The sequence below is a fragment of the Gossypium hirsutum genome, chromosome D01 (genome assembly GCF_007990345.1).
Source record: "Gossypium hirsutum isolate 1008001.06 chromosome D01, Gossypium_hirsutum_v2.1, whole genome shotgun sequence".
Classification (NCBI taxonomy): domain Eukaryota; kingdom Viridiplantae; phylum Streptophyta; class Magnoliopsida; order Malvales; family Malvaceae; genus Gossypium; species Gossypium hirsutum.
The window spans coordinates 64,316,827-64,439,267 of NC_053437.1; the positions used below are offsets into that span (position 1 = coordinate 64,316,827).

General features: G+C 31.6%; 16 protein-coding genes, 1 long non-coding RNA gene, 2 other non-coding genes and 1 pseudogene across 38 annotated transcripts in view; 9 read left to right on the forward strand and 11 right to left on the reverse strand.

The window, feature by feature from the left end:
* The window catches only part of LOC107939925 (E3 ubiquitin-protein ligase PRT6), a 10,884-nt gene extending 9,380 nt beyond the window's left edge, over nucleotides 1-1,504 (forward strand). The window contains exons 14-18 of one of the 12 annotated variants that reach the window (XR_005909660.1): nucleotides 56-122; nucleotides 275-357; nucleotides 597-665; nucleotides 759-858; nucleotides 979-1,504. Coding sequence is in view for 8 of the 12 variants with exons in the window: in XM_041087725.1 (XP_040943659.1) it covers nucleotides 56-122; nucleotides 275-352; nucleotides 597-665; nucleotides 759-833 (289 nt within the window). In the remaining 4 variants the exon portion in view is untranslated. Of the gene's footprint in view, nucleotides 1-55; nucleotides 123-274; nucleotides 358-596; nucleotides 666-758 lie in introns of all 12 variants that reach the window. The other 11 variants (XR_005909661.1, XR_005909662.1, XR_005909663.1 and 8 more) reach the window with 11 other exon arrangements.
* Nucleotides 1,505-3,007: 1,503 nt separating this feature from the next.
* Nucleotides 3,008-3,990, reverse strand: LOC107939919 (metallothionein-like protein 2). The gene is made up of 3 exons (XM_016873306.2): nucleotides 3,659-3,990; nucleotides 3,442-3,522; nucleotides 3,008-3,336 (listed from the first exon to the last, which is right to left on the reverse strand). The coding sequence occupies exons 1-3, from the start codon at nucleotides 3,733-3,735 to the stop codon at nucleotides 3,246-3,248; spliced, it is 249 nt and encodes an 82-aa protein (XP_016728795.2). The 5' UTR covers nucleotides 3,736-3,990; the 3' UTR covers nucleotides 3,008-3,245.
* Nucleotides 3,991-16,394: 12,404 nt separating this feature from the next.
* Nucleotides 16,395-21,260, reverse strand: LOC107939908 (pectin acetylesterase 5). 2 transcript variants are annotated; one of them, XM_041087729.1, is made up of 13 exons: nucleotides 21,000-21,260; nucleotides 20,806-20,888; nucleotides 19,782-19,911; nucleotides 19,593-19,672; nucleotides 19,082-19,171; nucleotides 18,860-18,984; nucleotides 18,664-18,724; nucleotides 17,862-17,915; nucleotides 17,675-17,752; nucleotides 17,493-17,598; nucleotides 16,906-17,048; nucleotides 16,715-16,818; nucleotides 16,395-16,567 (listed from the first exon to the last, which is right to left on the reverse strand). In XM_041087729.1, exons 1-13 carry the CDS (start codon nucleotides 21,235-21,237, stop codon nucleotides 16,540-16,542), a joined length of 1,320 nt encoding a protein of 439 aa, XP_040943663.1. In that variant the 5' UTR covers nucleotides 21,238-21,260; the 3' UTR covers nucleotides 16,395-16,539. The 2 variants fall into 2 exon arrangements, with proteins under 2 accessions (XP_040943663.1, XP_040943664.1); XM_041087730.1 differs by having other exon boundaries at nucleotides 16,395-16,577.
* A 2,532-nt stretch (nucleotides 21,261-23,792) lies between these two features.
* Nucleotides 23,793-27,017, reverse strand: LOC107939935 (actin-like). Of its 4 annotated transcripts, none has more exons than XM_016873324.2 (5): nucleotides 26,893-27,017; nucleotides 25,586-25,655; nucleotides 25,097-25,490; nucleotides 24,172-24,785; nucleotides 23,793-24,094 (listed from the first exon to the last, which is right to left on the reverse strand). In XM_016873324.2, exons 2-5 carry the CDS (start codon nucleotides 25,643-25,645, stop codon nucleotides 24,029-24,031), a joined length of 1,134 nt encoding a protein of 377 aa, XP_016728813.1. In that variant the 5' UTR covers nucleotides 25,646-25,655; nucleotides 26,893-27,017; the 3' UTR covers nucleotides 23,793-24,028. The 4 variants fall into 4 exon arrangements, with proteins under 4 accessions (XP_016728813.1, XP_016728814.1, XP_040943665.1 ...); XM_016873325.2 differs by having other exon boundaries at nucleotides 26,868-26,974; XM_041087731.1 differs by having other exon boundaries at nucleotides 26,807-26,908.
* A 10,960-nt stretch (nucleotides 27,018-37,977) lies between these two features.
* Nucleotides 37,978-38,704, forward strand: LOC107939923 (cyclin-dependent protein kinase inhibitor SMR1). The gene has a single exon (XM_016873310.2). The coding sequence runs from the start codon at nucleotides 38,159-38,161 to the stop codon at nucleotides 38,624-38,626; it is 468 nt and encodes a 155-aa protein (XP_016728799.2). The 5' UTR covers nucleotides 37,978-38,158; the 3' UTR covers nucleotides 38,627-38,704.
* Nucleotides 38,705-41,886: 3,182 nt separating this feature from the next.
* LOC107939913 (WD repeat-containing protein 44) lies at nucleotides 41,887-47,535 on the forward strand. Its single transcript, XM_041087734.1, has 7 exons — nucleotides 41,887-43,693; nucleotides 44,439-44,529; nucleotides 44,621-44,778; nucleotides 45,629-45,680; nucleotides 45,784-45,863; nucleotides 45,954-46,047; nucleotides 46,676-47,535. Exons 1-7 carry the CDS (start codon nucleotides 42,101-42,103, stop codon nucleotides 47,428-47,430), a joined length of 2,823 nt encoding a protein of 940 aa, XP_040943668.1. The 5' UTR covers nucleotides 41,887-42,100; the 3' UTR covers nucleotides 47,431-47,535.
* Nucleotides 47,536-49,272: 1,737 nt separating this feature from the next.
* On the forward strand, nucleotides 49,273-50,588 carry LOC121214059 (uncharacterized). Its single transcript, XM_041087735.1, has 2 exons — nucleotides 49,273-49,377; nucleotides 49,464-50,588. Exons 1-2 carry the CDS (start codon nucleotides 49,280-49,282, stop codon nucleotides 49,822-49,824), a joined length of 459 nt encoding a protein of 152 aa, XP_040943669.1. The 5' UTR covers nucleotides 49,273-49,279; the 3' UTR covers nucleotides 49,825-50,588.
* Nucleotides 50,589-55,801: 5,213 nt separating this feature from the next.
* LOC107939929 (uncharacterized) lies at nucleotides 55,802-58,341 on the forward strand. Its single transcript, XM_041087736.1, has 2 exons — nucleotides 55,802-56,163; nucleotides 56,546-58,341. The coding sequence occupies exon 2, from the start codon at nucleotides 56,675-56,677 to the stop codon at nucleotides 58,115-58,117; it is 1,443 nt and encodes a 480-aa protein (XP_040943670.1). The 5' UTR covers nucleotides 55,802-56,163; nucleotides 56,546-56,674; the 3' UTR covers nucleotides 58,118-58,341.
* A 1,215-nt stretch (nucleotides 58,342-59,556) lies between these two features.
* LOC107939928 (uncharacterized) lies at nucleotides 59,557-62,119 on the forward strand. Its single transcript, XM_016873318.2, has 2 exons — nucleotides 59,557-59,907; nucleotides 60,415-62,119. The coding sequence occupies exon 2, from the start codon at nucleotides 60,448-60,450 to the stop codon at nucleotides 61,927-61,929; it is 1,482 nt and encodes a 493-aa protein (XP_016728807.2). The 5' UTR covers nucleotides 59,557-59,907; nucleotides 60,415-60,447; the 3' UTR covers nucleotides 61,930-62,119.
* A 7,235-nt stretch (nucleotides 62,120-69,354) lies between these two features.
* LOC107939927 (heat shock cognate 70 kDa protein 2) lies at nucleotides 69,355-72,758 on the reverse strand. The gene is given in 3 exon segments (XM_016873317.2): nucleotides 69,355-69,743; nucleotides 69,746-71,245; nucleotides 72,332-72,758. Coding segments are annotated over 3 exon segments (1,944 nt in total). The 5' UTR covers nucleotides 72,546-72,758; the 3' UTR covers nucleotides 69,355-69,513.
* A 9,467-nt stretch (nucleotides 72,759-82,225) lies between these two features.
* LOC107939933 (uncharacterized) lies at nucleotides 82,226-85,329 on the reverse strand. The gene is made up of 2 exons (XR_005909664.1): nucleotides 85,155-85,329; nucleotides 82,226-84,102 (listed from the first exon to the last, which is right to left on the reverse strand). It is a non-coding gene; the product is annotated as an uncharacterized lncRNA (long non-coding RNA).
* On the forward strand, nucleotides 83,058-87,372 carry LOC107939932 (uncharacterized). Its single transcript, XM_016873321.2, has 3 exons — nucleotides 83,058-83,582; nucleotides 84,958-85,125; nucleotides 85,220-87,372. The coding sequence occupies exons 1-3, from the start codon at nucleotides 83,058-83,060 to the stop codon at nucleotides 86,927-86,929; spliced, it is 2,403 nt and encodes an 800-aa protein (XP_016728810.1). The 3' UTR covers nucleotides 86,930-87,372.
* Nucleotides 87,341-87,602, reverse strand: LOC107939934 (dolichyl-diphosphooligosaccharide--protein glycosyltransferase subunit 4C). The gene has a single exon (XM_016873322.2). The coding sequence runs from the start codon at nucleotides 87,600-87,602 to the stop codon at nucleotides 87,489-87,491; it is 114 nt and encodes a 37-aa protein (XP_016728811.1). The 3' UTR covers nucleotides 87,341-87,488.
* A 1,504-nt stretch (nucleotides 87,603-89,106) lies between these two features.
* On the reverse strand, nucleotides 89,107-89,178 carry TRNAH-GUG (transfer RNA histidin (anticodon GUG)). Its single transcript has one exon. It is a non-coding gene; the product is annotated as a tRNA-His (tRNA).
* Nucleotides 89,179-89,253: 75 nt separating this feature from the next.
* TRNAH-GUG (transfer RNA histidin (anticodon GUG)) lies at nucleotides 89,254-89,325 on the reverse strand. Its single transcript has one exon. It is a non-coding gene; the product is annotated as a tRNA-His (tRNA).
* A 1,996-nt stretch (nucleotides 89,326-91,321) lies between these two features.
* Nucleotides 91,322-94,410, reverse strand: LOC107939912 (rop guanine nucleotide exchange factor 7-like; annotated as a pseudogene).
* A 3,474-nt stretch (nucleotides 94,411-97,884) lies between these two features.
* LOC107939922 (copper transporter 4) lies at nucleotides 97,885-98,860 on the reverse strand. The gene has a single exon (XM_016873309.2). The coding sequence runs from the start codon at nucleotides 98,637-98,639 to the stop codon at nucleotides 98,208-98,210; it is 432 nt and encodes a 143-aa protein (XP_016728798.2). The 5' UTR covers nucleotides 98,640-98,860; the 3' UTR covers nucleotides 97,885-98,207.
* Nucleotides 98,861-101,990: 3,130 nt separating this feature from the next.
* On the forward strand, nucleotides 101,991-106,675 carry LOC107939904 (phosphatidylinositol:ceramide inositolphosphotransferase 1). 4 transcript variants are annotated; one of them, XM_041087739.1, is made up of 12 exons: nucleotides 101,991-102,477; nucleotides 102,565-102,654; nucleotides 103,356-103,442; nucleotides 103,530-103,598; nucleotides 103,681-103,761; nucleotides 104,318-104,389; nucleotides 104,469-104,529; nucleotides 104,627-104,729; nucleotides 104,930-105,025; nucleotides 105,092-105,138; nucleotides 105,215-105,342; nucleotides 106,363-106,675. In XM_041087739.1, the coding sequence occupies exons 1-12, from the start codon at nucleotides 102,445-102,447 to the stop codon at nucleotides 106,384-106,386; spliced, it is 891 nt and encodes a 296-aa protein (XP_040943673.1). In that variant the 5' UTR covers nucleotides 101,991-102,444; the 3' UTR covers nucleotides 106,387-106,675. The 4 variants fall into 4 exon arrangements, with proteins under 4 accessions (XP_040943673.1, XP_040943676.1, XP_040943675.1 ...); XM_041087738.1 differs by lacking the exon at nucleotides 106,363-106,675 and adding an exon at nucleotides 105,425-105,570 and having other exon boundaries at nucleotides 101,995-102,477; XM_041087741.1 differs by lacking the exons at nucleotides 102,565-102,654; nucleotides 106,363-106,675 and adding an exon at nucleotides 105,425-105,570 and having other exon boundaries at nucleotides 101,993-102,477.
* Nucleotides 106,676-111,019: 4,344 nt separating this feature from the next.
* On the forward strand, nucleotides 111,020-115,789 carry LOC107939909 (serine/threonine-protein kinase BSK6). 2 transcript variants are annotated; one of them, XM_016873300.2, is made up of 10 exons: nucleotides 111,020-111,282; nucleotides 111,364-111,587; nucleotides 111,690-111,825; nucleotides 112,310-112,443; nucleotides 112,525-112,630; nucleotides 113,054-113,139; nucleotides 113,711-113,899; nucleotides 114,001-114,165; nucleotides 114,548-114,661; nucleotides 114,900-115,789. In XM_016873300.2, exons 1-10 carry the CDS (start codon nucleotides 111,201-111,203, stop codon nucleotides 115,140-115,142), a joined length of 1,479 nt encoding a protein of 492 aa, XP_016728789.1. In that variant the 5' UTR covers nucleotides 111,020-111,200; the 3' UTR covers nucleotides 115,143-115,789. The 2 variants fall into 2 exon arrangements, with proteins under 2 accessions (XP_016728789.1, XP_040943677.1); XM_041087743.1 differs by lacking the exon at nucleotides 114,900-115,789 and having other exon boundaries at nucleotides 111,044-111,282; nucleotides 114,001-114,221.
* A 4,116-nt stretch (nucleotides 115,790-119,905) lies between these two features.
* Nucleotides 119,906-121,511, reverse strand: LOC107939906 (uncharacterized). The gene is made up of 3 exons (XM_016873295.2): nucleotides 121,291-121,511; nucleotides 120,843-121,169; nucleotides 119,906-120,257 (listed from the first exon to the last, which is right to left on the reverse strand). The coding sequence occupies exons 1-3, from the start codon at nucleotides 121,352-121,354 to the stop codon at nucleotides 120,109-120,111; spliced, it is 540 nt and encodes a 179-aa protein (XP_016728784.1). The 5' UTR covers nucleotides 121,355-121,511; the 3' UTR covers nucleotides 119,906-120,108.
* Between the last annotated feature and the right edge of the window lie 930 nt (nucleotides 121,512-122,441).

Consider the following 122,441-nt stretch of genomic DNA (forward strand, 5'->3'; position numbering starts at 1 on the left):
TCATTACTAAGTCTAAAGTACCAATTTCTTTGTTCTTCATGATTTTCGTAACTAGGGAGAGTGGATGCAAATCTCATGCAAAGTCCTGTGGAGCTGGTATTGGTGTATTTCTGTTGATAAAGGTATCAATCTCCTAGTTTTTTCTTCAAATTTTATTTAATATATTTCATGAAAAAGCTGAGACGAAGCCAAAAGTTTATCTTTGAGTGCCCCTGCCTGCCCCCCTTGGCCCTGTTCCTGTGAAAAAGGCTAATGGTCTTTGTTGTTGTAATAGAGAACAACAATCTTGCTACAAAGATGTGCCCGTCAAGCTCCTTGGCCGTCTCCTTATTTGGATGCATTTGGTGAAGAGGTAAGGTATTTCCCTTTCATTAACAAAGTTCGTAGTCGTTGAAGAGGTAAGGTATTTGGTCTCACCGCAAATGTTTTCTTGAATCCTAAGGGAAGGGAATGCATAATATCTCCTGACCCACCACCCCGTTATTCATCAATGAAGGAACCACTTTAGTTCTTCTTTGGTTACAATTCAATGCTACAACATGATTGGTTACTAAAGGCTAGTCTACTTGATTTTCTGCATCATTTTCTTATTTCAGGATAACGAAATGCGTAGAGGAAAACCTCTCTACTTGAACGAGGAACGCTATGCCGCTCTAACTAACATGGTAATATCCAAATCGTTTTTTTTTTTTTTGCGTTGTTCACAAAAACAAAGGTTTTTATTTTCCGATGTTCATAATACCATATTCTCTCGATAGGTTGCTTCTCATGGCCTTGATCAGAGTTCAAAGGTTCTTGGTCAAACTACCATTGGTACCTTCTTCACGGTTTAGTTTGGTTACATGTTTAAGGTGGTGGGTGAGAGCATTTTTATCCTTATGTACCTTTCATATTAGCGACCATAAGGTCTAAGTTAAAATGGTCCAGGACTGTCTTCATGTCTCAACCGATTTTGTTCATTTTATTTTTTTCCGGCAGGTGTTAGATATGGCTGATTTTGCTGTTCTCTTGTTTCATATTCTGTTGTTAGACTCTTAAATTGAAGAACCCCTGGCACGTAGAGTCCAATGCCTTGACTGACAAGTCTTCAATTGAACATATTCAGGCTTTAGATCACCATGTTGATCGGGTACCGGTTTCAAAGGAGACAACACTATGAGAAAACAGTTTGGTTTCTTCTATAACTTTCCATGTTTTTTCTTTTCATCACCGATAAGTAGAGCCATAAATTCTAATGTAAGGCAGTTGAAATCTTTCTCAAGTTAAAGGGCACACACATATATATATATAACATATTGTAAATAGTTCAACATTTTCGCTTGACAGCAGCTCTCATCTTGTGCTTATAAATGCGCTTTGGTCTCACTTCCATGAATGTCCCTAAGCTTTTTCTGTTCAACATGATCCACTCTGTTTGTAAGTTTAATGTAAAAAATTGTGTATTTTCACCGTATCATATATGCTCCCTTTCTAATTATTTAATGACATTTTAGTGATTTTTTAATTTATTTTTTGATAACTTTTTTACCTCGAATTGTGAACCCGAATCCAAAATAGGGTCAGAGCTTAGGGTTTTTAATTCAAAGTTTAGTGTAAAAAATTATCAAAATTGTATATCAATGATATAAAAAAATTATTAAAATATTATTAAATAATTAAAAATGAATCAAATGACGCGATAAGAAGAATCCATGATATAATTTGAATGATCATAAATTCACTATTTTTCACTCATTAAATCATAAAAGAAAAAAGTCTTTTTTGGGGGTAATTTACCAATAAAAGCTCTTTTTTTTAAAAAAAATTATCGAAATAGGTCAATTATTTAATTATTTATCGGAATGGTCTATTTTTTGTGAAATTGCGTCTACATCAGCGCGATGTCAGGGTACGCGCTAGGAAATCGCATCCACGTCAGCGCGAGTTGCTGACGTGGAAGCAAATCAGAAAAAATAATACAACAATTCTGTAAAAAAAAATCCTGTGTTTACTTCAAATAAATAAGAAAAATAATGGTTTGAATGTTTCAAAATTTAATTTTAAACCGAAAAAATTAAAATTTAGAGGTAAAAAAGGATCTTTTTCAACGAAAATTGCGGCAAACCGCCTTCGGCTGTTTGTCAGCGAGTAGATCTCGAAAAGTTATTCAAAATAAAAAAAATCGTCTCATTGAACAACCGAGCGAAAAGTTATGGCATTTCAAAGTTTTTTAAGCTAAAAAACATAAACTGTTCATCCCACGTACTAAAGGGAGCGATTTGCTTCCACGTCAGCAACTCGCGCTGACGTGGATGCAATTTCCTGACGCGTACCCTGACATCGTGCTGACGTGGACACGATTTCACGAAAAATAGACCTTCCCGATAAATAATTAAATAATGAGCCCATTTCGATAATTTTTTAAAAAAAAAGAACTTTTATTGGTAAATTACCCTTTTTGGTGACCTTTTTGATTTATCACCTTCTCCATTTCCAAAAAGTTATCTTATTTGTGTAAGTAATATATTTAAACTTTACTCTTTGTATTTTAATTCAAGCCGAACTTTTAATTTAAATATTCTGAATTAATTAATTTTTATATGAGATTAATTTAAATTTATAATATATTATATATGAATTATAATTTTATATAATTTTATATATAAAATTTTGATTTAATTTAACTTTCATAAATTAATTAATTGCTTTCGTATATAATTATAATTATAATAAAAATATTTATATAATCTTTTTAAATACGCACAATTAAAATAAAATCAAGATTTCATATATATATACACATTTACACCACTGCACATTGATGTTTAATTTTAAAATTTATTCAATTTCAATTATGTGATAAAATTGTAAATTTAATTTATATTCTTTAATTAATTACTCAAATTCCTTGAAATTAATAATTATAATGTTAAAAAAGTAACTTAATAGATTTAAATACACTAAAAAATATACAATTAATTTAACCTTTCTAAACCAAATGGCATTGAAAGATAAAAAAGAAAAAATATTGTAAGCAAAAGCCAAATAGAGCTTTCCTTCATTCATTCATCAGTTATATAACATGGCAGTAACACAACAAAGCTAGTTAAAATACTTTCATTTCACTATACATACCAAGCAACCATGGATACAAGAAGCAAAACACCTAATGAACCATGGCTGCTTTATTCTAATAATAAAAACCCAAATACATCATATATTATTTAGATCAGCTTCCATAATATGCTTCGGTTTTTTTTTTCCCCTCATTTACAATTGCAAGGGTTGCAAGTGCAGTTATCTCCACATTTGCAGCCATTTTCAGCCCCAGTTTCCATTTCAGCTCCATCAAAGTTCCTGCATGCATATTAGGAAACATAGTTCAGACCCATAAAAGATCGAATTTCTACAATGAAATTAACTCTTTTAATTAGTATTCAGTTTGATCCTTTTGATACGTACACTTTCCGGGGTGCCACGCCAAGAACAAGTGTCTCAGTTGTGGTTTGCTCAGCAAAGTTCATCTCAGGGTACATCTTGCAACTACAAGATCATACAAAAATTAGGAACAAAAATGATAAATAAATAAATAAATTGATTTTGAAGATACCCTTTAATGAAAAATGAGAAAAAAAATGAAAAATTCATGGCTGGAGAAGGGAGGGGATGGTTTAATTACCCGCCGCAGCCGCAGCCGCCGCCGCCGCCGCACTTGCAACCGGAGCCGCAACCGCAGTTTCCACCACAGCAAGACATTTTTCTTCACCTCACTGATTGAATTAGAAAAACACCAAAGGGCGACTCTTAATACAAAAATCGAAAACAACCAACGCAATTTGAATGGAATTACACTAAGAAGTCTATGATATTTATAGAACTAAGGGGGAGGGGGACTTGCGATATCAACCATCCACGTGTCACGATCTTACGTCATGCTGATCCTAGGGTGGAGAACTCTAGTGTTTTCAAGGTTGTGGTTGTTCCTCGACTTGAATTACCACTGTTGGATGTAAGTCGGTTTTCATTTCAAGGTGTGAAGTTGGACGGTGATGATGTGATTTGCGTGTTTGAGTTTCTTCGGCATGGGGCCAAATTGGATTTAATGAGGTTGGAAATATTGATGTATGAGTCTCTTGGTTTTGGTCCAACCATTTGTCCCCATTTTCACGTCACATTTGTCATTTCATTTTCCTGTTTTGCATTGAAATTATGTTGAAGATGAAACGATATTAATGGATTGGTAATTATTTTTTTGGAGAAATTATATTTTATCAAATTCTTTCATATGGTCTATTTTTAATTATTTAATAATATTTTATATGTAATTGATATATAATTTTAGTAATTTATTTAAACTCAAATTTTGAATTAAATTTAGGGTTTAAAGTTTTAAATTTAAGGGTTAGGATTTAATATAAAAAAATTATCAAAATTATGTATCAATGACATAAAAAAATTATTAAAATATCTTTAAATAATTGAATGATGCAGTGGGAAGAGTCCATAAAATAATTTTATTTATTTTTGGCATGAAAATTTTTGGATTTTGTGTTTAAATTTGAAATCAATAAGATTGGATACTTAAATAAAGGATAAAATTTTATCAAAATTATGTAATGTCAAGACATATTATATATTTTTTAAAGGCAAATTCATTAATTCATTCAATAAATGGAACCGGACAATTCAGAGAGAAAAACATAGCAAACACTCGTCGTAGATGGTGAAGAACAAGTTCCTTCAACACAACAAAAACTTTAGCCTCAGTATCAATAGAACATTATGACACGTTGACATTGACTTTGTCACAACTCAAGCACTTAATACAATAATGAAATCAACTCCGAATGATCCAAAGCGGCGAGCAAGAATCAAGTATTGTTGAAAGAGATAGTTAAATATAGTAAAAAGTAAACCGTAAAACGAATATTTATAACAAAAAATAAAAATATTATTTAAGAATCAATGAACTTATTACTACTCAATAAATGATAATTATAATTAATAAGATTTATTATCTACCCATGCTGAATTTATGGCTATTCAATTTGTTGTTTGGTTCAATTTGGAATAGGATAGATATTAAATTTATATATAAATTTTGGTTTAATGTGTAATTTAATATATGAATTTTGATTTGGTTCAATTTGGAAAAGTTCATATATAGTTTTTATATTTATTCCATTTAGAATCGAATAATTTAAATTTTTATATATGGAGTAAAGTTCTGTCAGCGTTGTTTCTCATTTATAACACTCAAATTTAAGATCTTAAACGTTATTACTTTTTTTATTTGGTATCTTCCATTTTAATTTTACAGTTCAAGTTCGGAGGTCGTGACTGCCCTTATCAATAATATTGTCTCTAAATTTCGAACATACATTCTCTATTTAAAAATACAATGTATATTAAAACTATATATAACACTTGGCAATATTTAATGTTGAATTTATGGCGATTCTAAAGGGGCTTATAGATAAGTGTGAGCAAAATTCGATTCGATTCAAAAAATCGAAAACAAAATTCGAATTTCAAGTTAACCAAATCGAGTTATTCGAATTATTCGAGTTATTCAAGTCAACTCGAATAAGTAATTTGAGTTTCGAGTTCAACTCGAATTGAACTTTACAATTCGAATAACTCAAATAATTCGAATAAATTAAATAATAGCTTGGTGTAAATATCCCTTTGGTCCCTGCTAATATTGAAAATGAGCAAATTTGTCTCACTCAACAAAAATTTTAAAAAAAATAAAAATAATTTTTAAAAATTCAAAATATTTATAAAAATTCTAAAATTTATATTTTTTAAAAAATTATAAAATTTTAAAAACAATTCTAAAGAATATATAAAGAAAGTTAAATTTTTAAAAATAGGATTCATCAACTCAATTAACTCGAAATATTTTCACTCGATTCGACCCAACACTCAACCATATTAATAGGGCCCCCAGCCCTCCCTAAAATGAAAAATTTTCTATTTAGGTCTCTTGATAGGTTATAAAATTTTAAATTAGTAATGATAGAATTGCACTTTGTTGCCCATAAATGATAGAAAATTAATTTAATCTTTTAAAAATTATAAAAAATATAAGCTATTAAAATGATAAAATTACATTTTTAATATCATAAAAATATACAATTTAATTTCGGCCCCCCAAAAAAATTCCAACTTCACACTTATTTAAGGGATTCAATTTGAATTATGACAAATTTAGATAATTTTTCTAAAAATTTAATCTAATAAGATAATTTAAAATTTTGTTTAAATCTATCTAAATGGTAAAATTTAGATTTTTTTTTTTAAAAAATTTAATCTAATAAGATAATTTAATAATTCAAACTCATTCTCATATAACCATAAATTTACCTACTATCGAAGAAACCATAAACTAATGAGACAATCAGGTTGCCCTTTTATTAAATGGTACAATTACAATTCAGGATTTTTACAAAAATATTAAAAAAATAAAAAATAACCAAAATATTATATTTTTTTAATTACGAAAATAATGCAAAAGAAAAAACAAAAATCAGAAGAAAAAAAAAGGCTGCAGGTGATATGACATTACCCTGGTGGAGGGTATCCCATAGGTGGCACCGATGGTGCCATTCCCATGGGCGGCATTGCCCCTATAATGGGCTAGCCGGCTGGTGGGTGGGGGAAAAAGAAGGAGAGGGAAAGAAGAAGAAAGAAGGAAAGAAAAAGAAAGAAAAGGAAAGGAGAGGAAAGAAAGAAAAAGAAGGAAAGAAAAGGAAAGGAGAAGAAGAAAGAAAGAAAGAAAAAGAAGGAAAGAAAGGGAAAGGAGAAGAGAAAAAAAAAAGTAGAAGAAGAAGAGGGGAGGAAGGAAAAAGAAAGAAAGAAAGACAATTTTTTATTATTAATTTTAATTTTTTGTAATATTTGTGTGTAAAAAAATTATGTTATGTACATTATACGTGTTTTATTATGTTATTTAGCATATAAATTTTATGAAATTTATTTAGCATGAAAAAGTTCATGTTATATAAATTGTATGTTGATTAGGAATTTTTTTTATGAAATTTATTTAGAATGTTGTAATTAGTTTTTTTTTAGAAAAATAGCATTAAAAATAAAATGATAAAAAAATATGTTTAAGAAAACATAAAATAAGAAAAGAAAAAAAATGGAAATTGTATATTCACGGAAAGTAATAAAATCCGAAAAAAATGATATATTTAATAAATTTCAAACATAATGCACTGAAATAAAGTAAAATTATAAAATTAGAAATTATGATATTTTTTAAAGTAATAAAATGCGGAGAAAAAAATAGGAAGAAATTGCCGAAGTAAGAGCGTTTTACAAAATCTTATAAAAATTCAGAAATAATTAATACAAATATTTCAAACAAAATATACTGAAATAATATAAAATAATAAAATACGAAAATAATATTTTTATTTAAAGTAATAAAGTTCGAGAAAATAATAAGAGCAAATGGCGGGAATAAGAGTTTTTTTTACACTAAATTAATTTAAAAAACACACTAAATTAATAAATTTATAAATTTATAAAATTAGAAATTATGATATTTTTTAAAGTAATAAAATACGGAGAAAAAAATACAAAGAAATGGCCGAAGTAAGAGTGTTTTGCTAAATTTTTTAAAAATTCAGAAATAATTAATACAAATATTTCAAACAAAATGTATTGAAACAATATAAAATAATAAAATACGAAAATAATATTTTTTATTGAAAGTAACAAAATTCGGGAAAATAATATGAGCAAAGGGCAGGAATAAGGGTTTTTTTGACACTAAATTAATTTTAAAAAGAACTAAATTAATAAATTTATAAAATTAGAAATTATGATATTTTTTAAAGTAATAAAATGCGGAGAAAAAAATACGAAGAAATGACCGAAGTAAGAGTGTTTTACTAATTTTTTTAAAAATTCAGAAATAATTAATACAAATATTTCAAACAAAATGTACTGAAATAATATAAAATAATAAAATACGAAAATAATATTTTTATTGAAAGTAATAAAATTCGGGAAAATAATACGAGCAAAGGGCATGAATAAGGGTTTTTTTGACACTAAATTAATTTAAAAAACACACTAAATTAATAAATTTCAAACATAATGCACTTAAATAAAGTAAAATTATAAAATTAGAAATTATGGTATTTTTTAAAATAATAAAATGCGGAGAAAAAAATACGAAGAAATGGCCGAAGTAAGAGTGTTTTACTAACTTTTTTTTTCAACATGCAGGCATCGCAATGGCTCCATTGATTCGACCCGATAGACACATATCTGATGCGGCTAATTAGGCGGTATGATTTATTATTTGTTAATCACGGGTTTTATTTATTTAAAAAGGATATACGTAATATATAGAAATAAATCATGTTATCGTAATATTTTTCTGTAATTTAACACTATCAGGACTCGTATCGAGTAATAAGGGGCTGTGTGAATGGTTTAAAGAAAGCTCCGGATGCCCGATTGATGCCGTACTTGGAGCAAGCCGGATTTGGGTCTGCAGCATTGATCCGGACCTCCAACTTGCGCTATGATTTATTATCTGCGCTAGTGGAGCGGTGGCGCTTAGAGACCCACACTTTTCATTTTCCGTGTGGGGAGTGCACGGTGACTTTGGAGGATGTTGTAATGCAGCTTGGGCTCCCAATTGACGAGAGTCCTGTAACGGGAGTATCTTCATTTACCGATCTGGCTGCACTTTGTTATCAGCTCCTAGGAGACTCGCCAGAGGACGATGAGTCGAATTTTACGGGATTAAAATTTACATGGCTGAAAGCCAAATTTGGACAATTATCAGCGACTGCCACTGAAGGTGAGTTGATGTGCGCTGCTCGAGCGTACATCATGCATATCCTAGAGGGAGTACTCATGCCCGATGCAAACAACAACAATGTGCATTTGATGTACTTGCCCCTGTTAGCTGATTTGTCCAGTGTTAGCTTGTATAGCTGGGGCTCCGCCGTTCTAGCAGTGTTGTATCGGGAGCTTTGTCGGGTGACAAACCCAGATGTTGTAGACATAGGCGAATGCCTCAGATTGCTGCAGTCTTGGGCGCTCTATCGGATGCTATTTTTGGCATCGGTTAGTCATCAACCGTATGTTTATCCACTAGTGAACAGGTGATAAAATATAAATTGTCATTATTTGTAGTCATAATATATTGACTAATGTTACCAACCCTAAACCCTATATTTGTTTTTTGTAGGTGGAGTGTTCGTCCAGGTATCGGGAGGTCACACACTGTGCTGATATACAAACTCATGATCGAACAGTATACCCGGGAAGAGGTAAGCTGCTATTCTAATATTCATGACATCATACTTTCTATATCTTACTCACACGTTATGGCTAATTATAACCATGTTATTAATCATGCAGTTTATATAGATGCCATACCGTATGCTAAAAATTACAGATGTGGTACCCTCGTCTGCATACGTTCATTCCCACATATTGTGCACTAATGCACCAATTATAAATTTCAATATGGTCGAGTGGTATCACGGAGATCGGGTGCTACGACAGTTTGGCTATATCCAACCTATCCCGGATCCGCCGTGCGAGGTGGGGGAAGTTCACGACATGAATAAGAGAGGAAAGCCGATGTTGGATTGGGGAATTAAGCACCAAAAATTTGTGGCGCTGTGGAACGATCGATTGTGTCGAAGACCTCAAATGGTTATGGCTTTCGAATTGCAACCATCATTAGAGTACATACAATGGTACTATAGTTGCGGGAAGCCATATATACTTGGAGGCCAGTCGGCTGTAGGCCCCCCGCACATGTAGCAACCTAGAGGATCGTTCCCAGCGGCCTCGATGGATCCGAATCCTGTGGCATATTATTTTCTAGAACCAGAGCCCGAGCAGGAGCCCTGGCCACATCCCGAACAATCACAGTCACATGTGGATTCACCTAACTATCATCCGGATTTGGCGGGCGGTGACTATTTTCTGAGCTTCTCAGGGGGCGAATATGCATATGATTTTGAACTATTTGGATCCAACCCACCGCAGTACGGCATGTCCGACCCGTATCTGCAGCATCACGGGGACTCCTTCCGGTTCAAGTTCGTCGATGCCAAACGAGCCACAAGATTTTTCCTCTATGTTTGCCACACCCCCACCTACGCCGAATAATGATGTTGGTCATTACGAACACCCACAACGTGACCATCGACCTCCGAATAGGTATACCCTTAGGACCACACCATCGAACCATTAATTTTAGGGGTTTAATGCACTTTTTGTACATTACAAAGTCGGTACTTTTTGTATAAATTTAATTATTCTAATTTTGTATTATATTAAAGCTAATTTAAGGTTAAATGCCTCCGTTTTCGATACAATTTTAATAATTCCAATTTCCATATACTATTTTATAACTTAATTTGGATACAATTTAAGCATAAGCATAAGCTGAATAATTTTTATTATTTCTAATGAATTATACTTTTTATATCATTACACATATAAAGTTTACAGCATTAGGTCAATTCCGACCCGATCCAGACGACTGTCCGACATGAAAGTTTCGCTGAAGGCATTTATTCCGACTATGACCACTTAACCTGCATAATCCATAACGCTTACCGTCTGATTTCTCCCTAATGTCCATTTCATTACGGATTCTGTTTGATTGTAGACAACCTCTTGGATTCCTCCGTAGCCCTCTGTCTGGGAGAAGCTCGAAAATTGTCGGAGGCACTTCTCACGTAGATAGGTCAGGCAGGACGGGGAACTCATTTTCCCAGACACGCAATGTGCGCTCGAGCGTGTACACATCATTGACATATTGTTCGACATTAATGTTCACTTTAGCACACGCTGCCACGACATGCGCACATGGATAATGAAGCGTTTCGAACCTCCTGTACTCGCATCGTCTGTTCCGGAGATCAACTCCATAGGACCTAGTTGGTATACTAGGTCGACGACTGATCGTCTCAGTAACTCAAAATGTTTCTAGTCGTCGTGAATATATTTCTACATTCATTGACCTCGCTAACCGATGGTTTGCAACCATTGTATCCCTGACATATTCGACAAACACGTGTCCCGCCTCTATCTGCTCAACTTGTTGCTAACCCATTCTTGGCATCAAGGTAGCCAGCTTGTAGAATGTAGCAGAAAAGACAGATGCAATCGGAAGATGACGTGTTTTCAACAAGACAACGTTGATCCCCTCGACTAAGTTTGCGGTTATTTGGTAATAACGAAAGCCCTCGTCAAAACTTTGAGCCCATTACCACGGCTCCATTGTACCCAACCATTGTCGGAAAGATGTGTTTGTCTGCCCCTCCATGTCACTCTCAAGTCGGATTATTCTTTGGCAGAAAATATGTGGCTCTAACTCGTACGCTGAATACGTATTAAGAAAAAATAAGTTCTACTAACTCGATAACATAAAACATTACAACTTATATTGAAAATATAAGGTTATCATTTACCCATTGCCACGACTTGTCTCTTCCAGTCTGCGTTCTTATAATCTTTGTGGAAGTTAGCCGCAATGTGCTGGATGCAGTAAACGGACCTCCATGGCACACCGGAACACCTAATTGCTGCAATTAAACCTTTCCCTCTATCGAAGATGATGCAAATGTTATCGTAGCTAATAACATACCTTCGCAGGTTAGTGAGGAAGAATTCCCAAGACTCCAAGTTCTCTTTATCTACGATGGCAAATGCTATCGGGAGCATGTTTCTATTGCTGTCTTGAGCAACCGCAAGAAGTAGGATCTGTGTATATTTTCCATATAGCCATGTCCCATCCACCTGCACAAATGGCTTGCAGTGGGGAAATGCCTGCACATATGGATCAAACGTTCAGAGCATCCGATGGAAAATTCTTTTTGTCGGCTGTAACTGGTCGTCCTGGCTGTAATAAGGCATTGCCTACAACTCAATCACAGTCCCCGATACGTACTCCAGCATAGCAGCTATCCATCCTTGTAGCTTGTTATACGACGAATCGTAATCCCCATACAGTTACTCCATTGCCATCTGTTTAGCTATCCATGCCTTTCGATATGATACTCAATACTGTAATCGTGCTTGCATCTTGACAATTAGTACTGAAACTTTAATGGTCGGCATGTCCTTCACTATTGGCATGATACACGTACAGATAGTTTTCGAATCAAGTTTTCCATGATCTTCTGTCATACGTGTTGATGTGCATGTATGAGGACCAACAAATTTTCGTATCTCCCACATCTGAGAACTTTTAATGAATGCAGCTCGTACCCGCCAATTGCAGCCTTCTGCTGCCTTCCAACACTCCCCAATATATATTGTCGGAGTAGACACTGCAACTTTATAATCCACTGATATGTTTATGTTGTACCGTTTAATAACAAATACGCACTCTTCTTTACAGCTGAATCTCTGGCCTATGAATAACTCCTCATGATCAGAATTTACGGCCAGCCCGTGAGGATGAACTATTTCAGGGTACTCCGGGAACTCAGCTACATACGCTGCGTCGGGGTCTATGAGCGACATGTGCGGCCCAGGATTATTGTGTACCAAAATACGCTGCATCTGCTCCCCGACTGAAGAAACGTCAATGTTTCCATCGTTGTTGACATCTTCATCGTCAATATCATCAGGTATATTGTCCACATCGAGATCACCGTCACTATCGACCTCTTCATCCCAATGATCGCTACCACCTTCTTCTTCACCACCAACCACATCAATATCGGGTGTAATATTCAAATCGATATCGATCCCACCCATAGTCGATTCACTATCAACGTACGATATTGGAGCCACCATCCACGGTTCTTGAGCTCCGTGTTCTTCATCGGATGCATTGACATCTTTATTTTGCTCCATACCGGCTAACTTAGCAAATAAGTGAATCGGTGCATTTTTGTCACTCCCATTCCCACAGTAAAGAGCGACCATTGTCTCCACGTCTTTGTCATCTACAACTTCCATTTCGGTAAATTTGACCGGATTTGTCGAAACTGAAAACTTGTAAAAAATTTTTGATATCCTTCTCTCACAACGTCTAAGAATTTTTGCATTAATCCTTGCCTTAATTTCATCCAACGAGACATTTCAATTAAATCTCATTGTTATTTGTTGCCGACATTCAAAGACACATCCAACACTTGTTGTCAAGATGACTCCATCGAAATGCATACAAAAACTTATCATCCATCTTCAATATTCAATCTGTCAAAAAATAAACAAAATCTCAAAAAAAATCTCCAACGGTAAATAAATTACTTAAATAACAAAAATTAATGTTTCAATATGCAATTTTTCATCATTAAGCTCAAACTTTTTCAGTTATCATTTTGTAAATGAACATCGTTTAACCACTAATCCTAATAAGTAACACAATAAAAATAATAATAGTTTTATACTCAAAATAATAGTAACTAACAATAATAATTAGGGTTTTACTAAAAATAATAACTAACCATAATAATAATACTAGTTTTTTACTAACAATAATACTAAGTAACATCTAAACCCTAAAAACTAATAATAATAATACTAACTAAAACTATCAATTTCAGTTTTTATTAATCTTAATAACTAAACTAACAACAAAAAATAATAAAAATTATACAAAAAAACATAACAACAATATAATCAATTATTTTTAAAAAAATACATTTTTTTTCTCTTATCTTACTCTCTTTTTCTCTCTTTTTCGGCAGCACCTCCTCTTTCTCTAATTTTTCTTCTTATTTTTCTCCTTCAGCTGGACGGATCTCGTGTTTATAACACGAGTGGTGCCGCCCATGGGAATGGCACCATCGATGCCGCCCATAGGAATGGCACCTTTGGTGCCGTCTATCAGTCTCTTGTCACATCACGCAGGCTTTTTTTTCTGTTTTTTGTTTTTTTTGTAATATTTTTGTAAATAAAAAAATATATAATATTTTGGCTATTTTTATTTTTTTTGTAATATTTAGGTAAAAATCCCTTACAATTCTGATCTCCTACAAATATTAATAATTTAATTTAATCATTTTTAATCTCCTCTAAAAATTAAAAACCTAATCTAAGCTATTTTAATACAAAACTTTTAGCTTTAACCCTCCAATTTTTTAATTTTATTTTCATACCCCATCACCAAATTTCCTATTGGACCCATTTAATGGTATACCCCTTTTATAGGGTCAACCCTATCTACAACAATATTCATAGGTCCACAAAAAAAATCATATTCTTCTTTTCTCCATTCATTTCTAATCAAATTGTAAAGGGGTTTTTGTGTATTTGTCTCTCAAAAAGATTAATTTATCTATTTATATAATACGGTTCCTGGATATAACATCCTAGATAGGCCTTATGCATGTCGATACATATCTTATTTTAAGATTAACACATGTTCTCTAGGTGTGGGTTCATTTACATGATGATGCGAACCCACCACGTGTAAACTCATATTGATGAACTATACAATCTGTTATTATTAGAATAAAGAGGATTGGGTCAGTCCCAATTGAGTAATCAAACAGCGGGTCGGAAATAAAGATCATAATTAATCAAATAGTAAATATTCTCTGTTTGAGATGAATAAATTATTGATTTTAAATAACCCAAAAAGAAAGAAAGACTTATTGATGTTTATTGAAGTTAGAAAAATTTTCTGCTTCACTATTGACTAAAAAGGATGGTTGAGAAATTTTACACTTCTCTTCAAATCAAAACTTTTTCCCCCCACAACAGCATTCGTCGTAGCACTAACAACAGCCATTAAGTGCTCCATGAACTGTTCTAAACAAGTGATTATCAAGGTTTAATTCGATTTAGTACTACCATGTTGAAATAAGCAATTTAATCTCTTTATTTTAATCTGATATTTTTTTTATAATATTATTAATACGTCCAACTTGATAACGTTATTAGGAAGATGTAGATTTGTTTAATGTTTATTCGGTCACATAATTAAATTCATGTGAAAATTCAATTAACTATGTTGAATCAGTAATAAATTTACATGATAGTTATTTTTAAAAATCAATGTCATCACTTTAATCGTATAGTTGCTATTTCAGCCAATAGGAGGACGTGGATTTGAATGCTATTAAACACGTTTTTTTCTCCAATTTAAAGGTTAGGGATGGATTATGGGTAGAATTAGGAAGGGATAAAGTTCAAAACTGTACATAAACTTTAATTTAATGAACAATTTTATACATGAATTTTGATACAAATTTCACAAACGGATAACATTATTATCAATATACCATCATTTTACATCTACAAATTGCATACCCAAATAAGTATACTTATCCAATATAGAGATAAATTAATGTCTTTGTTTTCTAAAACGTGTATGATTGAAAGTTTTATGTATACATTTGAACCACAATCAAAGTTTCATAGGTATAATTACACTGAATCAAAATTTATATATTAAATACATTTTTTTGACAGATCATATATCAAATACATTGGATCGAAGTTTATGTATAATTTTAATATTTATCTCGAAGTAAAAATTGTAGAAAAAAAAATCACAGTTCATTTAAGAATAAAGAGATCATTAAAGTGATTAAATTCTAAATTTTAACATAATAAAAGGACTAAAATCATAATTAGACCATTATTAAACGAATAAGCAGCAATTGGAAATTACTTGTTTCTTTTGATTGGTCCAAAATGAACCGAGTCCGATTGCGACATTGGGAAGTATGAAAGCAACAAAAAGACTACTTCCCTTTGTTCATCTTTTATGATTTTTCATGAGAGAATCAATCAAGAGGCACTCCCCATAGTTCATTACCTTTGATGCTTATGAGCAAATTATAAAACTCAAAAAAAAAAAGAAAAAAAAAACACTTAAAAGTCAAGGGGTGCTTTTGGCAATAAGATGTTTATATTTGGAGTAAGCTTCGTATGTGGGACTCAAACCCAAGACCACAAAATTAAGAGTTTTGCACTTTACCAACAATGCTAGACAAGCTTGGTTGAAATTTATTCAAGCATAAGTCAATACAAGCTTAACTCTTCAAATTCAACCTTAAGAATAACTCGACTCATAAAGAAGTCTAATATAACTCACTCAACCGAAGACACATCAATACCACAACTATTAAATTCAATTAAATATATAAATATTCCCATTATTTTTAACTTGCAAGGCTGTCTTTTCAATTAGCCAAAACAAATAATATCTTGCAGGTTGATGTAGACCACAAGATTTGCTATCAAAGTTTACTCTAGAGATACTAATGATGTACATGCCGCTAAGAGCAATTGTGAAATGGGGAAAGATTTAATGGTCCTAAAAAACAACCATAAATCTCATATCGATTGTACTAGAGTTCAACAAGATATATAGAACAACTTACTGCTCTTTTGATTGAAATGATCGGTTAAAATTAATCTCAGTGCTGCTTGATTCAAATTAAATGCAATTTGAATGAAAGATTTTAAAGCTTTTTGAAATTACCAATTAGAGGATGATATACAAAGTGTACATCAATGTTATTTAAAATAAAGAATACAGAGCGAGTATATCCAACTTGCCAGGGGTATTGAAAAGTCGATCAAACATATGGAATCCATTCATACAGCAGCAGATAAAACGGACGACCTGAAATCAACTATGAACAATGATATCGGTTCTTAGAAATGAAAAGCAAATGCTATAATATCCAACAGGGTAAGTTTAAAACTGGGGTCTACTGGAAGATAAAAAAAACTAATGCTTGTCGCTAGATATGTTGTTTATAGAACTCACGTGTAGTCATCGTTATTGCAAGTGGGATTGCATGGATAAGGGCAGTCTATAAGCTTCGATTCTTTCCGATTGAAGTACCAATCACCCACTGACTCGGCCATGGTCTGTTTTGATATCCAAGTGAAGAGAAAAAATGAGAACACTACCATTTGATACTCCATAATACAGTACATGGTAAAACATTAACTTACCTTATTGTTGATTCTTGGAGAATTGGGTGAATGCCATGCAGAATATGATGTCTGGCAATGAGAAAAGCAAGAATTTATAAACATACCCCCTTCCTCGTTTCTTTGAAACATGCTTAGTGCCTTAAGCATAGCATCACGGTAACCTATATGAGAGAAGCAAAGCCACAACATTAGAGTTGCATCAGTGCTTGGAAATATTCACAGCAAGGCATCATGTCTATTTCAATGTCAGTAAAAGTATCATGGAGGTCCCTATACTAACAATCAAATTGCATTTTCCCCACTATTAAAAAAATTGGACAAATTAATCCATGTACATTAGATCAAAGAGTACACTAGTCATTTTTGTTAAAAATTTCATTCATTTTTACTGTTAAATCTAGTCTCTATACGTCTGCATCACATGTCACTGTCTGGTTATTCCGTTAGCGATGCCAATTTTTAACGGTACATGTGAATAAATTTTTAACAGAAATGATCAATTTGGTCTTTTATCTAGCGTACATGAACTAATTTATCCATTTTTTGAGGAGCAAAATGCAATTTTACTCCTAGTACAGTCCTAAAAGGATTACATATCCAACCACCTTGTAGTCTTTTGATTTGTGTAGCATCACACTTCTTAATGCTTAATCTGCAACTGCTCCAATAGCCTTGGGGATCTGATCCAATAGGGACTAAGATATTTTCTATCTAAAGATTATGTCAGTGTTAGAACATATAATTGAAAAGGAAAGTAGCACTAAAAAGTTAGCAAATAACAAGGTACCTGCCAAGAATCATAAGCTGGATTGACAACGAAAAATGGGGTCTTAACATTTTTGATAATTTCTTGAGGGAAGATACACTGAAAAATTGAAGCAAACAGTAGATTATGGGAGATAATGTTAGTAAATTTGTTTAACTTTGAACATTAAAGGAGAAAAAAAATGAGCATATATAAAGCAAGAACCTGCCTTAACCGGTTCCATTCTTCCAACACAATCCTGCTGCAAACTTTTTGCTACGCCCTGAGATGCCGGCAGACAAGATAGTAACAACTTTTACAAGGGTCAAGTAATTGAATTAATAATCGAACAGGTCTTATCACCTATTCTCGGTCTCACCAGTTTACAGAGTCAAGATATTAAAAAAAATGGTTCAATAGCCGGTTCAATCAATTCGTGGGTAAACTAATCCAACCCCTTATTACAGATCGGTATGCCGACCAGCTCCTAATCTAACCGGTTTGGTCTAGTTTTGAAAACAGTGAATAGAAGGACCCTTGTCAATTCTAACCCGAACATAAAAGTTAGATCCAACAAACTTGAACCAAAATTCGATCTAACCCAATGTGACAAGTCAATAACCCAAATTCATTCAACCAAAACCCGAACTGAATCAAATCCAAAACTACTTGAACCGGAGACAACCGAACTCGAGGTGACCAAAACCCGAAATGACCCAATATAAAAAAAACTTGAATGACTTAAGCCTAAAATGGCTGAAGCAGAAACAATCCAGACAAGAAACTAACCTGAATTGAAATATTCCGAAATTTTAAAACAACAATTAATCCAATCCAAATAGACAATTGATCAAATCTAAATAGACTCGATTCAAACCAACTTGATCTGCCTAATTAACAGGTCTAACCCAAGGGAATGTACACTGAACCACCTTAATTTTTTATAGACAACAGTCAAAATGACCAAAAACAAATGATATAATAATCCATGTTAAGAAATTTAATACTATGATATATGGAAACTGAGAAACCTGAAGTTGGAGAACATCGCGATAGAAAGCAAGCATGGTGCGATTTCCAAGAATATCTGGCCTGCAATGGAGGAACTAGATAGTTATAATTTTGTTGCAATGCATGGTTGCATACATACATGGATTGATAAATACATACAAACATGCACAAATCTATAATTTAAAAAGGCATTGATTTGTACCAAAAGGAACGTACTCATCAAGGAAATAACCTGCATCTGCAAGACACTTAACGGTAGCATCCTTTGGCAGCTGATCACGAAAGTCATCACAATGTATAAAAGTTGCTAACCCCCCAGCAGAACATCCTGTAAGAAGTGCCTGCAAATTCATAAAATCCATTACCTTGCAACAAAAGGAATTGCATTACAAAAATACTTTATTAACAATTTCACCATTTAATATGAATCTCTAATACCTCTTTTGCCTTAGATAAGCCAAGTGATAAGAGTTCATTCATCATTGCTTCCCAAATTAGTTGGCCTCTAAAGAAAAGTTCTGTTCCATTCTATTAAATACAACAACAAAAACATGAATAATGACAATGTAATCGGTAAAAGCACCAGGGAGGTCCTTGTATTAGAAGTCATATTATATTTTACCCCATTACTCAAAAATGAACAAATTAATCCCTGTACATTGGACCAAAGAGCAAACTATCCTTTCTGTTAAAAATTTCATCCATTTCTACTGTTAAAAACTGATGTGCTTGACAAAATAACCACACAAATTTTTAATAGAAGTATCAGTTTGCTTTTTGATCTAATGTACAGAAATTAATTTACCCAATTTTTAAATAGATGGAGCAAAATGCAATCCACATCTTAGTATAAGAGCCTTCATGGTACTTTTATCTAATATAATCTCATTATCATTTTAATGCCAAAAAAAAGACCAATCTTAATTCTGAAATGACTAACTAGTTTTACCTTGAACTCACTTTCAGGGTGGCCGGCAAAAGATGCACCATCACAATAACGTAGCTTAACTTTGTTCCAATTATAAAAATCTAAAAAAGGGAAAAAAAAGTTTACTCATGCTGAAAGTATATTCTTTAAACAACAAAAATTCAATAAAAAAGAAAATATGAAGCAAAATTTAAAAACAAAATTAAAAACCTGGATTTTGAGAAGGGTCTTGGCTTAAAATCCCAGAAAATTGAACTTGATGTTCCATGTAATTTGATGAACCTAAAGATGTTCCTTTTCGACTATTACATGATTCTATTGAATTACACCAACCTCCACCCTATACTCAATAAATAGAAAAAATTAGAAACAAAAAGTCAAATTATTGTTAAAAAGAAAAAAAATTCAAGTATAATTGAGTTAGTAGTGAGTTGGTTTTGAATTGGATCATTTGGATTGAGGGAGTTTAGATTTTGAATTTTCTGAGTTATTTTAATTGAAGTTGGTTTTGTGTTCCTATGATTTTGAATTTGGATTAAATTTTAATTCCTATTGATTATTTGGATTAATTTAGAAACCGAAAAACTTACCAAAGCTTAAATGGTTTATTAAATGCAAATTAAAAAATCACTATTATTTAAACTGAATAGTATTCTATTTTTATTTAATTTATAACTAAATTTATTTTTATGATTTAAAAATAAATATTTTATTTATCAAAAATAAATATTTTATATTTAAAATATCGAAAATAAACTTAAAGGTTTTTATATAAAAATTATTTTTTAAAAGATAGCATATAAATGTTAATAATTTTTATTTATTCGAAAATGTATTTTTTTAGAAATATTTATAAAAAAATTTAAACTTTATTCAATAATATTCAAAAAATTGAAATAAATTCATTTATCTCAAAATAAGTTAAAAATTTCAAAATAAAAAATTAATATGAAAAAATCGAAAATTAAATCCAACTATTTTGGATGAGTCAAAAAAAAGAAAATTCAAAACACTTGATTGAATTGAATCAATCTCACCATTAATCTTGAGTTACTTATTCACACTATTTTAGCTTGAATCACTTCATATTCAAATTACTTCGAACGTAAATAAATTTAAGTTGGAGTAAATTCGAATTTGAGTTGAACTGATGGCATTTACAATCCTATTGAATTGGCTCGGATTTGAATTCAGGTTCATTATTGAAATTTGAAAGAAAAAGCAAAGAATTTACCTCAATGTGGAGAAGCCAATTGCTAGAACCAGATCCAAAGCCTTTCTGGAAATGATATCCAGGTAAACTTCCATCTAAGCAAACTGAAAAAATATAAAAAAAAGAAGTTAGTTACTTAATTTAAATATATGGTAACACAATTGAAAAAAGAAAAGTTGAATTTTAGAGAAGAAGGTGGAGGATTAATCCAGTACAGGCGCCTGTAGCTTTGGCACTTTGAAGCAAAGTCAACGGAACGAAATCGCCGGCGGAAGGAGGAGCAAAAGTAGGCGAGGAAGTTTTGCGGTTACGAGAATCGGAGAAGACAGTGTAAAAGAGGATGACGGTGATGACGGCGGCGATGATGACGGTGATTGCGACGGTTGCGATAGCCCAATCCCTTTTCACCCACTTTCTCCGACAACAAAAGGCGCAAAAACCAGTATTTGCCATTTGTAAAAAGGTTGGATAAAAAGCAACACTGGATTTTGTTTCTTTTAATATAGAAACGGATTACCGTCAACTACCAAAGCGGATGGCGTAAAGCGACGTCGTTTTGGTTTTGAATACTATCTTTAGGTTAAAATATGACTAGGTCCCTGTACTCTTTCCAAATTAGAAATTTAATCCCTGTACTTTTATTTGTAAGACTTTAGTCTCTATACTTTTTAGATTTTGAATTTTTAAAAAAATTTATTAGTGTAACATTTTGAAATTAAAAAAAAAACTCACTTGATAACTGTGCAACTCAAAAATAATGGTATAATGATTCTTTTAAATTAGAAATGGATTACTAACCACCAAATCGAGAAATGACAAATGGCCAAAAGTGACGTCGTTTTAGTTTGATTAAAATATGTCATAAGTTCTTATACTCTTTAAAAATTAGGAATTTACTCCTTATACTTTTCAGATTCTAAAATTTAGGTATAAATGTTAAAATTGTTAATTTTTGTTTGTTAATTCCAGGTTAATTACAACGTTATTTTTTTAATTACATGGCTACCATGTGAGTATTTTTTTATTTTAAAATATTACAACAACAAATTTAACAAAAAAAAACTTTAACAGGATTAACAGTTGGATTTGAATTCTGAAATCTGAAAAGTTAAGAGACTAAATTCTAAAATTTCAAAAAATATAGTGACTTGTGGCATGTTTTAACCATGGATTACCAACCACCATATCCGAAAAAGACAATGGCGTAAAGCGATGTCATTTTAGTTTGATTAAAATATGCTACAAGTTCTTATACTTTTTATTTTCAGAAATTTAATCTCTTTACTTTTCATATTTTAAAATTTATGTCTGCATGTTAACACTGTTAATTTTTTTCGTTAAGTTTAGATTAATTTTAACGTTATTTTTTAATCACTTGGCTACCAACCACGTGTGTACTTTTTTTTCTATTTCAGAATATCACACCAAGAAATTTAACGAAAAGCTTTAACAGAGTTAAGAGACTAAATTCCTGGAAATGATATAAGGACTAATTCCAAAATTTCGGAAAGTTTAGGGACTTAAGGCATGTTTTAACCATGGATTACCAACCACCAAAACCGGATAAGACAAATGATCTAAAGCGACGTGGTTTTAGCTTTGAATGCTATATTTATCTTTCCCTTTACAGAATATTTTACTTAAAAGTCAAATCTATAGACTTAACTTGTAAGATTGGGAAAAAAAATTTTAATTTTAAAAAATAATTATTTTAATAATCATAATTACAAGTGAGAAAATTTTGATTAAAATCGATTTAATGTTAATTTCAATTAAGTAAATAATTTTAATTAATTAGTTGATTAAAACTATCAACTTAGCTTAATATATATATTACTTTTAATAAATATATAATCTATAATTTAGATTTAATTTAACCAATTAATTTAATTCAAAATTTTAAAAAAATATATCAATAATAAAAATTTTTGATTAACCAACTTAATTAATTGATCAATGATTAGCTTAATTAATTGCTGACTCCTAATCATGCCTTCACTTTTTAAATGTTATAATAATTTTTTTTTAATGTTGACATCACCCAACTACATACAACTTTTAATATTATTAATGTTTATACTAAAACATGACCTTAACAATAATAAAAGACAAAAATTATGTTAAATTAATGTATAAGAATCAAATTTCAAGATACAAAGACAAAAACTAAAATTTGATTATTTTTGTTCTTTCATTTAAAATATATTTAAAAATTTCTACCAAAAAAATATATTTAAAAATCTATAATATGATAAATTTTTAATACCCATTTATGTTGTTGATTTCACAATGATTATTCACAAGTCATAAAATAAAAAATCACTACATTTCTATTGGAATTTTTAGAAAAATAATTTTTAGTCTTTATTTATAAAGAGGATGTATAATTTTTTACCATTTGATAATTAGGTTGATTTTGATACCTGCATTTTTTTACTCCATTTTGATATTTGAACTTGACAACAAGATCCATTTTAGTTTAGTTTTTAGATTTGGTTACGTGACCAATGTTCTTAAATCATAACTGGATTGATCAATTAGACTAATTGGATTGAGAACCGACCAGCACACTGGTCAAAATAATGCATTAAACCGATCTAATTAATTAAATCAAGAACCAATGATTTGACCAATTCAACCATTGATTCGATTATTAAAACCAATAAATCTCATGACCTGAAAATTTATTTAATAATTAGTAAATCCCAATAGGGTACAATTAGAGAATCATATACAAATTTCAAATCTTACTAGGAAGATTGAGAATTTGAGGAATATGCAAGGTAATAAACCATGATGAAGTTCAAACTCTTTTTAATGTTTTGTTTTTTTTTAATTATGTAATTACAATTTATATAAGAAATTAAGGTTTACTTACATTCTGACAATAAAATACGTTTAAAAAAAGATTAAAGTTTACTATTTTAATAAAAAAAAAAGCTAATTAAATTAATTGTTGTTATCAAATAGGTGATAATTAGCAAATATAATAGAGATGAAAACATGAATAACCAAACTAGCCAACAAATTTCTTAGGCAATTATCTTTCACTACCAAAGAGAAAAACAGATGATAACTGAAAATATAAATATTCCAACAATCATCAAATGTTTCAAGATTATTGTCCAAACGACAAAATGATGGAACAAAAAAAAAGCAGATAATGAAACCAAAATATGAAATTGCAAGAAACCTTAGACAGAGCAGTTCTTGAGGCTTAGCCTATCTCTTCTTTGCTTGTGCTTTAAAAACATTTCCTATGCACAATTGAAGGGCCAGATTCATCATATTCAGCTTTTGCAATCCACATCTGCAATTATACGGTCCCGTGTTAAAAAATTGTTCGTAAAATGAACTGATACGAAACTGTATGTGTGATGAACTTACCTGTTGGAAAGTGCTGAGGGAAGCTAATATGGAGCCACCAATCCACACACTATACTTCCTCTCAGGTGGTGCAACTACCTTAATCTTCATGCTACTAGGAGCCAATGCTGTGATCTCTTTGCTCATTCGATCTGCAATACCGGGGAACATAGTAGTGCCACCACTAAGCACTATGTTACCGTATAAATCCTTTCTGATATCGACATCGCACTTCATTATGGAGTTGTAAGTTGTTTCGTGGATACCAGCAGCTTCCATACCGATCATGGATGGTTGGAAAAGAACTTCAGGGCATCGGAACCGTTCGGCACCGATGGTGATCACTTGACCATCAGGTAACTCGTAGCTTTTCTCAACAGAGGAACTGGTCTTGGCAGTTTCTAGTTCTTGTTCAAAGTCGAGAGCAATGTAAGACAACTTTTCCTTCACATCCCTCACGATTTCTCGTTCAGCAGTGGTGGTGAATGAGTAACCACGTTCAGTTAAAATCTTCATCAGGGCATCAGTGAGGTCACGACCAGCAAGATCGAGACGTAAGATTGCATGTGGAAGAGCATATCCCTCGTAAATGGGGACTGTGTGGCTAACACCATCTCCGGAATCAAGCACAATACCTGCACCAAACACACAACAAAAATCTCACATACCTCTGCATTACGCAATTAAGTATAACCAACCAAGCATAACTATAAAAAGACCTCTGTCTATGATAAACACAAAATTTTCCTTATATATCAGGCTCCTCAATGACTAAATACGGATATTTCGGAATTAAAACAAGCAAAGAATCATGAAACTGAGAAACAAAGCATTGCAGGAAGGTGATTTTCCTTCAATAAGATTCCGAAGCAAGTTAACGATGCAAAACATCAGGAGACAAATCAAAACATATCATAACTTGGACCAAAAAAAATGAATGGCTTACCGGTTGTTCGACCACTAGCATAAAGGGAAAGAACAGCCTGAATGGCAACATACATAGCAGGTGCATTGAAGGTTTCAAACATGATTTGGGTCATCTTCTCACGATTGGCCTTCGGGTTAAGAGGGGCTTCAGTGAGGAGAATAGGATGCTCTTCCGGAGCAACACGTAGTTCATTGTAAAACGTATGATGCCAAATTTTCTCCATGTCATCCCAATTATTGACAATGCCATGCTCGATTGGGTACTTTAGAGTTAAAATACCACGTTTTGATTGAGCCTCGTCGCCTACATATGCATCTTTCTGTCCCATACCAACCATCACCCCAGTATGACGTGGACGACCGACAATGCTAGGAAACACTGCCCTTGGAGCATCGTCACCAGCAAATCCAGCCTATGTAACAATTCTCAAAACAAAAGTTAAACTAAAGCTCTAAACTTAATACTCAAAATGGCATTTAAATAATGATAAGGAATCAAGCTTTGTACCTTCACCATTCCAGTTCCATTATCGCAGACAAGGGGCTGAATATCCTCACCCTCAGCCATCTTCTACAATCTGAAACATTAGTAATAACATAACATCAGTACCAAGTAGCAAAATCCTAAATAATTAAAAGCCATATCTGACAAATTGTAGATTGGTCTGAAAGCAAACATCTTAGCAACATACTTAATACTCTCACATCCTACAACTCAACTAAGGATCGGATATTTGCAATTTTTGTAAAATCTGAGTGCACAAATCATATTTAAAACCCAAATTTAGTAAGTCTAAGAAAATTTAAAAATAAAGCAGATAATGAAAACCAGATCCACAATAATAAACAGAATTCAGATAATCGAATCTGAACTGGTAATCTGCAAAAGTAGAGCGAATTTGAACAATAAATATCTACACTCGTTCCAAATGCATTATGGATAATAATTAAAATATCGAATCTATATAATATACGAATCTGCATTATCCATTGCCGTGCATAAACTCAACAAACATTTCTTGAAGAAACTAAAACTGGATCCACAATAATAAACAGAATTCAGATAATCAATATATGAATCTGAACGGAAATCTGCAAAAGTGGAGAGGATTTGAGCAATAAATTAGCATTCTTTCCAAATGCGTTACGGATAATAATTAAAATATCGAATCTATATATTATACGAATCCACATTATCCATTGCAATGCTTAAACTCAACCAACATTTCCAGAATAAACTAAAAGAAACAGGTTGGATCAAAAGGCAAACGAATCAAACAAAAACGAAAAAAAAAACAGTGTAAGATCAATTACATTTTGGATATATATATTACTTATAAATCTATATATTCTCACAGTTAATAGGAAAGAAATTTCAATTATTCCAAAAAAACATGATTTAACATAAGTAATGACGGATCAAGACAAAATGTCAAGCTCCAAAACAAAAACATTACCGAATATAATTAAAATAATCCACATTATCCATTGCCATGCATAAACACAACCAAAATTTCCAGAAAAAACTAAAAACGGGTTGGATCAAAAGGCAAACGAATCAAACAAAAAAGTAGTGTAAGATCAATTACATTTTGGATATATATTGCTTATAAATCTCTAGATTCTCACACTTAACAGCAAAAAAGATTCATATATTACAAAAAAATGATTCATCATAAGAAAATGACGGATCAAGAGAAAATCACAAGCTCCAAAACAAAAACATTACCAAAAAAATTGAAAATTTAATCAAACGAATACCGAAATCAAAAATCGAAAAAAAGAAGAACCTAAAAATCGATTCGAAGATTTAACCTTCAAAAAAAAATTTTGCGTTGAGAGTTTTCACGTTATTTGAGGTTATTTTCTTCAACTGCTACCCGCGTTTAGAGCCTGGCGTTTAGTTTTGAAAAAAATAATGGGGAAGAATAAAGCAAAAAAAATGGGATACTTATATGACGGATTTGCCTTTAATTTTCATGGGTATTTACTTAATTTACAAATGGGGGCATTCATTAATCGACACGTGGATTGAATGCATTCGTTTGTTATCTGCTAGAGCTACAATCTATCATGTAGATTATCCGCCATCAGTTGCTATAATAATGGTTCCAATTGGGGAATCTGAATCGAGTTATTTTTAATTGGAATAAATATACATTAACTTTGATTTAAGGGTTAATTACTTTTTGGCCTTAAACTTGGTAATTTTGTTTTTATTGGGGCTTAAATTTTTTTTGTCTAAGTTAGTCCTTGAAAACCCTAGAGTTCAAGTCCAAATATAGGAATAGAGACAAGTTCATACCTCAATATGAGAACAATTGTAAAGTTTAGGGATTAACTTAAAAAAAAAGTTCATGCCCAAATATGAGAACAATTGTCAAGTTCAGGGGCTAACTTGAAACAAAAGTTCAAGCCCCAATGTGAGAACAATTGCCAAGTTTAAGGACTAACTTAGACAAAGAAAAGTTCAAGCCCCAATGTGAAAAAAAAGTTGTACAGTTCAGACCCTAAATAGTGATTTAACCCTTTATTTAATGTGTTATTTGATACATGAAGTTTGGTTTTGTGCAATTATACACCTTAAAGTTTGATTTTGGTTTAAATATATACATAAAATTTTGATTTTGATTCGATTGTATACGTTTAATTAAATGAGTATTTTAATTTATTTTTATATTGGATAAGTACAGTTATTTGTGTATGTAATATGCAAACGTAAAATGATATTATATCGATAATGATATTAATTATTTATGAAATTTGAATCAAATCAAAATTCCATGTACAAAGTTACACAAAATCAAAGTCTATGTATAACATTGCACGTTTAACCAAAGTTCATGTGTAGTTTTATGATTTATCCTTTTTTAATTTGGATCAGCTATGGGTTTAAGTGATTTTAGATTTGGGTTGTTTTGGATTTAATTTATTTGAGTTTAAGGTTTGGGTTTTTCGAGTTTAGATATTACGGGCTTAGATCAATTCAGGTTTTCGTTAGTTCTGGTTTAAATAATTTTGGATTATTTGTTTGAAAAAGTTAGATTTGAATCATTTTGAGTTCAAATAATTTTTTATTTTAGTCAATTTTGTGATAGAGTTAGTTTGGGTTTATGACACTTCAGATTCAGTTTTAACTGGTGTTTTTAAAACCAAACAAGACCAATCAATACATCAATCTGGAAAAAAAAACTGATTGACTTGCAAATTGGTACTAATTAGTTGAACTAACTAAAAAACAGGTTGAATTGATGATTGAACTGAGTTTTATTATTATTTTAAAATTTTAAATTGTTTGAATTTTTAATTATTTTTTATTTAAACCAATCGGTTCGTAAACGAGTAGCCTAACCAATTCAATCACTAATCTAGTCCTAAAAATATTTAATTTAAAAATTTTGAGTTGTTGACTTTTTGTTGTCAAATCAAGTAGAATCTAATTTCGTATTGATCGAGTTAAATTTTCTACTTCACATCAAAATTGATAGGCCTACTTTAAACAAGATAATTGTAATACATTTAATAAAAATATAGTATCGAACATAATTAATGTGTGTATATATTAAACAATATTTGGTACATTGACAATTGACAATGTATTTTTTTTTCTATTTCACAAACAACTTTAAAAAATTGACACGTGTCTTTTTTTTTAAATTTCTATTTTTTAATATTTTACTATATCACACAATAAGATACTTGTCCATCCCTTAGTCCTGCTTGTGGAATCTAAAAACTCTATTAGCAGTTTACTAAATATTTCCTATATCTAGATTTTTAATATATTTAATAATTCATTTTAATTTAATTTAATTTACTAATTTTCTAACGAGGTTTCGGAAGATTGAAGTTTGGGTAATTTTGAGATTCCAAGTTTGAGTCCTAAACAGTTTAAGACGTGTATGATTTTTCTCTGAATTTTATTCTAGTTTAAATCTTATCATTTGTAGATCTTATTTAGATTTATTTTGATTCAAAACCATTTATTAGTCCGATAATATTTTATAACAATTGATTCTAATAATAATGATTCGAATACGTATTATATCTATAATTGTGATAACATTTATAAATTTAAAAAAATATTTACGGAAATCAATATACAGGACTATATTAAAAGTTTATAAATTTTTATTTGGAGTTAGGTGTAATGTTTAAGCAGATTTTTGATCTTCATTAATTCTGGGGTATCCTCTCACCCCCCAACAATTTAATAATCATAAATAAGGAAAGTTATTAAGTTAAAAAAATAGGAATAATTTGCTTTTTTATAATGTTTAAAACTACTCATAACTCATAAATAGGAAGATAATGTACTTCATCGTACTCGAACTCATGTTCTTTTATATTGATAATAATACCTATACCAATGAAGCTAAGACTTAATCATCATATTTTTATAATTTTTAAATAGTTGTGATATAAGGATTATCTTAATGGGTAAAAGATAAAGAAAATGGTAAATTTCACCATTAGTCACTAAATTATTGGTAATTTTTTTTATTTTGGTCACTTAATTAAAAAAATTACAATTTTGTCATTGAATTATTTGAAAGTTTTTATTTAAGTTACTGGACTATTAAAATCAATGCTATATGGCTTTCTCCATTCGCATTGTATGCACCAATCAAAAGCTCTCTTTCCCATTCTCTTATATAGTGTATTTTTTTCATGAATAAACTTTAAACGTCACAAATTTGCAAATCAAAATTCAAGTAGCTTTTTTCTCTTATACAACAACGATCGTCAAATCTTCACTTGGAGCTTGCTTACGAAAATTAAATGAAATCTTTTGAATAGTTTAATGACCAAATTATAACCTTTTTTTACTTTAAGAATCAAAACAAAAATTTAATCATAATTTAGTGAGTAACGTGTAGTTTATCCAAAAATAAAATTTAGAAAAAATTAGAATTTATTACATTAGGGTGAAAAATAGGGGTAAAATACTAAAAAAAGCCCATTTTTTTAAAATTTACCGAAATAAACCCGGTATTTTATTATTCACCGGAATGGATTCTTTTCCCCTAAATCGCGTCCACGTCAGCGCGCTTTGCTGACGTGGACATAAATAGCGCTAAGGGAAAAAGGGCTCATTTTGATAAATAATAAAATACTGGGCCTATTTCGATAAATTTAAAAAAATAATTTTTTTTTATATTTTGCCCGAAAAATAGATATTGTCATTGTTATAGTACATGTTAAGACAAAATGGCTGCAATTACAGCACACTATGATTCACCACGATCAAAGCTTCAAGTCAACTCAATTGGTAGCTGCTTTTCAAGGGTGACCTACCTGGAATCCGGAATCTAAATGGTCCCCCACACCATCATTGTTTTCAAAACTTTCAGACAATGATATCATGTTGACATACATCGAAAAATTAAAGAACATTGATCGTCATCAAAATCTTCTTAGAAGTGCAAATCATGATGACAAAAGGTTGCCTAACAGGGTTTACATAGGGTGTGTGTGCTTGCAATTCTGACACAACATAGTGGACGAATCATCTTATTTTAAGATTTGAGATCTAAAAATTTTATGTTTTCGAGATTCAGTCTCACCACTATAATTAGGTATATATATATTTTAAAAAATATGTTATTAGTGAATTAAAATGATTGTTTGAATGGAGTGGAATTGAATTGGTAGTGTAAAGTCGTATATAGATTAAATTATCGGTTAAATTAATTTATAATTTTTATTATTTATTTAATTATTGTTAAATCGATAACCAAACCGGTTGAAGTAAGAGTTAATGGTTTGATTGATTCGATAATTGAATTGGTTTTTAAAAGATTGGTTAAAATTAATAATGGTGGCTGTGTTAAAAGTGATTATGCGAAGTATTTTTAGAGAAAATTTTCAAAATTATTCGTAAACATTGATATAATGTGCAATTTGATAGTGAACTTTGATTTGATTTTATTCGATTTCTCCATTATGAAAAGATATAATTTAATTTTTCTTTTGGTATAATTATAGGTGTCCTCGTTTGTTTTATGGTTTGAGACCAGACCTCTCCGGTAAAGCCCTTTTTACAATGACAACTCCAAGATTTGAACTTGATCCAAATACCTGGAAAAGAAGACCATTTCTATTTCTTCCGACCACTTGTAAGAATTAAATATACAACAAATCGCTTATGAAATGGTAAAAAACCATAAATCAAGACAAAAAAGACAACAATTGCTGAAGTAATTTATATTTTTTTTACATTTTTTGTACATTTTTTATTTAATTATTGTTGATTGGACGGTTGTACCATTGAATTAGAAATTAGTGAATTGACTTATTAGACCATTAGTTCAATTTTAAGTTATTATTTAAAATTAATAATGGTGATTGTGTTAAAGTAATTATGTAAAAAAAATTATTGTTTGATCATATAGTTAAGATTATTTGAAAGTTTGATTAATCATGTTCAATCAATAATAAATTTATATGTCACAGAATGAATCTAAAAAGACGGGAGGGCTTGGCCCCTTCGATCCATACGATAAAATTACATTTTTAATTATTGTCTAGGACCTTTGAAACTTGTAATTTTATCTTGTACGTATATAATATATATTATGAATGAAATTGATGAAGGTGACAACTTTCTTTCAGCTCAATCATATTTTATAATTTCATTCATCATATATTAACTTCTAATTTTATAGGGGCTAAGAAATAATTTTTCTATTTAAAGGAAAAGTCCCTACTTGTCCTCTCTAGATTCGCCTCTGGGTTTAAGCTCTCCTTCATTGTTTCTTCATTGCATAATACACATTCATACTTACGAATTACCTAATTCATGGATGAGTTCTACCTACATACTTATAGACTTGTTAATTTGACGGGTTAGAGATCGGGTTAATTAGAGTTTTAAATTTTTGGATTTGGGTTATTTTGGGGTTCATTCCGGTTTGATATTTAAATTCAGGTCATTTTAAATTGTTTGGGTTATTTCAGTTCGAGTCATTTTCAAGTTCGAACTAAATGTTTACGGGTTATTATAATTTTCAAATCAGATTGAATTAAGTTTGAATTCAGATTAATTGAATCGAGTTCGAGTCATTTAAATTTTAAAAAAATTAAAAAAATCATATAGAATTTACCCACATAATTCTCCCAATTCTTGATTACGATTACACCTAAATTTAACTATAGTAATCAAGCAATACAAGCTCCATCAAGTCTCCGAACACACACAAATAAAGGTTGAATAAAATAAAGCATATTCACATGGAAAAAAGAAATTAAACCCATATCTCAAAGGCAGTCCAAAAATATAGATAATTGGGTCATGGGTACCAAAATGGCAGCCTTATATTATTAAACTTGAAATGGAGATTTTTTGTGGGCATTTATAGGACAGATGCATGATGGTTAGCAATGGGGTCAAAATCATGATCCATGTGGTTTATGCAATTTGGCATGCAATATAATTTCTGCATCAGATCAGAGAGTTTTTGTCCCCCTCATTAAATTACCTGCTAAAAACAGATATTATTAAACTAGTTTTAATGAACATGTACCTAAAAATCCAACAAATATGTACACATCCTCTAATTACATATCTTACTTTTAGATCTATGTCAAAGTATTTTAAAAAGAATGTAAAGTTGAAGGGTTAAAATGTGATTTTTATTTGTATATTGTATTTAATTTGAGAATTTAATTTTTGTATTTTGTTATACTATACGTCGATAATAGTGGTAGGAATGATAGCAAAGTATTAAGAAAAAAAAACATAAGAACACATAAATTTTACGTGGAAAACTGTTATCGGGAAAAACCACAGGCAGGGGAGGAGAAATTCACTATAATGTTGAAAAACAATAATGCAAGTGGTTTTCGACTACATATTTTAAGGGTTAAACAACCCTGTGTGACATGGTCCGTACCGGGGGCTCTGCTCTCGCACCCCTAGTCGAGTTTAGTGGTGGATGGGAATCCATGGCGAGCTATGGCCTCGGGTCCTCGGTCATTCACCCCACAGGTCCCCAATTTTGCTTTTCCATTTTATTTTCTTTGACAAGTGAGTTGCACATCGAACTTTTGAAACTGGAGACCAAACGGGATTCGGATCATACAACTCTAATATATTTTAGTTTTATATAATTTGGTCATTAGCCGAATAACATATAGATCATGAAATGACATGCTCATTTTCTTTCATTTGATCGTTCATCTAAAAAGAATTTTGTCTCTTATAAGATAATAACATATGGTAATGTAATACATTCATATCCATATTTTAATATTTAAAAGAAAGATATTTCTTTTTAATTTTTGTTAATTCTTATATTTTCATGTTGAAAGTTCATGATTATTCTTTCTAACAATGTTGTTTTCATGATTTGAATCTGCATTCTTCTTTTAAAGTACAATATGCATTACCGTTGCACTTAACGTTGATGGTAGAGAGTGAGATTTCTTTGATCGATCATCTCAAAAGACTTCTGAAAAGATTTTGTTTTTATTTTATGTGGGTTGAATTTTTTGGTCAAATTCTACTATTAGACCCTGTACTTTGCGTAAGTTGTGGATTTAGTACATATACTTTAATTTGGTCATTTTCAGTTCCCGTAATTTTAGAATTTGAAAATTTTAGTTCTGACCAAATGATAACTATTAAATTCATTAAGTTCTGTTATTTTTAAAATTTGATGTGTCAAACATATTATCAAATGTGTAATGCTATATCTATTTGTTATTTTCACGTATTACTCACAAAAACTCAATTAATAGATTTAACGACTATCATTTGGATTAAGACTAAAATTTTAAAATTCAAAAAATATAACCACTAAAAATGTTCAATTGGTGAACGTGGACTAAATCTATAACTTTATGCATAAAATAGGACCAATGACATAATTTAACCAAACAGATTTAATAGTTACCATTGGGTCAAGATTGAAAATTCAAAATTCGAAAAGTACAAAGCAAAAATTGATCAAAAATTAAAGTCCATGTACTAAATCCACAATATACACAAAGTGCAGGGTCTAATAGTAGAATTTAACCAATTTTTTTATACAATACAAGTTCAAACTCTCACACCCATTACATTACCACATAGGCAAACTTGCCGTTTGAAACTTGATCAGGGGTGGTGCCAATGGAGGTAAAATTAGTAAATGATAAAATTACACTTTAGCCCTTCAAAAATGATAAAATATCGATTTAGCCCGTTAAAAATTATAAAGATAAAAGATATTAAAATTATATTTTAGCTCTTATACAAGTATATAATTTAATTTCGACCCACCACAAAAAAAATTCTGACTTCACCCTTAACCCTGATCTCAACTCAAGCATAAATAAATTCACTTCAGCCAATAAACATATTGCTCGAGTTTTTTTTTTGTTACAACAATATGTGTGCATTAAAATTGATAATAACAAAAATGGGGGCTGGTGATAGTTGTTAGTTGAGAATGAAAGAGATACCAAAATCACACTCTTTCAGTTCCATTTTCAGAGTGGGAAAACCTAAGCTACTAATTCCCCCCACAATAAGCCTTAGATATCGTCTACTCCACTGCAACAAAAGTTATGGAAAGTGACCCCATATTTGCCTAAAAGGAGTACCCATTACAAAATTAAAGCATAAATCTACTATCTTTGTGTCACTGCCAAAAACCCACAATGACCTCATTCATTATAACTGCAATTTCATTAACATACTACCACTATCTGTCAGCTCAAAATAGGTATTTTTTTATATTCGTTTTATGCAGGGTGAATTCGATTTTTTTTAAAAGTCGAGATTAAATTATATATCTTTTATAAAAGTTAAAATGTAATTTTACTGTTTTAGGACTAAATAAAGACGAATACAAGAGGGTAGACAAGGGTATTGGTCTCAAAATGAAAAATTGCATTTTATCCCCCATATAAATCATTAAATTATAAATTTATGTATGATAAAATTATACTTTGACCCCCTCAAAAATGAAAAAGTAAGTCTAATTTGTCTTTTCAAAATTGAGGAAAAATCTTTTTCTAGATTCGCTCCTAGGACTAAATCAAAATTTTATCACTTTTTGGGAGGGTAAACTATAATTTTACCATATATTAACTTATAATTTTATATATTTTAGGGGTCTAAAACAAAAATTAAAACAAAAATTCCTTATTTTAGGGGATCAAGGTCCCTATCTACCCCTGATTTCACTATAAAAATTAATCCTTTCAGAATTCGTGACTGTTCCTCTCAATAATATTGTCTCTAAATTTCGAGCCTAAATTTTCATTCTAATAATACAATGTGCTTTTCGAGGTATCTATTTTGGAAACTAAAGGCTCTATTGCTTGAAATGCTATGAGGATAGTAGGACCAGTCCGGACTAATTTGGGTCCTTTTTTTATATATATGCTTCATGTCTGTTTTACAGTCCATGTTTTGAGTTTATGTCTGTCCCTTCCAACAATGTTATTTTTAAAGTTCGAACTTGAATCCTTCTCTTAAGAGTGCAATGTACCTTAACATTACACCCAACCACTTGTTGGTCCGAGTCTCTAGTCTTTACAATCTCTGGGTCTTAATTATTTTCTTATTAATGTTTATATTATATGGTTGTATGAACTTACACGAAAGTCTACAATTTCGTTTTAATCAAAATTTTAGTGTGTTTTAATTGTTTCGATCAATTCTAATTTATATAAGTGCATATCAATTCATATTGATTGATAAAATATATTTTTTATATTTTAAACCAAAATTTAATATTTTGCCTTTACTAATTTTTATTTTTATATGATTACATTTGAAAACAAAATGTAATCATTAAATTATGTTATTAAATCTAATTATTAATTTTAAATTTAGACTATGCATATATAATATATTATTAAGAAACTAGAAATTAGATTCCAAATATGTATATAAACCTTAAATGATACATTGAAATACACCAGGGGTAAAGTCAAAAAATTACTTTAGAGGGGCTAAAGATGAACTTAATTTATTGGGAGAAAGTGAAATTTACCCCATCATACTAACTTGTCATTTCATAAATTTCGAAGGGGTTAAATTGTATATTTATCAATTTTGGGAGCAGTATACACTAATAAAATATTTATCAACAGATGAGGAGACAAGGGGGCAAACAATGGTCTTGGCCCCCCCAACATGGTAAAATTACAGTATTGATCTTTTTAAAATTTATGCAATTACAAGGTTAAATTAATCAAGTATGCCAAAAAAAAAAAGAAAATAATTGGTCAAATAGGCCGGGTTTTTTTTGAAATTCAGGGAAATATGTCGTTTTTGGAGACAGTGTGTGAAAGTGCGTCCAACCGGGCGTGCTTTCTTTACAGTAGTGTGAAAATATGTCCAATTGGACTAGCTTTCCTGCTGACATGTTAAGGAAAACACGCCCGGCTAGACGAACTTTCACACTCTCTTTCCAAAAACGGTCTATTTGGCCAATTAACTTTTTTTCGACATATTCAACTAATTTAGCCCAATCACAAATTAATATAATAATAAATTTATACTTTGATCTTTTAAAATTTTATTATAAAATTGACCCCTAAATAATATTTTGGCTTTACCCCTACATACCAATACTATAACAAAAACTGTACATCCATCGATATTGTACTAACAACTAATTTTATTTGCTTTGAAAAAGAAAACCCTAAATGTAATGCAAAATTCAAGCACTCCCAACATAGAATTCCCTTCTTTCCATATAGCCTAAAGGACCCCAAAAAAAATCAAAGATTAGTATTCTTATGGTGAGTGGGGGAGCTTAGTAGAGAGCCGAGGGCCATGACCTCTCTAAAATGATAAATTTTTAAATTAATAAAGGTAAAGTTGCACTTTGATTCTCCTAAAATGATAAAAAATTAATTTAACCCTTTAAAAATTATAAATATATAAATTATTAAAATGATGAAATGTGCTCCGCCGGTGGTAATGGCATAAGCCTTGAAGAGTAGGTGAAGAAATTGGCGTGTATTAAGTTTTTTGGATTCACTGAAATGTAAGTTTTAGTTTATTAAAACATGGTCTCATACCACACGAGTGTTGAAAAGTGATTCATAATATTCCATTTGCAATGAATAAAATTAGATTTTAATTAGTTGAAAACGAAAAAAATAACAATAAAAGATTGGTTGGGTATAGTAAGAAAATAATGCAAAGTCAAAGTTAGTTGATATCCCCCTTTGCAAAGATAAACCATGCACGCAAGTTTCACCAAAAATAGGGTTAATTGCATCATAATCCTCAAATTATAGTTTAGATTTCAAGTTTGTCCTCAAATTTCAGAGCGCTTTGATTAAGTTTTGAAATTATCAATACTGTTTCATTTAAGTTATTCTGTCAGCTTGAGCTCAAATGTACGGGTTAAATTTTAGACGCATGTGTTCCTACTACATGAATAGCTTGGACCCAATTCCTCTGACATGTTCTAGAAGTGTTTGCCATGTTCCGAGCTCTTCCTTCTCTAATTAGACACATTCTAGGCTTGCAGCATCTGAGGAGGTCTATCCGGACCCTTGGCAACCATTGTCTGCACTCTTAGTGGCCTCTATCTTTACTTGGTTGGGGTGGCCTCACCATGGGGTGCCTTATTCACGTGATTAAAATTTAATTATGTGTTTTAAATATGCTCTTAATTAGACTACTGAAAAAATCTCATTAACAACATATTACTACTTTGAGGATTCAATTAAAACATTTTAAAATTTGAAACCATTTCAAAATCTGACCCATATTTCGAGGACTTTCAATAGAATTAACCCTAATAATATAATATTTCAGGGGATGTGGTTTGAAAATCATATGAAAACTACCCATTATCCCCCAATGCATAGCAAACCACGTGCACATACATAACATCAAAGCCTAAACGAGGGTAGTTGGTGAAAAAATATTATGATAGGCTTTTTCAAGGATCCAATGCACAAAAATCTAAAAACTATCTCAAAGCCCTCACCAAAAATGTAGAAAAAAAGGGAAGTGATTTGATGATTACATTCCACCATTCTTTTGCTTTGAATCTCTATATCCAAAAAAACAAAACAAAAAACAAAACCCAAATGTCAAGTTCAAAGCTTGTTGTCGTTAAAGATGATGATGAAGCTGAAAGGACCAGCTCATTGGAGTTTCAAGAAGAAGAAGAAGAAGAAGAAGATGATGATGATATCATTGGGAGAATTGAAGGTAATTGATGATGATGGTGATGATGAAGATGAAGATGAAGACGAAAGGAACTCATTGGAGTTTCAAGACAAGAAGAAGATTATATCATTGGGAGAATCGAGGGCCAATGATGATGGTGATGATGATGGGTTTAAGACTCCAACATCATTGGATCATAAAATCCCAGTGATGAAACAATGTCCACCAGCACCAAGGAAACCAAAGCCACTCTCCTCAAATAAAAGGAAACCATCATCGCCACCATCATCAAGTGGTGATAGGAACCTGCTGAAAATAGACTTTGCCAAAGAGGTGGAGTCTTTGTTTCCTAGTGATGTTCTTGCTGATACACACCGCAAGGTCAAGAAAGCTCGTAAAGAAGATTACAATCAATGATTTTTTTGTTTTTTGTTTTCTGTTTATCCATATACGGTAAGAACATTTATAAGATGATCATGGTTATCGTTTTGGGAATTAATTTTCTTGGTTTATTTTCAAGAAAATCATCATCATCATGATGGTGGAATTGGGTTTAAGCAAAATTTTATGATATGATGTTATTGTATAGTTAAATGTATGGGAAAAGAAGAATTAAGAAGGCATGAATTTCATACCAAGAAAAATGATATTGTATGTATATTAGATTTCATCATGAGTCTAATCGGATCTAAGTATAATATTAACATATTTTATGCTTATTTAACCTTAGTTTTTGTCCGAAATCTAGGCTTAAAATTTTGTCCAAACCCGCCCATATTTGTAAAAGACTAACCCAAGCCTATTTTAGGTCCGCTAATATTATTTTTTAGATTTTTAATTTTTTTATTATATTATTTAATAATTTTATAAATTTTTTTATTTATTGAAATTTTTTATATAGTCATCTTAACATTATTTTAATGTTTACATTAGAGTAGTATTATATATTTAGTATATGTTTATCTTTTTAATGTGTTCTAAATTACATAATATATAAAAATAACATAATATAAAGTATTATAAACTTAAAAGGGGTCGGGTTGGGTCAGGCTTAGGCCTTGAATGTTCAAACCCGAGCTCAGCCCATATTTTAAACGGGTCTAATTTTTTTGTTCAAACCCATTTTTTAGACCTAATATTTTTGCCCAAACCCTCCTAAATTTTAGACGAGCCTTTGGACCTAGGCGAATAGCCCGATCCATGAACATGTCTAATATATAGTAAACTATTACCTTTTATATCAACTTTATAAATTTATAAATTCGAATTCAAATTTCAATATGTTAATGTTAAAAGTTTAGATTAATTTTTGTTAGAATGTATTCTTAAATTTTTATATTTGTTTCTTTCATATATTTTTGAAACTATTTTAAATCTCCCAAAATCTAACTAACTAGAGAAAAATATTATGGATTATTTTGTGGTATCAAATATCCTCCAATTTAAGAAGAATAATACTTTCAATGTTTATGATTACCTTGGACAAAACATTTAAATCCATTTTGACTTTGCAGCATCTAAAATTATTTAATTCTTTTATTTAATTATATTGAACTCTCGTATTTGGTGTGATGATCAAGAGTTAAGTTGTTCATTCATTAAATCCATTCAAGTTCAAACCTCTGGAGAGCAGGAGGTAAACCTTTATTTGGATAGTTCCTTTTAGATCTAGTGTGGTGTATAATGTTGATGTATCCATATTATACTTGATAATGGGTCGGGTTGGGTGCTCGTCTAAAAAATAAAAGAATTTAAATAAAAATATAGACCCAAAAAATGGACTTGGGTAAAAAAATGAGGCCTGAATTCTAAACAGGTTAGGCCTTGAGTAAACTTTTTTCACCCAGACTCGGCCCATCCTGAATTTGCAAAAAAAAAAATTGTTGCTTTTACTAATGTTTTGGTGTCATTTTATTATTATATTACTACTTTTTTTGTTATTGTTTGGATATTATATAACTCTTATTTTATTGTTAAATTTGTTATTATTTTAGAGGTATTTGCTTGCTAAGTTGCACTTATCTTAGTGTTATTTAAGTATAAATATTTTTTAAATTTATTTTCAATTTGTTGGGAAACATCTATTTTAATATTTTTAGCATATTTGATGTATTATATTTTTTTAAATTTATTTTTATATAAAAAAATTTAATACGAGTAAGCCGAACTTGACTCGAGTTTTAGCATTTTTATCCAAGTCGAATTTGGACAAAATTTTAGACCTATTTTTCGAGTTAAAACGAACATAAAACTAAAAAAAGACCTAAAATTTGATTGAGAACCGACTCGACCCATAATGACTTCTAATCCATTTAATATGTGTGTAAATGCTACACCTAATTACATTTAGCTGAAGAAAAATATCATGCATCTAAATCAACTCCAATCCATTACATCTAACAACAGTTGGTTCTTTCAAAACTCTACCTAATTACAATTACAAAATCATTTTCTCCTTTTCAACTCAAACCCAAAAGTCTATACATTAAATAAATAAAAAAATCCTAATGATTCTTTCCTAAGTTTCACTTCCAAAGCCCTTTCCATTGTGGCCTACCAATCCCAACTCCCTTTTTTGGGTCAATCAATATAAAAAAAAACCCCAACCCTTAATTAAACTCAAATTAATAAAATTAATCTTGATTTGATTATACATTTAAAATAATGAGTGAAAAAAATCACGGTAATTAGATGAGATGGTAAAAGTCTCTCTTATCTTAATCAATAGTTGAAAGTTTAATTCTCACCCTAGGTATGGAGTAGCTTTAAAACTCATAACCAACATCTACTTCTTAATGGATATATAGAATGCGAGAATTAGTTAGATACCTCGAAAAATAAAAAAAATGAAAAAAAGGCCAAAAATCAATGTTGTTTTGATTATGAATTTAAAATAATGGGAAAAAGAAAAGAGAAGAGCAATAGGGTTGAATTGACCAAATCAGAATTGAATCACACAAGGTAAGTGGGAGTCCATGATCTTTTCATATCTGTATACAAATGATGTAAGGTAGAAAATATATGTGGCGAAATCATGGGTAGCACAATCAAGCAAACCGATATATGATATTTAAAAGGTCTAATTATATCCTCAATCCCTATATTATTTAGTTTTTAAAATTAGTCCCTTTGCTTTTAATTTCTAAAACCTAGTCCTTTGCTTGTCTGATTTAAAAAATTGAGTTTTAGTTCGACTGAGTATCATTGTTGTTGCAATAATTGGGAGGACGTAGATTTGAATGCACTTAACTACGTAATATCCTCTACTTTAGGGGTTGGGGGTCATGGGTAGTTTAGGCATTGTATAAAAGAATCTTTTTTTTTTAATTTTTCATGTCTATTTAATAGTCTATGATCAAGGTTCTTGGCTGCCCCTCCTAATAATGTCGCCTCTCTTCTTAAGAGTGCAATGTGTTTTACCACTGCACTCAATACTTGTTAGTATAAAAGAATCTAACTGATAACACTATTAATTGACTTTATTTAAATTTGTATATGTATTATCAATAAGATTTTAATTTTTAAACCAAAGTAAAAGAATTAAATTATAAAAATTAAAAAGATACAAGGATCAAAGACAAAATTAAACCAACATTAAAAATGTCAAAACTAAACGACCCTATTTGACGGTCAATTTCCTTTTCATTAACGATAATTTCCCTTCTTTTCCTCTCTTCCATATCCTTCAATTTTCCTTCCAATTTTCTTCCCAAACACTTTCCCAAGAAAACAAAAGAAACTAAAGGGAAAAAAAAAACAAAAACAAAGAACTGTTGAATCAAAAACCTATGTTTCAACCTCAAAAGTGATAACCTTTTTTTCCTTTTTGTTGTTATTGTCGTTGAAAAAAGAAATTATCTTCTTCTTCTTTTTTCTATCAAATGACCCAAAATGGAGCCTCGCAAATTAGAGCGAAGAAAAACCATGACCATGAATTGGGATGGCCTAGGTGACGATGATGATGAGTTCTTTGAACCTAGTAATCGAGTATCCTCCGCCGTGCCTCGAGACTTGACCGATGAAGATAGCGATGATTTCGATGACTGTCGACATTCGTTCTCGTCCAATGGCTCACCCATCCATCGTGCAAAGGCGGTGGCAACAGTCGCACCGCCAATAGTGGCACCACCAATAATGCCACCAATGTCGCCTAATTACGATATATGGAAGTCATCTCCCGGGTCCATAAAGCACCGTAGACAACAATTATTTCAAGGGATGGGCTTATCCGCTAACAAAGAGCTTTTAAGCTTCAAACATTTAGATACCAATAAGGTACTTAATGGCTCGGTTCGGACGACACTACCACCACCACCACCACCACCACCCAAAGTTACAACTACGGTTACAACTGATTCTAAAGATGAGAAGAACAAGAAAGATGGTTCGAAAGAAAGCAAGCCACGTTCTGGTTCGGTGGGCGGATCTCGATCCGACGGCGAAATGGAGCTGCTTTCGATCGAAAAGAAACGAAAAAAACAGTTACTCGGTTCGGTATCGAAACAAAGCTTGAGGAGAACTTCGTCATTAATGTCAACACCCAGAGCACAATCGTATCCTAACAAAGAAGCAACCGCTAAGAAAGCTTCAACTAAAGATGCTACCGCCGTGGCGAGTAGTGGTAGCAACAACAACAACAATAACAATGTTTCGACGAAGCAAAACGACGGTTTAACGTCGGCTTTTTCGGACAACAACTTTGAAGCATTTTTCTTAATCAAGAATTTGGATAACGGGAAAGAATTCATCGTCAACGAGTTCGATCAAGACGGAATGTGGAACAAGTTGAGCGATATCCAAACGGGAAAACAATTAACAATGGATGAATTCGAGAAATCGGTAGGGTATTCGCCGGTGGTTAAAGATTTAATGAGCCGTGATGAAAATGTTAACCGCATGGTAACGAACCAACACGGCAGCGACCGGAAACTCAACTCTTATTTTTCAAAGAGCTTGAAAGTAAGCAAAAAGCGCGGCGCCGCCGTGTTGAAAAGCATCAAAGGGGTGGCAACTTCGATGACGTTGAGAGGTGAAAAAGAAAAGGAACAAAATTTATTTAATGTCGATCAAAAGAAGAACAACGGAAATAGTAATAATAATCAATGGGTGAAAGTTCGACAAACGGGGAAATCGTATAAGGAATTGAGTGCTTTACATTTATGTCAAGAGATTCAAGCTCATGAAGGGTCGATTTGGAGTATAAAATTCAGTACCAACGCCAGGTTTTTGGCTAGCGCCGGTGAAGATACGATGATATATGTATGGGAAGTACAAGAATGTGAAGTGAAGCCGATGAATGAAGCGTGTTCGTCGCCGGAAGATAAAAAGAAGAAAGGAAAAGGATCGTCGAGTAGTAAAAAAGGGAATCAAGTTCCTAACTATGTTCATGCGCCGGAAACTGTGTTTTCATTGTCGGATAAACCGATATGTTCTTTCAAAGGACATTTGGATGATGTTTTGGACTTGTCTTGGTCTAGATCCCAGGTATGATTCTAACCATTCTTAATTAACCATCTAAAATTTTCAATCTTTTAAATAATTCTGTACACATTACATCAAAAAATAAACTGATCGACTCATACCATTAAAAACTGATTTGATTGACAAAATAACCATATAGTGAGACGTGACATATTATGTGTACCTTATATTGACGCATAATGATTAATTTTGAATAGTAGAAATGAATGTAATTTTTAATAGAAGATTAATTTACTCTTTAATCTAACATACATGGAATAATTTGCTTACTATTTTGGCAGAGGGGACAAAATGTAATTCGTCTCCTAATACAAATATCTTCATGATACTTCTATCATGCTTTATAACATGTATATATATATGCATGTGTTAGGTTGGGTCGAATTTTATTTAAGTTACAAGCAAATGCAAGAGAATAATCGATCTATTCGATTTTAACTAATTGTTTAGTTCTTAACCAATATAATCGAATCAACTAAAAATAAGTTGATTTGGTTGGTTAAGTCGATAAAGCCGATTTTTGCTTACCGTTATTCTCAAGCTTAATCCAACCAAGTTTTCAAATTTTATCCAAATCATCTCTATTTATAATAATTAACCTAAGCCAGTCTATTTCCATCCATATTATCTTCTAATTTTTTAAATATGGTATTTTTATTTCGTATTTAGTAATGTTTTAAAAAACCGAATCACATTTTTCGAGTTTAATATTTTTATTAAAATTCTCGAATGTTTCATTATTTTGCAGCAATTGCTTTCGTCTTCCATGGACAAAACCGTAAGGTTATGGGATTTGGATACCAAGAGCTGTCTAAAATTATTTGCCCACAATGATTATGGTAAGATAATTTCATTTTGTTTTAACTTCAAAGTTTATCAAATTACAAATCAGTCCCTTTTAATTTAATTTAATTTAATTTAATTTGGCAGTAACATGCATACATTTCAATCCAATGGATGATGATTATTTCATAAGTGGGTCACTTGATACAAAAGTTAGGATTTGGAACATACCAAAGAGGCAAGTTGTTGATTGGACTGACATTAATGAAATGGTTACTGCTGTCTGTTACACTCCTGATGGTCAGGTATTTTTCATTTTTCTTAAAATATCTAAACTCGAGTTGTATCGAGTTACTTGAGCTCGAGTTCGATCTGAATTTACTATTTAAAATTTAATTCTAATTCGATCAAATACTATTATTTAAGTTGATGTTCAACTCAACATAAATATTTATATACTTGAACTTGAGCTCATTCCGTATACAATCTTTTGGGTTAAGTAGTTATTTAATATCATAATATTAAAAATGGTTAAAAGTACTTTGGAGGTCCCTACATTATAGGACTAGATTAAATTAGACTCTCTATTATTAAATAGATTAATTTAGTTTTTATATAATTAAAAAGAATTAAATAAGTCCAAATTGTAACAAAGTTAACATTTACTGTATAAAAATTATTTTGAAAATTATTTTTTCCAATTGCAGTTCAATTGATTTTATTTTTTTAAACAGTAAATGTTAACTCTATTCCAATTTGATCTTATTTAATTATTTTTAATAGGCATATTTCCATATTCGGATCCAAGTAACATAACCCATTGTTTGTCAATCTTTCAAAATTACATTAATTGAGCAATGTTTATAAAAGTTTCGTGAATTTTGTTTTTGAACAATCTCATTATAGGTTCTTGTCATAACTATTCTTTTTGATACAATACCTAGAATTACCCATAGTCCCTCCCCAACCCATAAATAGGAGGATAATGCGTTTCAGCGCACTCGAACTCACTTCTTCCTGTATTAACAACAATGCACATATCAATTGACAATTCTATTTGTGAAATTTAAAAACTCCACTCATATATATGTATGAAATTGAGGTTTTGTAATATATTCACATTCTAAACTATGAATATGTTTTTCATTAATGAAGGGTGCCATAATTGGTACACATAAAGGCAGTTGTCGAGTATACAGTACTGAGGGTATGGTTTGCTCTGATTTTCCTTTTAATCCATATATTCGTAAATAGCTTTTAATTGAAATTAAATTTTATTTTTCTCATCATTAAATAAATTGATGATTTAGATTGCAGATTAACTCAATTAGATCAGATCACCACTCAAAACAAGAAGAAAGACAATGCTAAAAAGATCACTGGTTTTCAAGTAATTTCATTCCGTACCTTCAACTCTTTTTTTTTTTAGAATTTATATTTGATGCATTAACGGTTTATAATTGTTTTTAATATCAAGCAGTATTGTCCGATTAATCCAACCGAATTACTTATCACTTCTGCCGATTCCCGAATACGAGTTTTGGACGGTCCCGAAGTCTTTTATAAATTTAAAGGTACCCCATGACTATTTATTGTTTGATATTTGTATTCAATGTTGCATCAGAATATGGATATGAAAATATGATGCTTTAAAATCATATAAAAATTTTGAAAAAGAAAGAACTTAATGTCAATCTTGAGATAAAAAAACTTTTTGATCTGTGAATTATTATTTGCATAAATTAGGCTAAAAAACCGATTAAGCTAGTGGTAAATTTTATATTTTTTTAATATTTATGATTATTTAATAATTTATTAGATTTGAATTAAATGGTCTGATTAGATCGAGAATTGATGGACTAGGCTAACAAAACCCGTGCGACACTACGAATTTCTCACTAATATACTTCATATAGGTTTATTTTGTCAATATATTTACTGTGTACTCACTCCCACCCTGCTCTATTGTTATCCTTATATTGAATACATATTCGACTCTAAGTAAACATACTTCTACGAGTTTATTTTGGTTAATTATATTTACCATGGTTGTGAACATAAACAAGTTAATTCAACTAGATAGTTGATTTTTGCTTGAATTTTTTCAACCTAAATTTTTTCCATGTCAGGCGTATGCCCAACTCCAAGTAACATAGTTCAACAAGTTTATTCTGGTCGATAATACTTGCTCTTTGTGATCAGGGTTCAAAAATACAAACAGTCAAATTGCAGCTACGTTTACATCCGATGGAACATATGTGATAAGTGCAAGTGAAGATTCTCAGGTTTTCATATGGAGAACCGAAGAGCCTCGGAACACCGGCACCGGAAAACGATCAGTGATCACTGCACGAGGCCACGAATATTTCCCATGCAAAGACGTTTCGGTAGCAATCCCATGGCCAGGCACTATCAAAAGCGAGCCCCTGTCAATGACAGTATCATCGCATTTGAAACGGAACCCCAAAAGTTTACAAGTTCCCAATGGCGAATCCCCGACTAAAAATGATCATAACAAGAAAATTTTGCCCTTCCCGCCACTTCCGAAAAAGAAGAGCAACCACCATCTAGGCAAAATTATAACTGACGAAGATGGTGAGATGGCCGATTCGATGTCGAGGTCTTCCACTGCTTCGGCTTCAAGTCGAAGTAGTTCGGTCTCAAATGATGATTCATCATCATCAACATCAACATCATCGATGTCAAGGTCTTCCACTCTTTCCGGTGCCAGCAACTTGAACTCTTCAGGTTCGAACCGGGCTTCGGGTTCAATAAGATACGGTGATTCACCATCGATATCTTCTTTCATAGGATCGTCGCCTTGGTCGTGGTTCAATGTCAGCAGTCACGGACACAATGCGGCAGCTTGGGGACTAGTAATTGTGACGGCCACTTTGAGTGGCGAAATAAGGATTTACCAAAATTTCGGGTTACCACGTAGAGTTAGTCGCCTCTAAAATTGTATAATCATATTTATCAAAGCATCGAAAAACAAATTTGCTTTTTTATTTTTATTTTTATTTTTATTTTTATTTTTGGTTTTGTTTTCTTTTAATCTAACAATTTTTTTTTGCATGACAGAGAATTGAATTACATTGCAAAATTGGCTTTTTTAATGTAAATTTTAATCTTTTAAAAGAAATTAATCAAACCCTTTTTGTGAAATTGTTTCATCTAATTGAATTTCAAAAAAAAAATTATAATTCATTTCAATGTTTGTATGTAAAAATACCGTGGAGGTCGGGGTTAGATTGCATTTTACCTTTTTTACTAAAAACAAAAGAGTAAATTCATTATTGTATATTAAATCAAAGAGCATACTGGTCTTTTTGGTAAAAATCCCAACCAGTTTTATTGTTAAGTGCTTACGTGACTAATGGAGCAATCATACAATGACACTTGACGTGCCACATGTACCTCAGGTTGACAATGAAGACTTATTCAAGCAAAATGGATGAAATTGTTAACGGCAGAAATTGATGGAATTTTTAATAGACAGTGAAATGGATGGAATTTTTTACATGGAGGAACTAATTCAAGCAACTAGATAGTAATGCGTCATCGCTTAACAATAGAAATTGATGAAACTTTTATCAGAAGGACCAATTTTCTCTTTGGTCTAACGTATAGGGACTCATTTTGCCTATTTTTTGAATAGAGGGAGTAGAACGGGATCCGACTTCTAATATAAGGTCTCCATTGTAGTTTTATCGTCGTATGTAATAATTTTTTATTTAAAGAAATTACAAGTAAAATCAATCACAATTAATACATTTAATAACTATAATTAAAATTAACACAAATTAAAATTAGATTAATATTCAAAATATGCTTATACAAGATTCACAAACTAAAATAAATCTGTAGTGATAACTCGTACATGATCTACACATAATGTAATCAAACTTGAAATTTCAAAGTTCCCCAAGATTCAACTTTGTCACTAAACCAAAGCCTCATAGACTATATAATGGGTCAAGTTGATTAATCCAATTTTGAAAAATCTACACAGAAATTTGGCCCAAAGTGAGTCAGACCGACCGGGCAAACCGAAGTTAAACACCTCTATTTTATCGTAATGGTGTCTATGAGTTGAGTTAGGCTGATTGAGTCATGTATGTCACCAATATATAATATAGTTGATTTGGTTCAGCTCAACGTGAAATGTGACTATCAAATGTTGTCTAAAAAGTTACTTATATTTGTAACGATTAATCCAAAACCTATTTTCGTCCATATTATTTTTTTCATTGTAAAAATATTTTTTTTATAATTATTAATTTTCTGATAAAATTTTAAACGTAAACAACGATTTAATTTTTTTAGTACTTATATTATGGAATTACATATTTAATTTGCATATAATATAAATTAGATGATGTATAAAAGATTAAAATATACTCAAAATTTTTGAAATTTTTTTACATTTGAAATTTAGTCCCTTCTCTTTTCAAAATTAAAAATGTAAGTCCAAATGTTAATATCGTTAAAATTTTTCTGTTAAATTCAGGTTCATTGCAATGTCATTTTTTTTATTACATGACTATCGAATAATTTTTTTATTATTTTAAAATGTCATGTTAGCGAATTTATTAGAAGAGTTTTAACAGTGTCAACAATTAAACCTGAATTTTAAAATCTAAAAAATAAATGTATTAAATTCTTGAAAATAAAAGTAGAGAGGTTAAATTTCAAATGTAAAAAAATACAGGGACTTGTACCATATTTTAACCAAAATTATAAACCTGATGCAGCTTAGAAAGTATTTGTAACCGATTAACTGGTTTGAATTTAAGGCGCGAAAGTATGACAGAGAGCATAAGGCTTGAAGATTCCAGTCCTCTCGCCACCGTAGAAGATATCCAAAAACGCCTCCTCCGCCCTGCCTCGCTTCATTCTCCTCCGTACTTTCTCTTACCTCTCTGCTTATCCAAAGCGGCTTTGAATTTCCCGTTTGATTTAATTGCAAAATTTCCTTTTTTTTTTGCAGGGAAGGTTCTAACTCTTTGGCATTGAAAGTGAATTCGAAACAGAGCGGAAGAACGGTTAAAAAAAGGCTGGAAGATTATTTAGATCCGGTCATTCTAGCAGGGATCTCGTCCAGGATAAGCCGTTCAAAGAAGGCAAAATTGGAGACGAAATTTAAGGGATTTGAGTGGCCTGTTGATGAACTTAAGGTGTTCGTGGAAGAGGATTCGAGGAACTCTAACGGAGGCAGCTGGAGAAACAAAGCCATTGATCTTAACGATGATTTCGATGTGCTCAGAGATGGCAGTGATGGAGATGAAGAGATCGGTTCTCCGTTTCAGCGTGTGGGAAAAAAAACGGCGTTGAAGAAATTCGAGCATTGAAGATCTGGAAATCCAAAAAAAGATTCAGCTGAGGTTCGTTAGTTCATTGAAAATTGGTGAAGAAATTCGCGCGCTAGATTTGATCAAAAGGTAAGGTTCCTCATTATCTCTTTCACTGTTCTTCTTGCTTTCGCAGTTAACATTTTTGAATCTTAAGAAAACCAAAATCTACAAGTTTTAGGATCAGTTATGGTTTAATTCTTCCTCCAGCCCTTGTATTCTTTAAACTTTTGAAATTTAGTCTACTTTTAATTTCATGAATTTAACATTAACAAGGTTGTCAATTGGACTTTAATTTTTAAGTCAAACAAGTAAGGAATTGAATTCATGAAATTAAAATTAGACTAAATTTCAAAAGTTTAAAGAATACAAGGGCTGGGGAACGAATTAGACCATCACTGATCCACTCTTGATCTTGCTTTAATGGGCTATTCCGGCCTAATTTAAAGCAGGCTTCCAATGGCTAGAAACTTGCTATTATTTTTACTATGTCAACTAACCATTCATCGAACTAATAATTGAAACGAATTATAATAGCTCATTATTCATGAATCAATCTCTTTGAAATTTAATTTCATCGATTCTTTAATGGCAACTTGATTAAAACTCAACAACTAAGAAATGTAACACATTAGCATGAATTCTTAACCTTAGATGATCAAAATTCCATAAAAGTCATCGAGGTCGATTAATTTGTATCGAATGCAAAATGAAAGTTGTTGAATATTTATTTCTGTCCTTTTTAGATGGTGAGGCTTCTCTATTTATATGATATAAGTGCTGTTCATTGATATGACGTACTAGGTAAGTTTCATGCATATCAACACGTATCATACTCTAGACTTAAAACGGATTTATGTGATCCTATATGCGATTTCACGTGTGATTTTACAGGATAATATAAGTACCCCTTCTGTGAACACATATTATTATGCGAGCTTAGTCTGCTATTATCATGCGAGCTCAATGACATCCAACCCGAACTCATTCGGGCAATGACATCCAACCCGAACTCATTCGGGCTTTGGACTGATAATAACAAGTATCATAACAAAAGTCTTTTTCTATTCCTTTATTTTGCTACCGAATGGAGAGGAAGAGAATAAAAACTAATGTTCATTCTCTCTTTCCCACTAAAGGATATATATATAATTAGTGATTTAATTAAGTTAATAAATCATTAATCTATCACTAATCATGTTTTCTAATGTTGATTAATGAATAATGGTGGAGAAAACCATGGAATTCCACTACCATAATATTAATTGTGGAATATTTATTTCCAAGGACTTGGTTACTAGCTTATTAACAACTTATAAAATTTCTAATCAATTTTCTATTCATTTGAATCACTATGCAATTTAACCCTCATACCATTTATACTAACTTAATTGATATGTTTAATTATTAATTAATTATGTTTTTTAATCTCGTATTTGACTCATAATTTTCTTGATTCAACCTCTCGAATAGCTCTAATTAATTCAGTGCTTGCTTCGTACCTGCTTAATTAAAAATTATGGACGGTTCGATTTAATGAATTTGGTTTCAAAACTGATTTTTTCGACACCAATAAAAATCGAATCGTTACATTTCTCCTTCAAAAATTTTCGTCCCCAATTGATTCTGAGATTTGTTAAATAAAGTTTATAGACATTTATAATATATGTGAATGATGATTGATTTGAATTATATAATAATTCCATGTTATTAAACTTAAAACTCCATTAAAGATAAAAAGAGCTTAAAACAGATATAGGAAAGTCGGCAGTTTTTTGCTCGAGCATCAGTGACTTGCTGATGCTAAGAAGAAGAAATGGTTGATAATAGTTATTGCAATTTGAATTTAATAATAAATAAGCAACTACCATATAATTGTGTGACGCAAATCTCTCACTTGTTGAAAAAATAAATACAGTGGCAAAATAAATAGATCTGTGGGGGTGAAGGGCCAAAGCATAAAGCTGGACTGGGGCACCTCTGTGGTACGGACCATACAACACAAGTTAAATCATATAGAACTATTCTTCTACTATTGACTTTAATTGGAACAGAGTTCTTCAACTCATTTGATATGGACTATAATGTTGCTTTTTTGTTTGTTTGTTTGTTTGTTTGTTAAGGAGGAATTAAAAAAATGTAAAGAATGAGGCTAATAGGATCCCCATATTCCACCAATCATAGATCTCTATATAAGTTGTTTCAATTATTAAGTTTAAATTTCTTCTGCTTAATTAAATGCAATTAAGTATTCAACATCTTAGCCGATTGAGTTTTAGCTCGATTGACATAACTATTGTTGTCAATATAGGAGGACGTGGGTTTGACTGTGCTGAAGCGCATTATCCTCCTATTTTTAGGTTGGGGAGATGTTATGAGTAGTTCTAAGCATTGTGTCAAAAAGAATAGATATGATCAGAATCTATAATGAGATTATTCAAAAAAAAGTATCCACCATCTTAAAGGTTTTTGTTTTATGCCAAAATATTGAGTCTTTCTTTGTAGTTTTTAGGCACAAATATATATTCAACCACCTATTGATTAATGTTATGGAAATCAAATTATCAAACATCCTACAAACAATGTGTCACATTTATAAATTTGTAATGATTTTTGATGATGCTTGATTTTGGGCACTAACTAAGAAATAAAATATTTATAGATATTATATGATATAATGATAAATTCAACCTTCAATTTTTATAGGATAAACTACAAAAATAGTCACTTTTGTTTGCCTCAGATTACATTTTAGTTACTTATGTTTTAAATGTTACGTTTTAGTCACTTACGTTATCGTTTTATTACGAAGTGACCACTCTACAGTTAAACTCAGTTATCTCCCTAACGGCAGACCTACGTGGCAGTCTAAATGGGTTTTAAATGCCAACTTGGATGTTTAGTTGTTAAATAAATTTAGTTTGAACTGCCACGTAGGACACCTAAGTTGGCATTTTTAAAACCCATTTAGACTGCCACGTAGGATCATCGTTAGGGAGGTAATGAAGCTTAATGGTAAAGTGATCACGTCGTAACAAAACGATAACGTAAGTGACTAAAATGTAACATTTTAAACATAAGTGACTAAAATGTAACATTTTAAACATAAATGACTAAAATGTAATATGAGGCAAACAAAAGTGACTGTTTTTATAGTTTATCCATTTTTATATATTTTTATTAATTTGGATAATATTTTTTAATTAAATTTAAACATTAATATTTTAAAATGAGTAAAATTATTTTTTTAATGAAAATGCTTACTAAAGTATTAATTTCTCATCCCTCGATTCCTCGATGCTTATCCCATACGGTAATCTTTGAAGATCCCTTCATTTCTCTTCTAGAAAATTTGAAATTTCTCTCTTTTTGTTCTTTTGCTTTCTCAAAGTTGGGTCTTTTTTTTCTTTCTTTTTAAATTTGAAATTTGAAATTTTGTGGATATACTAAAAGTTAAATTGCATTTTATCTTTTTTACTCAAAAATTAACTTCTGTACGTCAGCATAAGGTACACAAGACACACCATAGATGAAATTTTAATAGAAGGAACTAATTTCCTCTTCGAACTAATATGCAAAAACTACTTTATTCATTATTTTAATAAAAAAAGATAAAATATAATCCGAATAAAATTGATTTTGAAATTTTATTATATGCAAAAAAAATTTTGTTTATAAAAGTTAAATTTGATGAATGATTGATTAATCAAAATATTTAAAATTATAGCACATGTTTGTACTTATAGCTATCGTAATCATAGCTATAACTATACATAAACCCTAGCACATTAACTAGAATCCAGAAAAAAACGTATCACTCGTAAAAATGGAAACAGGCAATGAATGTTGAGTGTGGTCCAAAAAATTAGTAGTGCAGCAGATGGTCCATTATTCAGCAGCAGCACCCAATAAGTCATTATACGAAACAATGAAGCCCCATTTATTTTCTTTTTTCAACCACAAGCTATTAGACTCTATGGAGACGAGAGGTCTTTAGTGACTTAAATTTGATTTGGGTTAATTTTAATGTTAAGTACATCTCCCACCTACATAGTTTGAGCTTTTTCAAGTAATGATAGAATTAAGGTGATTGGCATTGTATCGATGGATGTATTTTTTTTTATCAGGAATAGTGCATATTGTTATCGATCTATTTTGGTGTATCATTTTGAGTTTATCGATATTTTTTTTATAAAAAATATATATTTAATTATATGATAGTTTCAAGTTTCCTGTTATTTTAGCCATATGATTTGTTGTTAGAACATTTTGGTTTAGAAAAATGATTTTCAATCACAGTGAAAAATTAAATTTTAGAAAATCGAGTAAGTTTGTGATATTTATAGTAATTTTTTTCTTGAAAAGTATATGTGCTTTGAGCGAGACGGATCCTAGACGTTCTCGATTTTCAATCGAACGACCTTCTCTACTATTCTCGTATCACGAAGTGTTTTGAGTGTAAGCTCAAACAATCACGAACCAACACAGAACCAGAAACGATTTATTACTTTTAGTAGAAAAGTAAGTATCTCTCAATAAAAACTGGAACTACAATTTGATAGAAATTAGTTGAGAAAAACTATTGGAAGCAACCCAAATTACTTGTTTTTTTTTTAATATTTGACCATTAAAAACCAAAAGGTTTTGTCGATTTAGTCTTAGCTCGATTTGTATAGGTATTGTTGTCAATACAAGCGGGCGTGGGTTTGAGTTTGTTGAAGTGTATTATCCTTTTATTAATGGATTGGGGAGGGGCTATGGGTAATTCGAGACATCTTTATGTCAGAAAGAACAATTATGATCAAAACCTATAATATTAATTGCATAATTTATATTGGATTTAATAAAAACAAAATATAATTTTTTTTTGAAAAAATAATCTTAATTGTTGTTTGTTGGAATACATTTAAGGAAATTTATAAAATGATATCATTAGGACATGTGTACTCTAATAAAAAATGTGGGTACTTAATTAGTATAAAATAAAGGTTAAGTATTAAACTGAACACTGAAGTTAAATTTAGGTACTTAATTTTGATAAAAGAAAACTCAAGTATTTAAGTGAAAAAACTCAGTGCTAAAGTAAACATTGAAGCCAAATTCACGTTTTAAATAGTATATCGACCTAATTAAAAACTAAGAACACGTCACATCATTATAAAATAATTGGGTAAACTACACCCAAGGTCATTAAATTATTAGTGAGTTTACATTTTGATCATTCAACTTTAAAAAATTACAAAATGGTCATTGAATTATTCAAAAATTTTCATTTAAGTCATTGAACTATTCAAGTTTTTATTTAAGTCATTGGATTGTTAAATTTTTTTGTAAAGTTCAGCTAGTAAGCTTTTTAAGTGACGAATCGATAATTGGTGTAGTGGATCAGTACCTATCAACGAGTAAAAGAACATATCTTAGATCCAAGTCGATCTAATAATCAGTGTTGGAGACTAGAGAAAAAGTTATTTGGATTTTGGTTCGCAACTTTGGATTAAGGCACCAAATTGAACTAATACTGATTTGAAAAAAGGGAAAGCAGGAAATTGGTTCATCTGTTGTGTGTTTTTCTTAGAAACTGAATGGTTTTTCCCCTGATTTTGTTGTTTCAGATATTTTGTTATTTCAGATAATGTTTAATTCAGTATATATTTTAAAAAAATTGAACTATAGAAGAGAAGGGAAAGAAGAGCTTTCAATTATTGCAATCAGTACAAACAAAGAAGGCCAAACAACAATCATTTTAACAGCTCAATGCCTTTAATAAAAACTTTCAAATAGTTCAGTGATCATTTTGTAACATTTTTAAATTGAATAACTAAAACATAAACTTACTAAGTTTAGTAACCTTGGGTGTAGTTTACCCAAAAACTAAAACGGTGAAGTATTGAGAAAAGTGGCGCGAGAGAAAAGTCAACCGTGACCGTTAATTAACGGCGATAATCAATATTGGTGATATCCAGTGTAGGCGTTTACCAACGAAATAAACCTCTCTACAACGAGACGGTGGCTTACCTTTCAATTATCTCTTCTTATAAATCTCTTTCACTTTTTTTTCTCTGTTTCCTCTGTTTTTTTCTTCTATTTTCTTCTATGTTTTCTCTTTAATGGCCACGAAACAAAGGAAGTAAATGGAAGGAACAGAAGGGGAAAAAACCATATAAACGTATAATTATATAAACAAGAAAATAAATTTAAAAAAAAAAGTTGAAGAGAGAAAAGAAGTTGAAAAAAAATGGTGGGTAAGGTTGGGGATGATGATGATTTAGTGGGGCTGAGCATTATAATCGTTCATGAAGGTCCTTCTTCATCTCGATTCCTCGATGCTTATCCCATAAGGTAATCTTGGAAGATCCCATAATTTCTCTTCTAGAAAATTTGAAATTTCTCTCTTTTTGTTCTTTTGCTTTCTCAAAGTTGGGTCTTTTTTTTTTTAATTCTTAAGACGTAATTTGTTTCTTTTTTTTTTGAAGTAAAAATAAGAATTGGGTTACTTGTTTTTTTTTTATGGAATTTATGCTTTTGATTCAGTTTCTGGAGACTTTAGGGTTCTTCCTTTAGCAGCTTTTAGGCAAATATTCAATAGATTGTGTTAGAATTTAGGGGAAATATTTAATATTTTACAATTTGTCTGTTATATTGTTGATAAGTTGGGGTTTATTGAATTTGATTTTTCTGGGGATTGTTGTTTTATGTTTTTGATTTTTTGATAAAATTCTAGGGTTTTGATTGAGGAGAAATCATGTGGTGATTGATAATTTATTGAATTTTTGGCCCTTTTTTTGGGGGTAAATGGAAAAATTCAATTCACAAACAGCAATAGTTACAATCTCCAATTGCATAAGCTGAAATGGGAGCTTCTCTCCTTACAACTTTCTCAATGGAGAATCATCATCCTTCAACTCTTTTATCTATGGATTCAAGTGCTCACGACGAGTTTGACTTAGAAAAGAATCGGCAATCGGTTCTGTCCCGGCCACCGGATATCAATTTGCCGTTATCTGCCGAGCGTAGCCCTCCGCTGCAGCAGCCATGGAACTCCGATCACTGTGATGTTCTTGATGTTGGGCTGTGTTCACAAGCTTATGAAACCGAGAGCTACCTTCCAGTCTCGAAAGCTGGACGGAAATGCGCGAAGCGGGTAGATAGTATATGGGGTGCTTGGTTGTTCTTTAGCTTTTACTTCAAACCTGCTTTGAATGAGAAATCTAAGGCTAAGATCGTTCGAGATAGCAATGGTGTTTCTGGTTTCGATAAATTGGATCTTAAGTTGGATGTTTTCATGGTTCAGCACGACATGGAGAATATGTATATGTGGGTTTTCAAGGAGAAACCCGAGAATGCGTTGGGTAAAATGCAGCTTCGAAGTTACATGAATGGGCATTCTCGTCAAGGGGAACGTCTTTTTCCCTTTAGTGTTGATAAGGGATTTATCCGTTCCCATAGGATGCAACGGAAGCATTATAGAGGATTGTCAAATCCTCAATGCGTGCACGGGGTCGAACTAGTTCCATCACCGAATCTCATGGCTCTCAGTGAGGAAGATCGGAAGAAATGGGTTGAGCTTACCGGAAGGGGTTTAAACTTCACAATTCCACCCGAAGCTAGTGATTTTAGTTCATGGAGAAACCTCCCGAACACTGATTTTGAGCTCGAGAGACCTCCGATAATAAAGAGCGTACTCAATTTATCTACTCAGTCATCGAGCCATATGGACAGTGATGGCACTGACTTATCACTTGTGAGCAACAAAAGGAGGAAAGACGATGATTGCTATTTGCCGGTCATTCCTCCATCCGACCGAATACCAGACATGGAAATTCATCCTAGTGAACCTCACTGGTTAAACGACTTCAGTGGGGTAATGAAAAACGCTTACGGTCCCGTTACTGCTGCGAAAGCCATCTACGAGGACAAAGCCGGTTACTTGATCATTATCAGCTTGCCTTTTGTTGATCTTCAAAGGGTAAAGGTCTCATGGAGGAACACACTCACTCATGGTATTATAAAACTATCTTGTGTGAGCACAACGGGTATGCCGTTCATCAAACGACACAACCGGACTTTCAAGCTTACGGATCCCGCTCCCGAGCATTGCCCTCCCGGCGAATTCGTTAGAGAAATCCCATTGTCAACTCGAATCCCCGAAGACGCCGACATAGAAGCATATCACGACGGGCCGGGTTCTGTTCTCGAGATTATGGTTCCGAAACTACGGATGGTACCCGAAGAACATGAAATCCGGGTTTGTCTTCGGCCTAAACATGTAGGGAATGATCTCCTGTTGACATGAATTATAAAAGGGTAGTTGGTATGGTTGGTGCTGCATTGTTTTTACTGACCTTTGTACGATACAATGTAATCTATGAAAACAAAAATATGGGTCTTCCGTTTTATACTTTTACCATTTTTGACTGTAATTAGAATTTGATTTTTCGGGCATTTGATTATATTAAACTTGTGTTTTGTAGTTTCAGACATTTATTGAATTTTAATGTAGAGGTAGAAATTGTTGAATTACTTGGTTGGTCCTTGTATTATAGATCAAAGAACAAATTAGTCCTTTTAGTGCAAAAATAATATCAAACGGCAAATTAATTCCTCTATTATAAAGTAGATAATTTACTCTCCTTGCATAAAGGTCTTTGAACTTGTTAATTTTTCTCAACTTAACCTGTAAAATTTTTTTTGGTCGCACATATCTAATTAGGACAAAAGAAAAAAGTGAAGCATTAAATTAAACATTGAAACTAAATTTCAAATATTTAATTTTAATTAAAAAATTTAAGTATCAAACTAAAAAAATTTAGGTATCAAAAAAATATCATTGGACACGTTGTTTGAATAAAAAATGCACGTCTTTAATTAGGACAAAAGAAAAAAGTAAAACACTAAATTGAACATTGAAACTAAATTTTAGATATTTAATTTTGACTAAGAAAAACTTTTAAGTATCAAACTAAAAAAACTTATTTACCAAAGTGAGCATTAAAGCAAAACTTAAATACGAAATTAAACATTGAAACTAAACTCATAGTATATTAAACCAACTAAAAACTAAGAACACACAACATCTTTATAAAATAATTATGAGTAAATTACACTCAAGATCATTAAATTATTAATAAGTTTACGTTTTAGTCACTAAAACTTCAAAAAGTTTCAAATTAATCATTGAACTATTCAAATGTTTTCATTTAAGTAATTGGACTATTCAAAAAATTTTATTTAAGTCGCTGAGCTATTAAGTTTTTTTTTTGTAAATCTAACTAGCGAGCTCCAAGCAATGATTCGATGATTGATACGGTGGAGTAATACCCATTAGTGAGAAGAATAACATACTTAGATCCAATTTGATTTAACAGTTAGTATTTGGATTTTAGTTTCTAAATTTGTGACATTGAAAGCTCTTTTATAAAAAAACAAAACTATAGAAGAGAAAGAAGAAAAAACTTTCTATTGGTGTAGGCAATGCGAATAGAGAAAGCGATACGATAACAATTTTAACAGCCCAACAAATTGAATAAAAACTTTCGAATAATTCAATAATCAATTTATAACTTTTCGAAGTTGAGTAAATTTAGTAACGGTAGATGTATTTTACCGATAAACAAAACGGGGGAGTATTGAGAAAAGTGGCGCAAAGGAAAAGTGCACCGTTACCGTTAAGTAACGGCGATAATCAATATGGGTGATATCCAGTGTAGGCTTTTACTAACGATATAAACCTCTGTATAATGAGACGGTGGCTTACCTTTCAATTATCTCTCTTCTCATTATCGCTCACTTTTTTTTTATTTTCATTTTCCTCTGTTTTTTCTTTTCTATTTTCGTCTCTGTTTTCTCTTTGCTGGCCACAAAACAAAGCAAGTAAATGGAAGGAACAGAAGGGGGGAAAAGCATATAAACGTATCATAATATAAAAAAGAAACTAAAATTTAAAAAAAATAGTTGAAGAGATAAAGGAAAGGGAAAAAAAATGGTGGGTAAGGTTGGGGATGATGATGATTTAGTGGAGCTGAGCATTATAATCGTTCATGAAGGTCCTTCTTCATCTCGATTCCTCGATGCTTATCCCATAAGGTAACCTTTAAAGATCCCTTCATTTCTCTTCTAGGAAATTTGAAATTTCTCTGTTTTTTTTTTTAATTTTGCTTTGTCAAAGTTGGGTCTTCTTTTTTTTTAATTCTTAAGATGTAATTTTTTTTAATGTAAAGAAAAAATAAGAATTGGGTTTTTTTTTGTTTTTGTTTTTATGGAATTTATGCTTTTGATTCAGTTTCTGTAGATTTTAGGGTTCTTTCTTTAGCAGCTTTTTAGGGGAAATTTATTGTGTTAGAATTTAGGGTAAAATTATTTATGTTTTACAATTTGTTTGTTATATTGTTAATAAGTTGGGGTTTATTGAATTTGATTTTTAAAAAAAATAAGTTGTTGATTTCTGTGGGTTTTTCTGGGGATTGTTGTTTTATGTTTTTTTAATAAAATTCTAGGGTTTTGATTGAGGGGAAAATCATGTGGTGATTGATAATTTATTGAATTTTTTGGGGGGGTTTTTGGGGTAAATGGAAAAATTCAATCCACAAGCAGCAATTATTACAATCTCCAATTGCATAAGCTGAAATGGGAGCTTCTCTCCTTACAACTTTCTCAATGGAGAATCATCATCCTTCAACTCTTTTATCTATGGACTCGAGCGCTCACGACGAGTTTGATTTAGACAAGAATCGGCAATCTATTCTGTCCCGGCCACCGGATATCAATTTGCCATTATCTGCCGAGCGTAGCCCTCCACCACAGCAGCCATGGAACTCTGATCAGTGCGATATTCTAGATGTTGGGCTGTGTTCACAAGCTTATGAAACCGAGAGCTACCTTCCAGTCTCGAAAGCCGGACGGAAATGCACTAAGCGGGTAGATAGTATATGGGGTGCTTGGTTGTTCTTTAGCTTTTACTTCAAACCCGCTTTGAATGAGAAATCCAAGGCTAAGATCGTTCGAGATAGCAATGGTGTTTCTGGTTTCGATAAATCGGATCTTAAGTTGGATGTGTTCATGGTTCAACACGACATGGAGAATATGTATATGTGGGTTTTCAAGGAGAAGCCCGAGAATGCATTAGGTAAAATGCAACTTCGAAGCTACATGAATGGGCATTCTCGCCAAGGGGAACGTCCTTTTCCTTTTAGTGTCGATAAGGGATTTATCCGTTCCCATAGGATGCAACGGAAGCATTATAGAGGATTGTCAAACCCTCAGTGTGTGCACGGGATCGAACTTGTTCCATCACCGAATCTCATGGCTCTCAGTGAAGAAGATCGGAAGAAATGGATTGAGCTTACCGGAAGGGATTTAAACTTCACGATTCCACCCGAAGCTAGTGATTTTAGTTCATGGAGAAACCTCCCAAACACTGATTTTGAGCTCGAGAGACCTCAGATAATAAAGAACATACCACATTCTCACTCGAGGAAACTGCTCAACGGGTCTGGACTCAATTTATCTACTCAATCATCGAGCCATACGTACGGTGATGGCACAGACTTATCACTTGTGAGCAACAAGAGGAGGAAAGACGATGATTGCTTTTTGCCTGTCATTTCTCCTCCTGACCGAATCCCGGACATGGAAATTCATCCTAGTGAACCACACTGGTTAAACGACTTCAGCGGGGTAATGAAAAGCAGTTACGGTCCTGTTACTGCTGCGAAAGCCATCTACGAGGACGAAGCCGGTTACTTGATCATTATCAGCTTGCCTTTTGTTGATCTTCAAAGGGTAAAGGTCTCATGGAGGAACACACTCACTCATGGTATTATAAAACTATCTTGTTTGAGCACATCGGGTATGCCGTTCATCAAACGACACAACCGGACGTTAAAGCTTACAGACCCCTCTCCCGAGCATTGCCCTCCCGGCGAATTCGTTAGAGAAATCCCATTGTCAACTCGAATCCCCGAAGATGCCGACATAGAAGCATATCACGACGGGCCAGGTTCTGTGCTTGAGATTATGGTTCCAAAATTACGGATGGTGCCCGAAGAACACGAAATCCGGGTTTGTCTTCGGCCTAAACATGTGGGGAATGATCTCATGTTGACATGAATTATAAAAGGGTAGTTACTATGGTTGGTGCTGCATTGTTTTTACTGACTTTTGTACCATACAATGTAATCTATGAAAACAAAAATATGGGTCCTACATTTTATTTTTTTACCATTTTTGCCCTACTAATTCGTATGTTTCTTTGTAGTGGTCCTTGTTTGACTGTAATTAGAATTTGATTTTTCAGACATATTTTATTATATTTAGTCATTAGTAAAAGATATATTAAACTTATTTATTGAATTTTAATGAAAAGGTAGAAATTGTTGAATTACTTGGTGAGTCCTTTTATTAACACGTAAATTGTTTTTTGGTCCACAATTTTTATCCTATTTTTGGCTCAAGTGCGTTGATATTGTACCAAATTATACATAAAAAATTATATTTTCTTAGAATAATTAAGTGATTATGTATTATAATTTTAGAGGAGAAAAAAAAATTAATGATATTCAAGTCATTAGAAGAATATAAACCATTAACGTTTCGAGAGCTTAAAATAATGTTGCTGACTTGTTGGTCATATAGCTAAAACAGTTTCAAGTGATTTGGGAGTTTTTAGATTCAGTATGGACACTACTGATAGCTGAGCGTAATACTGTTTTTCTACATTGATAACACTTTAAAATTATAATTGTTTTAGACTCTTTTTTTTCTTTAAAAAAGAATAAATTAAATCTGAACAAAACTCACCTACTATTTAAACATAGTCAAACTCAAGCACAAATATTTAAAATTTGAGACCTAGACCTTATCCTTTTATCAATTATTTCAAATTGTCATAATTAATTTAATCCTAAATCAATGACACAAGACCAAGTCCAACTGCCACCTAATGTGATGGAAAAGGGCAAATTTACTGTTTATGACCAATGAAAACATACAAAGTGGTGACACCTAACAACCTTTTATTTTATATAGGTATAATATTTTTTTGGCCCTCCAACTTTATAAAAAGAGTTATTTTAACCTTCTATTTAATTTTTTATCTCTTTTAACCCTTGAACTTATATTTTTTTATCAAATCACCCCAAATGGATGGAAAAGTTAATGTTTGCTAACTTTGCTGACATAGCATGCACGTGGATTGTTGTGTAGATGACATGTTAGCATTTAATTAATTTTTTTTATAATTTTTTATATATTTTAAATAATTTTAATGGTTTTCAATTTTTTATATTTTCTTGAGTTTTTAAAATTAAAAAAAATCAATTAAATACTGATGTGTCATCCACGTGTATGGCACTTTAGTTAAAAATATTAATTTTTCCATCTATTTTAAAATAATTTGATAAAAAAGTAGAAAATTAAATAGATGACTAAAATAATATTATTTATAACGTTAAAGGTCCAAATAAGTCATTATACTTTTTTATATAATATGGAAAGAAAGGTATAAATGATAGATAATTTGGGTGAAAAGAGATACTAAAAATAAACAAGCTAAGGTATCTATGGTGGGTGGGTGGGGAATTAGTCCACATTCTATGTATAGTTTTAGGTGAATTGATGATACAGCCAATGGCTAATGGCTAATGACTAGTAGGAATTTGAGGGCAAATTCCTGTTGGTTTAAAAAACTAAGGTCGAGCATGGCGTCCCTTTAGCTTAGCTTATCTTAAATCGACACTTTTGGTAGAATTTAACGCGAGCAGGGTAGTTGGACGGGATAGAATTTTTTCTCTTTTTTCATTTATTTATATTTAAATTTATTGTCTCGGGTTTTATTTAAGGATAAGGTCATGTTTAATCTATGAATTTGATAATATTTTTTTTATTTTGATCTCTAAATTTTTTTGGGTTCACGTTAGTTCTTGAATTTGATAAGTTTTATATGTTTTTAGTCTGTTTGATTATGTAATATTTCAAGATTGTATCACATCATAACTTTTTTTAATGTGATGATACGACACAATATCATAGTACCACATCAGCATAATAATTAAAACTAGAAAAGGTTGTCGAGTTCCAAAACTAAGGGACGCTCAATGTCATTAAACTATTACTAAGTTTACGTTTTGGTCACTTAACTTTAAAAAAATTATAAAATGATCACTAAACTATTCAAAAGCTTTTATTCTGGCTACTTAGTTCCAACCGACAATTCGATGATCAATACTCATTACAAGTAAAAGGATATACATTAGATTCAAGTCAAACGACGGTCTGTATTGAATATTGAAAAAAAATTGTTTGAGTTTTGATAACAGATTCTTGACATTAACGATTTTAACATCTCAATGACTTAAATGAAATATTTAAAACTCGACTGGGATTAAACCGGACAGTTGATGCTGAAGTGTGGCCATAAGGTAACGTATGGCATCTAACAAAGTAGTATACTTTTTTATCATTTAACGCGCTCTTTTTTTTTTGGGATCATAACCGTGTTGTAAGTATCATCTTATCTATATGTCCCATTTGTCAAAGCTAATAGTTAATTTTTTATTAGGATTTATTGTTATATTTTAATTTTATTGTTTTTCAGTCCTTATACTTTTTTAATTGTGAATTTTTAGTTTTGGCTTAAAGTTTTTAAAAAGTAGGGGTGAAACCAAAAAAAAAATTAGGGGTGGAACTGAATTATAAATTTTTTGTGACGTCACAATGTAATTTTATTATGTATTAATTTATAATTTCATCATTTTTAAGGGACTAAACATAATGTTTTTTTTTCATATTTTGAGACGCCAAAGTGAAATTTTACCATGATTAACTTGAAATTTTATTATTTCTAGTGAGACTGAATTGGAATTTTTCATTTTTAGGGAGGGGCTAAAGCCCCTACCAACCCCCTCCCCCCGTCGCCTCTTCTAACAATGATCAATTTGGAGAACAAAAACTAAATCTACAACTTATGCATAGTACAAAACTAGCAGAAGAATTTAACCTAGTGGATTTAACTACTACCATTTGAAATAGGACTGAAATTTAAAAATTTGAAAAGTATAAGGACTAATAATAAAATTTACCCCTTGTTTGGCAAGAAAAAACACACACGCATACGAAGTCTATGGCTCAAACAGGTTCTTATCTATGTCGGTTATAGTTAGAGATAAAAATATTTGTATTTTTTAGGGTTTAAATACCCAAGAGGTCTCTATATTATAGGGACTGAATCAATTTAGTCTCTATACTATTGAAAAAATATCAAATAAGTCCAAATTGTAATGGAGGTAACATTTATTTTATAAAAAATATCTTGAAAAATATTATTTTTTCAAATGCAACTTTGTCATTTATAGAACATAAAAACTTTAAAAAATAGTAATTTTGTCAAACATTAAATGATATTTTTTAAAATAGTAAATATAAATTCTATTCCAGTTTGGTCTTAATTCTTTTCAGTATTGTGGAGATTAAATTGATCTATTTAATAATAAAGGGACTAATTTGATCAGATTCCTACAATAGAGAGACCTCTTAAGTATATTAACCATTATTTATGTGTAAAATCATTGCGTGCCGACACAAAGTGATAAGAAAGAGTGAAGATGGTGCGTCCAAAAACATCCTCAGAAAAGATGGATTGACTTGTAAAGTGGGTTGGACCACTTGTCTCCCTTTGAATCATCATTGCTTACGAATGTTTGATAAGGAGCAGTTACTATCAATCGCATTAGAATATGTTTGAATAAAATAGTAAATTTATACCTAAATTTTATTTCATTTGAGTTTTTTTTGTGTGTCTTTTAGATTATGTGATCTATATATTTATACGATAAGGTATTGTTCATCGATAAGATAGACTAAGTAGGCTTCATGCATGTAAACACGTTTACTACTCTTATGTGCATTCATAGTTCCAAGCTCATGAAAATGTAACCTCGTAGTACTGAACCTCATAATACAGAGACCAAGCCTGATACATCAACTTGCACACTTACCCCTCGAGCTTAGTACTTGGGTCAAGCCTGCGAGCTCATTAGGGTCTGGTCGAGGCCCAAACTTGAGATGGGTAGATTTGATACATTATTTTTAATTTGGTATAGGTGTATACACAAAATTTGAAACGTGGTACATATGTTTATGTAAAATTTTTATTTCGATTCAATTGTACACATTTAAAGAAATAAATACATATATTTATTTTCATATCAGATTAATATAATTATTTGTGTATGTTTTATATCAACATAAAATGGTGCTAATTGAATAATATTGTTAGTTATTTGCGAAAATAAATAAAATCATGCAAAATCAAAGTCCATGTATGACATTGCACATTGAATCAAAGTTCATGTATAATTTTAATATTTATCTCATTTTTCATGTGTTTATTTTTCAAAAATTTCTTTTATTAAAATAGTGTGATGATTAAAATTAATTAAATTATTATACAGAGATGAAATCTGTAGCTAATATATGGTAATTTGGATTAATTCAAATTTATTATTCGCAAAAGTAAAGCAAATCCATGTATATAATTGAAATATATCGGTTTATATTCATATTCATTGCGAATTCTTTACGAATAATAATAATTAAAGTTGTTTTAGATTATGAGAGATGATTTATAAAACTGAGATATTATGTCATTTGTATTCCTTTTCAATAAGAGCATGTCACTTCAGCATTTTCATCCTAAATTTTAATATATCATATTAGATTTAAGTTATTATTTTTAGGATGAAAACACTGAAATGACATGTTATTAAAAACGGATATCCCAATTTCATATAATCTTTTCAACTGATTATTGAGTTTTTAGTTAATGATTTAAAATGCTTCTTGAAATGGATATCCAATGGGCTTCATTTTTGCTCTTCTTGATGATATTGTAGATTTTGTTTAGGGTTATTAAAATGAACGTTTAGGGTTTTTTTTGTTGAGGTTGGGTGTGATGGTTCTTGAAAACAAACTGGGTTGATTGTTTAGGCTTTTGAAATTAGATAGTTAGAGTTAGGTTTTCGGGATTGGGTATTTGGAATTTGGGTTCTTCAATGAAATTGAATTGGGTTTTTAAATCTGGGTATTTTGATTTGGGTTTTGGGTATTTTAAATTTTATTTTTAAATTGGTTAAATTAGTTAAATATGTCAAAAAAATTGATTGGTAAAATAGATCAATTTTGTTGAAATTTAGGAAAATATGTCGTTTTTGGAGAGAGTGTGAAAGTGCACCCACAGAGGCGTAGCTAAGGAGCTGGCAAGGGCCCGACCCCCCTAAAATGAAAAATTATTATTTAGACCCTTTAAAAATTTTAAAATTTTAAATAGTAGAGGTAAAATTGCACTTTAGCCCCCTTAAAATTATAAAAATTTGATTTAATTCTTTAAAAATTATAAAGATATAAACTATAAAAAGTTAAAATTTCATTCGGCCCCCCTAAATAATTGTTCTGGCTTCACCCCTGCGCACTCAACTTTTCTGTTGACATGTAAGAGAAAGTGCACACAACTATGTGTGTTTTTCGATAATTACAAATAAAGAACGTCCAATTGGAGAAAAGATTGTATAAAACTATAATTTTACATCATCTCTATCTCTTTCCAATAAGAGAATGATAGATCAGATTTCCCCCCCTGATTTTCAGTCTTTTCCTTCTGAAAAAATTTAAATCTAACTAAAAATGCTAAAAATCAAGATAAAAAAACTGATTTGTCATTCTCCTATTAGAAAGTGGTAGGGATGACGCAAAATCATAATTTCATACAATCCCTTCTCTGTTGACTGGGCACACTTTCACACTACCTGTGCAAAAAACACGTCCAACTTTTTCTCCAAAAATGACATATTTTTCTAAATTAAAAAAATGATCTATTTAGCTAATTAATTTTTTTCCGACCTATTGAGCTAATTTAACCGTTTAAATTAAGAATTTATTTTTTAAATTTTATTTTTAATTCTAATAAATTGACTTTTGTTTTTTTTGAGTGCATTGCACTTTCAAAAAATCTACTTTTTTGGAGATTGGATCGACAAAACCAAGTAAGAGAACTAATCTTTATCTCTCAAATTTTAATTTTTGTCTATGTGTGTGTATATATAGATATTATTCCATGTTGATTGTCCGAGAGAAGATGGCAAAATGGTATTGTACATTGATATTATAATGATATTGCTATTTATATATAATGTTATTATATATTGTTATTTATATGTACTTCTATATATGATATTGGTCGTGTATATGCTATTTCGAAAATATACTATTTAGTATTTGGTTGTAATATGTTATTAAAATTTGAGTTTTTTAGTTTCTGGTTTTACAGAGTATATACCATGTCAACATAAGAAACTTTTTTTATTATCAAAATGGATCCAAAGACCACTACCTCAATATAACAAGCATCAGCAAGTACAAGTCTATGAATATCGCTTGGATGCTCCATGTTAAAAGAAAAGGTATAATGTTTATCAACAAAAAGTTTACAAAGGTCATCGGCCACCCTATTATTCAAACGAGCGACCCACTTAATCACAGACTTGATGGAAGAATCCAATAGATCGAAAATATTCTTCAATCGAAATCTAAAAATCGAGATATCCCTTCAATATTATTGTTACGCGCCCAAATAATACATTCTCTCAATGCCTCCGCCTCCGCCTCAGCCCACTGAATATCCATTTTATAATCCAGCTAAACTACACGACCAAGAAACTTATATACATGCATATGGGGGTAATTTGGAAACAAACCCCAAGTTAGCTTATGTAGGTGACCAAGTACATGAGGTAGATAGAGACCCTAATTACTTATCTCATTCACTGTTGTGTGATTTGGTTGATGGGGTTGGATATACTTGAGTCAAGTATTTTTGATATTGTGAATCTGGTTTGGAATGTAATGAAGATGTTAGGGTATTATATGATCATGATGTATATGTGACAATGATGAAACATTTTCAAAATGATGTTAGGTTACATGGGATTTGTGAACAATTAGAGGGACAAATTTAATGAGAGCAACATATTAGATATTATAATTATAAAAATTATTAAACTCAATTGAAATATTTACCAATAACCTAGAATGGTGAGAAACCAACTCAAGTGAAATACATATCAGATTAATTTAAGCATTTAATGATAATAACAAGATATTAGGTAATCTTCACTCTAAAATAAACATTACTTCTTTGGATTTGGAACATCTAAAAACCTCTCCATTTGCTCCAAGAAATATTTGAGTTACGTATTGGAGGCCTCAAGCCACAATGACAGTAAATTGCACGAGTTTCAAACGATATACTTGGATTTTCTACCGTGTTCATTTATAGATTTTGACAAATAAATTTATGAATTTTACAATATGAATTGACAGAGATGATGATGAGAAATTTTATTTCAAGAGCTCTGCTCTCTAAGATCAATCTAGAGAGTAACAATTTTAAAACCCATTTTTTAATTATTTTAATAAAAAATATTAAAAATGTTATATGGTTTATTAAAATAAAATATATTTGCATCTAAATAATAAATGCTATTAAAAAGAAAAATAATTAGTCTCATATGTATAAAGGATTAAAAGTCGATCTCATTAAGAGACAAGTCTAAAAACCAATATAAAAATAAATTACCCGAGTTCAAGCAATAAACAGTATTTTAAGCGAATCTAATTTAAAATAGAGCCTTGACCAATTACTTAGTCAACTTCTTCAATCTTAGGGCCAGCACCGCTTCCACCAGACGGAGGAGCATCCTCATCCATACTACCACCCATATCACCACCAGCACCTTGGTACATTTTAGCAATGATAGGGTTACAAACACTCTCCAATTCCTTCATTTTATCTTCAAATTCATCAGCTTCAGCCAACTGGTTACTATCCAACCATTGAATAGCTTCTTCAATAGCATCTTCAATCTTTTCTTATCATCTGGTGAGAGCTTTGAACCAATCTTTTCATCTTTCACTGTGTTTCTCATGTTGTAAGCGTAATTCTCCAATGCGTTCTTTGATTCAACTTTCTTCTTGTGTTCTTCGTCTTCAGATTTGTATTTCTCAGCTTCTTGAACCATCTTTTCGATCTCTTCTTTCGAAAGTCTTCCTTTATCGTTCGTGATGGTGATTTTGTTCTTTTGACCGGTTGTTTTGTCTTCGGCTGAAACGTTTAAGATGCCGTTGGCGTCAATATCGAAGCACACAGTAATTTGCGGTACACCTCGTGGAGCCGGTGGGATGCCGGAGAGTTCGAATTTGCCTAATAAGTTGTTATCTCTTGTTCTTGTTCGTTCACCTTCGTAAACTTGGATTAATACACCGGGTTGGTTATCGGAGTATGTTGAAAAGACCTGTTCTTTCTTGGTGGGGATGGTAGTGTTTCTTGGGATCAAAACAGTCATCACACCGCCGGCGGTTTCTAATCCGAGGGATAACGGGGTGACATCTAAAAGCAGGAGGTCTTGTACCTTTTCATTGCCTTCGCCGCTTAAGATTGCGGCTTGGACTGCGGCACCGTACGCGACAGCTTCGTCAGGGTTGATGCTTTTGCAAAGCTCTTTACCATTGAAGAAATCCTGCAATAGTTGTTGAACTTTGGGAATTCTAGTGGAACCACCAACGAGGACGACATCATGGACACTGCTCTTGTCCATCTTGGCATCCCTTAAGCATTTCTCAACTGGTTCCATACACTTTCGGAATAGATCCATGTTGAGTTCCTCAAATCTGGCTCGGGTTATGGTTGAGTAAAAGTCGATACCTTCGTATAACGAATCTATTTCAATGGTGGTTTGAGCGGTGGACGAAAGAGTTCTTTTCGCCCTCTCGCAAGAAGTCCTCAACCTTCTAAGGGCTCTAGGATTACCACTAATGTCTTTCTTGTTCTTTCTCTTGAACTCTTGCACGAAATGGTTCACCATTCGGTTATCGAAATCTTCGCCTCCAAGGTGAGTGTCTCCGGCAGTGGCCTTCACTTCAAAGATACCTTCTTCAATGGTGAGAAGGGAGACATCAAAAGTACCGCCACCGAGATCAAAGATCAAGACATTCTTTTCACCGACACTGGTTGCCTTCTTGTCAAGACCGTAAGCAATGGCTGCAGCTGTTGGTTCATTGATGATTCGCATGACGTTGAGTCCAGCAATGACACCAGCATCTTTTGTCGCTTGACGCTGAGAATCATTGAAGTATGCAGGGACGGTAACCACGGCATTCTTAACTGTAAAACCAAGGTAAGCCTCAGCGATTTCACGCATCTTAATGAGGACCATAGAAGAGATTTCCTCAGCAGCAAATTGCTTCTCCTCGCCCTTGTAATTGACGACAATCATTGGTTTGTCACCAGGTCCTGCTATGACCTTGAATGGCCACAATTTGATATCACTTTGAACTGAAGAATCAGTGAATCTACGACCAATCAACCTCTTAGCATCTGTAGATGATGAAGCGCATTAGTTTACATTAAATAAAAACAATGAACAATACAACAAGAAAAACAAGAGACTAAGCACAATATTTTAATCCATAAACTATATGATGATATGAATAAGCATCAAAAACACAAAACATTTTGATCATGTTATTTAAACTGAGTGTGAGTGAAAACATTGATTACTGATATTTGAAGTTCACGTTCTTGTATTTATATTAACGCGAATACTTTAATAAAATGAAGAGTCAAAACATACATAATATAACTAGTGAAACTAGTTACGGTATAACGTTGATTATACTAGTTCATATTATAGTTATCATAATTAAAAACTATAATCTAATGCAATTTCATACATGTCATGCAAAAATAATGATACCATAAAACTAGATTATGAATTAGAACCAATAAGCATTGACCATTAACACTTATCAGCTCTGTTTTAAGACTTTTAAGAGCAGAAGGTCAAATAAAACTAAGACTAAAGCAAAAAACTACGCAATAACAACTCTAATAAACAAGCCAAAGTTTAATTCAACAAATAGCTAACAATTCACCTAAATATTCAAGAAACAGTACGATTCAGCTTTGAACTAGGATCTAAAAACAAGCTAAGGTTGTTCTCCCTACGTAAATCTTGGAAAACTTAGCTCGTAAACTTCAGATCTGTATTTTTTTGTAATTCATCAAATAGCTACAGCTCACATAAGGATACAAAAAACAGTACGATTCAGCTTCGAACTATAATCTAAAAACAAGCTAAAGCTGTTCTTCCTACGCTAGTCATAGCAAACTTAGCTCGTAAACTTCAGTTTTTTTTTTTTTGCAACTCATCAAATAGCTAACAGTTCACATAAAGATTCAAAAAGCGGTACCATTCAAGCTTCGAACTAGAATCTAAAAACAAGTTAAATCTGTTCTTCCTACGTAAATCTTAGCAGTCTTAGCTCGTAAGCTTCAGATCTGTATTTTTAAGCAAAACAACTAACCTTAGCATAGATCGAAACTATGCAAATTCAGATCCAATCAAATACCAGATTCAAACTTCAAAATAAAGCAAAGTTACAAAACAGAGTCGAAGCTTACCGAACACGGTGTTAATCGGGTTCATTGCAACCTGGTTCTTTGCTGCATCTCCGATCAAACGCTCGGTATCAGTAAAACCAACATAAGACGGCGTCGTTCTGTTACCTTGATCGTTAGCGATGATTTCAACACGGTCATGTTGCCAAACACCGACGCAAGAATAAGTTGTACCGAGATCGATACCGATAGCTGGACCTTCTCCTTTACCGGCCATTACTAACTATTTGTTGTGTAGACGAAAAGAATGTAAAGAACAAAGAAGAAAAATAACGAAAACTGAGAAACAGCTACGAACGGCTAGGGTTTCAAGTTGAAGCATACGAAGCAAAGAGTCCGTTTATATAGAGTTTTTTAAAAAAGAAAATTGATTTCTAGAATGTTCTAATCCCTGGAGATTTGGAACGGTCGGATGTCGGAAATTGTTTTAACGGTTACAGATCCATTTTAGCCTTTCATGTCTAAATCGGTAATTTTCATTTAGATGTCCATGGTTCGAGCTGAATCGATATTCAATTTTTTTAAAAGTTAAACTCGAGCTCGAGTTTAACTCAGTCCAATTCACTAAAAGAACTAATATCATTGTTTAAAAATAATCATAAAATTTTATATTAATATTTATAAAATAAATTATTATTCAATCTCAACTCAAGATCTATTGAAAAAATCACCTCACCCATGAATAGATATAATAGTTATATAAAATGTGTTTGAGTTGAGTAAATATATTATGGAGACTATTGTATTGAGAGTCGAATTGTATTTATGCGTTATATAAAGAATAAAATAATTTTTTTATTAAAATTTTTATCAAATTTTATTATTAAAAACTGATCTTACACGTGTATGATTTCAATACGCTATATGTGATTATATAATTATTACGTGAAAACTTTGAAGTAAGTTCGAGATGGTTGAACTCGATTACATTTTTTTCGAAACTAACCAATAAATGGTCGCCACGTCATGGAGGACAGATATCTGATGGGATATGGACCATACGTTTGAGATCTAACGTTTCTGATTGGGAGAAGAAAATGGCGAATGCGAAGAATCTTGTTACGGCTGTTTCTCATTGGACGGTCAACATCTAGGAAGATTCATTCTATGTGAGGAAAAATAAAAGGTTAAAACTCGAAGACCCTTTTGGTCTTTTCCGTTGTCTGCTTTTACCTTTTGTCTGTGTTGGGCTCGAGTAACGCGCAAGTTGGATAGTGAAAAGACGTAAAAGGACACTTATGCAAGTGCCTGGATGCACAAATGAAATTGATTATATATGGTCAAATTATACAATAGTCCCTGTACTATGCCTAACTTATAATATTAGTCATTATACTTTAATTTAATCAAATTTACAACATATACAAGTATAAAGACTAATAACATAATTTAACTTTTTATTATTGCCTTCTTTTACTTTTTTCTATGTCGTGCTCGACGAAAACGCAAGTTGTTGGTGTGAAAAGACGTAAAAGAACACTTGTGCACGTGCCTTGCACAAAGAAAAATGATAGAATAAGCTAATAATTATATTTACATGGTCAAATTAAGCTCTTGATTATGGAAATAAATAATTACATAATCAAGAATCTAATCAATTTATAATTTAATACTAATTAATTAGTTTTAGTTAATTACTTAATTTTTTTTGGTAATAAAATAAATAAAATATCATATTAAATTGTGGTATGTAAATCAATTAAGTGTGAGTTTGGATGGACGCAGTGATGTAGTGCAGTGCGGTTAGTTTACTTTTTATCTTATGCTACAGTATCTAGTCTCATCGCCACCATTATTTTTACACTAACCGCAGGTAAACACACCGCCCATCTAAACTCACGCTAAATCTTGCATAAAAGGAACTCCACATCCCGCAGCAAAGGTTCGAAGGACGTCTCCATACGAATGGGCTGGTTTCGCCAAGAAGCCAGTTATTGTATTCGCTTCATGATAAACATGTTTGAAGTTAACAGTCCACTCTCAACAGCAAAACTTGACAGTCTGTCTAAATATGTCCGCTTCAGTCCCTCCACTTACAATTCCCTCATTGTTAGTTTCCACTATTATCTTCTTATGATCCAAAGACCAAGCTAAAAACAATCCATTCAAAATGGCCCAAACCTTTGCAATACCTACGATATTAGTCTCTAAACTTTTTAATAGTACACCGGCAATGTACCAGATACTAACCCTATATATATTATATACTTGATAAATAGGTATACTTTTTTTGGTTTTTTTAATCAAATATAATATCTCATTTCATTCAAAAGTGGGAGGTTCAAAATCAAACCATTACTACATCCTAACCCAACCGAGAAGAGAAACAAAAAATAAATCACTATAGGCCACCAAATGAGTATTGATTAACCTTTCTAATAGTGGATTTGGGAGAGGGATCATCACCATGCAATGGGGAGCCCATTCATGTATAAAGGTGCTAGTGAGTTGTATAAATGCGTATGATCTCATCTACCTCACGGGTCCCTCAATTCTATTGACTAATGGACTCGAAAAGCCAATGACGAAGATAACAACAAGTACAATCACAAGAGAGTTGAAATCCCGATAAGACTCAACAGATCAAAGTCACCTAATATTTAGAGAATCGAACTCCATGAGACTTGAAGGATACAACCATCCTAGGCAAAGGATAAATTTATTAATTCGGTCAGACCTCATCCTATGGACAAAGCCCAAGATAAAAAAAAGGATCGATGATCAGCTGTTCCACGACCAAACATCCAATCACCGTAACAACACTAAAACTAGAGACTTAGATGGTTTTGTGTGTGGTGGATGTGCACAAGGGGTGGTTGAGTGCATGGAACCTGTTTGAGCAAAGGCTCGAGCAATTATAGGTGGGTTGTGTTTGACACATTCCATGGGCTTCCATCATGTCATGCTTGAGAGTGGTGCTGTCTCGATTGTTAATAAACTTCATTTTAATAGTATTGATTTGTCTATTCCGAGTCAATTGTTATTAAAAGTCCAAAGTTTGGATGTTTGATTTGATTCATTTATTTTTTCTTACGTAACTCGTTCGTTCAATAAAATCGTAGATTGTTTCAATCATGTGGGCATAGAATATGACCATACTCTCACATCTAGACTAAATCATAGGTCCTCTATTCATGGTATTGTGGTTAATGATGATTCTAATTATGAATGAATGCCCCATTAAGAATATCAGAGATAGGTCTGTCCCTCCATGTTGCAGGTTGAAAGAATGAAATTCACATATCTGCCTAAGTTAAATTATGCATCAAGTTGTCATCTTGGATGCAAATTGTAATAGCATTTGAATCAAACTCATTCCCCAACAAGGCCCATTTTGGTTCAATTAATAAAGTATGTTTGAAGTAGCAAATGGGCTGAATGGTGGGTTGGTTGCCCCACAATAAGCTTAAGTCATATGCTAAAGATTTGGGGTTAAGATCTAGAGAATATGCCAGCTCTCTATACTTAGCAGAAACAGATTAAATTCTTAGTTGAATATGATGTTCATATTAATGTATAATTGCTTTAATGGTAAAATTATCAAATAAATGCATTTAGAATAATGAATTACTATGATAAAATTATACAAATTATGACTTCAAATCATGTTAATTACATCTTCAAATTATCGATGTTATAATAATTAAATTCTTCCATTACTAAATCGATAATTTAATTGTTAAATGACACATAAGATTTTATGTGATATAATTTGAAATGAAAATTTTAATATAAAATAAATATAATAAAAAATTAGTTTTGAGGTTTTCGAAACTTTTAAAAAAGTTTTATCGTTCGTTCTTTTCTTTTTCAATTTTACTTTATAACAATGTTCTTTTTTTTTAAAAAAAAATTGTTTTAAATTTAGCTACATAAGGATTGGCGTGTCATTTAATAGTTAAATTAATAATTTTAATAACAAAAGGACCTGATTGATTTAATATCGATAATTTAGAGATGTGATTAAAATATTTTGAAGTTTTGAGACTAATTTAGAATGAGAGTTGTAATTTGATAATGTTTAGATAATACAGAATATCGAAAATAATTAAAACTTATCATGTAAAAAAAACATAAATAATAATATGTTAAAATTTATGTAAAACAAATTATTAAAGTGTAAATAGAGACAAATTCGATGGGAGAAAGTAGGGCCTTGACTTCCTTGTTATTATTTTTAAATAACTATGACCAAACTATACTTTTACGACTACTAAAAATTAGTTGATTTAGTCTTAACTTGATTGATATGGATATTGTTACCAATGTAGGAGTATATGAGTTTGAGTGCGCTAAAACGCATTATTCTCCTATTTATGGGTTGGAAGGGACTATAGATAGTTCTAGAAAAAATACTAATAAAAATTAATAATTTAAGTTAAAATTTTTTAAGGTATTTTTTAAATATTTTTTTCTAAAGGAATTATTTAAATTTTTTAACATAAAATTTTTAATTTTGACCTTTATAAAATTTTATACTTTTATCTTGATTTTTCAACACAAAATTCCTGATTTCTTCTAAGCGTAAAGGATTATCTAAACATAATATTTATATTAATATATGTTTGGTATGATTACATTTTTTGAATTAAAATTATATCATTACGATAAATCATTCAAATATATAAAATGAATTGAAACATTACATGAAAATAACATAGAAAATAAAAAAAATTATTTGGAATTTAATCCATTCAAACCTTAAACTTGAACTTGAACCCTGAACTTAAAACCCGAACCCTTAAACTCAAAATCTCGAATCTATTCAGGGCTCAAGATTTTGGGTTTAAGGTTTGGAGTATTTTTTAAAAAAAATTATGTATTAATGACATTAAAAAATTGCCGAAATATTATTATATAATTCAGAATAAACCATGAATGATGTAGTGAGAAATGTCCATAAAATAATTTCTTATTTTGAACACATTAATTTGCTCTTTTCTTTAATTCCTTATCCAAAAAAAAAAAGCAATTTTCCTAAATAGCCTTCTCTTTTAATACCCAAACTTGAAATCGAGTTTTCTCCTCTTTTTCTCGATAACTTTTTTTATACAATTCTTAACTTATTTATAACCTTCAATTCCTAAAGTGATGATATAACGCGTTTGAATAAATATATTCTAAATGTTGCAACAACAATGATATTAACTAAGTTAAAACACAATTAACCTATTGCAAGCTAACTTGTTTGTTAAAAAAGAAAACGAAATCGTTTCACTATGAAAATTGATGTGCTCTTGTATGTTTATAAGATTCTTTTGACTACCACCATCCGATTATGTTCTTTTTCATATTTTATCTATGATACCAAATTATAATCGTATTTTTTATATCGTATCTAAAATTATCGGATATAACAAGTTTGGGAGTCATATTTTACTTTCTTATTTTATAATTCATTGAAGAATACATTGGAAATATATTAGGTACATCACCTGTTTGTGTATCAAATTTGAGGCTTACATTCCAAGTGATATATGAATGGCTACAATCCATAAGGCAATTATGTGTGCTTTCATTTTCATGACTAAAATCCCAATCCAAATTTAATTTTGTCCTCATCTAATTCTAGTATTTCCATCAACTCTTATTTATAGTCTAATTAATGCACTGCCTCTGATGTTTGGCTAATCATTAATGTTGTTGATTTATAGTAAAATTGTTGGAGAAAAATTATATATGGTTTTTATTTGCGTATTATATATAAATTTTTACGCAATTAAAAGTTAAATTATTTTGCCGATTGAGTTTTAGTTCGATTAGTGTGGGTATTGTTGCTAATGTATGAAGACGTGTGTTTAAATGTGTTGAAACGCATTATCCTGCTAATTACGGGTTAGAGAGGGGTTATGGGTAGTTTTAGACATTTGTCAAAGAGAGCAGATATGATCAAAACCTATATTGAGATTGTTTAAAAATACACGAACTTTAATTTTGTGCGATTTTATACATGAAATTTTAATTTGATTAAATTTCACAAATCACTATCAACATTATCGAATTAGCATCATTTTACGTTGATATATTGCATATACAAACAATTATATTAATATGAAAATAAATATATGCATCAATTTCTTAAATGTGTATAACTAAATCAAAAACAAAATTTCATGTATACATATAAATCACAATTCAAGTTTCATGTGTACAATTTTACCAAATCAAAGTTCATATATCAAATTGTACATTGGATCAAAGTTCATGTATAAATTTGATATTTCATTTTGAATGATATCAAGAATATAGAGTTTCAACTGATTTAAACTTAGTTGGCACCGTTGCCCTTGCAACAACTTGGAGGATATGGGTTCGAACACGTTTAAATCTATTTTTCTTTTAATTTAAGAGTTGAGAGAGATTATAGATAGAGATAGACTTTGTATAAAAAAAATCGAGTTACGAGTTTTTAAAAAATAATTCCACATCTTCTATCTAGTAGAATTTATTTTAAAAAAATATATATGAAATTAAACTATAAAAATTAAATCCTCAAGTGTTTGAACAAAAGAATTTATAAGTGAAATGCCAAGTGTGCTTTTGCATTAAAGAGACTTGATGGAGAGTGACTAAGCTTGGAGAATGGACTTTGTCAATGTAAAATTGATAGCTTAAGCCACGAATTAAATTGCCATTGCAAGTGGAATCATATTAAGCTGTTTGTATCAATGGCAACCATAAATCCCACCCTCTGCTTTCCCAGTTTCCTTTACCGTAAGGAAGAGGGAGATCTTAGACTCCACTTATTAAAATATCAATGGGAATGGCGTATATTAATACTAGAATTATTATATATATATCAAAATCGAAAATCCGAATTCGAAATTAATTTAAACAAAAGAACAATTTAATTCAAAACGATCAAGGTAAGAAATCCAAAATGGCCTAATTAAGAAAATGTCAATTGGTAATCACAAATGACTTGAATTCAAAACAAACTAAACTGAAAATGATTAATTTTTTTGTTGAGCGGGAAATTTTTGACTGCCAGGAAGTCAACCTAATCCCTTAACAACTGAAAGTATTGTCCTTCCGACAAGGTTGCCTCCCGTGCTCTGCTGAGAGATAGTGTGCCATGAGCGACTGCTTAAAGGGTTGGTTCACAGAGCCAAGTGCCTCGACCATACATGGGTGTATTGCCACACACCAAGGGGACGTGAGCGTCTCGCCCTAGGTGAGATTCAAACCCCTAACCTATAACATATAGGTTGCTTGTTGGTGAAGATGGTACCACTTGGATACTTAGAAAACTTCTCCTGAAAGAATCGACCAATTGTCAACAATTTTAAAACTTGAATTGACTTTACGAGATTGACTTAGTAATCACCCAACTATAATAAATTTCTTTTTTTATCACCCAACTATAAAAAGTTATAGACTCATCACTCAACTATGAACCTAATAAATTTACTCTTTTTTTTCATGGTTGTTGATTTATGATACAGTAATTTTTGAACTGCAGAACAAAAATTGGGTGATGGGAAATTGGTTAGTTTCTAGGGAGGATACAAAATTTTCCAGGAAAATTTTAATGTCACATTCCATCATGTATCCTATAACAAGGACGTAGAAGATGTGGCCTGAATGTGACCGCTCATCTTTCAGATATGAACCAGCTGCGATAAGGGTTAGGAGGAGGGTTTCGTAAAAGAATCAAAATCATAAAATAATGATAAAATATTTCGACCTATTCGGGGTCGTTGGATTACAACTTGTTGATTCTGGTTCGGGTCTCTTTCAAAATTCCCTCAATTGCACCCATTTCAACATGTGGAATGGAAGGAAAGAAGGTACTTATTCCAAATGCAAAATGGTGATTGGAAAAATCGTATTCTTTTCATCTTGAAAGATTTTATGGAAGTATATCATTTATATAACCTAAGAATTAGGAGATAAATAACATCAAACAATTTGAATTTTGTTTTGATTAGTGAATTTTAATCCAAAATGATATTGAAATTTATAAAAATAAGAGTAAACTATACCCAAAGTAACTAAATTATTAGTAAGTTTACGTTTTGATCACTCAACTTTAAAATGTTACAAAAATAGTTATTAAAGTATTTGAAAGTTTTTATTCATTTAAATCACGGGACTGTTAATGTTTTTTTTATAGAAAAAATTAGGTCAGCGAGCTCCAAACAACGATTTGATGATTGATACAATAAATCAATACCCATCAACGAGCAAAAAAACATACCTTAAATCCAAGTCAATTTGACGGTCGAAAATCGAAAAAGAAAATAGTTTGGATCTTTATTTGCAGATTCGTTATGTTTAAAATTTTTTTATGAAAAAAAATTTAAACTATAGATGAGAAGAGGAAAGAGAGTTTTCGATTGGCGCAAAATGTGCAAATAAAGAGGTAATTTACCAATAAAAGCCATTTTTTTAAAAAATTACCGAAATGAGCCCATTATTTAATTATTTACCGGAATGGTCCATTTTCCGCGAAATCGCGTCCACGTCAGCGCAATGGCAGGGTATGCGCCAGGAAAACTTTGAAAGGCCATAACTTTTTGCTCGGTTGTCCGATTGAAACGATTTTTTTTATTTCGAATAACTTTTCTGATTTGACACGTGTATAGAATAGGTCCGATAAATCATTAGAACGTAAGTAATATAATTAAGATAATAACAGTATTTTTATAATATATTAATTAATTAGTTTAGCTTAGTTGGTTAAGATGCTTGCTCTTTTCCCTTAGCACCTTGGTTCAAATCTTGTTAGTAATAATTTTGAATCTTTTTTGTACTTGTTGCATTTATTTTTTTAATCAATTAACTGGGCCCATTTCGGTAAATTTTTAAAAAATAGGGCTTTTTTGGTATTTTACCCAGTTAATTGATTAAAAAAATAAATGTAACAAGTGCAAAAAAGATTCAAATAAATGCAACAATTCTGTAAAAAAAATTCAGTGTTTATTTCAAATAAATAAGGAAAATAATGATTTGAATGTTTCAAAATTCAAAAATTTAGAGGTAAAAAATGATCTTTTTCGATGAAACTGCGGCAAACCGCCTTCGGCTGTTTGTCAGCGAGTAGATCTCGAAAAGTTATTCGAAATAAAAAAAAATCGTCTCAATCAGACAACCGAGTGAAAAGTTATGGCCTTTCAAAGTTTTCCAAGCTAAAAAACATAAACTGTTCATCCCACGTCAGCAAATCGCGTCCTAGAGGGAGCGATTTGCTCTGACGTGGACGCGATTTCCTGGCGTGTACCCTGACATCGCGCTGACGTGGACACAATTTCGCAGAAAATGGATCATTCCGGTAAATAATTAAATAATGAGCCTATTTCGGTAATTTAAAAAAAAAAGAACTTTTATTGGTAAATTACCCCAAATAAAGAAGGCCAAACAACAACAATTTTAACAATCCAATAACTTAAATGAAAACTTTTGAAAAATTTAACGATAATGTTATAACTTTTTAAAGTTAAGAAATCAAAACATAAACTTACTAATAATTTAAAAAAAAACTGACAATAGAAGTAAAATCTTGACAAATGAATTCAGAAAACAAACATGCATGTAAAATCAAAAAATTATCACATGTCTCATTTATTTAATTTTTAATTTTTAAAATATTAATTAAACACACATGAAGATTTTTTAACTTGTTGAATTGAAAAAAATCAACCACCAAAGAATCATATAATTATTTATTAAACAAATTAAAAATGATTTGGCCAAGAAAAAGAACAAATTAAAAATGAGTCAACACATGTATGTCATCAATTATTCATTTATACTCTACTTTATAGAGTTAAAAACTCCACGTAATAATCCAAAATAAAAAAAAGGTCGTTTTATAAAATCTAATATAGAACATATTGTTGAAAAATGTTCCAAAAAATGTGGGATTTTGGAATGTAGGACAAAAACAAGTAGATCAGTGACAATTCCAGATTTCTATATTCGGTAGTAAAAATTAAAAGGAATAACGAATACATATCCGATGAATATGATGAAGACCTTTGTATTAAGAGTTATATTGCATTTTATTTTTTTATTGAAAAAATTAACAAATTAATCCCTATCTATTAGATTAAAGAGCAAACTAGTATTGTTAAAATTGATCTATGTAAGCCAGAATGAAATACATGTGGTATATCACGTGTATTTGGTTATTCTGTAAGCTATGCTAGTTTTTAACCATAGAATGATTTATGTCCGGTTTGCTATTTAATCTAACGTATATGGATTAATTTACTTATTTTATGAGTAAAGAGAACAAAATGTAATTTAACTCCTAGTACAGAAACTTTCATGGTACTTTTACCGAAATAGAAAAATTATCCCTCAAAAAAAGGCACTTGATAGAAGGGTTTTACCGTATATGCTCCTGGTCCAATAAATGTTAGTCTCGGGTCCAATGTAACTCGGGATAAACCTGGAGTTTACACCCCAAAAAAGGGAAAGATCAGCAATATTTTTTAACCATAATCCATGCAGAATCTCCAAAGGTTTGCCTAAACTGACAATGACTTTCGATGGCTAAGTTAAAAAGAATACAAAAAGCACAACGAATCACCTTTATGATGCCAAATAAATACTGCCGGCTTGAGTATTTTCACTCCAATAATGTAAAATACATCATAACCCTTCCATTAATCTTCTCAGGCTTGCAATTGCATACCACCATGTGTGTCTTTGTTCTCCTATAAAGCCTCTCGTCAACCAATCTCGACTCTTGACAGACCTAAATTACATACTGAAAGCATCAATGGATAGCTCACAAGCTCCATGGCGTTTACGCCTAGAATCTGCTTTGCGGACTGTGCTAGCTTGTTCCATAGTGGGTTGCACTACCCTCTACGGGCCGGAATCTGTCCGGCATACCATAACGTTTCCTGCGTTTTCCTATGTGACAACTATCTTAATAGTCTCGGATGCTACACTTGGTGATGCCCTGCGAGGTTGTTGGCATGTTCTATGTGCCAGCATTCAAGTAATACTGCCTTCTATGTTGATTCTCCGGTTGATTGGACCATCAAGGTTCAACTTTGGACTAGCTGCTGTAGCAGTGGCACTTAGTTCATTCCTGATCGCGTTACCTGGTTCCACGCATTTGACGGCTAAGAGGATTGCCTTCGGTCAGACTGTGATTATTTATGTAGGTGCAGTTATTCAAGGTGCAAAAACTGGAATTATCATTCATCCGATTCATGTCGCAGCGAGCACAGCTCTTGGCGCCGTGGCATCTATTCTAGCCATGTTGTTTCCGTACCCTCACTTAGCCTACCGTGAGGTAAGTACCGAGCTGGAATATGAACTTGCTTTGTTTTGCATGGACCTGCATCTATTTTGCATCAAGATTTATGTATTGCATAAGCATAACGAAATAGTGCAATGTTTAGGGTCAAGTTTCATGGTGTTCATCCTCACCTAGTGCAGTAAAACACTAAAATAGATGCCAATAAACCTTTTCATCAAATATCCAATCATTTTCCTTCTATCTACAAGATGATGATGAGGATTACGTTAATTTCTTTTCTTTGTTAAAACTAAGAGCATGAAAGTTAAGGTACATCGAAAAGCATGGTCCTTCATAATGCATAAACAGGGAAGCAGAAGAATAGAAAAATCATGAAGCATCAGATTCTTAGTACCGCCATAAGGGAGAGTATATCCATATGTAGACCATTCAATTTTGGCTCAAATCTGAAAACTCAACCCAACCTGATTTAATCATAAAAAAGTCAACTTGAATCCGTCCAACTAGAACTTGAAATGCGTCAAGCTTGAGTGTCAAATCTGAATGACAAAACCTGAAATGACCCAAATCTGAAATTATCCGACCTGAAAAACTTAACTAGCAAACCCAAATGACCCAAGCTCAAAATAACTCAAACCCGAAACACACCAAATCCAAAACTGACCCGAACACAAAATAATCCGAAAATTTTAAAACCTAAATTGATCAATTCCAAAACTAACCTGATCAGCACAATTAATACATCTTTCTATATTCTTTTTTTTGACAAATATCTATCTTCTTTTTGTTTTGACTATTGTTTGCTCACATTCGGTTTAATGGTATATCATTGAACTTTCATGCTCAAAGTTGAACTGATATTTTACTTATCAAGTGTCTTCCACTCCCTTTGAAAACACACTTTGGCATGTTAGCCAGTGACTATATTAGGAATTAATCAGTAACCTAAAGAAGGATTAAGCCCTTTTCATGAAATCTTATTCGTTTTAATATTCAACATTGGCTTTAGTTCAATCAGGGTATCCAATTTAACTGAATATAGTCTAATACTATGAATAGCCCTATCAATTGGACAGGTCAAGTTGATTTTAGATCCGTCTTTCCAGTTTTTAAAATTTTTGGGTCATTTTGGTTTCAGTTTGTTTGACTTTGGGTCATTTTGGGCTTGAGTCATTTGAGTTTGCCAGTCGTCTTTTTTGGATTGGGTCATCTTGGGTTCAAGTTATTTCAAGTTACTTCTTCAGGCCATTTCAGGTTCAAGTCATTTTTGTTTTGGGTCTTTTTAGGTTTGGTTTAGACAGGTTTGTATTGTTGACTTTCTATGGTTATATAAGGCTTAGATTTGGATTAATTGGGTCGAGTTTTGGGGTTCAAGTTAGAATTGACATGTCTAAATATGGATGTACAGGTAAGAAAGATATGCAGATTCTATGCGGAGAATGCTTCAAACAGGTTTAATCTCTTAGTGGAAGCTTTTTGTGCAAAAGGGGACATGGCAGCGCATAATTTAATAACAGATGCAAGGTTACTCTCTAAAGCAGGAGCCAAGCTAATTGGAAGTATCAAAGATAAACATGTAAGTGAAAAAGCAGTTAAAGAGCTAACCTTTTCTAATCTCTGTCTGAGCTTTTGTTTGAAAGTAACATTGACGAGGTGTTTTCTGTTAACAGGAAGGCATGCTTTGGGAGAAACCATGGTTGAGATTCTTGAAACCAAAGCGCTCAGATCCCGGAGAGAAACTGCAAGAGATGGATATGCCGATTCAAGGGATGGAATGGGCCTTAACCACTTGCACTTCCTTCCCCGTCAGGATGATGGACGAAGAGCTCGTAGATGTTCTACAAATTGAAAAGAAACAGATTGCTCTAAAACTTGAGCAAGCTATGCGTTCCGTGCCTTTTGATGCAGCAACAACTCCAGATATGAAGGGAGAAAATACAGACAGATCTCCGTGGACCCAAAAAGCCATTTCAACAAACCGTGAAGATCTGTCATCCTTCTTCTTCTTGTATTGTATGGAACTCCTACAAGACGGTCCTGCATGCATTTTAAAGAATGGTGAGGAAGCTAAAATACAAGAATCAAGTCAGCCAAAGAAGCAAGGAAAAAGCAGAGTGAAACAGATGCAGAGTTTCCACAGGGAAAACTTTGTTTTCGCAATCAAGTGCTCACTTTCTCTAGGTCTCGCTGTGCTATTCGGTTTGATATATAACAAAGAGAACGGATACTGGTCGGGACTAACAATTGCCATTAGTTTCGTAACAGAGCGACAAGCAACATTTATGGTGGCTAATGCCCGAGCGCAGGGGACAGCCATGGGATCAGTATATGGAATACTATGCTGCTTTATTTTTAAAAAGCTTACAGATTTAAGGTTCTTACTTCTACTTCCTTGGATCATTTTCACCAGTTTTCTGAGACATAGTCGCATGTATGGCCAAGCTGGTGGGATTGCAGCGGTTATAGGGGCATCGCTGATATTGGGAAGGAAAAACTACGGCACTCCAAGTGAATTTGCAATTGCTAGAACCGCAGAAGCTACCATCGGATTACTATGCTTCGTCGCAGTGGAGATTCTGTTCCATCCTTCAAGATCTGCAACACTAGCAAAAACAGAACTCTCAAGGACCTTAAGAGCAGTTCAAGATTGCTTTAAGGTAATAAGTCTTCATACTGATCGAAAAGAAAATTTGATGGAACTAATGCGAGAAAAGCAGAAGAAGCTGAAATATCATGTCAGGGAACTGCAAAATTTCATTGCAGAAGCTGAATTGGAGCCGAATTTCTGGTTCCTGCCATTTCATTGTGGTTGCTACAATAAGCTTCTAATATCTATTTGCAAAATGACAGATTTGCTACACTTTACTATCCATCTAATCGGATTTCTCTCAGCAGCATCCCAGATGCTGGGAGTCACTTGGGAGGAGATCCAAGAACAGATAAAGAATATCCTAGAACATCTCGTGGACAAAACAGGCTCTTTATCAAAATGCCTGGATAAGGTATTACTAATTAAGTCTCTGGAAGAGATTGAAAAACAGTTGCAAATGGAAAGTGTATCCCAAGACCTTGAGTTGGGAAAATCACCAAATGCAGATGTCTCTACACGATTGGGGTATGAAGAAACCAGCATTTCTGAGATCGAAAAGTCTTTTCTTCAATATACAATCAGAGTGGCAGATAAGACCGAGCGTAATGAAGTCGAAGAGATGCTTAAGAGCCAAATGGTTCTATGTCTAAGCAGCCTAGGCTACTGTCTTAATGATTTGAAGAGAGAAGCCACAGAAACAGAGAAAGAAATAGCTGAACTACTGAAATGGGAGAATCCAACAAGGCATGTAAATTTTCCTGAACTGTTATCTAAGCTTCATGCCACATGATAAAAATACAAACTCACACGAAACCTGTCAAATTGCAAGCCATATGAGGAAGCCTCAACGGTGACCCAGCTATCTCTGGTTCAATTTCATTTTTCTCTGCAACTAGATAAAAGAGACAACAAAAGTGAATATGTGAACTAGGCCTTTTCAAAGCCTATGTATATAGGTAGCAAGGAGGTTTCAATGCAATTTGCAAAAATTCTTCGGGACTTATCCAATCCGGAAAAGCTATATTCAGGATAGTATGGATCAAGTGATTGACCATCCTCAGTTGAAATGCCATCCCCTCTTTCAGCTCCAACACAATGCGATGCTGCTATACGTTTAAAGTATTTGTGTAGGGAAATCATTTCCCCTAGTTGCTGCTAAAGCACTTATGAATGTAAAGAATAAAAATATTTCTCAAACAAATTTCAACAATAAGATGACATTTATAGCAACAATTTTTCAAAGGTTTTCAACAACAATGATTTGTCTCTATTTCCAAAATAAGTCGGTCTACAAAAGCTAATCATCTAAATGTCCATTTCAGACACTTTTAAAAAAAAATGCAAAATCTTCAATAGTTTTCATATTTCGGGTCCGCCATCACGAAGTGATACGCTATAACCAGAACAAAAATGAAGATTCCAAGGAAACTTGCGAAGAAACCAAGGTCTTGATCGTCAATCATCTGAAACATTACAAGCAACAATAACAGGATAAATCAGTTTCGGAACATAATCTTTCTCATTTCATAGGGCATATATCTTGCAGCCAAAATGGAGTAAAGAATGAAAACACCAACAACCAGAAATAAAAACAGAAGTTTGTGAATAACACTTTACTCTTTTCTATATCACTAACCAGAAAAGCATACTAGAAACAGCAAATTTCCCAATCGCAACATTAAAACTAATTATAAAATTAAACAACTCTGATAAAAACAGTACTAAGACACTTAATCAAATCATGACTGCTTCCAACTATTGAGTTAAAACCCAAATGATGAGTTAAACTGCCACACTCAAATTCAAAACTTTGTTGGAACATAGTGAGGCCAACCTAGAGATAACAATCGATGGTGTGGATTCCAATATTTGTGAATATCTGACTTGCTTTCTACATATTCAAGTAATATTTGGATTTGGATATTTAATTACTATCTGCATAGGATTCGAAAAAGCTGTGAATATTACTGATCCGAATCTGCTTTACTTTTATAGATAACAAATTCAGATATCTAAATCCATTATCAACTTTACATATTAAAAATTGTATTCTAAAAACTTTCTAGACTCACTAACTTCATATGTTTAACGGATTTGGATATTTGATTGATAATTTAATTAATTTTCGGATAGTAATATTCAAATTTAATACGGAAAGATAAGGATTTAGGTTTTAAAGCAGATTTGCAGTCTCAGATTCAAATTCAAAATCGAATTCGAATATGAAGTTCACGAAAATTGCAGATATCTAAACTGTTCTCATTCCTAGGCCAACACATCCACTATTCCGATCAAAGCATAAAACTGGAAGCTCAAACAAAAAATAAACCACAAACTAAAATTTCTTAAGAAGCAATAATAGATCGGTCATGGATGATCAGCAGGAAAAGAAGATTAAATCTTTCTCGAACAACACCATAGTGGAACCAAGAATTCAGTTCTAAAAGTTAATACTCGGTGATTATGAAAAATTAGTAGCTAAAAAAAGAACAAATTTAATGGCAGAATTTAGAACACTTACGATGAGAGCTTAAAAGGTAATGAAGAAAAGACGAATCTGAAAACTCCCAAATGGTCACTCACAATACTAGAAACACGCAAGTATTGGCAGTGTTTTAAACAAAACTGGGCGACAGTTCAGGGTTGGCTTATAAACGAGGTCGTTTTGCAGCAAAAACATATGGTTAAATTCATATATTAGTCTCTATATTTTTCAAATATTGTATATTTAGTCCCTATACTTTAATTTGGTAGATTTTAGTCCCTATACTTTTAAAATTTTAAATTCTAATCCTGACCAAACAGCAGCAATTAATCCAGATTTTTATTGAGTAATATATGAAAATGATTAGCTGATATGGCATCACACATCTTAATGAATTTAACAATTATGAGAACTAAAATATTAAAATTTGAAAAGTAAAGGGACTAATAGCTAAAATTAACCAAATTTAAAAAAAAAATTAATGTGGCTGCTGGGATTCGAGCCCAGGTCTCCACGGCCACAACGTGGAATTCTTACCACTAAACTACAGCCACAATTTGTTAAAGTTAGAAAAGTTAAAAAACTAATATGTAAAATTAACCAAAACATATTAAAGAAAAAAGGTTTAGTGTGGCTGCTGGGATTCGAGCCCAGGTCTCCACGGCCACAACGTGGAATTCTTACCACTAAACTACAGCCACAAGTTGACATGGGATCCCAAAGTCAGTTTTTAACTATTAAGATGTTACATTATTTTCAATATTTTTGGTCTAATTCGAATAAAAATTTAATTTTTTTTGGTATTCGAGTTATCTGAAAATCTAAATAAAAAATATAAAACTACGTCATTTTGATAAGTATTTACCCATTAAGTTAAAAGGCAAAATCATTATATTGTTTATATAGTTAAATAATATTGTATTTCGTTTACTAGTTAAATAATCGGTCCATATAAATGCAATAATGAGTATAAATAATAGAATTCATTAACTCGACTCGATTTGATTCGATTCGAAAAATTTTTAAATTGAGTTCGGTTGCTAAAATGGGATTCGTCAACTCAATTAACTTAAAATTTTTTGACTTAATCAAATACTCACCCCTACTAACAACTATGTTATAAGTAATTTCTTCTAAACTCTCCATTATAACCTCTTTTATAATATTAGGAAAAAAATATTTACTTCACTAATATTAAAATAACTTATTATAATATGTAAACAATTTTAAAATTGTGTTATACATATATTTTACCTTATTTATTAAAAAATATTAAACAAGTGCTTTTGAGATATTATTTTATTAAACATCATTTTTACTTTACAATAAATCATATATTGATGGCATTTCTCAACTTTCAAAACTTAATTCTAATTAATTTAAACTTATACTCAATCTAATTTGATTTTATCATAAAATGTTAATTAAATTCATTCAAATTGAATTTTAATTTATTCGAACTCAAATTAAGATTAAATCGATATTTACTTACCAAAAATCATTTCACGGTAAAAGTATTATAGAGAGAAGTCAAATTATATTTTGTCTCTCTACACAAAAATGAGTAAATTAGTCTTTGTACATTAAATCAATGAGCAAAATTAAAATTTTCATCCGTTTATATTGTTAAAAACTAGCGTGGCTAATAGAATAACCAAACTATGACCTATGGCGTATCACGTGTACCTAATATAATAGTTGTATAAAGATTGGTTTTTAACGGTAGAAATAGATGAATTTTTTAATAGAAAGATCGATTTACTTTTTGATCTAACGTGTAGAATTATTTTGCCTACTTTTTTATAGAGGGGACAAAATGCAATTTAACTCTTAGTACTTGGGTCGCCATAGTACTTTTACCTAATTTCATCCAAGTCTAGTCAAAATAAATTATACTAAAAGTTAAATTTAACAAAACTCTCTCAATAATTTGGAGTGGGCGTGCCAGAATGGTTATCGGGCATGACTAGAAATAATGTGGGCTTTGCCCGCGCATGTTTGAATCCTGCCGCTCACGTTTTTGTGCTACTAGCAATGCCTGCAATGATATTTTTTTAGGATAATATAATTTTTTACCCCTAAATTTGGCAATTAGTTCATTTTGGTGTTTGTACTTTTTTGGTCCACTTCGATCCTTGAACTTAACAATTAAATTCATTTTTATCCCTAAATTTAAGTTTTTCCAAGATCTGATGACATGACTGGTGTTAATGGAACAAGGCCGGATCAGATAAACCGACTGAGAACTGATCGATATAATGGTTTGAACATAGGTGTTGAACCAATTGACCCGAAAATTGCTTGAAATTGATAAAAATAAAAAATCAAGATAGAAAACGACAATTGAACAAGTTGAATCGGTTTAATAAAATTTTTAATTTTAATTTTTTAAATTTTTATAAAAATTTAATTATTTATTTAATTATTGTTCGGCCAACAGTCGAATTGATTGAATTGGGAACCAGTGGTCTAATCTTTTTAATCATGAGATGTAGTTATTAAAATATTGAATATGACACTCTGAAATTTGACTACATTATCACTTGAAAAAGTGAAATTTTATCTAAATTTTTAATTTTTTTCAAGTGGCGATGTGACACTACATCATCAAACTTTATATTTTTCTAGTCCAGTGATCAAAATGGACTTAATTGTTAAGTTCAAGTGTCAAAATAGACTAAAAGAAAAAATACAGATACCAAACTGAACTTAGTTGCCAAGTTCAGGGGTCAAAAATTATATTAACTCTTTATTAATTTTTTTAATATCTACAAAGGATACAAGTTACACAAATGTGTAAATGTTGAAACATTCTCAAGCATCTCCCAGTTCCTACCAAATAGATTCAACTGAAACAACAGTTTTCGCCGAAAATCGGGCTTCATGGCAAACAATCTCACTGCTCTTTCTCTGGAACCGGCTCCTCATTTCGATGTTCAAACGATACCGATGTTTCTTGATAAGTGCTCGAACTTGATTCTTTCGTGCTTAAATTGATACTAAGATAATCCGTCAAGACCTTCTTCGCACCCATGTTGCGATGTGCGATTTTGATGCTTGCGGAAAATGATGATCTATCCCCCTTGGCGGGGCTAGCTAGCTGTGCCGGTGAAAAGTTTGGGGTGGTAAATGTTGTTCTATAAGGTGTGCTTGAAACACTCTTTGGACCTATTAAACCGGCTCGTAACAGCGAAGAGAATTGCTCCGAATGTTTCGTTAAGTCATCTATGTAGAGCAGATCGTCGATACGTGCAACAATGTTATGTGCAAGGCTCTCCAACACTCTCGAGTAGCTTTCTAGAATCGATTTCCCAACATCCTAATCAACACCGTAACGACTTTTTGTAAGTACTAGCTTGGTAAGAACGGATGTTGTTATCGGGATTTATCGAAACATACCTTGTTGTATTGAATTTTGGTCATATCTAACGTAGTTTGAGGAAGACCGGGGAACCTTTGCTTCAAGCAAAGGAGGAGGCTCTCAGCTCGGTCCGCGAGTATGTCTCTCTTGTCTACATCAACCATCAAGTCCTTGACCAATTCCCAACTCGACCGGGCTGCATTGTTGACAGGCCTTTTACGCCATAAATACATCGAGGCCTCCACTCGGTTGGCAATCTCTATAGCTTGATGTTCGGAGGACAAATTAAGGCAATCGAGAAGACATTCGGGTGTAAACATATCTGATGAAATATGTCGATAAATGACATCACCTAAATTGGCTCGACCGTTCTGAAACACATTCGGAACAAGAAAACTTAACAACCAAGAAATCAACACGCCCGAGAAAGCGTAAACCCAAAAACTTATTACCTTTGGAAGTGCTTCCAAATACGATTCGGGGACTTCAATATCAGCAAGAGTAACATTGTTGATAGCCATTGCAGCTTTTAGTATCTGGTTCGTGCAATCCCGTTTATGTTGCAATTGCTTTCGTGAACTATCATCGAGGCCTCCTGGAGGTACTCGAGGTACGGGAAGCCACCATTTTTCCTCTTGTCGTTGAAGGGCTTTTCCGAAACAGTTCATCAATCCATCAGCTTCCGGGGCTACTATCCCTTGATCAACATACCAAAACTCGGTATCGACAAAGCTATCTAGTATTTCCTGCAACAATGTTGTTCATATCAACAAAACCAAATCATTACCGCATGGAAACGAGAATCAAACGATCTTACAAGAAGCATGTTGTCCAATTTTCTCAATGCAGGGAGGTTAACGTAAAGATCCGATCGAGGCCTACAAGTCATGACCTGAAAATCACAGATGATTTTGGTGTCAATGGCATTCGAATTGCTTGGGGAGCATGTTGTCCAATTTTCTCAATCGCATTGCATCAATACCGAATAAAAACATGTTCGCTTATCTAGCTTTTACCTCAAGCTTAGTTCCATCAGGAAAAGTCTGAAATGAAGGTACCAATTCAACAATGTGATCACTAACACAAAGAAGCCATTCGATCTCTCGTCGCCACATCTATTTCTTCTCAACCGGAACCGGTTCTAGCCTCCACATTTGCCCAAATAGGGTGGCTACAAAGTTAAAGCAGCCAATACCAAATCATAAAACAAATGCTCACGTTGAAAATTTGATTAAAAAAAGGATAACTTACACTAGTAGTCACCTAATTATTAGTAAATTTCTTTTTTAATCGCCTAACTATGATGAAAAGTTACAAAATGATCATCCGACTATTCGATTTTTTTCTTTTTTGATCACCAACCGGCTAATGATGGTAACTTTTAAAATTGGCATTAGAGCAACTTTAACCCTCAATATTTATACATTGTGTCAATTTAGTCTTGATTTAAAAAATCTAACCCTCAACGTTTACACATTGTGTAAAAATTTTTTAGAATCAAAATTAAATTGATATAATTTATAAATATTGCGGGTTAAAGTTTTTAAATGCTAATAAATAATTGGGTAAAAATTAATTTACTAATAATTGAGTTACTACCAACTTAATTTACCCAAAGAAAGAAACCATTGTTAGCAATAGCATACCACAAAGATTGGTGATGGCATTTGAAATAGCCAAAGCTGTGCAAACACCATTTCCACAACCAGACATATCTTCACCAAGCAGCAATTTAGCAAATCTTTCCTTCATCAATTCAATCTCTAAAAACCCATTAAAACCAGACACATTAGCATAATGATTCAAGCAAGTAAAATGAGGGCCACACACACACACATACATAGATACATACATACATAAATACACTATTTACCTGAAATTGTGGAGCTTTGTTTCTTTAATTTTGTATCATCCAATGGGGCCTCCTTTGCATCTTCACTACAACTAGAAGTGGAGCAGGAACTACTGTCACTGTGTTCTTTGTTGCTCTTTGTTTCTGCTGTCAAAATATCAGAACTTGAACTACTTTCACAACCCTTGTCTTCAAGCAACACTGCAGATGTACCCAATTGCATCCCATTTTCAACGAAGTTTTCATTTTTATCTACAAAGCTTCGGTTTTTTTCAACCAAGTCCTCCATTTCAGCTTTATTGCCACTATGCTTTAGCCTCTGCAAGCAAGAGCTGTTTGTGTCTATGTCTCTGCAACACAAGCTGGTAACAGATTTTGAAACCCAAAAGCTGTCAGCTTTAGGCTTTGGTGAAGACAAACAAGGCTTGAACTGGCAATGCTGTTGTTGGTGATAATGTGGTGTTGGGTGGAACTATTTGTTGTTGGTGGGTGAAATATCCATCCATAAGGTTGTAACCATGTCTGCTTCAATGGGGCAAATTGGAAGTTAAAAACAATAAATAAATGAAGAGAATTTTGGTATGGGTTTTATTTTTCCTTTATATTGTGACAAACATGTGGGAGTCTTGCATGATAACTCAAAAGCTATTGGTCCAATTGTTGATTTAGTCCTTCTATTATACTAAAATTTTAGATAAAATTTCTGTCTTAATTTGACATAGTTATTTGGTCCTCTATTTTATATTGTTATCATTAGTTGTTAAATTGATGATGTAGATTTGTTTACTGTCAAGGGCAGGTAGGGTTTAATCCCTAAAATTTGTATAATTATAAGTTAATACATGGTAAACTTTTATTTTAACCCTTTTAAGAATGATAAAATTTTCATTTAGTCATTTTAAAAGCTATAAACTTATAAGTTAATACAAAGGTAAAATTGTATTTTGACTCTTATAAAATTTATAATTCAATTTCGACCCTCCAAAAATTATAGTTTTGCCCCTATTTACTATTATTCGATCACACAATTAGGGCTAAATCCAATTAACAATGTTCATCCAACAATAAATTTACATGTCAACCGAATGCTAAAATTGTTCGAAAGAAGAAAATTCACATAATTGTTTTAGGGGCAACACCTAACAATATTATCGATTTGAATCTACTAATAACATTATAATAAAAGTAGTAAAATCAAATTATACCAAATTAAAGGATTAAATGCAAATTTCAGCAAGGGACTAAAACAATAATTAGACCAAAACATCTAAAGACCTCCCAAGTTTCCAAAATTTTTTTTTTTTGGATTTTTTAAAATCAACCTAAAAGTAAGGTGATGGGAAGTCGTGTAGCCGACGGATCCTATCCATTATGTCTACCATATTTGAGGTTCAAATCTTTCATTTTCTTTTTTTACTTTATTGCCAGTTCTTGAAGTTACCTGACAACCCTTTTTCATGGCCATCTTGAATTTAAAAAGAAAAATAATTTCAAATTTCAAAACATGTAAAGTAAGAATAATATTCACTTTATGATATGCTTATGTAAGTTATTTTCCACTTTTGTATGGTCATTCATGCAAATATCCCCTTTGGCATTTGAAATTTGACAACTAGGAATCTTCTTTTTCCTAATCCAAATCAAATTGGTCAAATCTTGTTTTCTTTCATAAAAGATTGGTTTAATTTAATATTTAAATTTAATGTATTGACAACCATAAACATTGATATGCTATTAAAAGTAAATATTGGCATGAGAATAAGGGTGCAATGATTGGTAATTGAGAGTGTCAGTAAAATGGCGATGGATTTGATATTAAGAAATGAGAGAGGAGGAAGCTCTTGATTGGAGTTAGAGATTTGTAATTGTACGACGAATGATTGGTATCTTAAACTTTGGTTTATGTCAAGAATATCAAATATAGTAGTTGATACTATAGCTAAGGAGGTCTGAAGACATACAATGGGATTGCTTGTATTTGCTCAATCACCTTCGGCGGTGCATGATGCAATCCTACAAGATAAGTACTAAATAAGTCTATTTTTAGTTTTTTCTATTGAACACTGCAGTTCAACTTTCTTTTTGTAACAAAAAATAAATAAAGTCATTTAAATTGATTTTTTTTTTAAATTAATGATAGGCCAAAGGCCAAAGGGAAGGAAGAGGATTTGGTTCAAAATTGGTAAATTTATTGTTAAGTCCTTGAATTTTTTTTTAAGAAAAATTATATGGTAGAGGGTGTTTGTGAGCCAAGCTAGATTGAGCGTCGATTTTAAAAAAAAATTCTAAAGTTCGGGTTCAAGTTCGACTTGCTCAAATATATTGTCTTACATTAATATTTATATGTTTTTATAATTAAAAATTATTTAAATTTAGTTTGGATAGAGTTGGATCAACTCGAACACAAAAATCTTTGTCCAAGCTCGACTCAAGTTGAGTTGGGTTGATAAGACCAAGCAGACCATTCAACTCATGGACAGGTCAATTCCCAATATTTATAATTTAATTATGACTTTCAATTTTTGCTACCTTTATTCCTAATTAAATGAAACTAGAGGTATTCATGAGTCGTGTCGGGCCAGTCTTAAGCATAATATTGACACACTTTATTCTTACCCAAGCTTGCTCTGGTCTAAAATATGTGTTTAAACCAAACTTGCTCATTTTTGCAAAAGACTAATCCAAGCCCATTTAAGGCCCGCCCATATTATTTTTAATTTTTTTAAATATTTATATTATATTATTTTAATATTCAATATTTTTATACAATTTTTATTTATTGAAATTTTTTATATAGTAATCTTAACATTATTTTAATGTTTACACTATAGTAGTATTATATATTTAGTATAACTTTATTTTTTTTAATGTGTTCTAATTTCATAAGGTTTAAAAATAACACAATATAAAGTATAACTTAAAAAAGGGTTGGGCTTAAAGGGACCTAAATTTTTTTTACCCAAATTTATTTTCGGACCTAATATTTTTACCCAAATCCTCCTGAATTTCGAGCGAGCTTGGACTAGTAACCCGACCCATAAACAGGTCTAAATAAAACTATATATAGAATTATATACCATCAATATTTCAAATAATTCATTAATTTATGTTGTTTCTTTCTTTGCTTGCAAAAGTGAAAACCCAAGTTGGAAAACAACTTCTTTTAAGGATTGATTTGAGAATTAAGAGAAAATCAAAATATTTTTTCCTCACAGCTAACATTGAGAATGATTGGGAAAAATGACATTGAAATTTGAAGTTTAAGATCTCATAATTATTTATGTAATGAAATCCCTTTGTTTAACACACACCACTTAGCCTTTTTCTAACTTTCCTTATAAGGCTTTAGAATCTTGTGGTCACTTATCTTTGGTTAATGCGGTTGGTCCAACAAAAAATATATTTTAGTCTTTGGTTGATGTTGATTTCTAATTTGAAAAGTCATTAGAGGGATTAAAAAAGAAAGAACAAAAACTTGATTCTCAAGCTGTTTTGGGTCTTAGTAATACTATTAAAGGGGTAAAATATAAAGAAGGTCTCTATATTAAGAGCTAAATTGCATTTTACTCCATTCACTAAAAGAATAATGAATTAATCCATGTATGTTAAATCAAATACTAAATTGGTCCTCTCTATTAAAATTTTCATCCATTTGTACTGTTGAATACAAGCTTAGTTGACGGCATAACAAAACAGTAACACGTGGCGTGTCACGTGTACCTCATTTTAGCGTATAGGGAATAGTTGAAATGGATGAAATCTTAACAGAAGGACCAGTTTTTCTTTGATATAAATTATAGGGACTAACTTGTTTATTTTTTGAGTAGAGGGGACAAAATGCAACCCGACTCTTAGTATAAAGACTTTCTTGGTACTTTTACTAATACATGTCTTATTTAAGGTATAGCAACATTTAGCTCTTGAACTTAACATCTTTTTCTCAATTTTGTCTCTAAACTTATTTTTTAGTCCACATTAGTTCTAGAATTTGATAGTTTTCTTAATTTTGGTCCATGTGATGGTGTGTTACTTTGATATCATGCCATGTCACAACCTAAAAACTATAATTTTATAGAAAAATAAGTGATGATGTGGCACAATTATACTATACTGATTTTAGAGAACAATACTTTATTTAATAAATGCAGTAGCAAAACCCAAAATTTAGGATATCTTATGTCCTTAATCCATACATAAATCTATCAACTCAAAGTGAAACTTAGACAATCCATAACGAATCCGAAGCATGAACCATGAAAGAGAGATGAAAACAAAAAACTATTAACCAAAAAACACTTCAAGCAAATCAATACTTAAAATTGAGAACAAACTTGTATCAGACTTGAAAATAAACTCATCATTTCATTTCCCTACTTCCTAGGAGGAAGGTCAGGCACTTTTTCAGCTTTTCTAAAAGCTTTACTTCCGAAAACCAAGAACCCGATCGCATGTCCGAAAACGGCGGCAAGAAAAACGCCGCCATTAAACGACATGACGGCCAACATCACCATGTAACTCAACCCGGCTCGCACCGTGTGCATCGCGGTCTGGAAGAACCCGGCGGCGACTTTATTAGCTCCGGGCTTGATGATGCTGCAATAAGAGAGCCATTCCACGACCATGGCTAGTGCAAATACCAAGATCAAGGCTAATGCGTACATGCCCGAATTACAACCGGGCCAACCTGAGAAAAGGATTTCGGATTTATGACCCCAATAGAAACTCATGTGTAGCAAGGATTTCCGGTGAACGTGCAGGCCCGTCGTGTTCCAAGCCGACGTGGTTTCGGCCATGTTCGCCATCTTCGTACTAGTTTTTTATGGGATTTTGAATACAACTGTGATGGGATTTTAAAGAGAAGTGAATTGGAATCTCCTGAAAAACTCATTTGAAAGCAATCCCAACATGGAACTGGCATTTTCCAAGTTCACACGGACCGAATGAACTGCTACAGCAGAGGTTTTCAGATTTTATTCCCTCTTTTTCCATATATAATATATACACTTTAGCTTTATTTTGAGTCCTATTACTCTGTTCTGTCCTCCTGAGTTTTGTTTTAGGAAAAATGTTCCGGCTTTATTAAATGCCATCTTCAATAAAGTGGCTGAGGTATTTTTTCTAAAAAAAAAAAATTAGGAATTTAATAATTTTTTAAATCGAGGGTATATTTAATTTTTTTTAGATTAATGAGAATTTTTAGAAATTTTAATAAATCTTGATTAAAAATTTTAAAATAATTAAAAGGTGTAATGAGTTTTAAAAATTGTAAGGAGGTCTAATTAAATTTAAAAGGGAGAAATCAAACTTTCTCAAAATCATTATGATCGCCTCTGTTAGTAAATAGTATTTTTTTTCAAAAAAATAGTTTGTTTAGGAATATTTTTATCTCAAAAATATTTTTTTGTCAAAAAAATATTTTTTTAAAAACAATACTAAACACATCTTTAGAGATGTTAATGGGTCGGGTAAATTCAGTTCGTATCAAGCTTATATCTATACTATTATTTAAAAGTACTTTGATCTTTTTTTTTAATCAATAAAAAATTGCATATGGGGAGAGTTGAACTAGATCTGACTCGGTCCGCCCGAAAAGTGAGAGGGTTTGGGAAAAAAATAAGACTCGTTTTTTAAATGGGTCAGGCATTGGGTAAGCTTTTTTGGTCCGGGTTCGGCTCGAATTTGCAGAAAAAAAAGAAATTGTTGTTGTTTCTATTGTTTTGTTGTTGTGTTTTGTTGTTGGTTTGCTACTATTTCACTATTATATTGTTACTATTTTGTTGTTTGGATATTGTATAATTATTGTTTTATTGTTAATTTTGCTATTATTTTAGAGGCATTTGCTTGTTAAGTTGCATCTATTTTAGTATTATTTAAGTATAAATATTTTTTAATTTATTTTTAATTTGTTGGAAAATATTTATTTTAAATTTTTAATGTATTTGATGTATTATGTTTTTTTTCCAAAATTTGCTTTTATATAAAAATAATATTATAAAAATCAATTAATATGGGCTAAGCCGGACTCGGGTTTTAGTATTTTTATCTAGGTCGAGCTTGGGACAAAATTTTAGACTCATTTTATAGGCTCGGGCAAAGGGCCTAAGATTTTGTCCCAACCCGCCTGAACCCGGCCCGACCCATGATCACATATAAGTTGAACCTATACCATTACTATATATATATATATATTTAATATTTAAACACTTTATTAAGTTTGTGACACCCTTAATCGGATCACAATTCAATTATGAAATTATAAAATATCACTTATTTTAAATTATTATTAACAATATTATATGACACTTTTATAAAATTTTTAAATAAAATGAATAAAAAATTACAAATTTGAAGTTTGAATGTGTATTCAATAATATTAAAGTACAAATTCATTACCATTCCACCTATATTTATTATTAAATAATTTTTAAAAAAATATTTTTAATATCAAATATTTCATTCCACCAGCATCATAGGTGTGACAAAATCTAATATGATATTAACAAAATTCATATTTGCCCAAGTTTGATTCAATTTAAAATATGAGTCTCAAAGTTATTTAAGTACATCTATATTGTAAATGGTTAACCCAAACTTTTTTTTAGACTTGTCAAAATTTTTTTAGAAAGTTACATTAGTTTTTAATTTAATATTATAATGTTAGAGTTCAAGCTCGATTTATATTCTGATTGGGTTTAATTGTTTTGTACAAGCCCAATTTTTATCTAATATTTTTATTTAAACCCTCACGAATTTAAAGTATAATTTGGAGTTTGAATAGATAATTTGACCATTAAACAAATTTAGCACGATTAAAACACTCTCATGACAATATAACTTACTTTTAAAAATAATAGTTTATTATTATTATTTCTCAACTGAGTTTTAATTTAGAAACTAGTGTCCTGTGTTTAAATTCCTTCAGGTGTGGGTTATCATCAAAGGTGATCATGGCCCGAGTCGGGTCATAACAACATTTCAAGCCCATTTGATAGGCTCGACTCAACCAAAAAAATGGGCCTAAAATTTTGCCCAAACCCAACACAGATAAAAAAAGCTAAAATTCGAGCTCAGCACGGTAGTCTATATTAAAAATTTTTATATTATTTTTATAGAAAAATAAATTTAAAAAATATAATATATCAAATACACTAAAAACATTAAAATAAATGTTTTCTAAAAAATTGAAAATAAATTAAAAAAAATCTATATATTTAGATAACACTAAGATATGTGCAATTTAACTAACAAACAAATGCCTCCAAAATAGTTGTAAAATTAACAATAAAATGATAATTATATAATATTCAAACAATAACAACAAAATAGTTACAATATAATAGTGAAATAATAATAAAACAATGAAAAAAAGCAGAGCAAAACAATGGAAAAATAACAACAATTTTTTTTTTTGTAAATTCAGGCTGAGCATAAGCCAAAAAAGCCTATTGATGCCCGACTCATTTTATAAACGACCATTTTTTTTTGTGCAAACCTATTTTTAAGACCTATATTTTTGCCCAAACTCTTCCACTTTTCAAGCAGATTGAATGACCCGACCATAATCAGATCTAATTATCATTAATTTTTATATAAAATATAAAAAAGATTAAAACACCCCTTAATAATATAATTTACTTTGAAAAAATAGTAGCTTTTTATTTATTTCCCAATTAAATTGTTGACTAATTAACTCCTGATAAGCTTTTAAGTATAACTAACATGTATGCATGTGTATGTTTTCTACTAGTCTAATCTCGTTTTATCATCATTAAACCTAACTGTTTTATCCCGAACTAAAAGTCCAGCTACTCAACACGTATCCACTCATTCCAACTCAATTTTGACAAAAAAAAAGAAAAGAGATAACTTTAATCCAAAATTATCAAAATTTAAAACCATCCAAAATTAAAATAATTTAAACCCAAAATAACTCGAGTTCGAGATCAGAATAAAAACCTATAATTACCCCAACATTACAATCTAAAACCACCTAAACCTAAAATTAAATCTAACAAAACAAAACTAAAAAAAGTAACCGAAATGTCCTAAAATTTTAAGCCCTAAATCAATTCACCTAAATTAACCGCCAAACATTAATTAGTTAACAAAGCCATCCCTAACCTTAATACAGTAAAGTTTCTAAATACAACTCAACTTGCTAGCTGCTGCTACGGTGTTTGGGCTAATTGTTAAAAAAAAACCCTTCTGAACGGCTTCTCCGTGTTACCCTCGCTGTTTTATTGTTCCGTTTTTCTCTTTATTGTTACAATTTTTAGCAAAAAAAAATGAAAAAAAAGAAACAAAAATTTTCCATTTCATTTATATCAAAACCCGAGGAGAAGAAAGACCTTTAATACCAACCCATTTCCCATTACTTTGATTCTCTTTCTTTGTTCTTCCTTTTGGGTTTTTGTTCTTGATCGTAAATCGCCGAGTCTTTGATCGTTTCAAGAATCGGCTACATTGAAGGAAGCAGAGAAAGAGAATAATAAGATAACCATTTGTTTTAAAAAAAAATTTGAGGACTTTAATTTAGTTTTTAAATGATGTTGATCAGAACTGGGTTGTTTTGAAGTACTATGGAACTGATTGGTAAACGATTACAAGATGACGCTTTACATTGGTCGCGAAGCTTCAAAGGTGGGTGTCTGTGTTTGTTATGGTTCGTTCTATATGAGGTTTTTTCAGGGTTTTTGATTTGGTATTTTTAAAAAAATTTATTTGTAGTTATGGAAGAGAATTTGTGCAGAAACAAGTGCAGAGAGCAATCTTTTTATAGACAATTGGAAATACATTATTGCCGGTTTCGTTTTTCAGGTTCATTTTCTGCATTTTTTTAGTAGATGCTTGATTTTATGAAGAGATTAGTATATGGTGAATTGTAATACTTAGAGAAATCTAAGCTTATGGCATTGTTTTAGCATTTGAATTAGGGTTGAAGGTGATACTTTTATGCTGTTTCTCGAAAGACTTTTGGGTCATTTGAGATTGTTTAATGTGTGTTTGTGTGTTGCAAAGTTCAAGTAATACTTAATTATAGTCATTTTCTGGCCTTTTGTTTTGGTATGAAATCTAGCATTTGAATTAGGGTTTAAGGTGTTACTTTTATCTTGTTTCTCGAAAGAATATCGGGTCATTTGAGATTGTTTAGTGTGTGTTTATGTGCCTTTTGTTTTGGTATTGAAATGTAGCATTTGAATTAGGGTTTAAGGTGTTACTTTTATGCTGATTCTCGAAAGAATTTCAGGTCATTCGTGTTTGTTTAGGGTGTGTTTATGTGTTACAAAGTTCAAGTATACTTAATTATGTTCATTTTTTGGCCTTCTGTTTTGGTACTGAAATGTAGCATTTGAATTAGGGTTTAAGTTGTTACTTTTACTCTCTTTCTCGAAAGAATTTCAGGGTCATTTGAGATTGTTTAGTGTGTGTTTATGCGTTACAAAGTTCAAGTATACTTAATTATAGTCATATCTGGCCTTTTTATTTTGGTACTGAAATGTGCATTTTGCTCTCTGAAGTACATACACGGTGTAGCCGCTCGAGGAGTTCATTATCTACACCAGCCTGGACCGACACTACAGGATCTTGGATTCTTTCTTCTTCCAGTAAGTACAAGTTTCTTCTGTTTTTCCCTTTTGCTTATATCTCCATGATGTACAAGTTTCATATACTTAATTTTCTTGTAAATTTAGGAGCTGGGACAAGATAAAGCCTACATTAGTGAGACAGTGTTCATGTTTGTCTTTCTATCATTTTTCTTGGTAAAGTTATATTCCTCATTAGTTTCAGTTTGAGTAGCATCATTTTTGTTTCCACTTCTAATGCATGAATTGATATTTGCAGTGGACTTTCCATCCTTTTGTTGTCAAGGTCAAAAAGTTCTATACGGTTCAAATTTGGTGCAGGGTGCTAGCATATTTAGTTGTAAGTGCTAATGCATTAGTCTTTCCCTTTTGTTCTGGTGATAAATATGCACCCACCATAGGTTCCTTTACTAAAGCAGTTTTAAGGTTCTTTGTTTTTCATATTTTGCTAATGTATGTTACCATGTTTGAGTGAGAATCAACTTCAGAATTGTTGGTACAAAACCCTTTTTTATCTTTGACCAAAGGTTTCTATCCACGGGGATGAAGCCAGAAAATTGCTTTAGGGGGGCTAGAAATGAATCATAAATTATTGGGGGGCCAAAGCACAAATTTACCATTATACTAACATGTAATTTCATAAAAATTTAAGGGACTAAATGGAAATCTACCATTTTGGGGGACCAAGGCCACTGCTTGCCCCCCTTTGTCTTCATCCCTGTCTATCCATTGGAAGTACCGTTTTCATCAATGACCGGTCCAGTAAAAATTGAACTCGATGCTGAAGTTGTTCATCTATACTAATTTGGTGCAAATCTTGATAAATCAGAAACCTTTAGCATTTCCTCTGTAATTTTACTTAATAGTTGTTTGTTTCATTTATTTATTTGTTGCAGGTTTCTCAGACTCTCCGAATTTTCACTTTCTATTCTACTCAGCTTCCTGGTCCAAATTACCATTGCCGACCGGTATATTTGTTCTCTGGGGGTTAATGTAACAAATGAAAACAGATTGGTTTTATCGTTTTAGTAAATAACTTTGTTGCAGGGTTCAAAGCTTGCTAGATTGCCAGAACCGGATGGTGTGCTAGAAGTCCTTGTAATTAATTGTTTGTATTTTTCTTTTGTTGAACTCTTGATTTATTGTTTTTAAAAAACATAGATACGTTCTTTAAGCATATACTCATTTGATTGTCAAATTTGCAGTTCCTCAAGGTGTAATATATGGCTGTGGTGACTTGATTTTTTCGTCACACATGATCTTCACCCTCGTCTTTGTTCTCACCTATCAGAAATACGGCACACGAAGGTAAAGCATGGTTTTTTCGTATTTAATCAATGGATGAGTCATCCTATTTCCTAAGTATGGCTGTAGTTGTCCCCTAAGTATGTTTGATCGGTTTTCTCGTATATAATCAATGCACTAATCATCCTAGCTTTGCTCTGTAGACATTACATATGAGTAAACAAATTGATTGGTTTCTAACGATATCGTTTGTACAATTGCAGATGTATAAAGCAATTTGGTTGGTCGATAGCTATTATTCAAAGTCTCTTGATTGTAGCATCTCGCAAACATTACACAGTTGACGTAGTTGTCGCTTGGTAATGAAGCAAACTCCCAAAATTTTTTATTTATACATAACTAAACTTCATTTTTGTTTTCTGCAGGTATACTGTTAATTTAGTGGTATTCTTCGTAGACAAGAAATTGCCAGGTTAGAAATGTTTCGATCTTATCTAACTTCGGTCATGGCATTTTGGAGTGGTTCTAACACTAACATTTTACTGCAGAATTGTCCGGCAGAACTAATGGAAGTTCGCTTATTTTGTTACCATTGAGCACCAAAGATAAAGATAAATGGACCAAAGAAGAGAATCACAAACTTTTGAACGGGAATTCTGTAAACCCTGCTGATCGGGTACAGTAACTTTATCAGTTTAACTCTTTTCCCTCTTTGGATATCTTGGTATTTATTGGTAGTGTTTTCTAAATTTGTTTAGAGGCCAAGATCTCAAAGTAATGGCAAGAATCTGGAAGATGTCAATATAAACCAGGTCGATACTTCAATGAACAGTACACCATAATGGGGGACTGTTTTGAAACCATATCGTTCTTGGATTTAAAGACTCGGCTTCTTCCAAAAATGGTAAACTTTATTTGTAAATCTTAAAAGAAAAAAACAGTACTTGCTATTTCTTGGTTTAAAACCATCATCAGCTATCATTAGCATCAAACATGTACATGCTGGTTCTTTCTTTTCTCTTGTTGATAGTTTTTTTTTTCATTTGTTGTGGCTTTTGAAATATTGGTTCTCTTTTTTTTTTGTCTAATTATGGTTTTAGTCCATCTAACATGGCAAAATTTGAGATCTAGTCCTTCTACTTTATTTTGGCGTAAATTGGTCCCTCTATTTTTATAATGTTTGTACTTTTTAGTAGGTAGTTGTTGTTAAAGTGATGACAGTAAAATTTTCTTAAACAACATTAAGCATTCATTGAACATCTAAATTTATTAATGGTTGAAAACTTCACTTTATGACCAAACAATAGTAAAAAAAATTCAATTATTCTTTGAATGCAACAACTAACGGTACTATTTGGTTTTAGTCCATCTACCATGGTGAAATTTGAGATTCGGTCCCTTTATTTTGGTATAATTTGGTTTCTCTATTTTTTTTATTATAATGTTATTAGTAGGTAGTTGTTGCTGTTAAAGTGATGACAATAATTTTTTCTTAAACAACATTAAGCATTCATTTGACATATAAATTTATCGATTGAATGTTCCCATTATCTAGACTGTGACCAAATAATAGTAAAAGAAAATCCCAATCATATTGATTTAGACCTATTAATAGTAGAGGATCAAATTATAATATCGATTTATGTCAAATTCAATGTGAATATTTGGAACATAATTGTTGTCTCTCTCAATACAGGATTTGCAGGTGAGAAGTGCTTGAATCTTAAAAGAACTGAAATCCCAAAAGGAGGTACGAACTATGGCCAAGCTTTGAAAACTCTGGTTCCTGTGACTAAAATGACTATGGTGATTTCAATACCCTGGAGCCACCACTTGTCTACAATTCTTACCCTTTTTCAGTACCTTTGAATGGGGCAATGATGTACATGGAAAAAAGAAAAAGGCTTATTTTCGTAGCCAGGCTGCTTAGTCTTTATTGCTTCTGTAGGGAAACCCTTTTTCTTGTAATGTTCCAATTAATATACCTTCCACGGGTTTTTTTAACAGCATTTCACTCTCTAATAGAAACTTGTTAGGATAATTATTACCATTGGTCTAAAATCCATCCGGGGTCGCAAATTGAGTTTGCAGGCAGAGTTCGCTCGCCGAGCTTACTCCCTACGAATCTATATGTGCATGAGAACATTTAACACGTGTTGAACCTAGAGTAGGGTACGTGTTTGTATGCATAGAGTTCCTAACATGTCATTACCCATATTATATAAATAAAAAAAATATCACTAGGAAAAAAGGATAGAAAGAAAAAGGCCTCAACAAAAATATTGGGTCTTGATTCTCTATTTTTGGGGATCTTAATGGTATTGGTACATAAAGAATATAAGCGCTCAGCTACACACATCTCGGAAAACTAGAATCATCTTTTGATAAAAAATTAAGACATTGGGAAATACATGACCCTAAAAGATGGTTTTTTCCAACTTTTTCACTTAAAAAGTTTAAAAAATAAATTATCAATTAAATTGATTAAAAATATATAAAAATTGGAACCATCCCAAAATTCAATATAATAATTTTTATTGTTTTTCATTCTTTTAAAATTAACCTTCAATGTTACAAAGGAAAAGAAATTTGAAAAAAAAAGTTAAATTACATAATGGGTAAATGTTAAAGGTTATATTATAATCAAGACTAAATCGACATAATTTATAAATTTTGAGAATTAAAGTTGCTATTATGTCAATTTTAAAAGCTGCCACCATTAGTTAATCAGTGACTAAAAAAGACAAAATTAAATAATTGAATGATCAAAAAAAAATACTAATAATTAAATGACTATTAATATAAATTACCATAAAATTATGTTATCCACCTTTATATATTGTCAATGTAATAAAATTTTCAAGTATATGTGCTGTACAACAGCTAGTGTTGCTTGCCCATGTGGGATTCTCTATGGAGTGTGCTTATGTCGACAAATTGACGGCAAAGAGGCCCCATTTTTCTTCCATAAACTTAGGTAAGCATGAAATGATTGATGCCCTCAAAAGCAATGCTGCCGCAATTTAAGCTCTGAAAAATTGGTACTACTAGTTTATCTCATTTTTACCCCGTGAATTTTGATACAAATTCGAAAATCGACTTAATTTAACCTGATTAGATCGTAAATATGTAACAATTTAAATTTATTAAACACTAATTAAAATGACTTTAAAATATAAAAACTTAAATTAATCCGATCTAAATTGATTTAAAATCGATTTGATCCGATAAATTTTTGGGCCGAAGGTGCTCATCATTGTTGCATGTAATAACGACCACTTTCTCCTTTTGCATGCATTGCCGGGCCTTTAGGTTTTTTTTTTTCATGTAAAAGAATGACCAAAAATAGGGTCCTCTTGAACCCTAATAAGTGGGTGATATTAATTATGTCACCACCTGTTAGACATGATACTCTTTATTTTTCTATTATTATTATTATTATTTCAATCTTTTTATCGGATTAAGTTTTAAATTTGAGCATAATAGAATGATTAAAATTATGGGTTTTAAAGAGGTTATCGATAACATAAAGGTAGAGAGGCTACAACCATAAACAGAATGATTCGATTGAAACGATATTTTAATTTAATAATTTAACTAAAATTAAAATTTTAAAACGAGAATTGGAATTTCAGCTTATTTTATCACTTAAAAAAATAAAATTTTTTTAAAAAATCGATCAGTCATGTTTACATATGGTTATGGATGGGCTGGAATAACATAAGTTTCTCTCCTTCATCTCTACTTTTTATTCTATTTCTTGTGACTTTAAGTTTTTCTCATCTCTATTACGACACGTTTATCTTATAAAAATTTGAAATCATCTTTCGTTTTTCTGAAGAACATTTCTCCAAGCATAAATAAATCAAATTATATATTTTTTCATGTAAGATGTGCAACTCAATTTTTCAATGGATTCCTACAATATATATATATATATATATATATATATGATATTTGTATATTTAGAAACAATTTTTTAGATGATTATTTTTCATAAAACATGATTCTTGTTTCATGCAGAACTCATATTTCCCAATTTAATTTCTTGCACCACATTTTCTACAAAAACAAAAGCGTGAATCCAAAGAAAAAAAATTGTGGAATTGGTCCCTCTCAAGATTCTTAGTAAAAAGGGGTCTATTTGTGATTTTAATCCTTTAATCATTCAACCGACATGTAAATTTATTAATAATTGAATATGATCGATTGAATTTTCACATGACCAAATAAATTTATTTTCAAAATCACAAGGATGGTAATTACTTGTGTAATCAATTTAGATTTATTAATAATATTATAAAAATATCAAATATATTAAACTAGACAGATCACGATTCAAATTTTAGGATAATAAAGGAACTAACATAATAATTAAACCCAAAATAAGATCATTAAAAGAAATTTTTTTTGGTAAATAAAATGATATAGCCTTAAAGCTAAAGTTACATCAATACTAATCTCTCTCAAATAATGGACACATGGCGCGATGAATATCTTCATCCAATAAATGTCTCACAATATCTAGTGGCTTCTTACAAATAATCAATTGTTCCATTTTGTCTTGAGCCTCTTTGGCGACGTGATCTATCACTTTGTTACTTTCTCTTAGGATCTGCCAAAATTATCAGTCTTGAATAAGCCTAACTTCGCTGAAATTATTGGCTACTGCTAATCCCTTTTGTATAACGACAATCAGTAAAGAATCATCATTCTCAATCTCTACTTAACGGTACCCCTGTGCCCAAGCATGCTTTAAACCTTCAAGTAATACTCGAGCTTCAATTTAAAAAATATCTGACAATCCTACCACCATTTCAAAACCCCCATCCAACTTTCATTCGGCTCTTTCACCACTCTACCTATGGCCGCTCTTGGACTAGAATTTCATATCAAACCATCAACATTCACCTTATTCCATCCATGAATAGAAAATTGCCACTAACCCTTAACTTGGACACTCCTTTAGTATAAAAATTGTAAGTTGGAGCTTAGAAATGTATAAAAAAAAAATGTTAATGCAACTTTACCAAAAACAAAGACCAAACTGATAGACAATCACATAAAATCTGCTTTCCCACGCCATTGATTTGTTTGACTTTTTGAGCAAATGAAACACGTTACTTGTCGTTGATTTGTTTGACTTTTGATATTATCTAAATTAAAAATAAAAGAGGGAAAGGAAAATCAAATGATGAGATTTGAAGAAAAAGCATAATAAAAGGGAAATAGCTTTTATGGAATGGGGTTGGATAAATTCTAAAATTCAATAGATTATAGGGTTAATTTTAATAGACATCCTCTAATTATGCTTAGATTTTAAATTGGTCCTTGAACTTCAAAATATTCTGATTAAATCCTTAAAGTATTAATATTATATCAATCAAGTCCTTTTATCAATCTAGCCATTAGTTTAAACGTTAAATGCCATATCAAATATGGCGATAAGCATATTTAGAACACGTGAATTAAATTATAAATATGTATATGTATATATATTGTATGGACAACTTGTATCTAACATGTTAAAAAAAAAAGAAAATAATTTCTACATTAAACACGTTATGTCTGAGTTGTCCATTTGATAATTTAGGTAGGTGCATTTACAATTTTATTCACATGTTTTAAATATGTTTCATGTTAAATCTTAATTAGAGGTCAATTGAGACACTAGTGCTCACAAGCTGCTTGAGTTTCATTCGAAAAAAATTGAACTGAATTCTTTATTTATCGAGCCAAGATGGAACTCGAGGAGCTCGAGTTATTAATTAAGCCAAATTTGAGTTTAGTAATACTCGGCTCGAACGGTTCGTAAGACTTATCAACCTTTTCAATTTTAATATATATTTTAGACATTTTATATTATTATATTATGTTATTGCCCTTAATATATATTATTAACTCTAATCTTAATTATTGAGCCTAGTTAGAGCACAAGTTTAAATACGTACGAGCTTAATCGAGCTTGAGCTTAAGTACAAAAATTGATAAACAAACTTAATCAAGTTAACTCGGTTATATCTCAACTTGACCTCAAGCTCAAAAATACATGTTAGATCAAGTTTGAGTGAAATATCGAGTTTCGAATTTCAAGTCGAACTCAAACTTTTCAGTATTCAAGCTTAGTTCGACTTTGCTCTATTATTCCCGTAATTTGAACTAGAATTTAACTACTAAATTGACAATTAAGTGGAAAGAAGAACCCGAGGGATATAATACTAGTACTTCGAGAACTTAATTAAAACAATTTGAAGTTTAGGGACCAATTTAAAATCTGAGTGATAGTTTGAGGGCATTAATTGGAATTAACCCTGAATTGTAAGTCATAAAATGTCGCATTTTTATTGCAGAGCGAGGGAAAAAGTTGTGTTAAGCTGAACAAAGCACACCCAGTAAAGGACAAAAAAAAAACAGAACTTTGGGTTCACAACGATCAGAATTTGGGATTTTAGCACCAATGTATGGTGTATGATCATTTAACAAGTCATTGATTCCCCCATTTTTTTGATCGATTTGACTTGAAAAAGAAAAAAAATGGGTGCTCGTTGTTCTAAATTCTCTATCTGTTGGTTTCAATCTCACCTTAAAGCTACCGTTCTTGAATCCTCCGATTTGGGTACCCTTTTTTCCCCTCTGTTTCTCTTTCTCTGTTTAGGAAAAACAATGTCATGTTTCTTTATGTTATAATTCAATGTAGATAATGGAGGCAAAGGTGAGAAGCAAACATGGCCGAGTTTCACTGAGTTCAGCTTAGAACAAATGAAAGCTGCCACAAATGGATTCTCTTCAGATAACATAGTATCTGAACATGGTGAAAAAGCTCCTAATGTTGTTTACAAAGGGAAGCTCCTCAAAAACGATCATTGGGTTGCCGTTAAACGTTTCAACAAGTTCGCTTGGCCTGATCCTCGTCAATTCCTCGTCTGTTTAATTCAATCCCATTTGCTCATTTTCATTTTGTTTTCTAACTGTTTGTTTAAAATACTGAGTGAAGTTTATGTTAAAATTTGTGGGTGTTTTTAGGAGGACGCAAGAGCTGTTGGGAGTTTAAGGAGTGAACGGTTAGCTAATCTGATTGGTTGCTGTTGTGAAGGCGAGGAAAGATTGTTGGTCGCGGAGTTTATGCCTCATGAAACGTTGGCTAAGCATCTTTTTCACTGTACGTTAATACCTTTTTTGGTTAAAAACCTCTCCGGTCCTTTTCAGTTTCAAAATTGAGCGAATTGGTTACTCTACAAAAATTGAAGCAATTTAATCGTGTCAATTTCGAAACTGAACAACTAAGGACAATTAATCACGACATTAGAATAAATTCGGCCTCAACATTTATACAAATGTTGTGGGATAAATTTGTTAAATTAGGACCAAATTGATAGAATGTGTAAACTTTGAAGGTTAAATTTGTTATTATACCTATCAAAATCATGTACAATTGATGAAAAACATTAACAACGTAATTAATTGCTCTTAGTTGTTCAGTTTCGAAATTGACAAGATTAAATTGCTTTGATTCTTTTGAGAGGGACCAATTTGCTCAATTTCGAAATTGAGAGGGATTGGAGAGGTCTTTCTACCCCTTTTTTCTTTATTTCGTCTTCGTTGTGAAAATGAAGTAAAAATAAGTACCGGGCTGTATTTGTTAGGGGAAAATCAGCCGATGAAATGGGCAATGAGGTTAAGGGTGGCACTATACTTGGCACAAGCATTGGAGTATTGTAGCAGTAAAGGAAGAGCTTTGTACCATGATCTTAATGCCTACAGGATTTTGTTTGACAATGTGAAATTTATTGAAGATTTTGCTTGTAAAAATTATCCTTTTCAAAAAAAAAAAGGTTCTGAATTGGGTTTTATGTGGCAGGACGGTAATCCTAGGCTGTCATGCTTTGGCCTAATGAAGAATAGCAGAGATGGCAAGAGTTATAGTACAAACTTAGCTTTTACACCTCCAGAATATCTAAGAACAGGTTAAAATTTGTTTAACAATTCATTTTTTGTTCCTCAATTGTAATGGATTAGGTAAAAGAAACATAGAGTACCTTATATTAGAGTTAGATTGCATTTTGCCCCCTTTAATCAAACAATGGACAAATTAGTCTCTATATGGTAGATCAAAGAGCAAATTGATCATTTCTGTTAAAAAAAAATCTATTTTTACTGTTAAAAACTGACATGGTTGATAGAATAACTAAATGGTCAGCTACAAGGACCAGTTTTTAACAATAAAATTGGATGAAATTTTTAATAGAAAGACCGATTTGCTCTTTGATCTAAAGTATAAGAACTAATTTACTCATTTTTTGAGTAGAGGGGGCAAAATACAATTCCTGATACTTTTACCTTATGGATTACTTTGAATATTAGCTCAAAGTTTGGATATTCTTTGGCAGGTAGAGTGACGGCTGAAAGCGTTGTATATAGCTTTGGAACCTTGCTGTTAGATCTTATGAGTGGCAAGCATATCCCTCCTAGCCATGTAAATTATTGTCTCTTAATGAATTTTTATTGTTTTTAGGATCTTCACTTTGTTACTGAAGTTTTCTTAACAAAACAAAGTTTGGTCATATGAACTTAATAGGAAACTCTTGTACCATCAAAACTCTTGTACTAGGAGATGGATTGCATTTTGCTTCTTTTACTAAAAAAATAGGTAAATTAATCTTTGTATGTTAAATCAAAAAACAAATTGATCCTTCTGCTATAAATTCTATCCATTTTTACTGTAAAAAAAGGGTCCTTGTACGTCAGCATAAGGTACATGTTGCATGACGTCTAACTGTTTGGTTATTCCATCGGCTACACTATTTGTTAACAGTAAAAATAAATGAAATTTTTAACAAAAAGAATCAGTTTGCTCTTTAATCCAACGTACAGAGACTAATTTGCCTATTTTTTGAGTAAAGGAGGCAAAATGCAATCTAACTCCTAGTACAAGGACTCCATGGTACTTTTACCTCTAAAAGCTTTTCAATGCCAGCATTTGGATGCTGTTTAGGATGTTGAACTCGAATTAATGCATGGTGTTGAAGTGAATGCACTGTTTGTAGGCACTTGACTTGATTTGTGGCAAGAATTTTCTCATGTTGATGGATTCTGCTTTGGAGGGTCATTTCTCTAATGATGATGGAGAAGAGTTAGTACGGTTAGCTTCTCGTTGTTTACAGTATGAAGCTCGTGAAAGGCCAAACGCGAAGTCACTTGTTGTATCTCTCATGTCACTTCAGAAGGAAGCAGAGGTACGTTTAAATTGCAGATCGAATTGACTACAAGAAGTTCATATTCTCTAGCTGTTATTTTGTGTACCATGCACATATCTCATGAGATTGAGTATTGCTAGGTACCATCATATGTTTTGATGGGTATTCCACAAGGAACCACTTCTCCAAAACAGCCACTGTCATTAACTCCTTTTGGAGAGGCTTGCTTGAGGTTTGATCTGACTGCCATACATGAAATATTGGAGAAAATGGGATACAAAGATGATGAGGGTATCGCAAACGAGGTTCACTACTTCATCTTTGATGTTCTATTTGCACAAATCGTGAAACATGTCATTCTGTAAGTCATTTATAGCATAACCAATGATTAGTGGCAAGCAAAGCTTCGTTGTTATCTTAAATTTAACTAATGGCAAACATAAACATTCTTCTGCCTGTCACAAGCTCATATCAGGGTACGGATTTGAGAAGATAACGGATATAAGAAACGCTATTGTCAATGATTGATAACCATTTACTGCTAAATTTTCCAGTGGAGACACAAATCTATATACCAAATTGTTTGGTGAAATCTACATTTTGTGACTTAAATGAGCACAGAGGATTATTTCCTTGGATTATTTGCAGCCTACTTGATTCTGCTCATTCTTTTTCCTGACTTTTCAGCTTTCTTTCCAAATGTGGACCAGCCAAATGCAGGACACCTTGAACTCTAAGAAACATGGAGATAGCGCTTTTCGAGCTAAGGATTTCACAAGTGCAATAAATCACTATACACAGGTAAGCTTCCCACATCCAAATCTATATAGTTTGTGGTTCTTGACTATAATACTGAGTTCAAGACTCTATATGACTCCATATTGAAACATTAGACACCATTTAATGCAAAAACAGAGAAACATGAAATGGGGTTTGGGTGGGGTTGAAGCACTTGGCTAGTGTTTTCCGTAAAAAGAAAGTTGTCTGATAATCAGCAAGATATATATGTATAGACTCAAAGACCTTGTCTGTCATGTAGTTCATTGATGGCGGGACTATGGTGTCGCCAACAGTCTATGCAAGACGCTGCTTGTCGTACTTGATGAATGATAAGCCACAAGAGGCGCTCGGGGATGCTGTGCAAGCACAGGCGGTTTCCCCAGAATGGCCGACTGCGTTCTATCTACAAGCAGCTTGCCTGTTTAGCCTAGGGATGGAAAGTGACGCCCAACAGAACCTCAAAGATGGCACTAACTTGGAAGCCAAAAAGAGCAAAAACTGAGCATTTTGCATAGGTTTTCTATTTTTTTTAAATTTAATTTTCTTTTACTCCCATTGTTTACTTTAAGCTCTTGCATTTATTCCTTCATTTTCTTCATTATGGAATTTCGATAGAATTCTTCAAACTTTTTTTTTTATTGTTGGTTTTGATAATTCATGTTTATTCAATGTCTGTTCGAGACTTTTAGCTGTTAAAGATGGTTGCCTATAGAAAGAATCATTAGCGTTATTGGTCATTTGACCTCTGCCGTGTGTGATCAAATCAGTCTCTCCGGTCATCATCTCTAATATTGATAAAATGTCTTGTTCTGGAAGACTTTTTAGTGCAAAATCATCCTTAGCATCGGCAACCATCAGAACTTGGGGACCCTCCAATGTATGCCATGGAGTCCCAACCATTTCAATTTGAGGAGACTGAAATGCAGAAGCAACCTAAGCTGCAGCAAAGACAGAAACTTGAGGATCTTGCATGTGTCATGGACCACGTGTTTAGACCACGGGTGACAGTTGAGATTGCTAACGAGGGCCAAAAAGGCCGACCGAGTCAAGAAGATGTTGGATCTAGTGTCTAAGTGTAATAATTTTCTTTACTTATATTTGTATTTTCTGAACAAAATGATTTAATAAAATATTTATTAATTACATTAATACCCTTTGTATATTATTTTTGATATTTTTACCCGCAAAACAAAATGAAAGTAAATATTAATTCATTGGTTATCTAGCATTTAATTAATACTATACATTATTACGTGATCGAACCGTAATACAAAAAGATAATTTGTATTAATAGATGAACCTAAACATGTCTTTAATCTAATTGGAAATGAGCAAACTGAAAGATTAATATGTCGCCTATCAAGTATCAAAGTGGATGACTCATATGATATAGAAAGTGACTGATTAGACTGCTAGTACATCAAACAATACCTAAGTAGACTAGATACTAGATTCATTTATGGATTTATTCATTTATGACATTTGTAATGTGACATACCTAAATTCTGAATAAATAATGGACTATATATGCGTGGCTCGTATACTCTGATGTAAGTAAAAACTTAAGTTCAAATAGTTAAGGAACTGAAAGTTGATGTGTTGGGTATACAACTTCTGCAGTATGTAGCATTATTACAATAGTGGAATTCATAGCCCAATTAATGGGTAAATGATATCTTCTCACCGACATTACATGATAGATGGAAAGTAAACGTGATTGCAAGTCGTTTGTCTTTCTGATAAATGACTTAATTACTACTTGATACTAATTGACTTTTCATTAGGGAAGATGAAATGATTATCATGACACAAAATATGGTCATATTGCGGAACAAATTTATCCCAAAGAGACTAATGGAATTATGGGTAACACACTTATAACAAGGTCATTAGATAAACACTAATTAAGTAGCTTTTGTAGTAATATATAATTGAAGAGAGTTTAGTCATAATACTATAATGGAATGATTTCGTGACTAAATAACTTTATAATTAATAGGCGAAAAGTTAGAATTTAATTATAAATCATTCAAACCCTAATTACATATGTCCAATCGGTCTCTCCACTATCTCGTTGAAATCATAAATGAATTGCATGTAGAACCAAATGAACAAAATTGAATGAAAATGATAAGGTTAGAGAAATGGGTCGTGTACACAAATGAATGCATTTTCTCACTAAGTATAAATATGACTTGAGAATTAATTTAAGGTTTTTGAATTATTATTTAATTAAATAATTGAGTTCGAAAATGAAATTAAATTAATTTGTCATTATGAATCTGTTGAATATGAAAATTAAATATATTTTCTTATAGATTATTTTTCGATAAAGTCAATATGATATTAATGAAATTAAAATTGAGTTGACAAAATTATTGAATTGAGAAATTAATTAATTAATATTTATTTTAGAAAATATAAAACAAATATTGGATTGCATTAAATTATAAAGTGCTGAGTCAAAAATCTGAGAAGCACATATAGTTGAACCTAATACATGAGAGATCCAATCCCCTTTAAATGATAAGTGAGGGGCGATAACTCTAGTAATATTTACTAGGGTGTGTCGCCCTTACTCTCGTAGTTAGACTAGGAAAGTGTTTTCTATTAAATAAGTATGATTTGTGTTATTCTTATTCAACAAAAATTCTTCTATCTCTTGCTATAAATAGATGATACCGGTAGAGTTATTGATATAAATTTTGATATATAAATTGTATATATTGTTATTCTGCTAGAAAGTAGTATAAATTTATTTTTAAGAATAAATTCTATTACTTGGGAATTGCAATTTCTACCAGTTTCTATTTGGGAGAATTACTTTCCTAATGAAAGTAATTTAATCGTTTATTGTTCTGCATTTGGTTTGTGCTGCCCAAACTCACACTCGACATAATTTAGGGTACGAGTATAGGGGTGAACATCGTTCGGTTGAAAGATGAGAACGATTTTTAAAAATTTTAAATTTCCGCTGATAGTTTACTAAACTAAATTTTTTCAACAAGGGACTCCCAAGAAATAAAAGATTTGAGACTCCAACAAGGGTGGTAAATCTTCTAGAGATAGGAGAAGTCTCTAAAAGCTTGGAGGAGCAATCTGAACAATAAGGTAGCACCTGGAACCCTCTAGAACCAAGCAAGCTTGTAAGCAACACTATGGTAGGGAGAATTGGGTTGCTAAGGTGTTAGAATCAAACTAGTAGGGTCCAAGCACATACAAAAGACTCTAGATTCGTTTGGAGAACATAGGAATGTTTGGGCAAATGGGAATAGTGCCAAAAAAGGTTAAAACTTTCCAAGAATGGCCTGGAAAGGTCTTAAACTGCCTTAAGAAAATATTTTAAGCTAGAATTGATCAGAGTCGTCCACTAGGAGTAATATTAACCGTTGGATCAATTTGAGTTGCCTATAAATAGGATGGCACCTAGCTCATTTGTAACAAGCAAGAGAGCATCTAAGTGAGGTTGAGAACTTAGGAAACTTAGGCATACTCATAGTTCTTCCTTTGTAAGGCATTTTTTGTAAATACTGCTTTGAGTTTATTTTACTACCCAAGCATTCCCGATACACTCCCTCATTTGTTTTGTTCTCTCAAGTGTCTTTGTCTTTGTTAATTGTTCAAAAGGCTGAACTTAGGGAATGTTGGCTTAAGTCCTGTGTCTGATATTGCACGGTGTGTCGAGCTAAAATCTCATCTCGTGACACTTGCGAGTTAGGATGTACAACCACTTAATTCAATGAATGCTTCAATGCATACCTTGATCATTCAAATCTTAGTCGGCTACATGCATGGATCACCCTCTCAATTGTCCATGGGGCTTTACCCCGATGAAAAACCATAGTAAATAATTTTGAAGATCTAGTAGAGGAACGAATGGGCATTTCAACTTTTGTTGGGTAGTAAATTATACAATTTATGAGTACTTATTCTAAATATTGAGTCCAATATGAAAATAAATGTTATTATAAGTGTATACTTTTGAGTAAGGTAAGCTTTGGATAATATAATTTTTTTATTTAGGAATACCATCAAAAGTCAAATTAAATCATAGTAAATATTTTTTATTTAAATTTAATTATTAAAATATTTAAAAAGTTTATTTTAAATATTTTAAAATTTATGAATAATAAAAATAAAATTTTAAATCAAATTGAGTCAAATTATATTAAATTTTAAACATAAAATTTCTTTTTGAGGTTGAGCTACAGCTCAACTCATCAACAAATTTAATTTTAATGACGAAAAAAATACAAGTACTTGAAAATTTTAATTGAAATTCAAATTATGTAATCAAGTGATTATGGTATATCTACTTACAAAATCTTGCTCGATCAAATTCAAATATAATATACGAATTTAGGAGGGTTGACAAGTTGACAACAACCCTTTCTAAAATTTGTAAAATTATTTTTGAAGGTCATTTAAGTTTTAATTTTTTTTATTATAATTAGTGTTTAATTTTTTTTATATTTGGCCCTCAAATTTTGTTAAGTTACTTTTGAAGGCTCTTTAAATTTTAAATTTCTTATTTTGATATTATAATTAGTGTTCAAAAAATTAGACAAATTTGTGTTCCCCAAAGTTTTTTAAATTTGATTTCCTTTGTAGAATTTATAATTTTTTATGATAAATTTAGTAATATTTTTAGTTTAATACTTTAATTTAGTAAACTAATACAAACTAGTATCTAAATATTAATTTGATAAAAATAATATTTAATAATAGCAATATCTAAATATAAATGGTATCTAAATATTAATTAGGTAAAAAATAAAGTTAAATAATTATAATATTTAATACAAATTGAACATTTAACTTATTTTATTTTCCCTAAATTTCGGTAATTAAGATTATCCATAATTTAAAAATACCTTCTTAAAAATACCTAAGATGTACCATCATGCCTGGACCTTGATCTAAACTCAACCTAAAGAAAACTTGCATGAATCTGATCCTAAATTTTTTTAGAGAATTCGATCTCAATTTCTTTAAAGAATTAACTTGACCCTTTCATAATCCAATTTTAGAACAAATCAAATCCTAATAGATTTTCTCAGGTCAAAACCCGTCGATTTTGGTTTTCTTGCCATCCCTACTTATATGAATCACTGTTTAATATATCTTGAAATGTTTTAAAGAATTCGACCTCAGTTTTTTTAAAGAATTAATCCAACTTAATTTACTCTTAACTCAATTTTAGAACAAATCAAACATTAATAGATTGAGTTGGGTCAAAACCCGTCAATAAAATAGTAAAATAAATTTATAATAAATAGAAGACACATATTATTATAATTTAACAAATGAATGTCCAATCCAATAAACTCACCTTGAAAATTCTAAAATACAAATATATTCTCTCTCAAGTATTCCTCAAAACCAAATCACATATTGAAAATGAAGTAATTGTGAATTGTGATGAAACCATATTATTTAAGTAAAAAAAAGAAGGAAAGCAATTTAGATCACCACATGGGGGATGGGGCAGGGGCTTCAACGGCGATTGCTTGGCTAGAAACAGGGCCAGGGGCAGCACCGGAGCTCAACATAAGCTCCACCATGCTCCGCCGTGGGTTCGATCGCTGAGCGTTGCAAAGATCAGGCAAAAATACACCTGCAAACCAAAGCTTACAATATTAAACAAATTTGAGGGGCTAAAGCAAAAAATCTTATATTAAAAATGTTTAAATTAAATTATCAAATTTTTAAAAGAACTAAAATTATACCTAAATTGAATTTTTTAATTTTGGAAAAAAACTAAAAAGCAATTTACCCAGGTTGCTTTGGCTAGCCAGTTTTAGTTATTTAGGATAATTATCAAGTTAGATCATTTCAAGTTATTTATTCAGATTATTTTGAGTTTGAGTTATTTATTATTCGAATTGTTAACTTTCTTATGTCAAATCGAATAGGGTAAGCTCAGATTTGACTTAATAGGTTGAGTTTTCATATTTGAGTTCAAAATTGACCAATCTACCATGATTGTCTGAACTAATTCAATTAGCCAGGCTGATTAAATTAAGAACTGACCGATATATTAATTTGGACAAAAAATTGAACTAGCTTTGGATTGGATTTAAATATATTGTTTGGAACCAATTAATCCGAATTAAAAATCTGTTGAAACTGGAATCAACCATCGTATTGGTTCGACCACCGGTACGATTTTAGTAATGGTACGTAGGTAGCAAATTCATACCTTCACCGGCGGCCAAGTTGAAGTAAAGGTCAACAATATTGGGACACTTTTGGTAACAAGCAGGGGTACAAAGCTTGGCGGTGAACTGTTGATCGAGAAGAGAATCTGATGAAATGCCGACGGAGTTTCTATCGACGCCACAAGCAGCAACACACTCGTCAGTCTCGATATACTCCGCCATCCTCTCCACCACAACCTCCGACGTCCGGCATTGATACTCGACGTCGCCGTCTTTCTTCACCGCCGTTTCCAACACACATCTTTTCCCCGATGAGGCTATCGAAAACGCGCACACGTCTTTGGGCAAATCTTCACAAATCATCTCAGCTGCCAAAAACACAACGAAAAACCATTAAAATCAAATAAACAAAACAGGGTTTTAAGAAACTCCATGGATTGACATAAAATGGAAATGAACTAATGAAGAAGGTGTTTGATGGATAGATACCTAGAGAAGAGTGGAGAAGAAGAGAAGAAATGAAGAGAACAATGGGGAATTTGAGAGAAGCCATTGTTGATAATGGATTTGATCAGATAAATTTAATGGGTTTGTTTGAATTGAGATGGAGAAATCAATGATTGAAACAAGAAGGCATCTTTGTGATGTATATATAGAGAGAGCAAAGCACCAGCTTCGTTTCCTTAAGCTAGTTTCCATAGTTGAATGACGCGTTTGGAAGTTTACCGGTCTTTATTTGAATTTCTTGGTTGGTTCTTTAGTTTTTAACAAGTCCCTTTACTCTTCACCAATTCAAAATTTAGTCCCTTTACTTTTCAGATTTTAAAATTCAGGTTCAATTGTTAATACTTTTAAATTTGTTGGTCTGATATTTTGAAATAGAAAAAGGAAACTCCCTTGATAGCTATGTAACATTAAAAATGATGTTGTAATGAACTTGAATTTTAAAATCTGAAAAGTAGAGGAACTAAATTCCTAGAAATAAAAGTATATGGATTAAATCAGATCATCGATTTTTTATTTAACCGGTTCAATCAGTTGAATTATCAATTCAATAATAAGTAGATAAAAAATATAGAATATATAAATTAATCATAACAGATTAAACTTCTTCAACCCATAAATAGGAAGATAATTTGTTTCAGTGCACTCGAACCCACATTCTTTTACATTGACAGCAATGTCCATGCCAATTGAGCTAAGACTCAATCAGCATTTCTTACCCCTAACCAATTATATTAAATTTTAATTTTCGAATCAATTGTAGTTTTATTTTTTAATATATTTTTGCTACTTGGCTAATACATGTACGCCAGTGTTTAATTTTAATCTAATTAATTCCTTTCAAAAAGAATAAATTAATTTAAATAAAATTAATTAGAAAATTTACAAAATTTTCACTTGATGTTAGTCAAATTTTTAACTAAACATCAAAAAACGTGTTTTATTTTGCTTGATGATTAATTAGTTTTCTTAATTTTGTTTCTAGAATATTAAAGTTTGAACTTTGAATAACTAGTCAACATGTCTCCATTGCCTCAATGCCTAATATTAGTGGGGGATATTTTTCTATTTATACTACTATTCCCAAAATTCTACGGTCCTCTTTTTAATAGTTTTTATTTGCAAATAAAAACGAA

Coding starts and splice junctions, on each gene's coding strand:
- LOC107939923 (XM_016873310.2), top strand. CDS start 38,159: ATGATGATGAAGCTGAAAGGACCAGCTCATTGGAGTTTCAAGAAGAAG.
- LOC107939928 (XM_016873318.2), top strand. CDS start 60,448: ATGGGAGCTTCTCTCCTTACAACTTTCTCAATGGAGAATCATCATCCT.
- LOC107939934 (XM_016873322.2), bottom strand. CDS start 87,602: ATGATTGACGATCAAGACCTTGGTTTCTTCGCAAGTTTCCTTGGAATC.
- LOC107939909 (XM_016873300.2), top strand. CDS start 111,201: ATGGGTGCTCGTTGTTCTAAATTCTCTATCTGTTGGTTTCAATCTCAC. Junction 111,588..111,689: donor CTGATCCTCGTCAATTCCTC/GTCTGTTTAATT, acceptor GGGTGTTTTTAG/GAGGACGCAAGAGCTGTTGG. Junction 111,826..112,309: donor GGCTAAGCATCTTTTTCACT/GTACGTTAATAC, acceptor TGTATTTGTTAG/GGGAAAATCAGCCGATGAAA.
- LOC107939922 (XM_016873309.2), bottom strand. CDS start 98,639: ATGGCGAACATGGCCGAAACCACGTCGGCTTGGAACACGACGGGCCTG.
- LOC107939906 (XM_016873295.2), bottom strand. CDS start 121,354: ATGGCTTCTCTCAAATTCCCCATTGTTCTCTTCATTTCTTCTCTTCTT. Junction 121,170..121,290: donor TCTTCTCCACTCTTCTCTAG/GTATCTATCCAT, acceptor TGTTTTTGGCAG/CTGAGATGATTTGTGAAGAT. Junction 120,258..120,842: donor CAACTTGGCCGCCGGTGAAG/GTATGAATTTGC, acceptor TTTGGTTTGCAG/GTGTATTTTTGCCTGATCTT.
- LOC107939935 (XM_016873324.2), bottom strand. CDS start 25,645: ATGGCTGAGGGTGAGGATATTCAGCCCCTTGTCTGCGATAATGGAACT. Junction 24,786..25,096: donor TGCTAGTGGTCGAACAACCG/GTAAGCCATTCA, acceptor TGTTTGGTGCAG/GTATTGTGCTTGATTCCGGA. Junction 24,095..24,171: donor CCCTCAGCACTTTCCAACAG/GTAAGTTCATCA, acceptor GTATAATTGCAG/ATGTGGATTGCAAAAGCTGA.
- LOC107939904 (XM_041087738.1), top strand. CDS start 102,445: ATGACGCTTTACATTGGTCGCGAAGCTTCAAAG. Junction 102,655..103,355: donor TTGCCGGTTTCGTTTTTCAG/GTTCATTTTCTG, acceptor TGCTCTCTGAAG/TACATACACGGTGTAGCCGC. Junction 103,443..103,529: donor TTGGATTCTTTCTTCTTCCA/GTAAGTACAAGT, acceptor TTGTAAATTTAG/GAGCTGGGACAAGATAAAGC.
- LOC107939913 (XM_041087734.1), top strand. CDS start 42,101: ATGGAGCCTCGCAAATTAGAGCGAAGAAAAACCATGACCATGAATTGG. Junction 44,530..44,620: donor ATTTGCCCACAATGATTATG/GTAAGATAATTT, acceptor TTAATTTGGCAG/TAACATGCATACATTTCAAT. Junction 46,048..46,675: donor AGTCTTTTATAAATTTAAAG/GTACCCCATGAC, acceptor CTTTGTGATCAG/GGTTCAAAAATACAAACAGT.
- LOC107939908 (XM_041087729.1), bottom strand. CDS start 21,237: ATGGCAAATACTGGTTTTTGCGCCTTTTGTTGTCGGAGAAAGTGGGTG. Junction 17,916..18,663: donor GCGATGTTCTCCAACTTCAG/GTTTCTCAGTTT, acceptor CCGGCATCTCAG/GGCGTAGCAAAAAGTTTGCA. Junction 16,568..16,714: donor TGCAATAACGATGACTACAC/GTGAGTTCTATA, acceptor AGTTGATTTCAG/GTCGTCCGTTTTATCTGCTG.
- LOC107939919 (XM_016873306.2), bottom strand. CDS start 3,735: ATGTCTTGCTGTGGTGGAAACTGCGGTTGCGGCTCCGGTTGCAAGTGC. Junction 3,523..3,658: donor GGCGGCTGCGGCTGCGGCGG/GTAATTAAACCA, acceptor ATGATCTTGTAG/TTGCAAGATGTACCCTGAGA. Junction 3,337..3,441: donor GGCGTGGCACCCCGGAAAGT/GTACGTATCAAA, acceptor ATATGCATGCAG/GAACTTTGATGGAGCTGAAA.
- LOC107939929 (XM_041087736.1), top strand. CDS start 56,675: ATGGGAGCTTCTCTCCTTACAACTTTCTCAATGGAGAATCATCATCCT.
- LOC121214059 (XM_041087735.1), top strand. CDS start 49,280: ATGACAGAGAGCATAAGGCTTGAAGATTCCAGTCCTCTCGCCACCGTA. Junction 49,378..49,463: donor GCCTCGCTTCATTCTCCTCC/GTACTTTCTCTT, acceptor TTTTTTTTGCAG/GGAAGGTTCTAACTCTTTGG.
- LOC107939932 (XM_016873321.2), top strand. CDS start 83,058: ATGGATAGCTCACAAGCTCCATGGCGTTTACGCCTAGAATCTGCTTTG. Junction 83,583..84,957: donor CTCACTTAGCCTACCGTGAG/GTAAGTACCGAG, acceptor ATGGATGTACAG/GTAAGAAAGATATGCAGATT. Junction 85,126..85,219: donor GAAGTATCAAAGATAAACAT/GTAAGTGAAAAA, acceptor TTCTGTTAACAG/GAAGGCATGCTTTGGGAGAA.